Here is a 138,891-nt window from a genome sequence, read left to right as displayed (position 1 = left end):
ATTGTAAGCAGCACCTGGAGGGATATGGGGGACAGAAGGTCATTCTGGCTCCCGCTGCTTTCCTGACCAGACTGCCTGGCTCAGCGCCTGCAGAAGGGAGCCAAGCTGTATATTCCCTTGCCCCAAAACAGGAGAGGACCAGCGGCTCGGCTCTTACTCGTTTGTGGGTCTCTGGGGAGAGCGCAGTTCCAGGCTTCCTCTTACTCAAATTACAAGGTTGCCCTTCATTCATGAGAACCGAGAAAATAGCTCAGCTTACATGTGGTAAAAGAGAACTTGTAAAAGAAGTTATTTTTGAAGGGGCAGTGAAAAAAATCAGTGTTTGCATTGGCTGCTCTTGATGTTGCTACTGTATTTGAAGCAGCTGGAATGTGCTGTAGGTTTCCTCATCAGTCCCAGGGCTTCCTCGGGTGCAGTTTAAATGCAAAGGGATCCACAGAAAGGAGGCTGTAGAGAGGTGGGGGTCAGCCTCTTCTCCTACGTAACAAGAGATAGGACAAAGCGGAAATGGCCTCAAGTTGTGCCTGGGGAGGTTTAGAATGGATATTAGGAAAAATTTCTACACCGAAAGGGTTATCAAGCATTGGAACAGGCTGCCCAGGGAAGTGGTGGAATCATCATTCCTGGAGGTATTTAAAAGACGTGTAGATGTGGTGCTGAGGGACGTGTTTAGCGGGGGTTTTGGTGGTGTTAGGTTGATGGTTGGACTTGATGATCTGAAAGGTCCCTTCCAACCGAGACGATTCTATGGGTCTATGATTCTGTGATTCAAGTTGTTTGAGTCTGCCCTGCCCTTCGAAGGCGCTGAAAAAGGCAAAAGCCCAGCCAGTTGAGTGACTGCAGCAGTTCGTCTTGCCCAGCACTGGGCAGGGGCTCCCCGCGTCGCTGTGCCATGGCCGACGGGACAGCGGAGGGGGAAGGGGGCGCGGGGGAGTGGGGAAAGAGGCTCGAGCAGAGCATTGTCAGCCAGAAAAAAACGTAAGTGCAGATCACCTGGGAAACAGTTCCCTGTGGAAATTTTCGTGACTCTTGCATATGCTAGCACACACTCAGTCTAAAAAAGAAAAAGACAGATAATTGTATGAGCAATGGCTGAACAACAGAATTAGGGTTGGTTCCTGCTGCTCTTGCAATAGGAAATAGAGGCATAAGGAAGACCTGGTTTTATTTATGGTTCTGCCATAAACTTCCATTTATTACTGGGGAAAAGCAGTTTAAGCTTCTCTGAAGCGAAAAGTGGGGGCGAAAAAAGGGAGAGGGGTTGGACTAGATGATCTCCAAAGGTCCCTTCCAACCCTACCATTCTGTGACTCTGTGATTCTGTGATGATTCATACCATCAGGTATTGGAAATAAATTCATTTTTTGCACCAGTAAAGCACTTTGGGAATATTGGCCAACAATGCGCGGTGCATTATTTTGCTGCTTCAGTTTTTTACTGCACGCATTTGCTCCATGTGAGCAGAATATTTTCTTCCTGTGGAGCTGAACAGAATACAAAAGGTGGAGTGAAACTGTTCCTACTTTGGTCCCCTATTTGTGATCCTTTGCCCCTGAAGCCCGGACACTCCTGGGCGCTGAAAAGGCAACGAGACGCCTGCCTTTCTGTTGGTGCACGGATGCCTGCGGCGGAGGAACCGTGGGAGCTCACACAGAGATATACGCAGTTTGGGAAAGGCAATGCCGCTGCTGTGGCTATTCCTCCACCTCTTGCCGGAGTATTTCATAGGGCACCTAGGCTGGAGAGAGGTGGGATAAAAAAACGGAGCGCTTCATCTCAGTCTCTCCTCTGCTCCTTTTATCTGAAGTGAAGTACTTCACAGTCTGCATATAATTAAGGTTACAAATGTTCAAATTTTAACTTTTTTAACTTGAACTTTTTAAGATTTTTTGGCTGATAATATCTTTGTCTTAACTGTTAACAGTGAAAAGCACTGAACAGGTCATTATAGTCCTTTGTGTGAATTCAGACAGGTGAGACCTCCCATTTTTTTTCTCTTCCACATGAAGTCCTATAAGGGTAAAACCTTGTTAACAACATTGAAGTGTTTATTTTTGTAGGCTTCAGAGAATTTAGAATTCTGTCAGTAAGAAAATAAATACAATTTTAAATGTAACTGTTAAATCCCCTAATATTTAGGGGAAAATAAACAAACAAACTCTGGAAAGAGTTGCATTTTTATTAGATTTCATAGGTCTTGTCAAAGGCTGCAGATCTGGCTACATGAAGTCAGCAGAACAAGGCTGATTTTTGCCTCCTGAAGATGTGGTTGCTGGGTGGCTTTTGCCAGTGGCTTCCCACGCACAGTTGTAAGGATCTGAGGTTTCAAGGATACCTAAAACATACTAGACATCCCTGTGTCAAGACCTTTTCAAAGTTTTCGGTGGTGCAGTTCACTGAACAGTCAGTTCTCGCTTCCGCCAGCCAGCTGGTGATTGCCACACCATCTCTGGTTTAAAATTTCAAAACGCTGTATGGGGCAACCCTCGCCGGTTCCCCTCGGCAATGCAGCAACTCCGTCCTCATCCAAACTATCTCGCAAGGGTGCTTTGCTCCCTTCCAAGGGCAGAGCCTCCTTACCCAAAGAGCTGCTCCCGCAGTCCTTCTGCGTGTAGCTTCCCCGTCCTTCCACAACTGGAAATTTGGAGGTCTCTGAGCTGGAAATCCCCCTACAGATACCGATTTTTAGCAAACAGGGCCAATTGTTGCTTCTGGGTGCTCAAGCATCCTGTGTAGCCTCTCGCATTCACTGTTGCAAGCTGACTGGGAGGAGGGAAAACCCACCAAGAGGCATTACGGAAAGAATACTTATTATCAGTTTCCCCTTATGTCCACTTGCCAGTTTTCTCCTGGGCTGCTGGCCTAACGTCTAAATCGAAGCCAAATATATCTAAGCTTAGCTGGGTTCTTTTGATACTAAAGAAAGCATTTTCCTGCAGGCAGGATGGGGCTGCCGGAGACGGGGAGCGTAGCCTGTTCATCCAAGCCTGCGTTTGTGGGTATTACTGACTTTAGACTGATTACGGTTTCAGCAGAAACCCCACTTAGGAAACCACACAGCGTGCAGGTAATTGGAAACAGAACCTGGCACAAGCGTCTTCGAAAGTTTAGCACTGGGCTTGGAATCTGTAAATAGAAAAAGCCTGTGGCTCTGCAGTAAAATGGCGGTTCCCCCAGTAAATTTCATGAAGGAAACAGAGACCTTATTGTTTTCTCTCTCCCTATTTAGTTTTCTTTTCCTTTGTTTCTCTCTTTGATCTGAGAAAACTCTGGGACAGCTCCTTTAATTAAGGGGCAGTAGACAAAGATTTGTCTGCAGGGCAACATTTGTGTTGACACACAAAGCTAAGCCTACAGGCTCTGTTTTTCTCCACCTTTTTTTTCTGTTTGGAAAAGCAAGACACTTTTCGTATGACCCTTTTTTTGGGGGTTACACTATCCCTTGTTTTAAAGGATACCTTTTTTTTTTTCCCCTCAGGAGTTTGTGTCTAGGCAGACTACACGCACGAGACACTTTTCTTTCTGTGGCATTCACTGGTGTTTTTATGGGCACAGCACCAATGATAATAGCTTACATAATTATATATAAGAACCATAAATTTCACTTCTATGTCTGTTGTTAAGTAACTGAGATTTCAGTAATTTCCTCAGCCTCTGTGTAACTTCTCTCTGTTACACTGCTCTTCTCTTTTCTGTTTCTACCCAACTCCTTTTACTACTCCTTTTAAAGTGACAGATGTGAGCACAGTTGTAAACAGCTACATTTTCAGGAGAGATTATTTCGAATGTTTTATTTTACAGTAGTCACATGGACAGCTTCCCAGCTAAGGAAAGGATCAGTTGATTCACCCTGCAAAATATGACTTTTCAAAATTATCTGTGACTAAACTCCTACTCAGCATCTCCTAGGTGACAGTGACTGCACGTACTCCAAGATATTCTAAAATAAGATATCCCATGGTTACAATCACTGGTTGAATTATGACGATGATAGCCGGGTTTGGTATCTAGCCCAGAGAGCTCCAAGAGACCACTGGGCTTGTGCACACTGTGCTTGCTAACCTGGCTCAAAGAGATCCGCGTGAGACAGAATTTAAAGCACTGGTGGCAGTATTTTATGTTCAGTTGTCTCTCTGATGAGTGCGAGCACCAGCGGAACTGGATTGGAGATAGGAAAAAAGAGGGGAAACATCAGTCAAAAATATCCCAGGATAAAGAAACAGTATTTAGAGTCTTTTGATGAACGTTCCTCCAACTGTTAGAAAAATCAAGTTCTTGCAGAAGTAAATTACTTATTACGGAAGGAAAGCAAGCTATTGCCTTGCTGCTAGTAGGTGGCATATAAATCTAAATGAAGCAAGCGATAGTAAAGCAAAAGACAGCTGAGATGTGCATAAACATGCAAACTCGTGGGTTGGGTGACACATAATGAAGTGATACCGGCAGCGCAGCGGTGCTGGGACAGGCAGGGGGGATAATGATGGTAGATGAGACGTGAGTGGAGCAGAAGCAGCGAGGGAGGATAAGAGCTGTGCTCAGACAGAAGGCCTGTTCCCACACCCAGCCTGCAGTTTCCTTTGCCAGCATTGCTAACTGCTGCTCCACTAATCCCTAGCCCAAACAAAGCAGAGGCTTGAGAGTGGCGGATGGAAGGCTCACAGCCCGAGTGTTGGAGCGCTGTGCTCGGCTCCTGCCCAGGTGCCTCCCCTGGGTCGCGCATTTGGGCTGCCGTCACCTACTGCGCTTCCTTGCAATGGGTTGTTGCATCAGAAGAAAACATACCGTTTGCATTTTGTGGTTTCAGATCAGGGTATGGAGGAAAGACCGAAATGCGTACAAAAACGCAAATGGTTTGTTTTTCACCATTTTTAAGATTTGAAAGTGTTTGTCATTTTGGATGCCCAGGCAAAACAGCATTGAGTGTTATCCATTGCAGGCTTAATCCAAGTTTAAAAACACTGATGGCATAACACGCAGTCAGTTAGAAGTCGTGCGGGAGGAGGGCGTCAAACCTGTCCTGTCTCTACCTTCAGTCCATCCAAAGTGCTTAAATCCAGAGCTGAGGTGAGTTGCCAGATACCCCTGCTGCCACCAGGACGATCTCTCCAGCAGCCTGTGATGAGCAGGGAGAGGGGCTGGGAGCTGGAGTCGGCTCTTCCCCCCTCCAACTGCCTGGAGTGTGGATCCCATCAGCTCCCGCGCAGCAGATCAGGCAGGGGAGGCTGAGGGGAGCGGGCAGGGAGTGGGAGTAGGTTGTAGTAGTGGTAGAGACGTTGGCTATGGGGGCTTGTTCAGCTGGCTGATGAAAAAGGGACTTGTGGCCCTTGTTACAGCTTGATATCCTATTGACAGGATGGAGGAAACCTCTGATGACAAGCCTACTGGCTCTCCACACTATTTCTACTCTCTGGGCCATACCTGAAGCGCGTCAGCTTTAGCAGTCGTGCCAAGAGTGCCCAGTTCTGCAGAAGGCTGTGGTTCCCTACTGCGTGGGCAGCCCCTGACACCCTGAACCCCTCCCAACCACCTCCATCTCTCCCACCTTGCTTCATGGAAAAGTCATGACCCTTATTAAGCACATTTTAGATGGTAGTGTCCTTCCTCAGGGAGCTCTGATGCTTTCTATCCATATGTCTGGGGTTTAACTTGGCTGGACTCATGCTTTATACAGAGGCAACATGGATGTGGTGTGGTGGGTCTCTGAAGCACTGTGGTCTTCATACATGAGACAGCTGATTGCGGGAATGGCCTGGTGTGGATGGAGTGAGTTAAACTGGTAGAAGGTTACTCTGCTTGTGGGATAGATTCTGAGCAGGGGAAAAGGTGCAATGCTGTAGTTAAGAAGACCACGTTTTCTGCCAGGGTAGGCTCCATTTCACTTAGGGAGCTTCATGGTAGAGCTAAGGAGAGCTGGTATGTGCAAAACCTTATGGTTTAAGTCATCAAAACGATTGGATATGCCAACACTCCAGATTATTTTCAGAAGATCCTGAAGGAGTCACTAACAGCTGACAGGAATTGCATGTCCCTTCTTTCCCAATTACTACTCTCCAAACTAGGCTATAGAGTTATTTCCCTGTTACGGTCCAACAGATGTTTCATTATTTGATGCCATATATAGCAGTTTGCAGAGAAAAGACTGAGAAAGGCATCTAGAAAACCTTCTAGACGGATGGTATCAAAGGGATGTGGTCATAAGAGTTCATATTTTCCTCAGCAGAGAAAAGGGATGAAACTGGTTTTCCCTCATTTACATTAAAGCTCTGACAAGTTGCCTGTGATACACAGGACTAATCTCCCTCCTTGCATTTTGTGCGGATCCTGACCCAAAAAGGAGGTTCTGAGAGGTCTGGCTGAATGAGAGCTTGTAAGTGTGATAGGGCCAGTTGGGGGACTTGGGTGGCACATGGAGATAATGTCAATGTGGAGCTGTGTGATAGTGTTGTGCTTTTTTCAGTCGTGCCCAAGGGGTCATTTAGGTTCTCTGGGCACTTAGACTCAGTCTGCAGTGCAGTGGAGATACGTAGTTTGAGCATGCTGGGAAAAAAGGCAGATGCGGATGAATTGGTTTCATAGAATCATGGAATCATTTAAGTTGGAAAAGGCCCTTAAGATCATCACAATGATTTTTATGCTTACAGGGGTGGCAGTGAGCACAAAACTGGGGCTTATCCCAAATCTTGTCTCTCTCTGGAACAGAAGTGCTCCAGCTCACTGGGATTTACAGTGCACATTTATCCCTTGTATTAGCTGCCTAAAATGGCTATTTTCAATGTGAAACTGCCTCTGTGGCAGTTGTGCTGTCATACCCTTTCTTAATAGTGTTGTTGCTAAGACCTCTCCCAGTGTCTCTCATACTTTAAGAAGTTTAAAAACACATCATCCTAGACCCTCCAGGCTGAAGGCAATCTCATCCTCTCTTGTCACGACAGTACAATGGTGCTGAGAGATATCGGGCACAAGAGACAGGACACAAGAAGGTGCTGGACACTGTGGTTTGCTGCAGACAGGTGCAGACTCTGGTCCCTGCTGTCAGCGTTGTTCAGTTGTTCAGGCAGCAGGGTTTTAATGCAAAAGGCTTGAGGGCCCCAGGACCAGGGATAAAAACCAACACGGCTGGTTCTTGCTCAGCTGTGGGCCACCCTCACTGCGGGCAGTGATGTCTCTTGCTGTCTCTCCGATCTCCTGGAGTTTGCATTCCTCTCAGCAGAGAAGCCCAGTTGCTGCCGTGCATCTGTCTTGCTTAACGAGCGAAGTCAAAACGCAGCAGCAACGCGGTGTGGTGTGCAGGATCAGACTGCTATTTAACTTTGCCACGCTACTTTTACTTCAGCTTTAATTCACCCCACCTCCTCCGTCGGCTACCACAAGTTCCTCGGACATCCCATGGTGGTTCAGCAGCGTGGCGAATCGAGCTCATCGTTGGAAACTCGGTGCAATGATTAAGGCGGCAGCGGCATTTGCTGTTTGCGCACACAGTCAGTCCTCAGACCTCTCCTCTGCCGCGTCCTTTCACAGCAGCTTCTCTCGCTGTGTCGGGTTGGCAGCAAGCGACATCGCTGGTCTCCCAGGCTGGGCCGCTGCATGCAGGATGCTTCCTCCTTGCTGACAACTTGCCTGGGAGAGACCTTGTGCTGCAGAGAACAGAAAAAAAATAGAAAAAAACAGAAGAGAGAAGTGTTCCTCTTCCGCCTTTGTCCGAGTGTGAAAGTGAGCGTCTGGGATCCTGCCTCTGCTGCCGCACAAAAGGGCCTTTCTCTCCACCCGTCCCCGGGCTGGGTTTCCTCACTGTTCCCACTGTTCTTCCCTCTGCATAGCATCCCGGGGACAAACTGGGGTAACGACATGTCCTCTGCTGTTCAAAGGCGTCATTGCAGCTTACATCAAATACACTGACTCTTTGAAACCATACCCAGTTCAGCAAAGTGGTCATTATTCTGTGCCACATTGGCATTTGCATAGCTTTAACAACATTTAGAGAGTATTGTATAGCACCATGCACATGCATTATTTTTATTCCTAAATATGTATAAAATAGCCTCAGACCTTAATTAGAATAACCTCTTTATTTGCAGACTACTGTGTGTAGCTTAACTGTTCGTGCTAATATAGTCTTGTTGGTGAAATGCTGTACCCAGGTGAGTCAATGGAGAACACGTTGGTTTTTTTTTACTGTAATGGGCTTGACTTTCACCTCTGGGCTTCAGTGGGATTATTTTGTGTGGAAACTAAGCATATATCAGTGTCACATTAGTGCCATATTTGCAAACAAGCACAGAAATACCTCAGGGAGAAAATCTCATTTAATGACTGGTAGAGACGTTAAAAATTTGTCTTTCCTGGAGGACTTTGCTGTAACAGGTTAGGACTGACCGAAATGCCTTGGCTTTACCTTTCTTCTCTTTCAGAATGGCTTTGAAAATGTGTAGGAGACTGAAGGACAGATTTGGACAAGGTGATTGCAATGCTGTCAAGAGGAGGTAAAACAAAGATGGTAAACAGCAAATAGGAGGTGCACCAACAAGAGGACATAAAGTCTCTTAACCAGAGAGCCCAGTATATTCAAACCTGTACCTAATGATGTGAATATTTTTGTAGATGGAGATGTTGCTTTTGCTACCTCAGGTGATGACTACAGTCATTCAGTGTTCAGGGAGACAAACCTGAGACTGCCTTGCCTCATACATGGTGTTCCCGGTTCCAGGTGGGCAGTGAATAGCTCATATGCTCCATGACCTGTTTGGTTCTGCAGGTGCCAAAAGTGAGCTCAGGCCGTTGACTTCAACACGTTATTCCTCTGAAAGCCTTTGAATTTTGAGTTTTCTTCCCTGAGTTCACCAGCACAAAGTTGTTCATCTCCTGGACATAATGAAAGGCTGGTTTTCTTCCATCCCATTCCCAGACTCTTTAGGCAATGTGATACTTGAAGTAGGCGTTATTTTTTTTTTTTTAATTTTTAATTATATAATCTGTTTCATGTCAACTTCCTGGACAAGATCCTGGACACCTTACATATGCCCACTTTAACCATTCAGTCTGTCTCACGTTTGCTTCTGTCTCGTAGTAACAAGCGTACCAGTTTCCTCCTGTTTCCTTTTCAGGTTTCACCTTCTGCGTCACCCACACGGAGGCTGAGTGTTTTTTCCCATATGCCGTGGCTGGCAATAGAAACAAACTTCATGACAGCAAGGGGGACTTTGCTCTTCAGAAGTGTTTTGTCACAGAATGCATCTTCTTCTGGGGAGGGAGTCATGCACTGAATAGATATTGCAAAAAACAAGGGGCCTGAGGTAAGGCATGAAAACTGCTGGCTATTCCTAAGGGGAGTAAAAAGCCGGGCATTTCTCTCACACCGTAAGCAAAAGCAATGAATGGCACAAAAAAGTGCTCTTGTGGATGAGAAATTAAATGCGAAATGGAGGTAGGGAGCAGCTGGCCAGGTGGCAGAATCCCACCAAGGCCCTCGGGATGATATTGGAAAGCAAAGGATATTGGGTTACAGTGTGATTCTGCTATGTACCAAAGAGAAATTTGGCATTTTAAAAAAAGTCTGAACAGCAGCATTATTTGTAAAATGGGGATTAATTACTTCTCTTCTTGGCAGGGGTGAGATCGGCTGAAACACTGCACCTACATTCAGGCATTGTCCTTGACTGGAAATGTGGGCTCACCGGAGGGAATTCGGAGTGCAGCAAAGGGAACATGAGGTTTAGGAAATGAAGAAAGTTTCAGAGTACTGGCTATGTTTAGACTAGAAAATGAAACTCTGAATGGGGAACATGAGAAGTCTTTCATTATGTAAAAGGGCGCTGTTAAAGAAGATAATGATCAGTTGTTCTCTTTGTTCGTTTAGGAAGTGCAAGAAGAAATCAGATTAATTTTTGCTTACTCTGCAGCTAAGAGGACTCAGGCTGGACACTAAGAAAAGTTTGTTAAGGTAGTAATATTCTTATTCTACCTAAGGATGCACAACATCCTCATTTCTTTATTGGTTTCTTACCAAAAATGTCAGTGTTTGAAACGGGCTTTAGAAACACTTACTCTGCATTTTGTAACTTCTTGATGTGTCTTCAGGCTGCACAGAACTACTGAGTAATTTCTAGATAAACTGAACAAAGATGCCATGTTTCTAACAGTATGTGCTTCTAATTATCTTGAGAGCCCTGTCCGAGAGCTTGTGGGTTCCTCCATTCCCGTTCAGTTCTCACATTGAGCTTTGGAGAGAGCTAAGCATGCTATAGTCTAATAAAGCACAGGACAAAAGTAACTTGGAAAATCAAAAGCCCTCAAAGAGGTTGACAAAAACATGGAAAATGATGGATTGATTAAATGATTCATGAAAAGAATGTCTGAAGATGCTGTGGGGAGAAGGAACAGTTGCAGGCACATGTGAAAGTGACCTTGGCAAAGCAAGGCACGCAGGCGACAAAGCAATATCTTCCTGACGTAGAGCTGTAAAAGAGCTGTGTGGAAGTGGGAGAGTGGGCAGATTAAAGCGGTGGCAGATGAAGCGTAGGAGGCAGTAAAGAAAAGCTGCAACATACATGAGGATGAAGTAATAGATCTCCTTCCCCCTTCCTCAAATTACTGGATGGGAGGTGGATCTGGTTTGAAAGAGCTGTAAAGGAGAGCTCTCTCTTCAGTCTGGACCTGCCCTGCACAGCTCCTGAGGAAGACACAAGTGTTATCAGAAACCACCGGCTCTCCCCACGCCTTCCTCTTCAGAAGGACTTTCCTTTTTTGGACACTGCAAATACTCAGTGGTAGCTGGAGCTCATGTTCCTTCTCCTGTGCCAGCCTGCATGGACCTCTGTTTCCGTTTCTTTGCTCCTGTTGGATCCTGAATTTGCACGTTAATCATTCCACTCCTTCATTTTAATTTTGTCCATTCTCTTACGGCATGTTGTTGTCCCCCGCTCCAGTTACAGGCTTCCAAGATTGCTGGTGACCTTGCCTTAATATGCACAAGCTGCTTTACCTCCGTGCTACTCCTGCGGTGCATATCTCTTGCCTTGGCCTCACTCCAAATGCCAATATTGCTTAGCAGTTTTTCATGCTCAGCAGGCACTCCATTTTTAAATCTAACAGCTTCTGGGCTTACCAGCTATATATATGTACTAATAAAATGCACAGGCTTATGGCTGTCATGGCTGTCCCCTAGAACTGCTGGGATGGCCGTGTCTGCAGTATAAAGCTCCCTTAGCTAGCAGAACAGGACCACATCCAAACCTCCATGGGCAACGATGCCTTACTCAAGCTAAATCCTGCCTGTACTCAGAAATTGTTTGGGAAAGTACCAGACATCCTAGTCCAAAAGGGTGACAAGGAGCACTCTGACATTGTAACAGTATTGATTAGGGAATTACCATGTGTGGGACTCTCCTGTTAGGTTCATGAGTAGCCCATGAGTCCTGCCTTCAAGTGTTGCTCTTGGATAAGGCTGGCGCTCCAGGCCCTGATCCAGGCAGATGTAAACAGGATAACAATTCAGCCAGCCTTGGCTTGGCTCTTGAGCATTCTGGCATGAGCAAGTCTAAGGTGTCTGGCCCGTCCAGGTTGTCTTTACCCAGCACATCTGGTGCCCGTCACCACACTTGCTCCTGTTGCAGAGCTGATGTGAAAAATTAATTTTCCTGCAAGCTGGTAAACAACAGAAGCCTGATTTTTCACAAGAAGAGAAACAGATGATAGAGTTGACAAAAGATTGTGTGGGGAGGTTTATGACATTACTAACCTCTCCTGCAATAATTAACTTCAAGGCTCAAGGTTTATGTTTCTCTCTCTTGTTAATAACTTCCCACCCCGCATTTTTCAGACTTTCAATCAAATTTTTTAAGCCTTTGCAATTAACACTTTCTGGCTTATCTTTGTAACCCTAGGCTTACAAATATAAGTTAAAAGCTGAAATTTTGTCACTTCAACAATGGGATGCTCCCAGAAAAGAATCAGATGGTTTCAGATAGACGGTTGTAAAGTTGCCTTACAATTCTGAGAAAAGGTCACGTTTTTTACTCAGAAGGCTACTGCATGTGTTATTAAACACAAGCTAAGAAAATGTATCTGAGAAGTGGATGCAGGGGCCATTTTGCCCACTTCTAAGACCTCTGCAGCTTTGACATCTGTATCTGAGCTACTTACCAATTGTAGACGTTTACTTCAGAAGGAGACTAAGTGCGTTTGAGAAGTGGCTTTTTCCTCTGTCAGTAAAGGCAGCCCACAGTAATGAGTTCAGGTACAAATGTGGGGTTAAGCTATGTAATAATAGCAGCCTACATTCACATTGTAGGACAATCACCTACAAGACGGTAAATCATCAGCTGAGGATCAACTTTGGATGTATTAAATGAAGAAGAGTTGTGGGTCAAAGTGAATACAAATCAGTACGATGTCTTAGATCAATGGTTACAGCTCTGGCTGTGAAGTGCAGAGATTTTATTTTTCTTGACCCCCTTCTATTATTTTTATATGTGAAGATGAACATTTTCTGTAGGCGTGGGTCTATGAAGCAGAAACCGATCAGGGAAGCTGAAGCATTTCTGTGAGAGGCTGAGTGCCTGGAAGATCAAGCCAGAGCTGAAAGGCCTCCAAGGACTATTGCTTGATGGAAACATATTTTCCTGAGGGATGCTGGCGTTGCTGTTGTTTGGACCAAAAGGGAGGAAATACATGATTTTTTTTGTATCACATAATTTTGTCCGTGTCTTCCCCTGTGGGTTGGTGAAAATGTAGTTTTATGTAGTCAGACACAGTTATGTGAAAATCTTCTGAGTTTTATTGGTAGAATACAATGACCTCTTTTTTTTTTTTTTCTTTTTTTTTTTTTTTTAAGGATGTTAGCTTTTAAGGATTAGGTAGCAAAGAATTCGGGGAGTAGAGGTTCTATGCTTTCCTTCTGGTGTAGGTGCTAGTAGAATTCAAGTCCCCTTATGAACTAAATTCCAAATTCAGCTAGAGCTCTTAAACTCATTTGTCGTTATGATATTTCAGATCACTTTTTACCCTTATTGTATTTCTCCTCTGGAAATGCAGCTTCTCAGAGTGGACCCGGCGTTTTTTGCTGAGAACTTCTTGCCTTCGGGCCCCATCTAGTGGGTAGTGGGTTGCACTGAGCAGCACCAAGAGCAACTTTATTTGCGTTGCTTTGAGAAATAAAAAGCAGTAAAAGGAGCTGATATGAAGATTCCCCACAGAGCTTAATAATCACAAATGAAATCACTTTGTGTTCGTTCTTCTCCTGCTGACATTTTGGTTTTGTGTCTCTCCACACAGACAAGCTTACTTTGCATCATGTGCCAAAGCATTTTCGTAACATAGCAGAAGTATGCCCCAATTGTGGGGGGGAAAAAAAAAAAAAGAGGAGAAAAGAGACGAGGAAATAATAGAAGAGAAAGAGAAAAGAATCATCCATTCCTTCCATACCCCTGCATTTTTTGTATTGTTTTAAAGGAATGGCTGCATTATTTCACTGAGTATGCTACTGTCATTGGTAAATGATTCAAGGATATCTGTGTTACTCGGTGAAGTTACCCGTAAGTTAAGAGGCTTATTAGCTAACCTTGAAAATAGGAAGCATTCCAGCAGCACTAAAAGGTCCGTCAGGGCCAAACATTTAAAATCTGTATTTTGTCTTGACGCAACCGCTTATATGCCAGATTGCTAAAATGGTAACCACGTTCAGACGTGAACTGTTTGTTGTACATACATATTAGGAAAAGAAAAGAAAGTGACTTGAGAAATGGAAAAAGGTTTTATGGCTGTATCCAAGTTACTTTTACAAATGACATTTTTCTAGTCCATCTGTCAGAAGAATTTAGCGAGCCAAATTTGGATTTCAATTGCACTTAAGTCGTACAGTGTAACCCGAGGGAGTAAGATGGATAGCTAGACAGAACATATGGCCCTAGCTGTCTAAAAATTTGCTTTTTTAAAAAAAATAAAAAAAGAAAAGAAAGAAGGAAATAGCTAAACTATCTGGTAAGGATAAAGCTCTTTTCTCTGGCAAATGTGTTTTACAGAACTAAGTATTTTCAAGAGAGTGTAACCATACACAGCTCACAGTCTTTCAATTTAAAATGAACCCTGATGAAAGCACTTTCTGAAGAGTTTCTGTGCTATTTGTATCTTTAGAGAGGATCACAAGGGATGGAGACTGAGTACTCCTCAATTTTTGTAACAGGATTATTTCACAAAAAGTTATTTCATAAAGGACAGGCTGAGTATTTTCATTAAGCTGCATAGCAGGGTTATTTAAAAACACTGCATGAAACTCCCAAGGTAGAGATATTGGAAGACAAATGAGAGTCTGGCTAAAATAAAAAGACCATTGTTGGGAAAGTAGCCTTTTTAAACTTTAACTGTTGAACCGTGATCTTGCATTCTTCTTTGCCTTAGTTCTTTTTTTTTTCTCCTTTTTTTCTTTTTTTTTCTTTTCTTTTCTTTTTTTTTTTTTTTATTTAGTGTGTGGAAAAAAAAAGACAAGTGACGAAGTATCTAGAAAGTTTTCCATGTGTTGAAAATCTGACTTCTGTTTACTTGTTATAATGGAGGAAGAGTTTTAAAGGGGGAATGTGTATGTGTTTTTGTGTGAAAGAGTGACTGACAAATGATTTTTCCTTTTTTTTCTTATTGACATCATATCCATTTGTATTATCTTCTACTGGTTTTCAGCCTCTCTTACTTTGTTTTTTTGCCTTCTCTAACCAACATCCCTTTTGCAGCACATTTATGACTCTCTCTTTTGATAGCCTAGGTTGGTTTTACACGGTCTCAGGAGTCCTGTAGAGAGTGGGACAGATCTTTAGCTGTGCAAATCCTGAAGAAGCTCTAAATACTCTCCTGACATGGAGCAGCTCTAAATTTTTTTTTTTTTTGCCCACTGTGTTTCTCAGCCTGTAGAGGCTAAAATAGTTTATGAAATAAATGATCCTGGAAAAAATGACTTTCAGAATAAATGATCTGAAGCACAGTGCTGGAGTTACAGCAGCTGGAATGGTCCCATGAGACCCATTACACTGACCAACAACTGTCCTAGCTCAGCTCCCCAGGAATGGCGTGAAGGGCTGACAGAAGTGAATGCTGGTAATGTTTTTGGGAAATACATCTTCTTGTTTGCAGGGGAACCTTTGTATCACAGCTATATTCCACTCTAAAATAGACAGGAAATGTCTTTTTCACTATGATTTCTGAGTTTCAAAAAAAGTTCTTGAACTGAAGCAGTATTGATACTTGTGACAAATGGAAGTCCTTCCCTTGCCTGTATTGAGGGTCAGGTCCCAGGCGTGGGCTCCCGTATATCCTCCTAGTTAAGCTAGTTCCATTTGGGCACAGTGTCAAAACCAAGTCATTTTGAGAGGGAAGATTTAATCCCTTTTTTAATCCATGCAGAAGACGATAGCAAAGAGGAGGAGCTGCAGCGGAGGAGCAGAGGTGCTCCCAAACAACGTGGGGCCGAGGGGAGGGGACGGGCAGATGCAGGGCAGAGTGCGAAGCCTCAAGCTGTGTGGCCGAGGGCCGCGGCTATCTCATCTCACAGCTCAGAGGGCAGGCTGCCTCTGAGGATACCTTTGGAAAATGGTCTAATGCTTCTTTCCTTGGGCTCAGGCTTGGTGAGCCAGTAGCAGTAACAGCTACGAGGCTGATGGGAGCAACCTCGCATCCGGCCTCTCGCCTGGTACATGTCTGCCCTCTCATCTCTTCCTCAAACAACACGGTACGGGGGGGCCCTACACCCGGGGCTAAGCTGCTGTCCTGTGCTTTCCTGGTGTGAAAGGGAAGGCAGAAGTGTAGCCTAAGGATTCATAAACAACGTAAATACGTCTTCAGAAACTCCTTCTTGGACCTGAGAAGCCCTTCCTAGGGATTCCGTACGCATAGATGTACTTATCTGGAGGTAATTTCTGTTGAATGCAAGCTAATGTTTCATATACTCTAAATATGATATATAATATGAACTTTGATATTTATCAAATGTATTGCAGCACAAAGTTTAAATAACTGGCAATACTGAAATAATAGCTTGTGCCTATTTGAAACTGGACTTTGTGAGTCATAATATATTGCAGAAGTTAAATGAGGCTTTAAAAGAAAATTGACCAGCTTAATGGGTCAATTGTCTAAGTGCATATTACGCTAGAATAGAAACCCTGCTCTCTAATTTTGAATTCCTTACTCACAAAAAGCTATATTCTGTGTTATGAGACAATTGACAGTTCCTGGTCGATGCATTTTCACTGATGGCCAATACTATGCAGTGTGTCTGAAGACAAGTCAAAGGCGTGGAGGAGGCTTTCACCAACTTCCCTTCACAAATGTAATTTTGGAGTTAATGAGAGCCTCTCCCTACCCTCCCCGTGGCCTCATTTCAGACCCCAGGGTCACCAGTCCCTGCTCCAGTGACACTGCAGCAGCGCTGGTCTCCAGCTCCCCACAGCCCTGGGCACCGCTGAAAAGAGCCTGGCTCTGTCTTCTTTACACCATCCCTTCAGGTATTTATACACATTCATGTAGTCCCCTGAGATTTCTTTTCTCCAGGCTGAACAGTCAAGCTCTCTCATCCTCTCCTGGTATGCCAGTTGCTATAATTCCTTAATCATCATCATGGCATTTCAGTGTAAATGCTTACGGATGCAAATTTCAATGATGTACATGACAATTAATCCAAGGATGGTAAATGAAATCCTGGTCTTGTAGATGGCAGCCAAAATTATAAGTCGTGAATCCTCCTAGAACATTTAAAGAAATCTAAAGTGATCCTGAATATTATTAAATTTAAATGCCTTGTCCCATCTTTGGACAGCTACTATTTAAATTATTTCCTGGAGGGAGTTGTCGGTCTTTGGTGTTGATCTTTAACTGTAATGTATCTACCTAGAAAGACGTCATTGTACTTGGCTCCTCTTCTCATCTCTTTTATACACCCTCTGATTTATCTTTCCTCCTACTTGGTTGCTGTTCCCTAGTCTTTTCTTTCAGCAGATTACATTCACCAAGCAAATGTTCATTAGCTTCTGGAATGCAAATCAATTCTTTGACCTTTTCCTCTTTAAGATCCCTGGTGCATGTTTTAGAAGTGTTGCGTCAACATAAGAATGACTTTATTAGACCAGGCCTAGAGGTACATTTAGTGTCTTCTCCCTGTCTGTGGCAAATAGCAGTCCCTAGGAAGGATTTCAAGAACAAAGCAAATGTATGTGTTGTGCTGCTCCCCAGAGTAGTTTCCATCCTCTAACCCCATTTCAAGTCAAGGGCTCTAGGAGAGAATATAGTACCTTTGCAGCTGGGAGTTCAGAAGGGCTGGATGTGGAGGGCTGCCTTCAGGACTAGCATTAGCCCACCATTTTCCTGTGAGGTCCATCAGCAGGAAGCACAACGGAAGAAGACTGATGGAAGGCATGATTAGTTACGCTGGTAAGTTTTATGTAACCCTGCTTGTTCTGTGTCTCTGTGAGTGGTGAGACATGGTGTCATTGTCTTCCTGGTCCTCCTCTCATCCCCTGGGCTAGCACCAGTAACGGGACATCTGGACATCTCCCTTTTCTTTCTTCTTGAGAGTTATTAATGTGGGTGAGTGGGTGGAAGAGGGAGGAATAGCAAAAAGTAATAACGAACAAGGCACACAGCAAGTCAGAAGTTCAAATATTGAGACAGCCGCTCAATATTACTTGAGACTGTAACTTTAATGGACTGTTTTCATGCAGTTCTTATGAGGCACAATTGTTTCCCAAGGCATGTGACTCACTAGGAAATTGCTGGCATACTTCCATTGGAAAGGGAGTGACACTGCACACGTGGGTCCTTTCTGCTAGTAAGGAGATACATATGTCTGTTCTGTTTTCAGTGCCATATCTTTTTAAAACTGGAAATGGGGACAGTATTTCCCCATTGTTCCAGATCTATCATGCATGAGTTTAAAATGTGTGATTGATCAGAGTTCCACATAAAACCAGCCACTATTTTTTTGCTGCCCATCCAAACTCACCAAGACCAGAAGCTCTTACTTTCCCTTCCATATGCCTCTGTTTGCTGGCTCCTTTCGTGACTCCTGTGAAGACATGGCCTTCCAGCCTGTCGGGCAGCCTCTCAACCAGCAGCTATCATCATCAGTGTTACACTCTTTACACCTTTATACTAATTCTACCTAGGATTGAGCAGGAAAAAAACATCTGCAAAGTATAGGGTACTGTCTTTCTCTATGCACGCAGCTGAAGTTCAAGTTGAAGCTTTTGTATTACAGTATAGGGACGCAATGCATGTTGCTCGGTTAGTATTTCCCAGAAGGCTTCCCAGAAAGCTTTCTGCAGAAAAGATCATAATCCTAAGGTGATCTCTAGACAAGATTCCTCTTTCTAGAAGATTCATTTTTTGTAATATACTGCTGTGAACTATTTCTTCCATTGCCTAATGTTTATCACGACCTATGCCTATCCCTCATCTCTGACTGATTTTCCAAAGGTCAACACATAATGCCAACTTTCTTGTTCCTTCATAGCCTACTTCTAATGTTTTCTAAGCAATCACTCTCTTTTCTCACACGTCTGGAAAGTGACAATTACAAACATCCCAAAACCAAACTTGTTTTAGTTCTTTGGTCCTTTCTACCTTGTTGTTCACAGAAGTCCTGATTACTTTGTGCTAGCAGACACCACCAGCATCATACAGGTGGAAACAGCTATTCTGTCTAGCAATTGCAGTGTGAAGGTGAAGCGTGAGGGTTAGTGTGTGAGCACCTGCAGAAGAAGAAAATGCAGTGTGGTTTGGTTTTTTTTTTAAATCTGAGAAGCCAGCAAGAACTACTGGATGTAAGGGAATGCTAGGCAAATTTTGACTAGATATAAAAAAGGCACAATTTTTTACACTAAATATGATTAAAAGTTGAAGGAAAGTACAAGCAATAGGGAAGAATTAATCCCTGGATGTGTCCAAATTAAGACAGATTTCCTTTTATAGAGCAAGTACTTCAGACAGGTGGTATTTTGACCACATGTTTTATCAATTCCATGGTGTCACTGCACAAAAGTAGCAAACATAACTGAAGAGACTGTGAGGTATAAATAAGACGATCATGATGATTCTTCTGGCCTCAAACTTTATTTCCATTCAAGAGTTCCCACGCACTGGAAACTCCGGGCAGCTGATTTCAGTCCCTTTGTCAGAGGGGGAGCAACCACCTCTCACTCCCTGAGGCGTCCGAAGCGCTCCCGGTGGTTGCTGTGATGTTGTGATGTTGCTGTTCTTGTTGTCCTGTCGTAAATGCCTAGACATCTTGACGACGGCGCTCAGCTCAAGATTTTTTCCTCTCCTGAGCTGCTGTAGTATTTGTGTCACTTGGGGAACTCTGCCAGTGGATGGGATTGGGTACAAGTGTAACCAGACAGGCCGCCGAGGCGGGGAGGGAGGACAGCTGTCCTAAGCATTCAAAGCTTTACATTCTGTGCCGCTCTGATGTGACCTGGGACTCAAGATATTTATTAAGCTGGAAGAAAGCCTTTTTTGGTCTTGCAGCTCCCTGTGTACCTGTTATTTAGGATATGTTACAGTAGGATCCAGAGAGGTACCTAATGCTGCCTTATTGCAACAGAAATTCAGAATAAAAGAAACGGGCTCTATACGGCCTGTGGAGAAAAAATTTTACTGCTGTCTCAAGGTATCTGTGTATCTGGAAAGCAAACTTCTCCAGATTAAAATTAAGATGGAAAAAAATGGAAAAAATGTTTGATTCAGGTATTATAAGGTAGGAATAAAGATCTATATACTTATATCTAAAAGTTTTTCAGTCAGCAATGTAAATGTTACATTGTGCTAAAAATGCAGCTGCAGAGGAATACTCAGCAAGCCCAGCATGTGAGACAAGATACAGGCTAGATGATTTATGAAGAAAAAATAAAAAGAAATATGAATAATTTGTCTAAGCTGTGTTTAAATATGAAGAATGTTTCTGTGGGGAATCCTACAGTCTTTATTTGGGTAAAAGTACCCTTTGAAATCAAATGAGTCTTTAACTTGAGGACCAAGGAAGCTAGTGGGTGACTGATTTAGTGACAACTGAATACCAGAGTGGGAGTAAATAATCAGTTTAATGGCGTAGGCAAGGAATTCAGTGAAACCTCCCTGTCAGGAACACTTGCAGCTGCACAATAACCGAGAAGCAGCAGCAGTAATGGTGAGAACTGGTGACCTCCAAATGTAGCTTGATCTGAAGCACCAGAATATGGACCACAGAGAGAAATAGTAGTTAGGGGCTGGGTTGGAATAATCAACTAAAACTCTTCAGTCTGTTTTCTGTGATGAAAAGTCGCTTTGTTTTATGCGGTATGGCATTGCTCTTGAAGACCTGGAGAAGAAACTACAGCGCAGTTGGAGAAGGATCATGATTTATTGGCATTTTTGCAAAACAGTGGTTTCTTCCTTTGTTGTTAGTAAAAATGCCAAATGCTACCTGTTTAAACAGTGTAAATTTGGGGCCTGCCTGGGACCAGTAGTCTTAGCACACTTCTCATTGTACCTACCTGTGGCGAACTGAATCATTTTGGTTATACCACCAAAGAATCAAAGAAGTCCGGCAGTAGTTAGGAACATGAGTTAAAGGGTCCAGCTGCTATCATTCCTAAAGAAAATCGTGCTTGGGCTGTATTTCCAATAGTTCTTGCCTGTTTACAGTGAAACCCGGTCAGACCTCCACTATATCATTCCTTCAAGCTGTTGTTGCTGTGGGTCATCTATCCCTGAAATCAAGCAACATCATTTTTCTAATGAGAGTTACCAGCTTCCAGGAATATACTAAAGGCTCATTACTCTAGAGCACATTTATGTTCATATATAAGTCAGGTAGTATATCACGCGTGGCACGGGCTATACGCAGCGTAGCTACGTGCTTTCAGTGACATGAACCGGTGGATATGCGACAAAAAGTTCAATAACCTTGAATAGTGGGATGTGCCTGAACTTGATACTGTTTGACGTTTTCACGTCAGCTCTCACATTGGACTCATCGTGCAATCATGTCTGCTGTGTGATCTGTTATGTACTCCTCTCCTTCTCCTTTTCCCTTGTGAAACTGGAGCAGAAAATTTCCATGTTTTCTGTGTGAGGATACGTGGAGTGCGAAAATGCTTTTTTTCTAGTCAGACTATCTGACCAAGGGACCTTGTCAAATGAGATGACAAGGAAAAGGAGAGAGCCAAACATAGACACAAAAAACCTGACTGGTGATAACAGATTCAATAACCAGAAACATACCTGGTTAGTGGCGCCAATTGATAAGGATAGTGGTGTGTGAGAATGTTTATTCCAGCAAGATGATCTGATTGAGAAGCACCTAAAATCAGGTTGCTAAGAAAAGGTAAAGGCAACAAACAAACATACAGAGACACAGACCTGACAAACGATGATGGAGACTATGAGAAGAAACAAACCTCATCGGTCACACTTATTGATGAGCTATTCCAGGAATACTAATCTGGATTTGGCAACTGATAAGACTGTAAACTGGGAAGGCTGGGATGGGGTGGGTGAAGGCCAGAGGAGTGGAGATTGGTAGGCCTGTGCAAAGTAATGAAGAAATGTTTAGAAGGGAATCAGGTAGGAACAAAGAGAGGAACATATAGAGAGTGGTATAAAAGGGGCCAGTTTTGTGTAAAACAGAGCCAGTGAGTACACTTGTTTGACTGAGCCCTGTGCCTGGTCACCACAGTCTCTCCTGTCTTCTTTAAATCCTTTCTTAACTCTCTCTCTGTAATCTCAGTCTCCATCCGGTGTGAGTGCTGCATGGACTGAGTACCAGCTACTGAGCAGACTGGGACGAGTGGACTGGGTACCAGCTACTGGAGCCAGACTGGGGGTGTAGATGCCACTACATACCTAGATATAGGTATTGGGGGGACCCATGGGTGTGGGGTGTCTCTGAGATGAGTGTTTGAGTGTCTGCATCTGTTTGCAGCAAGCACCGTTCTGGACCAGAAAGAGAGTAGGGGACCAGGCAGCAAATGTGTGTGTGCTTGTGAAGCTGAAGAGTGTGTGTGTGTGCCTGCACTAGTGACCTTCAGTCCCCGGCTACCCAAGAAGAGGAGGGGACAGGACATGAGGTGTTGCACACAGACTGAAACATAGGAGGTTCTAAACGTCAGGAAACCCTTTTTTACTGTGGGGGTGACCAAGCACTGGCACAGGTTGCCCAGAGGGGTTTTGTAGCCTCCACCCTTGGAGATACTCAAAAGCCATCTAGATGTGGTCCTGGGCAATGGGTGGCCCTGTGTGAGCGGGGGGGCTGGAGGAGATGACCTTCAGACATTCTTTCCTACCTCAACCATTCTGTGACTCCATGACCGGGCTGTCTGTGCTCATCTCTGGTGTGAGTCCTGTATGTAGGTGCTGTTAACGCAGCAGTAACCCCCACCGCTGGCAGCTACTTAAGCCTGAAGGCATTAAAACAGACTTTGTGTGGTGCTACCCTGTGGTGGATTTGTGACTGTAGCTGTTTCGCCTGCATTTCCCTGGGTGACGAAGCCTCTTGGCCACACGACTGCAGTGTAACTTGTTCCTGTCTCTGCCCTCTTACAACCTGTAGTCGTGTCTAGGTTTCATCTGTTGTTGCTGATATTGAGATTAATCGATAGAGATAACTGTTGCTACAGCGGATATCTGCAGAGTATATTGTGTGACGCTTGAATAAATATACCAGGGTAAGACAAAAATCATTATGGTCCTTATCTTCGCACTTCGTTGAGAAATAAATCTCATTGTAATGGCAAATGAAGAGGTGCCACTGAGCTGATACACAGTTAATGGGGTCTCCTGTGGTATGGTTTTTCTAACTAGTGCTGGTTTTTTCATTAAGCTTTATCAGAAACTCTTCCAAAGGATTTGATTAAATTAAAAAAAGAATAACATTTGAAATCTGAGCTGTAACTTCATGTCACTGGTGAGAGACTGTAATTTGCTCGTCTCACCCTAAAATTTAGCAAAACATATATAGCTAAGCAATCCCACTGGCTGAAGCCCCAGTTTTACTTCAGTATCACTGTCAGCTTGTTACCAGCTCTAGAGTATTTTATGCTGTCCAAGGCAGTGGAAAATACACTCTTGTTGCCTCTTGCAGTAACTCACAAAATAAATAGCTGAAACATTCTACTGCACCAGGCAAGCCTGTGTTTTCTGTTTGTGGCTGAGCTACCTCTCTGTCGACTTTCTAAAGAGGCATTAAATCAAGAAGGATATGAGCTTTCCTGAGTCAGTAAAAACCTTACCACTCTGATGTGCTGCAGAGTGGGTCCTTGAACAGCAGGGTGACACACTACTCTTTAAATATCTTATAAGTGATTGAATCACTGTAACTCACTGGTGTGTTTGTCTTCTTAGGTATAAATAAGGTTACATACTAAGAGATTCACTTTACCTTACATTGCAGAGAAAAAACTCCCAACATGTTGTATATTCAGGTGTTTCAGCATATGCTCAAAGGCTTGTACTAGAAGTGTCTGATGTTCTGGATGCAGTTTAATCTAGGTCTGTTGAATTGCCAATTGAAAATCCCTGTCTGGCTGTTTAAAACAGCTTCTAGCACGTGTTTTTTTGCAGCTGCCGTTGTCCTCTCTCCCGGGAGCGGCACAGCCTTCCCTTGGTTGCAAGTGCCTCCTCCTTTTCCTCCTCCAAATGTCTCGGCTCTCTCATGGGCTCATCTCATCATGGGCTCCACACAGCCTATCGTCCTTGCTGGAGTTTTAGCTTTCAGCAGTGTGCAGCTGGATGTAGCCAGCCTTAAAATACTTGCAAGTTGGGCACCAAAAAAGAAAACAAAAAGGTTCCAGCGAAGGCAGAGAAATTGCATCAAGAAAAATGAAAATAAGCAGAAAGCAGGAGGTAGGCAGAGAAGTATTCAAGTATCTTAGGAGCTGAGATGGGGTTGTTCTCTCCCCACTGGAAAGAGGCAGTCAAGCGTGTTTTGTGCTCAGCTGTGTGAACACATTTACAGTGCTGGCAGCAGTCAAGTGCGTCTGTTACTGCTCTCTTGTTAGCTAATCTTCATAAGCAGGTGCACTGCCTCCAAAATTTTTTTTAATTAAGTCTTTCAGGTGGTGGTCTCTTTTGAATAAGACATGTTCTATTTGGTATGTATATGGACCCCATACTTCATAATCCTGAGCTTCTGACCAAAGGCGACGGAAAGAGTGCTATTTATTTTTCATATGGTTGAATTTGCCTGCATTATTTTGTCTTTCATTTGTAATGCCGAGGGAGATGCTAGGACCTAGATAGCTGTGAAGGAAATGCAAGAGACTGCTCTATGGTTGCCAGTGCATAGTATCCTTTGTTCTAGCACGGCTTTAGAAACCTTACCATAGGGCTTTGTGAATAATTAGAGTTGCTGCAGAGATGAGGAACCTCATTGCTAGTTACCAATCTTTTAATTTATATGAAACTATAAATGTGCTACGAGCATTTGAAGAAAGCAAGAGCTAACATATTAATAAAGCTGGACTTCAGAAGCTGCCATACAAAGATGCATCAGGTTTTCTCGGAACTGGAGAAAGTTAGAAGCACAAGGCCACTATTAAGGCACTCTTACATTCTAAAAATATACGCCTTCTGACACCATTACATTTCATTTCATTACATTTTTGATGTTTCCTCCAGTAGCTAAAAAGCTAATGCATCTTTTTTCTGAGCTCCATTTCAGGTCTTTGCCTTCCTCTTTACGGGAGTAGTTGAGCCGTTACTTAAGCCTGTATCAATTAAACAACCCACATCAAGGGACTAGTATAAGATAAAGAGGTAATTCTAAAATACCACATTCACGAAAGGATTTTAGCACATGCTCAGTTTTAAGTGCTTGAATAATCCTTTTGATACCCTGCTAAATCTCTGCTTTAAAAAAGCACCTCTTAGGGAAGAACTTCTATTTGGGAAGTGGAGGGATCAGGAGAAGACACCTTCAGTGTCTCAGGGAGGAAATTTGTTCAAGAATGTAATGTAAATTATTTTACAATTAAAATGCTGGATAATCTTCGGTGCTCTGCTGCCTAAATTTCAACACCACTGAATAACAGAATATTGTGGTTTTCCCTTCTATCCTATTTTGTGAATATCTATGAAGAGAAGGAGAATTTTTTTATTGCCTTACCTGGAGACAACCTGGGGCTGGCCCCAGTGCAGGGCTGGTTCTTGCCTGTGGCGTGTTCCCCACAGCCCTCAGGATGCACTTTCACATTTTTGACATCCAACCACACCCTGAAATAGAATAGAGCTCAAGTGTGAAGGCAGACAGAGCAGACTGTACATTCCTCCATTTCTTTAAAGATAATAAATATAGAACAAGAAATTAAAAGCTGAGAGTGTAATGAGAACTTTAAAGTTTTCCTGAAAACCGACCTCTTACCTCCCACAGGAAAATGTAATAAGAGAGAAGAGAAGGAGCTGTGTAAGTAAAGTGGGTTTGCTCTGGATTATTACATGATAATTACTTTGACAGCTGCTTCTGAAGCAACATCTATGCTCAGTGCATATGCACTCATTCCACTGTGTCTGTCTCTGTAGATCTAATTCTGTCAGACTGAGTTATAATTTAAGATCGATGGGAGGAAGGGAGAAGTCTGTGTCAAGCGAATGGTAGTCCTAGATAATCAGAAAGTGGGGAAGATCCTTACCAGAGCTGTTTAGGAAACTTGGATGAATCCTGTAAATGCAGTAAGAATCAATTGGTTAAAGGCTTTGCCACATCTTGCTCTGCTTTCTATATGTGTATGCATAAGAAGAAAGCGTGACTTAAAAGAGCATTGCTCATGTATCAAAGTTTCTCATACCAAGCACTGAAAGATCTTCATTGTCACTTAGTGACTTTGGTCTTGACCCCGTTCCTATATAAATAGATTGTAAGTAGATCTTATTATTTTCAAATACTTTGAATATCAATGAATTCCCTACTTACTGTATGTTGCTGACTCACTGGATATTTGAGTCATTATGGGCCAAGTCGTGAGGTGTGATTCAGTCTATCCGAATCATATAGCCAGGTTCTCCCAGACAAGTTGTCCTTATTTCCAGGCAGAATAAGAGGAATGTGATTATTTCTTCACACTCGTCACAAAGCCTCATCAGAGTTCCTACCCTTCCTTCCCTTTCCTCATATAAGCTCACGTCACGGGACAAATCCCAAAGGGGTTGTACACCGCCAGAATGGTGCAGAGTGACTGAGCCCACACTCACCAGCTCCGCAGGGCAAGTGCTGCTACCCCATCGCATCCGGACATGTCAGAGCCGTGGTGGAGCGGACATGTCAGAGCATCTGGGCATGTCAGCGCAGTGCCTTGGAGCCCTACAGGCACCAAACCTCCATTTTAGGGTCTCAGAGAATCAAGTGCTTTGACCATTTTTTTTCCTCTGCCTGTATATGCCTCCAAGTGTATTAATTCCCCCTGCTTTACCTACAAGACATAGAGAAATGTCTCTCAGGTTGACTGGTGATATTATTGACATGGAAATAGTGAGTAGGAATTGGACTTTCTTTAAATCCACACTAATAGGCTTTTTATATAGTTGCTATGTCTTAACATACTGCAGCCATGTTCTCAGGGAGCCCTTAAGGAGGCAACGGGGAGGCTCATTTTACAGCCTGAGGCACCAAGGGGATCTCGTGTCTCTACTAATAAGATTCTGGATTTTATGTCTCCTCACTGGTCTTCAAATTTGTTGATCATTTTAAAACTTCAATCATTGCTAAATAAAAAGTTTAAACTGTTTTCTGACATTAAACTGTTTCCTATGTGCTTGGTGTTGCTGGGAAAAGAAACCCCACTTTTAACATAAACAACTGCTTTTTTTTTTAGGAATGAGGTCTATCTTTTATTAAAATACAGTATAAAACCGTGTACGGGCTAGGGCTTTTCGTCTGCCTTGATATCACACCCTTATTGCCTATTAGGCTGACCTCAGTTTTGGGAGAATCACTTGGTTAGTTCTAAATATAGCATTGCATCTGCCCTTAAATGGGAGTGAAGGGGCAGTAGCCTTTAGAGAGGGGAATTATTTTTATTTTCCTCAGCCAGAGTTTACTAAGCTGGGAAAGGCTGGTCTTCCTCTTTGCTTTGCAATTTTTCTGTATCGCTTGGTAAGTCCTTTTTTCATCTAGGTTTTTCTTGCTCAGAACGAATGGGAATGATTGTAGCAGGGTGTTGGGTGCTTTTCTGTAAAAAATAAATTGCCTTCCTCGGGGAAAACAAGCAATAAGCAGGACACAGATTGATTCATGAAAAGACAAACAAAAAAGTAAAGTAGAATTGTTTTATTCTGTGCATAGTCAGCTTGATTTTATTATGTATTACATTTCCTCTGTTTCTGTCTGCATATAAAGAACTACATTATACCAATCCATAGCTCTATTGATATATGCGCTTCTCCAATTGCACATATGTTGGCAATGCCCTTTCTTGTGTTCTTATACTGTATAAAGAGACAAAACATGATTTATCTGAAGTATTTGCATAAATAATGAAGCATAAAATCCTACAGTAGCTGTCAAAACTATTTGGCATGCTGGAGAATAGTACGTAGCTATGGCAAAAAATTCTTTTTTTTTTTTGTCTACCATACTCTCAAGTAAATGTCTTCAGAAGGTGCGTTTCTGGTGCCTGCATTGCCCTGGGCTACGTGATGTGTTTTGTGCCACGTGGAAATTCCAGCTAAATACCACTGATAGAGTCTTGGGAAATCATGTTCGTGCTCTTGAAACTGCTTCTGTGTGTTGATAATACCTGTGAGCCAATGAAAGTATCATAATGAAGGATAATGAAGGTTGGGATGATGGGAAGTGACCAAATTTCATTATCTCACAGTCTCACATTCCTTGCTATCCAGTTGAAGGGATGTAGTACACCCTCCAAGTGAAGGGAAATCTTTAAACTTTATGGGAACATGTTGTGACTCTTTGTGCATTTGGAGTGTTAGGATGCCAAAGTTTCAAGTTAATGTGGCCAAATTCAGCCTAATTTAATTCCCAGTGTCTACGCAAGTATTCTCTCTGGACTATATACAGTTTAGCTTTTAACAAGGATATGGCAAGAGAAATCAAACTGAGGGCTTCCACTCCCTCCCATTATGAGAGTCATAGAAAAGCCAAAATTACGTTTTTTAGACTCACAACAATGCAGGAACTGGTGCTCCCCTCCACAACAATGACCTCACTTGAGGGAAGGGTACCTATGGCCCTGCCTTGTACCTATTTGCTGCAGAGCATAGCTGGTGGTTAACTCCATCAAGGCTTGTGGCTATGACCATGACCGTGACCACCTGTGGTATATTCCAAATTGCCTCCTCACTAACTGTTATGGCTAGAGCGTGAAGAAAACCATGCAGGGACTATTACAGGGTCAAGGTGTGCATTCTAATAATACATGTGCTGTAGCCAAATGATTGCATTAAACTGCTTAATCTACCTGTAAGTCTACGCAAGCAGAATCATTTGATGTAGTGAAAAGTTAAAAGCCTACTTATTCAAAACATATGAAATTATTAATAAAGAATAGACACCATCAGCTCTTTGAAAATGTTGCTTTGTTGGACATTCAGAACACTAGAAATTGATGAGAGAACTCCATTTTTAGGTTTAATGAGAAGAATAATGCATGTACTTCCAGAGATGATTTGAACCAGATTGAATCTGTTCTCCAGAAGAGAACAGTTCGGTTCGGTTTTCAAACAGTTCTGTTTGAAACCGATTTGTGAAACTAGGATATTGCTATTTCCATACGAAGGAGGTACGATCAGTAAAATGTTAGACCAGCTATGAGGCAGATAAAGACGTCAGAAAAGAAAAGACAAGACAAGGGATCTCAAAGCTTGCTGAGTAATGTTTGGCATTCCATATGGTTTAGGTAAATGAGAATTCCATATACTTTTTTTTAATTTCAGAAGCATTTGTATTCTGCTGTCAAAAAAGTTAAAACTGAATTCTTACTATGCAGAAGAACAAAACTCTTCAATGGGAAAGACAGAAGCATCTTAAAATGACAGTAGATTGTGTGACTTTTTTAAGTTCGTCCTTTTTCATACACAGAACGTGACTTTCTTTGTAAAATCTAAATACACTCATGCACACAGAGATAAAAGGCTGGATAGACATATTAGCATTTTAGAAGTTTATTACCGAAATGAAGAAAAGGTTACGAGAGCCTCTACATCCCATTCTGGTTTACTGCAGTGTCTACAAGCAGTGTAATGATTCATGCTGGTTTTACAAGTTTTCCACCAAAGTAAGTTTGCTGGGAAAAAATGTTCTTACGTTATTGTCTACTGCAATCTCTGCAGGATGGATATAACCATCTGGAAAGGATCACATGTTTTCTGAGGCAATATGGTAATTCTTTAAACTGGTCATTAGAAGCAACTGATGACTCGAAGGTGGTGGTTTGTTTTTTCTTTACCTTTTATCTTTCATTGTGGTATATAGGTGGTATGGAATTAAACATATTTTATCAGCTAAATACCATGGAAGTATAAGCTGGCAAAACAGGGCTTTCTAAAACCACTTAACTTTGACTGATGTGTAGAACAACAGGCAGAACTACAGACGGGTAGAGGAAACAATGTCTACGTCATGGGAAAAACAGGACAAACGCTCAAGTCAATACAATTGGTCAAAGATATTTAAGGAAGATGAGACACAGAGGAAGATCAAGAATGAGGATATGCATGTAGGAGCAGGACATACTGATCTTTCAGCCAGAATGAGGAGGATAAGCTACGTGAGGGCAGGCAAGAACCCACAAATCATTTTTGGCACTTCTGCAGATGGTCAAGGACAGAGACGAGCAAAGAAAATGCATATTGCATGGTATAGTGTTGACAGGTCAGGCAGAGAAAGTACATGCTGTATAGTGCATCGCTCATGACAGGAACCTCCTGAGTCTAGGAATGCAAGTTGTCTATCTATGGTGAGTACAACCGTGTTCTCCTTCCCATGGCATTTGTCAGTCCCATCCATCAATTTATTTGGTTGTGTGCCTGCTCTCTGAGGCTAAGTGAATGATCATGCTAGAATTTACTGCCTGTCCTTTAAATCTTAAATTAACTCACTTATCAAAGTAACAATGCCTATATCAGACCATTGGCTTCTCTGCTCAAGAATGTGACCCCTAGTCTTGTGGTCCTAGATTATTGCTTTCTATTCAGATCAGTATTACTATGGCATGAAACTATGCATATCCTATCCTGGGAACTCTGCCTTTTAGTCATGACCAAGTATAAATTGTTATATAGATGCTACTAAACATATGGAAATGTAGATTTGTGTAAACTTATTTGACCAGTCTGATTCATTTGTATTTTCTATCATTAATCCTTAATGACGTATTGGCTGACAATATTTTTATTTGGGTTTAATAGTCTTCTGGGTGGTTCGTACAGAACATAGATGAATGCATTTTGGGTCCTGCTGATGTCCCCAGCATTTAAAGTCATAGAAATAAACAGGAGGAATAATAATAATACTAATGAAGTAGGAGTACACTGGTGCTGTGTTCCACCAAAGAAGTAAAAGTCAGATGAGAGAATAAGTGTTTTAGGACCATCTTGTCCTGTAATTCTAGGTCTATTTCTTGAAATCCAGGGAATTTAATAGGATCTGCATGGATGGGTGAAGTTCAGGGTTGTTTTTGACACACAGGTCAAATATTTCAGCAAGTTCTCTGTGCCTCTTGTAGTCACATACCAGTAGAACCTGGTGAATAAAAGTTGAGACTTGCTTTTCATTGTGTCATAGATATCCAGAAAGCTATTTTGTCTTTCTCCTGGCCTATTTATGCATTTTTTGTTGTCTTTGCAATTTCCCATTGGGAAAAGTGTGGGGTTTTTTTTGTTTTGTTTGTTTTTTTTTTTCCCAATGCCTCTGCCAGACCACTGCCTGCATCTTGCTGTTGGGTCAGTTCCACCAATTGACATGCCAATATAATTAGGTCTTCATCCACTGCCAGTAGTAGAATCTTGGTTCACCGAAGCAGATAACATCAGTGGGGCTAAGCTGTCATCTGCAGATCGTGTTGTCTAACTCTGTTAGTGATAGGTTGACTAAATATTAGTATATATTTCAAACATCTCACATAAATGTGTATCAGTGGAAAACTGGGAAAACAGTCAACACATTGTTCCTAGGAAGACAATTGAAACTTCTCTTATCACGAACTCAAGATACTCTACATGCTCAGTAGACTCTGCTGAAGCTGGTTTTTGCAGTGGGGCTGTGATTTTGCTCTTCAGATACTTGTCTTTGCAGCACTATTAAGTATTAAATACATACTCTGTAAGCATCGTTGCAATTAACTGATGATGATTATTACATTTGGAATTGTTGCCAGGCAGCTCCCCTCTGTGTTAACAGAAGGCAAAATGAGTCTGGCTGCTAACAAGCTCAGTTAATTGCTTGTATGGAGGCTGGAAGTGGAGGTCTATGCTTGTTCCTATTCTAAAGATGTTTGGATAAATGTGAAAAATATCTGAACCCACATTTTGGGAAACCTGGGGTGCTGATTAATAGAAGAAAATATGGTAATTAAAATGTAAGTTTTACATTTAAGGGAAAAGGCTGAACTGTAAATGGCAAAGATGTTTTCTTCTACCTCAAAAATGAAAATAACGCAGACTGTGATCCATCCGGACACATGGGCGTTACTCTGCAACCCTTATACGTCAGATCTCAGTTGGAGTTATATACATAGCAACACATAAATTGCATGTTGATAAATTCATAGGATTACTTAACTGGGCCACATGTAAACATGAGTAGCACTTAACAGCTGAGTCAGCTTAATCTGTAGGTTTGCCCTTTGCACCTTCACTTAAGTGAAAGGGCTAATTAAAAATAGAAAAGAAGGAACATTATACTATTAACTGTCCAGTTAACGTACAAACTAAGGAGGGAGTCAAATTTCATACACACAATAGTCACACCATTAGACAGCAGGAGGGAAACCAGTATTTGATGTCTGCAGGTATAGCGTAATGTTACGTACAGATACTAAAACTAGGAGAAGCCAAGGCTGTTCATGGATCTGTGTAACTGTGTTAATGTAACTAAGACAATGTGTTGTATGATGAGTTAATAGGTCCATATCAGCTCAGCATTACATGAGGGCACCTAACTGAGATAGCATCTCTGTACTAACTTGGGTCTAGTTAACTTTTTTATTTCTCTAGAAATGTGGTAATATATTTCTTTAATGTCCCATAGTAATGTTGTAAACTTTTTTATTTTTGTCTTGCAGTGTCTGGTATTTTGCCTAAAACTTTCATTCCTGAACGCGTTGACTTATCATTCTCAGATCTCGTGAAAAAGGATTGAAAAGGTAACTATAGGTCATGTAGAAGATGCAGTTATCAGGCAATAAATTGTAAAAACTCATCTCTTCATGTCTCGTGACTTTTTAAAATAAGATGTATCTGCTATTAAATATACCTACTGTCTTTTCCTGCAGAGACCTTTTTCTTGGAAAAGTAAAACTAGCTGATGTGAGAATGTCATGACTTGGGGGTATCTGACTCAGCTTTTGAATACCTGAAACTATCAATCAGACATAGCTGGAATTTGTTACACTACTTAATCAATAACTGGCATTTCCTTTTTTTGGTAAATACTATATGCTGGAAACCTGGTATTTATAGATATTTTACCATGTTTAAAGGTTTGATTTCTTAGCCTATAAAATATGTGTTTTTTTAAAATTAATTTCGGTTTAATTTTATACAGTTCACACAAAATTGCCAAACAAACATACAGAATGAAGTGACTTGCTAAACTAAGAATTGAAGTCTTTCATTGAAACATCTTACATTCTTCTTTCTAAAAATATGACATGTTGTATAAGAAATATAGCTCTCATTTTGCAAGAATAAATTGCAAGGATAATGAAATGTAGGAAACCATTTCTACTGCAAGTACAAACTGGATAGTAATACAATTAGAAAAAAATTAACAACACTTTAAAAATTGATGCAAAAGTCTTGATAATATATGTAATTTTTCAACAATTTTCTCATTGCTTTCCATTCTCAAATGGGGATTTTGCAAAACAATTTTTCAAAACATGCGATACTAATAAAAATTCCATTATGTGACAGAAAACATCATTGCTTTCAGAGTAAGTAATAAGCATTTAAAAACCTATTTTCAGCAATATTTTATTAGAGTACATTGATTGCATGTATTTTTCATACAGTAAAAAGATTAATGAAACCAAAAAAATTACATGGAATTTGAAAGTTGACAATGAAGTAGTGACTGAATTTTTTCAATTTTGAACTAGACCTCATTTTACCAGAAACTACTTTTTTCCTGAAATGGCTAGTAATTGATTTTTAACATGAGTATTGTTCATTTTTTTGTCCCCAAAGCACATATCTCCAGGTATTTGATAGGAAACAGAACATGGCCTAAAACTGGTCAGTACCAGTGCCTTTGAAATTAAGTAAGAGGAGGTCATGTTGTAATTAAATGAGTTTATAGGATTTTTATTCAAATCCCTTTGAGCTTTCATTTTATACATGTCATGAGGCTCCTACTTATGGGACTTCTCATGAAAAATGCAGACTTTTGGTGTGGGTTTGAGGATTTCCATCACGGGCAGGTTCTTCTTGTCAGGGCCCATGGCCGGGCAGGGCCAGACTGCGAGGAGCTGGAGACCAGCCCTGCTGTGGTGTTGCTGGGGCAGGGCTGACACGGGGTCCTGGGCCTTGTGTAGGGTTGAGGGAGACCTGGAGGAAGCTGGGCAGGGCCAGCCAGGTCCATTGCTGGCCTCAGGACCCTGACACCCGCTGAACATGGTCCCTGGATGAGCTGCTGTTGCTTCACTTCCCATGGGTAGCCCCCAGGTGGGTCCCAGGCCATGCCTCTGCCTGTGCCCCAGTTTCTGGAGTTTCATTGACATGGTTGGGAATGTCAATATCATGGTTGGGAATTTGCTTAACTCCAACTCAGTGGTAAACGTGCTCTTCCCACCCACACTGCTTCTGGGAGCTCCCTGAACGTTCCTGAGAACCTTCTATCCAAATACTGATCAAACTATGCCATGCTTTGGAGAAAGTCCACAGGAGGGCAACCAGAATGATTGGAAATCTAGAAAATGAGTAAAGATTGGATGAGGCAGCTTTGTTTAGTTTAAACAAGAGAGTGAAAGGAGATGCGAAAAAATCTTCAACAGGCTGCTGCAAAAGTGGGTGAATACAATCTGTTTTTTGTTGTCATGGTGAACTGAACAAGAAACAGTGAGCATAAATTGCAATAGGGGACAAAGTAAGAGGTTTGAAGAGTGGAGAGCTGAAACACCTATAAATGCCCCCAAAGCTATCCAGTTTGCATCCCCAGAAATTTTTACGGCAGTGTTAAATGACATCTGTACAAAAGGGGAAAACGATCCAACAAATTTTCTTCTAGCTCTATCATCTATGATTCTGTGGCTTACTACGTGGCTAATAAAGTACATCCTGAGGTGCCCGTGTATATCATTGATGGTTCTATTTGTCATAAGTCGATGGAATTTTGTACATTTGTACATGTACACACATATGTGTATGTATGTAAAAATATCAAACGCGAGTGTCTGAAATCTATGGCTAAATGGGATTTCATTACATTGAAATTACTGCAGGAATTACTGATTGTAACAAACTGAAGTATGTCGTCAGTAGCGTTGCCATTTTACCAGAGGAGGCACAAGCACTTTGATCAGTCCTATCGCAACATTCAGACAAGATATGTGCTTGAGGAATATGCAGCAAGAAAGTAAGTGCCATGTATTTCACATACGGAGCATAGAGAGGTTTCTGTTTTGGTTACTCAGGTCTTAGGATCAAGATATTTAGCTTCCCACTCTGCCCTCTATAATTATGGTGTATTCAGAATGGTAGTTTTCCACTTCCTTCCATTGAGATGCTCCTGCTCTATAGTCTCCCACAAGCATAGCTAGACTTTCTAGCTACGTTGCAACTCACCTATGCAGACCTTTTAGCTCAGGATCTGTCCTATTTACTATGTCCGAGTTGGAAATTCTTCCTTTTAGGCTCCAATTGAAATTCTGACTTAAGAGAAAATGCCGTGAAGTTTATGGTAAATCATAGGAACAGTTTTTTACCCATTCTTCCATATAACATGAGGATACTTCTTCTCCTGAAGTTGACTATTCCCGGTCATAGTTTTTGTCATTCAATATCCTTTTTGAAAATTAAATAAAGGCTTAACTCCTCTGATGTGAAATCTCAGAGTTTTAGCCACAAGGTACATGTTCTTTGTATCTCAAAGCCTGGAGCTTTGAATCTTGGTTGCTTAAGAATCACTGTCCTTCCTCCTCAGTAATTAAGAAGCCTAGCTGGCCTAGCTGGCTGTCAAGCTTGTCCAGCTTCCCTTATGAAAGAGAAGAGTTTATGCAGAAGGTTATGTGAAGTATAGAAAGGCAGGAATATTTGGAAACAGACAACATTACAGGGATTCTGTATGATTTGTGTATTAGACAGGCTGGTACCCTCGTGATTCACTAAAGTGCTATCATAGCATTTGAATGATTGGAGACCGAGATAAGTATAAATTTAACAGAACCGAATGAAATAAAATGCCTAATGATCCCCAGTGACAGATGATGGGCATTAAGCCCTTAAAGGACAAGTAAAAATCAGCACCCTAGTGCAGTTAGTGAGGAATGCAAAGTAGGTTTCTCACTGAACAGTGCTCAGTCATGGCATTCAGCTCATTTAAAGTAATTTCTTTGACTTTTGTGAGTTCATGTTTTAGCAGAATTGCTGGGTTATAACAATGTCTTTTATATTTGAAGGGCTGCTTCCAGACAGGCTGCTTATTATGAATCATCTGGCTTGGGAAAAACGACATGTAGGCTCTGTGCCAGGAGGGCACGCACCTTGGCTCATGAAGCAATGCAAGAATCCAGGAAAAGGTAAAGCTCTGTTGGTCCCATCTGACTTGTGTAGTGGCTCTGGTCCCATTTAGTATTGCTCTTTTGCCAGGGCTCTTTTCAAAGTTGACAAGACTGGAGGCTTCTCTGTCACTGTTCTCCACTAATCTATTTTGGCTGGAATACTAAATGACTGGGTGTCACTTTCGATCTCATATTTCAATCCAGAGTTGTTCCCCTAATCCCCATTCTGATCCCTGGAAACAACTTTAAAACCAAAATAAATTAGGATCTACCTGGGATCCAAAACTCAGTTTTGAACAGATCTACTTGACTATTCCTGAATTTCTGGTTTGGATCAATTTAAAAATTTTGAGTTCTTTCCTTAACATCAAGAGGGCTTGTCTCAGTAACAGCCATGGTAGGAAGTCCTATAATAACTGTGCTGACAGAAATATTCCTGTTAGTGAATTTGACTGTTTCTGCTCTGCCATGCTCTACAGTTACTGTGCCGAAGACACAGAGAATTTACACTACAAGAACGCCTTCTGCCTTATTTGTAGAAAATGTGTGTGAAAATCATATACATCCATATGGTTCTGGTACTTCGATTCTTTTGAAATATATATCCTAGAAACAGAATGTTGTAGGGAAATCAGCCTCATTTGTATACGCAACTTATTTTTTTAAAAATGATCTTAAATTTTAACAGTATGAAAATATACGTGGCAGAATGAGGCTGGTATTTAAAGTACGTTGCAATGGTACAAATAAATATTTTTAAAACACCAGACAAATAATGTCTTGATTTACTCTTCACTGAATGTCATGCAAGTCTTCTTATTTGCTTCACAGCATGTTGGGGTATGCTTTAAGAGTCTTGCCATATTCTATAATGACATAAATTTCTGATATTCAGCTCCCTTCTTTTGTCCTCTTGGCAAGGCAAAGAGTAGAACAGGCTGCTTATTGAATCAGGATGCATGCAGAAGCTTGAGCTAGCTCCACCTAAAAACAGTTATGAGTTTTTGGGGTTTTTTTTAGGAATTCTGAAAAATTTATGGAGTCAGATTTTCAGGGAACAATCCACAAATTTCTCAAAAGGTTGTCTTTTTCTGGTAGTTTCTATAATACTTCCCACTCACACCCCTGTCCAAGGACAGCTTTCTTGCATGTAGTAGTTCTTCAAATCCTTGTGAACTCCTTGGTCTGTATCTTTCAGGTGAGGTCAGCTGCTACAGCCCATAGAACTAGCAGAGCTTCCCAGGTGCTAGAGCCAAGGGCATGCCATAATCAAGGCCCAACTCTTATAAGGTTGTGCACAGGCACAGAACATGCCTTCACCCCCCTGCCTCCTTGGGTCCATGGAAAAGAAAATTAGGGACCAGAGGGAAGCCAGGCAGGTTCTTGATCTTGATTACTGGAGGAACTGAGATTGTGTCAACATGATCATGCCAGCTTTCAAGATCTGATGCTACAGCACAACATATACGGGGGAAAGAAAATGAAGAAAAATTCACATTAATTTCACATAGGTTAGGCAGACAGACTCTAAGAATAATTCCTAAACTAGATTTTACATCCTGCTGATATGGCTTCAGAGCCCTCAGTTACCTAATGTGTATGAGTGACAATCTTAAAGCTTCATATTGGTTACTTTTATCTGATATTTTCTCTTGTCCTGCAGGACTCATGAACAAAAAACTCATGCGAGTGAAGAGAAAAGGATTCGGTTTGCCAGTGAGTTGTCTGCTTTGGAAAAAGAGATTCACACGGCCAGGCACCGTGCTAGAGAACATCTGGATAGACTTGCTATACAAAGGATGGTACAGTGCTGAACCTTTTTGTTCCTACCCAAGCAGAATTATAAGATATACTGAAATTTAGGCCTGTGTTTCAAATATGGACAGTGATTTAGCACCTTTTAATTTTGTGGGTTTAAGATTAGATCTTCTACCCCAGTTGAGTCTGGTGCTAGATGTTTCTTTTCTTTTCCTCCGTTTAATAGGTAGAAGAAAATATGGCTCTGGAAAGACATGCTGTTGAGGAAAGTATAAGCCGAGCTCCTGAAATTCTAGTGCGCCTGAGATCTCACACTGTCTGGGAGAAGATGTCTGTGAGCCTTTGCTTCACTGTACAAGGATTTCCCAGCCCTGTTGTACAATGGTAAGAGACTGGCCTTTCCTAGCCCTCTAAAAATGTTGTTAAGCTTTTTTCATTTGGAAGTTATGGCATAACTGATAAGTGTCACATACATAATGGCTATGTTAAACCCCCTTTATAATCCCCATAGATGTGCTGGATTGTAGCAGTTGATACTTCAGTGGAAGGAGTGGGAGGACAACTTGCTGAAGGGCCCTGTGTAGTGTGAGAAGCAAACTCGAGTATTTCAGAAGGCAGACTGCGGAAGGCATTCCAGTCGTTCTGGCCATTTTGTTCCCTGATGATGAGTAGCAAATGGGAAAATACACAGAGCTTGCAGGCTGCTTGCTAAGCCTGGGTAAACTTGTACAGCTCTGTTGTTGTCATGGGCTGTATCCGTGTTCATTTTGTGTCAGCCTCTGTTGAGGTGGACATCCTTGGAGATGCCCTCCTCTCCGGACAAGTGCTGTCCTGTGTATGTGAAAGCCCTGGGCTGGCCATGAAGATCTAACCTGAGGCACAATCCTGTTGCTGCTTCCCTTGTTTTGTCCTGAAGTGCTTTACTGCGGTGCAAGACAAAGTTTGCTTCCCATCATCTGTCACAGCTACAGGCCCAGAAAGCTCAAGTTACAGAGCATCTTCTTTCTACTCCACTGCCTGCTTTTCTGGTTTGGGTGCACATCTTCTCTTTCCACTTTCTTACTGCAGCGATGGTCCTCTTTTGCCTTCATGGCCCAATGTTTATCTATCCATATATACTGGAAAATACTCTATACAGGTAGAGATGATATATAGAGAGAGCTCCGATGACAGTAAATGATATCTAGCTGTAAAAATCTACTAAATGAATGCAGTGCATAAGAGCGGATATTAATGAGTTCGTTTTTTCTTGATTGTCAGGTACAAAAACGAGGAATTGATTACCCCTGCAAGTGATCCAACAAAGTACAGAATTGAAAGCAAATATGGAGTACATGTGTTGCATATAAACAGGTAGATTATTCTGAGGAATAAAAGAGTTTTTTATACTCTACACAAAGTATTTTACGATCAAATTACAATTAAAATTAAAAATTCACACAAAGGCTGCAAGATAGTTGTTAAATTCAGCACACTTCTCTGTTGGTACTCACATTTAGGCTAGAGAAAGTTCACTAAGTAGTTGAATATTAGATCATTAAATGAAATGAAAAATTAGATATTTCTGTTATTTAACTCCAGCAATCTCCAAGAAGATATAAAAGAAGAGTTAAGTAGCTGAAAGGATGGTAGTTCCTTTTTTATTGGGAACTATAGAAGATCCCTTCTCAGCATTCAAAGTGGAAAATTGTGTATTTCATGTTCTTGCCATGATGAAACTCTTTAAGGTAAACAAAAATATAGCTGGTCAGGGCAGCATCAGTATTTCTTTTGTTATATGTTAGGTTCTGTTTACTTTTTGATCTCATTTTTTTGTTCTCCAAAAGGCAAGGAAGTGTAAATTTTGGTTTTTAAATTACCAGTATAATTAATCTTATTTTTCAAAATGATGTTAACCTGGTGTTATAGAAAATGCCTGGGTAGAACATCTTCCCAAAACTAATCCCGTGCTGTTCTAAATCATCGAAATATTGCATGTTAGATGTGACTTTGTACAAGCTTTTTAAAAAAATGTAAAAACCCAAAGGAAAACGAGGACATGACTGTGGTCTTTAAAAAGAAAATTAATATCTAGAGCAGAGACCCAAAAACCCCCTTTTAATTTCTCCAGAACATGAGCATCAGCTGTGCTGAAACATCCAGAATACTTGTGGCTAACACTTGGCTGGCCAAACATTTCATCTTCCACCCTGTCTCCATCTGTCAGCAGTGGAAGCAGCTCTGGGCACAGCCTTGTGGCATTAGTACAGAAAATAAGTGCATCATTCCTTCTGCTTTTGGGAAAACTTTGCTTTTGTCATCCTGCAGCAAAGTCCAGCCCAACTGTTCATCTTTTCACTGGTCAGGATGGGAGAAATATATCCCTATACAGAAGCTGACAGCAAGAATCCTTATGGTGTTGCTTCTTAAGGGATGCTTCTCAAGGAGTAGTAGTACTTAAGACTACTTCTAAGATACTCATAGTCTTCTACTCCCAGGCCATGGATAACTTGCTGACTGCTCTCTGTATCCGTGAGATGCCTCAACACAGCTGCTTCTTCCCACCAACGTTACTTTTGGAGATAAGAGCAGGAAGTTAAAAGAAAAAAACGGGTTGTCATCTTGCAAACCTCTCCCTTGCAGCAGGGAAAATGGAAAATGCTCTCCTTTGTCTGGATGTGCGTGAGTGACTGTCAGGTGATGAAGCTTTGGTGACTTCCTGCTGGTCAATTACCGTGACTGTGTTTATTTCCCTTTGTTAGTGTCCATAAGCAGCTGCTTGGTGAGTCCAGATGCAGTACCTAGGTTCCTTTTGTGGCATTTTGGGAGTATACGCCTTTTTGATGAAATGAGAATCAGTGTTGATCCTGCTTTCTGAGCATCTGTAACCATCAGGCTGACGGGTGCTCATGGCTTACATCCCCTTGGAGCTTTTTTTCTCTTTCCTATGCCAGTTGTCAGTCATGTAGACACCATCCACAGTTGGCTTTGGGAGTGTTCAGACCCAGCCATATTTACTCAGACATACCACAGAGTCATTTATTGGCACCCACTCAGGTTCCCACACCCACCCACCACCAACCACTGTTTACTAGTCCCAGACCCACATGTATTCATTCAGACTCCCTCAAGTTCAACCAAGTGGCCATCTTCAGAGACCACTGCTCTGTTTCGCTTTCATTCTGTCTGGCACTGTGGTCTTTTTGCCACCTAAAGATGCCTGTCGTCTCTCCCCCAGGGTTTCCCTTCTCCACTTAAAAGAATATTGGAGGATTGTAGACGCAGAGTTATAATTTATTTACCATAGATTTATACAGTTTATTAAATTAAGATTTGTAACCTAAAATTTACTTCTTTATTACTAATCTATTTTATTTCAAAACTTGACCATCAGCCATATTTTCTGTCCCAAAAGACAGAAAGTCAACATGCAGGAAATGGAAGAACGTTTTGATAGTGCATTACTAATATTAGGCGTTTCTTGTATTGAAAGCAATGGATGTATAGGTAGTGGTTAAAATATAGATATATAATTCATGTTTTTATACAAAAATTAACTCTGAATCTTCCATACATATCTTTGTGCACATGTATTTGAAGTATTATTTTTTTTCTGGGAAGCAGAACCGTTGGGATTTTCTACCTATCCACTTCTGTGCTCTTCTCAGCTGTTCATACCAAACTGCTGAGCTGCATGTCATACGATCCACAGCCACTCGGAACGGCCTTGGAATTTCTTGGCTACCTTTCTAGTGCTTCAGTGGAGCTTGGGGAGTGAACTTTTCCTTCTAATGCAAGTGTGATATTTATTCCTATGAGTATTCCTTGATCCCAGTGGAAAAATTCTTGAGGCACCAAAACCAGAACGTCATCTTGTCATCTTAAAGTAGTAACTGGGCACAATTTCATCCCCCGCTGTTTGCTATCTTCCAGTGCCCATAAGCCTATACAGTAACCAGATCATTTTCATTTCTCAGTCTCAGATTTTTATGATGCTCTGTGTTCAATTTACCACATTTTCTGCCTGCATTCAGTGCTATCATTATCATATAGTGCCGCTTTCTTGCTCCTTTTAGGCTTCTTCAATTGGGAGCTTGAGCTCAAGGTCTCCCTTGAGCAGTAAAGAAAAGGAGTTTTGAGTTTCATTATATCTTTTTGCACATCTCATGATTATAGGAGAAGAGACATTGCCAGCCTGCGCTGAGGTAGTGGTTCATCTCATTTCATCTTTCATCTCGCTTCAGATAGGTGATTCAGAGGAGACTGTCAGGAATCCTCTGAGGGAAAGCTACCGGTGGTTGAAGTGATTGATATATGTCTGAGAATGTGAGGGTTTGTTTAAAATGTGTTTCTTTATCCCACCTAATTTAACTGTGGATAGGCACATAATACAGGGGAAGATTTCTGTATCAGAGGTAGTCCAGATGAGGTTGCCCCGTTGCTTTATAGCATAACTGCAAAATATTTTCTGCCTTAGTGTGTGCATCTTAGTAATTAAAAATCATAACAGTTTGAATTCCTTAGTTGCTGCAACTTGTTTCATAACAGGTTTTGGGTTTTTGCTTTGTTTGTTTACTGTGATGCCTCCTTAAATGAATCACTTAGCTTTATGCAACTGTGAATGGCTATGTTACATTTCTGGGGCACAGAGGGGCCAGCAGCATGCTCCCGATGCCCAGTCCTCAGTGAGCAGGGGGGTGAGCTGATGGGGGATGGATGGTAGAAGGAGCAGGGAAGGAGGTCAGATTTTCCTGAGCTCTGTCAGCGTGATGTGGCCGCACAGTCTCACCCTATACAAGGCTCAAAGTTTGGCAGCATTTTGTCTTTTATTAGGGCCTTCTCCTGTTTCATTAAGTCATTGCTTAAGAAGCGCTTGTAATTGCAGCAGGAAAGATTTGTGGTTGCATCAGCAAAAGCTGTGTGTGAGAGCCAGCAGAGTGCAGTGTGATACCTGCTGCCAGGCGCCAGAGCCAGCCCCTCTCATCAGGCTCCGCAGCACCACCAGCACAGCCTGTGAAAAATACAGCTTAAAAATTGAATGAACCTTCTCTTCTAACTATTCTCATTTAACAAATGACGCTGCGCAGCCAGCACAGCGCTATTTTAGTTTGATTAGGCACGAAAAGCCTTGAGGTGATTTAATCCGCAGAGACGGAGAGGGAGGCCTGCCCGCTCTCCCGCTGTGGGTGGGAGCGGGGCAGAGCGGAGGCACTGCGGCAGAGGCGCTCCCCTGGCAGAGCCTTGGAGCTCTACAGGGCTGATCGGGTGATAAACTGCAGCTCCTGGCATTTCACAGGTACCTGTGAGTGTATATAGGCAGCAGGCATGGTGTACTTCCGCTCTCCTTTCCTGGCTGAAATGCAAAGAGCAACCCACCAAATGAAATGGTCCGTGATCTTTTGACCTGCCAGTCTCTGGCCCCTGTAAGCAGCAGTCATTGGGAGCCTGGGGAAGCGGCCACCGCGTAACAGAGGTGTCCTCTTCGGTAAAAACAAACCCCAACCAAACAAAAAGAATCAGTCAGGTTCAGCCTGACCGGAGAATCGATACATGGGGTGGTAATCCTGGAGAGTATTTCCACATCTTCATGTCATATTGCTATAACACTGAAAATTTTGTCATTTGAATGCAAAGGAGGCAATTTTAACTCTGTGTAATTTACTGCGTTCTGCTTCCTGTTCTTGACATGCACTGAATTGTGTTCCAATTCAGGAAAAAATGTTATTTCACTCTTAACTCCTGTGTTTAAATCTACACGAGGCAGATGGCTGAATATATGCATTTTAAACAGATGTATCTGCCTGGGGAATATTCCCCGCACAAACATTAGCACTTCAGAGCCTCCTGTGGATTCAGGGCAATTTAATTTTCGCAAGAAGTATTAGTACCTTGGGACAGATGCAGCTCTGCACTCACACTTCATGCTATCTAAATGTACTCTATGCATATTTTATCTGACCTTTGTAAAGGTTGGAAAACATGTTCTCCATCATGATGCAAGAATAACTGCTGGAGAGACCACACCTTGCCTCCTGGGTACTTCAAATATCGTTTCTAACTGGTCTTGACTCAATGCATTTTACAGTGCAATTTAGGAAATCTAGGCTTTTTAGCATACAAGGAAGTAGATAGTTTCCAGGATAATCCTCAGTCTGAGTATTACCTGGCACAAAAGGAGAGTCAGGACCTCACGTGACTTGCCATCCTGCCCAACTTTCTTCAAAGTGTGTGTTAAACAAATGTGCTCTGTAGCTCTTACCCCCTAACCCCGTACACTTCCAATACCAGATTTGAAGGCAGTCTACTGAGTACTTGGCTATCTGAGCTGGTTTGATTCATCTCCTGGAGAGTCAGGTGAGAGATCATAGCAAGGAATTGTAAAATGCTTTCAAAACTGACTTCCAGAAAATGGGTGGAGTTTTTAGGGCCTCTTAAATAGCAGAAAGTGAATTGTGATCTGCATGTTCATAGTAACTCCGTACCTCTTTCTCTTTCTCCAAGTACTGTGTTTCTCTTCTTAAAACCAAAGGGTGTTGTAAGAGTGTGGTCAGTCATTTGGTCAGTAACTTCTTTCATTTGGTCTTCCTGATAAAATTAATTCTCACTCCATCACTAACTTCTGTCAAATAGTTACTTTCAGGCATCAAACTTTCTGGGCTAAAGAAACTACCCTTTTGCGAATCTCCTGTCTGTTCTAGAGACTTTGAGGATCATATTCTGTTTTGTCTACCTTGGAGACCCTCACAAACAGGAAAATCTCTGCAAGAGATGTATTTTGGTGTTGCTTATGAGAGGGCAAGGCTAGGGGGATGAGTCAAGCACAGACACGTATTCATTTGGAAAGTTAATTGGGTACCTGCCATTCTGCTTCTTCATTTTAGGGAGACAACTTTGCAGTTCTTACAACCCTAAATTTCTGATGCTTTGAGTGGCCAAGCACAGACTGGGGCCTTGCCTTTTGTTCAGAATACACATTTCTACAATGTCTGGATTATTTTTCACCACCTTGTGGTTGATGATAAATCACGCTTTAGATCCCGAATCCTGTGTAGTTCCTGCAGAAATTAATTCCTATTGAGTGTTTTGTCTGTTGTTCTGATGGAAAATGAAGCCAAAACCGAGAGCAGGTGATGACTATTTTAACATGATAGTTAATCAGAGTTAACTTCAGTTAAGAGATGCTGTTATTTTATCCTTGTTGTCAACACTCTGTAACAACAAGAAAATGTTAAAGAGCGGATAAGTTGGATGTCACCTAAGCAAAGCAGCCTGAAGTAATGCTTTGCTTATGTGAGGGAATGGACTAAAAGAGCAATGGTGGGGTAGCGTTCATCACTCAGGTATGATACGGGTGCTGTAAATTGCCTAAATCCCAGCCCAGGGATGGATCAAAACCCCATCAGCAATTGCAGCGTGACTCCCCCAGCACATGCCCTGTCAGGTGTAGGTGTGCACCATCCTCCTGGTCTGGAATACACCTGCCACTAGTGCCTAGGAATTGCATTTCTGAAATCTGCTTGCCAAAGTAAATTAAACACATCCGCTGCCACAGTGGCCTCCTGGCATGGGATGGACTAATTTTCTTGTCCTTCAGGACAGGGCAACCACTTCCAGACAGTTTTCTGGGAATGGACCCTTGCTATCTCCTGACTTGTGTCTGGGAATCCCTTTGGCAAGCTGGCACACACAAGGCAGGCCATGGGCTGTTCTCACACATCAGCACTAGGGTAATGGAGATCCAGTTTCTGGGGATATTACCTAACACTGTTTAATTTACTGATACATATTACATGTTATTAAATATAATACGTATTATGTACTATTTACTCTCTATATAATCTCCTTGAAGAAGGGATGTATGCAGAGCGACAGGAACAGAGTTCCAGTACAGTCACTTCTGCAATGCTCCTCCTTGTAAGAAATTTATGAGATGCCTCATTTGTTGTTAGCTTGTTTCATTGTTGCAAGACACTGTACTGGGCTGTGAGAAATGTAGAAATTATGCACATTTCAGTATAGAGACATTATAACATGACTTGGGAAAGGTATCTGCAGTTTTACTGCAGTTTTGCCTTGCTTTTGGCATTTTATCATCCAAATGTTAAATAGTGTGAAACTGGGATAGTAAAAAAAAACATTCTTATTTCTAAGAAGTTACTGCAAAGAAATGTCACCAAGTCTGACAGCTTTCAAGCAAGTCCAGAATCAGTTAAGCTTTATATAAATCTGTGAACAGGTATTGGCATTTTTTTAAATCCTTCCTGAAAACCGAAAAAAGAAGTTGAATAATATCGAGCCTAGTATTTAGATTCTTTTAAATTGTTTTTCAGACTTATTTTGCCTGTCCAGACTGTAGTAGGGTGCTCAAGGGCTTCATACCAATTGCAGGCCTTTTGGTTAAGTGGCCTAATTTTAGGATTTACCCCTCTGGCCTTGATAGCTAATTGTATGACAAACTTTCTATTTTAGCTCTTTGTTTTGTGAAATGTGTGGCTGAAGATTATCCTCCAGGAGGAGCTGTTAGTCCTGTACATTTAGAGAGATAAATCTCAGTTTAATAGAGCTTTCATCAAGTTGTGTTTCAGACTTCACAGTGCAGATAGTATCATTTTTTTTGGTGATATGACACTGTCCAGAATCTATGCAAGAGCTGAAAAATAGGTGTCTGATGTGCCTGTCACAGGTGCTACACACCCCCAAATTGGCATCCCGTTACGCAATTTACATCAAACACTTTTACTTCTTCTTTCTTCTCTCACACCTGGGGTATATGACCTCTTACAAGTGCAACCAGAATTTCATCGCTTTCATCTGGCAGTTGCCAAGAAGATACAAATTTGTTCTTCCGAGAGGAAACTAAGCGGACGCATGCAGAACGTTGTATCTCATGGCTGGATATTTCAGAGTGGCGTCCATTAAATGCATTGCTAAATGAGCTACACAGAAGCAGGATTTATTGTGTGTGTTTCAGACAGCACTCTGATTAGCTGATGGCTCAACCTAACAGAAATGGGTGGACTCGATGATCTTAAAGGCCCTTCCAACCTAGGCAATTCTACGATTCTATGAAACTCCAAGAATGAAAAAAAATAATAAGCAAATTTGTCTGACAGACATATTATAGAATACTTGACTAATGGAAGAGTTCAAGAAAAAATATTGAATTGGACCAAATAAAAAGTTTTGTTCATTCAAAACCAAAATATTTTATTTTGTATTAGAATATTTAGTATGTTTCTGAAAACAAAGCGAAAGCAAATTCTGATTTACTTTTTTTTAACTTAAAATATTAATTCCAAAACGTAAAAAGGAAATATTCTACCTTTTTAAAAATTATTTCTTCATCCAGACTAAGTTCTTTTTGCAAAATTGAAGAAATCTTATTCTACCCAAATCTGCTTTTTACCAAAAACTAGTACAAAATATTTTTAACTTTTTTCTAGTCAGTAGTCATTTATATTTATTAGAAACATAGCAAAGAAGTTTATTTCAATTGCAAATTTGAGTAATTGTACCAAAAAAAATTATTTGAACATAGTTTAGTTTCCTTCCTTTACTTCAATTTTACGTCAATAGTTCTCCTGGCTGACCCCATTTTAAATAATAAAAGAACTAGGACATCAAAGCTTGTACCTCTATCTTAACATCTGGCCATGTATCTGCTAATGTAAGTTTCTTTTCAAGGAAGTATGTAGTTTTTGCTTTATTTTTCATTATATTGTCCTTGCATAATAAACATCTTTTCTCACTAAAAAGTATATCAAGCCAAAACATTTAAGTCAATATAAAATTTTGGACAGTTTCCCTGGTTTTGTATCATTTCCTCTGGACTGCCTAAGAGATATGAGAGAGGCAAAAAACCACCAGTATCTGCCTGCTGGGAATAGCCACAGAAGGAGGAATTTCTGCAAGCATCACATGTACTTTTCTTCCATGTCTCTTTCTTAAAATACGTGGCAGAAGGGCAAGACGGATTAAGGAAGGAGGTTACATACAGGAAGGGAATAGTGAGACTGGCCTCCTCCAGCCATCTCCTTTTGATCATTCACTAAAGGTCGTTTCCAGTTTGCTCAGGTTAATGCAGCCTGCACACTAAGCTGTGATAAAACAACAGTAAAAAACAGTACCAGCTTTCTGATTGTCTTTCATCAACGTCTTGCACTGTGTGATACCAGCAAAGAGCTTTCTCCACTTTCCTAAGGGTTGACATAGCTTAGTTTGTAATATCAATCATTAAGAGAATTTGTATTTGTGTAAAGAGTCATCTTTTATCCTCCTTCCATTTTTTCAGAGCTGATTTTGATGATTCTGCTACCTATTCAGCAGTTGCAACAAATGTCCATGGGCAGGCATCAACTAATTGTGCTGTGATTGTGCGAAGTAAGTCCTACTTCATGTTTAAAATAAGAAATAAATATCACGCTCATGTCATTGAATGTTTATTGTGTGTTTATTTATAGGGTTCAGAGAGGGTGAAGAGCCTCACCCAGCTGGGATAATGCCCTTCCACTGTAAGCATTTTTTTCTTTTTGCTTAGATATTTCATGTACTCCTAGCAAAGTAATGTTTTGCAGATGAGCATATTGGATACCACTTGCTGCTTCTGGCTTTGCTTTCTAAGTTTACAATAGGGCTTGTCCAGATACTTTTGTTTTCCCAGTTGCATTTCGAGATCAGCATATAGTGTAATAGAGAGCTCCATCTCCTGTTCAGATCAGACAGTAATCTAATTGTGCCAAGTACAATTTACTTATCCTCAAGAATGTTTTCATTTTCTCATGCACAGTGCCTCTGTCATACGACGTTTGCTTCACCCACATTGATGTCCAGTTTCTGGAGAAGTTTGGAGTCACCTTTGGAACTGAAGGTGAAACACTGACCCTGAAGTGTACTATGTTGATCACCCCAGACCTGAAAAGACTACGACCTCGTGCTGAGTGGTATAGAGATGGTAAGTTAGTACATTGAACTGAAACTACCTGGAAAATGCAGGAGGAATCACTGAGGACACAGATCAAGCTTAGAACAATAGATTCTCAGAATTAAATTTGGAACAAAGCAAACAAATATCTGTAGTTAAAATTTATAGACCTGCACTCTCTTTCAATTAAGTGACTTGGTCAACCTTTTCTTGAGCATACATTTACAGCAACAGGAGGCAATCTCGTATTATCTGATAGCACAATAGTTAGAACATTTACTGACTAGGTGGAGATCCAAACTCACTTCCTGGATTTGGCCATGATTTGTAATTGAATACTGTGACCTCTGAGCTGAAGGGTACTCACAGAGCAGTAAATTAAAGTTTGAATCACTGAGGTGTCAGCATGGGCCTCCATTTCCATCTTGCTCTAGTATTTATTGTAAATTTTATATTAAAATCATTTTAATGTACAGTTCAGAAATACTTGTAGGAGTGAGGTCTGATCCATGTGCTTTTGCTCTGCTGTTTAAGTGCCATGTTGGTAGGGTGCTTTCCTTGCCTCTTTTGTCAGTGAAAAACTGTGCTATGCTAAGTGAAGTGATCTTAACTGAAAGTACTGAAAATAACATCACTGAACATCATATACTCTGGTGGATGGTACGCAAACCCTGCATGAGTAGAGTTTGTTCATCCCACAAAAAAAAAGGTCTTGAAACATAAAACTAACTACTTAAAGTTTAGCAGATGGCAGGCTATTGTAGGCATTTTGCTCACCACTTTTCACCAAGCACAAGCTCTGTGTGGGGTTCTAAAGTCAATATTCTGCCTGAGGATTTAAGGAAAGCCTTGGTTACTTGTGAACGGTGAGACCTTTACCCAAGGAACGACATTTGACAATGGCAGACGCCCAAGATTGATGTTTGGACTAATCCCAGACAAGCTGTCAGAAACTTCCATAGCTGACAAAATGTAATGCATAAGTAAGAAGTGATAGTAATATTAATAAGTCAATCAAGAAAATTCATGATTAGTGAAATCAGAAAAAGGACTCTTTTATGGCTGCTAGTTGTTCCTTTTGTTTCATGTACATCACAGTTTTACATAGATTTGCATCTGATCCTTCAGGCAACGGGGTACTACTTACTATTTCATTCCTATTTGTCTATCACTGTGGATACTTCATTGTGATAGAACTATTAGATGTTACTAAAACAGAAATAGCTTTTTTGTTTGGTGAATAACCTAAAATCTAAGGTTCATTCTTGAAACCAGTTTCTGTTCCCACTGAAGTACATAGGGATTTGTAATCGTTATTAATAATTGCTAACATCAATCTGAGGTGAACCATCAGTTTCAATTCTACCTTTACTTTGTCTCCTACTGGGCCTGGTTTCCTGAGGTGCCAAACCTCTGAAATTTTGGGTTTGGAACTGCAGCCATAAGGAACAGTTAATTTTCAAGGACCGCCCCATATTGTTAGGCTTTTCATCCAACATGAATTGTTCTTTTGCTATGGATAGGTGAACAAAATCTTACAGCCCTTTCAATTTAACCTTTCATGATGCCAAGATAATTCCCTCTTGATATGTAACAATATAGTTGTCTTTGTTTTCCCCCTTATTTGACTTAGGTTTACCTTGTGAAAACCTGAGATGAAAACTTGGTCTCTTTGAAGCCAGTAAGTTTTTGCTAGTGAGTCAGATGATAGACCTCCATCCCTACTTGGGTTAACCTCCACTAACCTACTTACGATACAGGAAATAAGGTGATACAAATAAGCTTATATTTGTCCTTCATTGCACATACAGGGGTCACAGTATTTCCAAGGTGTACAGGTGCATCAACTGGAAGAACTCGTTCCCAAACACTGCAGGAATTCATGCGCTGTGAACCTTTGCCATGTGCTACTGTTCCCCTGTTGGGTCTCTTGAGAGCTGGAGGCAATGCATAAATGTAAACAATGAGAAGATTAATAATTTGTTCAACATCATGTGTTTTAGGCATTTTGGTATTTTGAGAAGTAATACTTAATTGTACTCTTGCATTAAGACAAACTGTATTTTTCCTAAAAAATTTCAGTTTGTGTTAATCAAGTAATAACAACTAAAGCCCTGAGGTGGATACGTATGATTTACTTCTAATAATTATGCACAAGAGAAATACGTGTTTATCCAACATTAATAAGTTTCATGCGAGTGAACCTTATTGAGGATGTCTATTAGACTCCCATGGGCATATAAATAAACTGAATCAGATCCTCTGAAGTGGTTTGGGATTTGACAAACATGAATATGATGTCTGTAATTCATGGTCCACTTAGAACGATTTAAGATACCAAAAGAACTAAATCAAAATAATACTTCAGGAATGTATATCAATCTGGATTTGAGTTCATCTGGTAACAAGAACTTTCTGTTATTGATCTCTAATATAATATAACCATTATAAAGCTATAGGTACCAGCATTCTGCAGCCATTTATGCTGTAATTTAGAATAAAATAATTGAATTCAGAGGGAAAAACCGTGGAGTGCAGAATTTAGCTAAAATTTCAGCAACCAAAATACATGATGAAAAGAAGCTTCAGCATATAGTAGTAATTCCTTACTTTTTATATGAATTTTCAGCAGAGTAATATTTTAGGAAAAATATCTCATATACTCAAAACAGCGTGTGAGCCTTCAGTCACACCGTCTCCAAGGGTTAGTCTCCTGCAGGTTTGCTCCTTGGTAAGTGCTGGGAGAAGTGACAGAGCACAACACGTGAATAGACTGGGAATTTGTGTGCGGTAGTAAGACCCTGTAATTGTCATATTATTGTGATGACAGGTGCATGAATACCTGCTTATTAGAACTTCTGAATATGTTTGTGGCCTCCAAAATTTTCTCTTCTTCTTTGCTTGTCTGTAAAGTCATCCATCCAGACTACATTAAAAAAAAAAAAGAACTGCTTTCTTAAAAGATCTGGCGGGTCTTTGGCCTTGTGTGAAGGAGAGAAGTTTTTCTGCTCTTACTAAACATGGCTGCCTCCACAGTTTCTGGTCTCAAGTACACATAAAAGGTGAAAATGGATTATTCTGGCTTTAATAGACAATACAGTCTTGCCTACAGTCTCTATATATTCAAACTAGGGTGTCTACCGTTTCACTCAAGTTTGGAGTGTAAATAAGTGACATGCTTTTTAGAGGTGCTGGTCACTCAACTTCATTTTTTTTCTTCAGGATTTTCCACAGAACTCTTGCATTAGTTAAATTTTCTAGGTGAAGACATTGTCTGATTTCATTTAAAGTATTTCATATCTCTCTACACAAAGTCTCAGTGCCATTGTGACATGCATGACAGAAAGGAGACATGCAGATTTTCTAGGTGAGGATCTCATGATTAAGGATCTCAGGGCAAAGAATGTGATGGAATTTACATTGTATACTTCTCAGAAAACAACGGTGTGCCTAGGTCATGATGTAATTTACTGCTGTAAGTTTTAGCAGCATGTGTCTTCCAGATGCTTTGTTATCTGAAGGTGTGTAATTTTTTTATACCTTCTTATGTAATTCAGCTGGTGGGTGGGAAAAATGATTCCTTTGCAATTGTTTAAGTGTCTGCTTCAAAGTGTATTTAAGCAATAGAATAATAAACATTTGTAGATATTCAACTCCTTTAAATACAGTTCTGCTGCATTGATTACAATAAATTAATATGCAATAGGTCTTAGGGAGTTAAAAATAAAAAATAATCCAATCAATTATTAAAAAGGGTGTTATGAGAAAGTCCCTCGGCTAGAATAAAATATCCTGCTCATTCTTTTGCTCTGGTTTCACTAGGCAATCAGATTAATTTGCATTAATTGTGGGTCACCACCTCTCACCTGTGAGAAATTCAAATTTAATTTCATTCACTGCTCAACAGGCATGCCTTGAAGATTTAAATTTAGTGTATATTTATAGCAATCTTCAGATTAAACTGAAATCTGGTCTTTAAACGTGGAGGAAGAAATTGAGTAATCAATCTGGCATTTGACCTGAAGAGGTAGCAAAACTTTTAAAAAATTAAACAAAGTTCCACCCTGCATTCATTACAGGGTATGGCAGGTTTTCATGTTCTTGTTTTGAATGTGGATAATATTTTTCTCTGTCAGTGTATTAAAAATTACAGTGATGGAAATTCTCTCATTGGCATTGCATTAGAGTGGTCTGAGACTTCATATTCTCTCAGATTCACTGATGAAATAAGTTTAGAGAGACACATCTTACTCTCTGTAGAGCTTTCGTAGCATCAAAGCACCATCACTGTGAATAAAGCTGGCATAAAGGTTAGTTTTTCCCCCTGATTAGCACAGAGCTGCACTAGGACATAGGCTGTTCTGGCCAGCATAGTAACGTGTCTGATGGGTCTTCTCATCCAGATGTGCTGATAACGGACTCCAAGTGGACGAAGCTGTATTTTGGAGAAGGCCAGGCAGCTCTGTCCTTTACCCACCTGAACAAGGATGATGAAGGCTTATACACCCTGCGCATGGTTACAAAAGGCGGAGTGAGCGAATACAGTGCCTACCTGTTTGTCAGAGGTAAACTTTTCATCTGTTTCTTGGGGAGAAATTAAAAAGAGCAGTAGAAAGATTAGTTTTATTGAACAATTCCATGTGATGACTGAAGTACAAAGGAAATCCAGCCTCATGGTATTTCATAGTCATTTGATTTATATAGTAGTGTGTGCTAGAAAAAACAGTCACCTTACATGAATGGGGATCTTCAAGAGGAGCATGCTTCTGAGGACATTTTCTTTCCTGAAGAACAAAAGAAATCATTCTTGTGAAGAAACAACTTATTTCTTTCTCTCTTTTTGCATTTTTGCATACTACCAGTCCTCACTGGGCATTCTTATATCCTGTGCCTGGCCTTAGGGGGAGGCACAGGAAAAAGCAAAAGAAATATTCCCACTCCTGTATCAGGCACAGTCATCTCAATAATCAGAGAAAAGAAGCAAAGTATGAAATTAGGTCACTGAAGAAATACAGTTTTCACAAGGGATGTAGATAAAAGGAGGTAAATGTATTAAAATAGAATAAAGGTCAGAATTTTCCCTCACATTTGCATGCACAGCTCTCAGTGAAGTGAGAATGAGCTTTCACATGCACCTGTGAGCAGAACCTAGTTTTCACTTTTTTTTTTAATTAAAAGACAAAAATATCTCTGGCTGAGCAGTTCTTTCACTCTCTTAAATACATTGGGCAACATTCTCGATGGTGGCAAACAGGAGCAGCCCCACTGAAGCCATTGGAGCTGTATTGATTGCAAACCTTTTTCTTTTTGGAAATGTATTGGAACATATGTGTCTTGTAGAAGTGTTGTCCAGACAGTTTGGGTGGGGTGAAGGGACATGAATGCTTTTTCAGGGGGTTGAGTTCCATCCTCCTCACAGGACTAGTGCAAGGCCTTCATCAGCTTTGCAGTATGTCCTGAACAAGCTACGCTGGCACTCTGATCTCATTGGAAACAATTTGCTAAAGCTCTCTATTTCCCAACTACTTTCTAAGAAAGAAAGTACCCAGGTGAAAAAGGCCCACTAACGTATAATAGCCTCCTAGAAGTTTTTTTTTTGTAGTGGTGGGTCACTTTAAGGTACCTCTATTGTCCATTTTATACTATAGAATTGTAGAATCATAGAATCAACTAGGTTGGAAGGGACCTTTAAGATGGAGTCCAACCATTAATCTAACACTGCAAAAACCACCACTAAACCCTGTTCCTAAGCACGCCATGTCTACCCATCTTTTAAATACCTATAGGGATGATGACTCAACCACTCTGGGCAGCCTGTCACTTTGCATGCACAGGACCCTGGACTTGAGCTATGTCCTCTGGAGTCTCTAGCGTCCTCTGTTGGCCTTCCTCTTGGCTTTTTTTCATGTAGGCTGTGATCTGATACCGAGCACCAGCTACATCACAACTGATCGTGATTAGAGTCCATAAATTTAGACTCTACACAGGATGCTTTTGTGTTATAGAAACCTTTCTTTGAAGGGAGAGACATTTACATGTTAGGAGACTTCATTAGGAGTTGTGGGTCCACATCAGTCAACACCTCTCAAAATGAAGCCTCAGAAGGATATCCTAATGGTGGAACATTTATTACTTATGCCTGTTAGTATTGTAAGACTTTAAATAAATAGAATCCTTAGAAATGTACCAGGAGTCTGCAAATTTTTTACTCCTTAAGAGATTTATTTTCCTCAGCTACATGTTCTTTACTGAGTACCTTGGTCTGATCAGTAACCCACTGAGCTAGAGCTTTCAGTTGGAAAGGGCATCAAAAACACATGGGGTAGTTGGGCTTTTAATTTGCAGGAAAAGTAATGGGTATTCGATGCCTAAACTGCTTTCTGCCCTCAAAAATATGCTTGAACATTTTTACTTATATGGAGATGTAGACATTAGGGCCTAATTCATTAGTGCAGTGAATTACTGTGTAATGAAATCTTTGGGCTTCTATTCACGTATACAAATAGCACAGTGAACTGGAAATCTTCCCTTTTGTCTCTGTGGTAGATTTCAGAGGAATCAGGGTCAAAAGTGATTTCTTTTTATTTGTGGTCCAGATGCTGATGCATTGATCGCGGGAGCACCAGGGGCGCCAATGGATGTTAAGTGCCAAGATGCTAACAGAGACTACGTTATTGTTACCTGGAAACCACCAAACACAACCAGTGAGAGCCCAGTCATTGGATATTTTGTTGACAAGTATGTAAACATTTTGATTTATTTTTGTTCAGTGCCAAAACCATGTATATACTGAAGAAAAGAAAATTGCTGTTATATCCTTCAATATGTGGGTTCTTTAGATATATTTTTACAGACCATAGGCGCTGGAACTCAGTTGCCTACTGCGTTAAATCACTAGATTGTTCACTGGCAGACTGTTAGCCCAGATGATCTAGTACCTTCCCAGGCAATTCTGGGTACAGTCTGGGAATTAGGAAGGGCCAGGGGCCATTCCCAGTAATCATTTGCAGGCAGCCACACTTTATCAGACACTAAAAATGTTCAATAGTATGGATGTGGCCAAATCAGAGAATGAGCCCTGGCAATGTTTAATTTATAGAAGCCAGAATCCATGGGCATCTTGAATTAGGTTTAGTCTCTTTAATCTGTATACAACAAAAGCTGAAATCTAGGAATTATTACATTACCTTTTTATTTCTGCCTTAACTGTGGTGCACCAAGAGCTGAAGGCATGGGCTCCTGGGAGCTGGTAGTTTAAATCAGAACGGCAGTCCTCTCTCCTCCGGTCTGCTTTGCACTTTGCTGGGATTACAGCTCAGTGCAGGCAGCCCGCGATCAGGAGATCTGAGCGCTATTTTGTGTGTCTCTTCCACTGAAGTGCATGCCTGTCCCTTGTAGCCAGAGCAGAACATCTGATACTTAGTGTTTGAAGCTGTCAGTCAGCAAAAACGTTACGATTTCATAATGTATACTGCTCTGCACTTAAAAGCAACATTTGCAGCTCGTTTCTATTTGCTACCCCATAATTTGGTCTAGTTCAGAGACAACTGTCTGGGAATTGCTGGAAAATGTTGGCTTATGAATGGCATTCAGTATGAGGAAATTAACTTAAGCCCTGGGGACTCTACCATTTATATCCAATTTGTGCAGTGCATAGATCATGACAGTATTTCACCTAATTTGTATATAATCTAGCCAGCTGTGCTTTTTGACGTTTTGCTTGAATTACTGTGGCACCAAGGAGCCCTTGATTATGACCCTATTTTTCCTGGTACTGTCGGGGCAAAAGGCAGTCTTCTCTACAAAATTTTATAGTAGTAGGACACAAAACAGATGCACACAAAGGAGCCCGTATGAGGATATCACTCTGCTTCTTGATGATTCCTACACTCTGTGGCCTAACCATTGTTGGAGGGAAAAGCACAAAGACACTTGCTTAAGAATATGGCAAGGAAAAGATGGAAAAGATTAGTTGAATTTTGCAATGTCAGCATCTTCTGTGGAGATGCATGTTAAAAATAAAAGAGAATAACTTGTTCTTTAGATGACAAGGAAGAGAATCAAATGGAAGGGAAGCAGAGAGAGTTGAAAAGGCCAAAAAGCATGCAAGAAAGATGACCTTTGCATTTGCATTATGAATAAATATGAGCAAGGTTGGAACTGGTTGTCTGATCAGAGGAAAGAGTATAAGAAGTGTGTGACTTTTATTAATGAGGTGTATGGTTTAGTTCCTCGGCTTAGTGAAGATGACTTATGTGATTCTGACTTGGTGTGTGTAGGATGGTGTATACTTATTGTGGAATGATATTGATAAATGCTGTCTTTTGCTACTTCAAGATGTGAAGTAGGTTTGGAAAATTGGGTCCAGTGCAATGATGCTCCCGTAAAAGTCTGCAAGTATCCCGTGACTGGTCTTTACGAGGGACGGTCCTACATATTCCGTGTGAGAGCAGTGAACAGTGCTGGCATTAGCAGGCCTTCTCGAGCCTCCGACCCAGTTGCAGCTCTTGACCCCGTTGACCTGGAGAGAACACAAAGTAGGTTATGCAAGGCTGAAACAGATGTTTAATATTTGATCTTATTTTTTTTCAGATTTTGTTTGCTTAGTTAAGCCGAGGAGCAGAGTTTATTTCTTCCTTTAACAAAGTATCTCACTAATTTCAAGGTGGGGGGTGTAGTTGGAATGGCAAGGTCTCTACAGACAATTTGGCAGGACATAGGGTTTCCATCTCAATTATGTCTGGTTTTGCTTGGCTTTAAATATAGACACTTATTGCCACAAAGAGCAATCTTTTCAAAAGAGCTAATATGCCCTGGAAGCTTGTATCATTTGCACTGGGAGATGGACCCTCAGATCTCATAAACTTCTACATTTGCTGGTAGTAACTTTTGAAAAAGCTATTGAATATGTCTGGTTTAGTTAAAGAAAAAACAAAAATTGTCATATGAATTCGCTGGCCCACAGACTGTTGGATTTATCCACAACTTTTTTTCTCAGTGAAGCGCCTGTACTGCCACAAAGGCCCCACGCTGCAGATTGGGGGTGGTTTGATATTGTGACTTTTCTGGCAGATGGAAAAAGTCGATCTAATAAACAAGCTCTTTCTGAAAGCTGGTCTTGTGCTTAAGGCCACTGCAGACTGCAAAGGAGCCTTATGAGAACTTCTCCACGAACAGAGTAAGCTGGCTTGCTCTGGGGAATAGTTTTATTGATCTAGCCTTGTCCTAAACCCCTGTGCAGATTCCGTGTACTTGCACATCTTCTGTTCTGTGTGCTCCTTTTACTCAGAGGGGAATTAAACTCATGATGAAGACTGCAGACCACTGCCCCAGTGTTGCTTGTAAAATCTGAGTTGAATATGCTGTGTTTCTATTAGCTTTATGATTAATTCCTATAACAAAAGTCCAATTCATGATACAATTGTTTACTAATCTGCCACATAATTGAGTCCATCTACTGGGACTATGATTCTTGCTTTTTAGCCCATCTTTAAATAGTACTGGCTTATCATGCTCTGTTTTCCTATGAAAGTGAACGAACCAGTGTATGACTTTGAGTTGACTCCCTCTGGGGAAAGATTTAATAACAGGGTTATAGAAAAAGAGGTATACGGGCTTTTGAACAGGTGATGAACAATAATTTGCAAAATTTGTAAATATATTAAACTGGTTCAAGAAACTAATTGAATATTTTGATTAACAGCTATTCATGTGGATGAAGGGCGAAAGATTGTGATCAGTAAGGATGACCTTGAAGGTATGTAGCATTTCTATGATTTCAGTTTATCTGTTTACATCCCAGGAATTTAGCATTATAATTAGAAACATAGCTTGAAAAGAAATCCACCTAGTGAGTAAACTCTCTCTAATAATAAATAAAGACAGATATTCTGGCTTGCAAGGCTGAGAGCACACAAGTGAAAGGGGAGGTCTAAAAGGACAGAGAATATCACACTCTCAACAGCACTGCTTTCATTATGCGCTGACAGCATCTCTTCACCTTTTTGCTTTGGCTAGTGCTAAGCTGAGTTTAAAGAGCTGAACATTGCATTTGATTGCCCACATTTCCCTTCCTCCTGTCCTTCTGGGAGATAAAAATAGGTTTTTTTTAGACTGAATTTGATGATCTGAGCAAGTTATTCCCATTTTCATAAAATTGATGCAATCCATCCCAATTCTTTAATTAATATATCTACCTGAATAGGGAGGTTGTTCTTAAGGTTAAGGTTATACACTAAATATTGTTTTTCCTCAGGACAACTGGAGAGATCACTGCCAAATTTTGAGATTAAAGCCTGAATTTCTTCTGTCTTTGGTTATTTCTATACGTGGTGATTATTTTTTTAGGCTTGGATGATGATCTTCCTTTCACTTAAACTGTCAAAAATGTTAACTATAATGGCTCAGTAGTAAAAAAACCGGTCTGTCTACTCTCTTCCACAAAGGTTATGAAGCTGTAACTCCAACAATAACATAGTAAAAGAGGAATCACCTGAGAACAGGTGTAGTTTGAAGGAGAATCGGACATTACATGGTTTCCCAGTTGCATGTGCAGGACAGATGAAGCTTCTCAATTTTCACAATGGTACCCTAAATGAATTGATGTGGGTATTATAGGATCAGAATCACATTATGGGATCAGAATGTATTTGTCTTGTTTGGCTTCACAGAATGTACTCCTGCTCTCAGGACTGCCTGAGAATGATCAGAGGCATTAAATGTCCACGCTGGCATAAACATGAATAATGATATTTAGATTCCTGTTACATTAATGCGCATACTTAATAAAGGAGTATGGATATCCAGACGCCATTTTTTATATAGGTCATTACTTCCATCTGCAAGATTGGATACCATTTCTGAAAAAGTGATCTCATAGATCACAAATGGATTTCCTTTTTAGTGCTGGTTGACCTTCCATTCTGAGAGAGCAGGCTGTGCCATCATGTTATATCATTACAAATTATGTCAGCTTTGGAGTTTTCAAGGATGTAAGAAAACATGTTAAGATCTAGTTATGTGAAACCAACTGGAAACCTTTTGACTTTATGCTGTGAAAGATTATTGTAATTTATTGACTGTATGTCAGCAATTTTGTCTAACCTCAGCTGATCCATGTGCCTTTCCTAAAGAAAAAAATTATTTGTAGGAAATCAAATATAGAAAGCATTGAGAGAAAATAAATTTTCTTTGGATATGTCAGTTTACTCTAAAAAAAGTCTGATTTTGTTTGGGGAAATATGCAGAATGAAATAATTTCAGTGTACATTTCAAGCCTGGTCGGTTCTACAGATGTTTATAAACTGTTAAAACAACATTACCATGATTTAGAGGTTATTGTTGAAACATTTTTCTCTTTTTTAATGACATATCCTGAGCATTTAGGAGATATATGATCCTTGCTAGCCTGAGAAGTGGCAAAATGTACCTTAAAAGAATAAAACTTTTTAATTTCTCTATTGCAAGCCATAAAAATAAAATATTTGTAGATGTCTGCTGAGTTACTATTTCTGATCCTTTACCAAGAGGAAGCTTCTTCAGAGCTGTGTAGCTATACCTGAAGAGGTCCATCATAGGTCCGAGCCTTTCCTATCTCGTGCTGTTTTACACCGATGTAATTCCTTGGATAGTGAACCCACCTCCTTCTCACACTGCAGTGGGTGAGAATGACCACAAAAGGCCAGGCTGAATTCCTCCCGCTGGCCCAGGGTAGGTGGGTCCTACCTCACATTCCTGCAGGGTGAGTGGGGAGAAGGGCTTGACCAGGCCACTCCAACTGATGGGGTCACCAGAGGGCTGGTGACGTATTTTTATGTCTCTGATCCACAGTTTTTAGAACTGCATTAAACTATACAGCTGTTAATACCATCATGTTACAGGGTACATTGCTAATAGGTTCTGTTTCTTTTTCTGCTTTCCACTGTGTTCTAAGCTGCTTTTCTCCTTACTGTATTTCCCTTCCAGATATCTTCTTCTAGTCTAATTTCTTGCAATAACACTTTAGAGTTCTGTCTTTGATCAAAAAATATCTCTTGTTTGCATATAGCAAGTAGTTTTTTTCCAAGGCATTCTGCCCAGTAGATAGAAGTAATTCAAATGTGATCAAAGAAAAAAAGTGTGACAAATGCACAGGTTTTCAGGGGGCATATTTTTTTCCTGAAAAAGTAAATAACTAGCTTTTAATACCGATGTTTTATTTCTCAAAATTTAATCGAAGTGTGCAAGCGGACTGCACAGATGATATCGCAGCCCCTAATAGCTGAGCATTGCACTGCAGGGTGGGAGTGCAGAAAGATGAGCTGTAGCATGAGTACTGACCCAGGGGTTAATCTGCTGTTTAACACTCGCTACGTTTATTACTCTTCCAGGCGATATACAGATTCCAAACCCTCCCACCAATGTACATGCTTCAGAAATCAGCAAAACATATGTTGTAATCAGCTGGGATCCACCTGTTCCCCGTGGCAGGGAGCCACTGACGTATTTCATTGAGAAGGTACTGTACCGTACAGTGGCATTTGGCTGTAGGGCATTTCATTCCTGTGTGCAATTACATTCAACTAATTTTTAGAACTGCAGCATGAACAATAAAACTAACGCTTTTGGAGATCTCACAGGATTTCGTAATGGGATGTTAGAAAAGCATGGACAATCAAATGTCTTATTACATGATTTAATGAGCTTTGAAATTCAAGGTCCGGGGAAAAGGATGTCCCTGTGCTGTTTGCTTACTGCTGTCTAAAGTGAGAACAAACTACATATTTCAGGTAGCAGTTTAATGGAAAAGAAACATTTTAGGCTTTCTTATCCTACGGACGAGACTGGAAGTTTGCAGTCTAACCGTACTAAAGGGAATCTTCTGGTAGTGCTGTGATAGAGCAAGGAATAAACAGTGACTCATAATTTGCTCCTCACTTTCCTTCTTGCAGGCTTACGGCACCCTTTGCTATACCCTGACATTTCCAATTTATCCCCTGTAAGGTCAAGAGAGAGGCAGGTGTCTGTCTCAGGTTCACTGCTCCCTGGTAGTCTTCATGGCTGCCTTCCTCTTCCCTTTGACTGGACATGGGACTTCTGTGATCACAGCAGGGGAGGTTTGTTCTTCTCCCACCTAGGCTACTAAAATGTGGATACATCTGTCCCCGAGCCAGGTGTCTAAATTAGGTATGTTGGATTACAGGCAGAGATCAAAGTCTTTCCTCTTTGCTACAAAGTTTCCCCATTACTTCCATAGGTAAATTGGGCGTCATAACTGACCTCTAAAACTCTTACATGCCAAGCTATACTTAGTTTTTATGAATTACGCCTCCGGCATATGCGCCCTCTTCATGTTCCACAAACACTAAAACTATCCATAAAGCTGCCACACATTCAATTTGCATCTTGAATATTGGGACAGCCCTTTTTCTCAGGCCCTTTTCATGCATTTTTTTTCGCTTTTCACATCTGTTCAGCCCATTCCTCCAAAGTTCATTTCACAGCAAATCATTCTGGTCGCATCACTTTTCTTTTTGCAGCCTTCATCTTGTCTTTTCCTTCTTAGTCACATCAAAATCTCCACTTCAAAAGCCCTTTACAGCCCATGTCTACATCCATTATCATCCATTACCTACTGGATGTTGAAACAATAGGTGTAAAGGGAATTCCAGTCACTAGTTAATTTTTTCAGCAAGCATGTCCATGTTTTCTCCCACTCTGCCTTTCACATTCAAGAAAAGTAATGAAAATTTCCGTGGAAATAAGTATCTCGTTTTCTTTCTATGCAATACAATATCATGTCTTCCCTGTAATTATTCCCAGTTTTATACACCTGCTCTTACCTACACATTTCAAGCATACTGACTTAAGGATTTTCAACCAGCTCTTGGCATGAAAATACCTAGTTGTTTCCAGAATATGCAGAAATAGGCCAGGTAAAAAGCTCAGATGTAGATGTCTATTGAGTGGACACCTACACCTGGTTAGTTGAATTTCTTTCTAAGTTTGAATCGTAAAATATATGTATCTGCATGTTTTACAGAAATAGCTTTATATAGCTCCAGAAACAGAGTAGAGCAAAGACAATGATGAACAAAAAAGTCTTAATTAAATGCCAAACTTACTGAGGGAAAGTGAGAATGAGGACTAAACAGCTACTATTAGAAAAAAGTGTTCATTATACTAATGAATACCTGCATCTAAAATCTTTTTTACATATAAATAACTTATATGTATGAATAGCCCAGTCAGTTTGTAGGTGAATGTTTGTTTTTTTGCTTTCCATCTTCATCTGCTAGGTTAGGAAAGCACAATTTCTAATCAATTTATCTCAAATAAAGTAGTCTCAGTCCTGAAGAATAAAAATGAATTTTTAAAGGCTTCAAGAACCACAAAATGGAAGCAAGTTCTCTGTGCGGCATATTCCCTCAAAAACAGATAAATCAAATCAAACTACAAAATAAAATGTGATGTTGATTCTTTCCTCTGTGAAAAAGAAATGCAACTATTAATGTTTTTCATGCAGAAAGGAAAAATATATGTCAAAATACAGTTTATTTCATATTTTCTATCTTTTTCTTATGAAGAAAATGGATATTTTTTTTTCTGAGAACACTAGGTGGGTTCAGTATCTATGAAAAAGATTTTGATACGTGGGCTTCAGCTTATCTTTTTATGATTTAGCCTCAATATATACAGGGTAGTTTCCAAGCACTCATGAAACATTGTTCCTCCTCTAGGAAGCTCACAGACTCTCTGTTCCAAAATTTTATAAACATTTAGTTTGTATGCACCTTTCTGTGCTTGAAGGAAATTTTATTTAAGCCATTTACTGGGCACTTGGGTTTTACTAAAATTGCTGAAAGACTCCATGACTAATTTTTGTTTTGGGTCAACAGTTTATCTGTGGAACGTAATGGACAGCAGACTTCTCTCCGAGTGCTGGTTTGCTGGCTGTCTTCCATGTGCAGTTGTGATGGTGATTAGCTCAGCTTCCGCATTGAGAATATTCAAAAGTAATTATTTCATTTGATGAATGCTTTTAGGACGTGACCTTACCCAACAGAATACATAAAGATATAGTGATGAATAAAGTAACATTCCCCTCCCTCCCTTTCTGCAGAATTTGGATTAGGACTTGCTTGCTTTATACCGAACCTTTGGGTGTTCAAGTGAGTTTTGCAGGACATGAGAGTAATTCTTCTGGGAGCAGTCAGAGCTGACAGTCATGGCCCTACCTGAAGGCCAGCTGTATGTACAAGTGTGTATATATTGAAGCCTAGACAGGCAGGGAGACAGTGAGGTATTCAGACCTTTTTGTAGAGTAATTGAATGCATAAGCTATGAGAATTTGCATATGTTAAAGTAAGGCATTTGAGAATGATCCTTCTCCTTTAGCTCTTAAATAAATTCATGCAGGATGCAATACAGCAATATGTTCTTTTTTTGACAGTTCACGGAAATGATTCACTTTTTTTTTTTTTATTTTTTAGTCCATGGTTGGCAGTGGAAGCTGGCAAAGAGTCAATGCACAGGTTGCAGTAAAATCTCCTCGCTACGCAGTGTTTGACCTTGCAGAAGGAAAATCATATGTTTTCCGAGTCTTGTCAGCAAACAAGCATGGCATCAGCGACCCATCTGAAATCACAGAACCTATTCAGCCACAAGATACCATTGGTAAGGCTTTAATTGTAAGGCATTAATATTAAATACAATCAATATTTTACAAAATGGAATAGACAACTCTCATTATTATTAATTAATATAATTACAATAATAGTAATCAAATTGATTTGTGTTCAATACTGTGAAGGATTTTAAAAAGTCCAAGATGCTAAATTTTAGAAACATTCCGAAATTTTCCTAATGATCACAAGTCTCCTTGCTGAGACCAACAATTGTTAAAAAGTTAAATTAAGTTTAGTTATTCGTTCTTCAGAGTGCTCTATTAATGTGACCTGTCAAAAAATAAGATAATACATGTTAATCGCTAACTTGGATAATTATATTGTCTGGCTCAGGTAATTATATACTACCTAATTCCCTACAGTTTCAGCTAGATAAGGTAGCCTTTCATTTCTTTCTTAGTGTTCCAAGTAGCAAATTACTGCTGGTGCAGATTTCCTGTGGCATGCAGATGAGCAGATTGCAGGGATAGGGGAAGATATATCTACATATTCAGTGGTAACTTTCCAAATGAAAATTAAGTATTTATCTTGGGGCTACATTCAAAAACACAAGGGGAAATTTAGGGAGCGATTATTCATCTTGTTGCTCAAATATTTGGTTTGCTTTTGCAGTTTTGTAAAGGTCACGCGTAACAGCCCCATGTATTGAAAGTTGTCACCTTAACAGCACATATCTTACTAGTACAATTGCTAGAAATATTAGAAATATTAACAGTATCTGATATACCATAATTCACTAAATGTTGATATATATATCCTTCTTAATGTTTACCATAATTTAAAATATATAATCCATCACCTTTAGCTTGATCTGCATCTATACATGATGAAATAAAAACATCTTTTGCTTTTATGTATTCTTGATTTGATGTCTCATTAATACATGTAAATTATTTAAACCACTCAAAATTCCCCAAGGTAGGGGAGAAAAATACTGTATTTATTTCACTTACTACAGAAAATAGGCTATCCCTTAGGGGTTAATGCAAGATGTTTGGAATAAATCATAACTATAGTTGGAAGCAGAAAGCAGAAGATGCTATTTTAAAGAGAAACTGCATGAGTGTTTTCAGAGATGGTGCTTACCACCTGAGCTAAAATACATCACACACACATGGCTCCTTTTAGTTGTCTGCACATAGCATCATTTGACATTCCTGAGGGTAGCTAAAACAGCTTCATGGGGCTGGCAAACATTGCACAGGAATTATGGGTAGCTTTCTCTCTTCAGCAGAAACTAGAGGAGAGATGGTGTATCCTAAGCCATCCAAAACAACACCTAGTATGCAATTGAATTGAGTGGTAAAACAGTATTCAGTTTGAGATTAACAACTAAATTTAGGTGTTTCCGTGTAGACATCTGTGGGAGCTCTAGATGTCTCTGCTCTCACTCTGGCAATTAGAGCCTGGAGGATAAGTTGGCTGATATTGCCATAAGTTGCCCCATGGCATCCAGCTATTGAGTGTCTAATTGGGGTGAGATGAATCATTTTCAGGACTTTACCAACCACTGATCAGAGGCTTGGTTTAATTGGCCAAACAGACATATATTACCTTTTGAAATGCTTTCCGTTTGCCATTTCACAGAGTTGTATGTATTCAGTATCTCCTGAGTCGTATCTGCCAGCTCCATGAAGAATTCTCAGATGCTCTAAAATGGCACTAAATCAATTTGTTTGAGTAGATGAATTAAGCTCTAGGTCTTTGACTATAATGGGAGCTTAAGAATGTGTGCTTGTAGACACTTACACATAAAGTCCTAAATGTAGCTACCTGTATCTCAAAGTGAACCCATTTGATCTTACAGACTTACTGCATAAAGTACAATACTGTGTAATTATTATTTTTATTTTCAGATAGAAAGACTAAATGAAAGAAATATTGCTTTTCATTTGTTTCATGCTGCTTGTGGTTCTCTGAAATATATCAGTCTGAGGAAATTAAAATGTCTTCAATAGGCAAGTGCTGGATGCCTCAAACTATCATGAAAGGCTGAGACACTGCCTCAGTTCCTTATGTTATGAAAGCTCAGATACAGATTTTTATAGTGTACAGATTGTGTGTTGGCCCTTACAATATAAGGTTATTTTTTGCTACTTAGTTCTTGAAGTTTCTTGTTCTATTTATGCATATTCAAGGTGTTCAGATCAATGTAAACCAACAGTGAACTTCAGTTGCATGTAAAGTGAACTGTGTACTATCCTACATTGAGAGAACTGTAGTCAACAGATTGAAGGAAGATTTATCCACTTCTGCTTGGTGCTGCCAATGTTAATCCCAGAATACTGCTTCCAGTTCTGTCTCCCTTAGTTTAGAAGGATGGATGTAGAGAAACTGGAGAAGTCCACTGGATGGCAACCAAGATGTCCAGAAGCCTAGAGGCTGTGACCTGTGAAGAGAGGTGGAGATAGCTGGGCTTGTTTCGTCTGATGATTTAGAAAGATGATGGTGCCGAACTGTTCTCAGCAATGCCAGATGACAAAAAAAGAGGCAACAGCCACAAATTGTAGTTTAGAAGATTCAGTTTAGACATTAGGCTCTTAGTGAAAAAGGTGCAACAGTTCAATGCTGGAATAGGTTGTGCAGGGAAGTTGTGAAATCTCCAAGTTTTCAAGACTCGGACAAACCCGTGACTGACAATCCAGTTTGGTGTTGGTAATAATCCCACTCGGAGTGACAGGTTGGACTAGATGATCCTCAGAGATCCTTTCCAATCACCATTTCTATGCTTCCGTGAAATACATTTAGCTGTTTAGCTAAACACTTAGCATCCAAACATATGCTTAAAGTTGTCCTGAAAAGCTGGCCTTTTCTTGTCATTAGTTGACTGGTAACATTTCTTAACTCTTACAGTATTATACCTTTACAGTTTATGTACATTTCTTACTGATCCAGTAGTGCTACAGGGTTTATACATAAGCTTCTTATTTCATAGAATCATAGAATCGTTAAGGTTGGAAGGGACCTTAAAGATCATCTAGTTCCAAATCCCCTGCTGTGGGCAGGGACACCTCCCACTAGATCAGGTTGCTCAGAGTCCCGTCCAGCCTGGCCTTAAAAACGTCCAGGGATGGGGCTTCCACCACCTCTCTGGGCAACTTGTTCCAGTGTCTCACCAACCTCATGGTGAAGTACTTCTTCCTAACGTCCAATCTGAATCATCCCATCTCTAGATTTAATCCATTCCCTCTAGTCTTACTATTACCCGACATTCTAAAAAGTCCCTCACCAGCTTTCTCGTAGGCTCCCTTAAGATACTGGTAGGCCACTATGAGGTCTCCTCGGAGCCTTCTTTTCTCCAGACTGAACAACCCCAGCTCTCTCAGTCTGTCCTCATAGGAGGGGTGCTCCAGCCATCTGATCATCCTTGTAGCCCTTCTCTGGACATGTTCCAGCACATTTGAGAGAGAACTTTTGAGAGAGAACATTTTCATACCTGTATGCCTTTATCCACACTGATATTTGAAAATATGTTCTCTCATAACTCACTCAGAAATCCTATATAAAATCAGACAGGTAGGGAGCCTCATAGCGTAGAGTAAGTTTACTCTAAGTAAAGAAATATAAAAATAAATATATTTATACATACATATATAGAGGTATCCAGGCAAGTGAAACAAATATAGTAGAATAAATATCATATAGTAATATTAACATGGTAATAAAACAAGTCATAGCTGTATTCATTAAATAAGATAAGAGCATACAGTGTTGCATTTACCTCAATGTACTTTTATTTTTATGTATTTCATATTAGTACATGTTTTCTCTCTTTTTCTTAGTTGCCCCGTCTGCACCTGGTCGAGTAGTGGCCACAAGGAATACAAAAACATCAGTTGTAGTTCAATGGGATAAACCAAAACATGAAGAGGACTTGTATGGCTACTACATTGACTATTCTGTGGTGGGATCAAATCGCTGGGAACCTAGTAACCATAAACCTATTAAATATAACAGGTATTGACAATACTTCTGTATTTTGGGGGAGGTTTGAAAACTGTAAGGATAGTTTTAAGCCAGTTTACATGCTAAGCAATGGTGTTTTCATGGAAGGTGAAAGTTGAGTGAACGTGATGAACAGTCTGCAGCCTCTCAGAGTGAAGCTTTTCAGACTGCAGGGCAGACTTTCTCCCCTTGTCCTTTTTTTTTTTCCTCCAAAGAGCAGCATCTTCTGTCTATTCCATTTTGAGTTACAAAAACAGGTTCTAGAGACATGGTTCTGTATGTCATGGACATGAATAAGCATAAAATAGATGCCTTTCTTAAAGTCTGAATTATGCTATGGGGTAAACAGACCTGATGCACGTGAGGAAGATTATGGAAAAGAGAGGGAAGTCAAAAGCTTTCCAGAGTGTTTCCTCCTGGAGCCCATAGTCCATGGACATCAGGGCAAAAAGGCAGGACTTACTTACCTGCTACAAACATGGTAGGGAAAGTGCTTCCGCTGCTGACACTGCTGTGCAGGAAATACAAGCGTCCCATCCCAGAAACAGCAGGGCCTGTTACAGCTGTGGGTAAAGGACAGAAGCTCCTGCTTCTACTCATCCCACTAACCTTGCCTATTTCTGATGCTTTCTTACTCCCTCCTGAAAATATCACACTTCATTATGAGATTCTTCGGGTAATTTCCTTTGTGACAATCAATCATGCTTACTTTTATTGGAATCACTCACCAAATGCAAAGTTTAGATGTGTAATTTATATTTTTTTATGGGCATATAACAAACACATTATATTGTTTAGTGTATTTTGTCAGTTATTAATTAATTTTGAGTGACATTGTATTCTCTTGAATCCTTTGATCAAGTAATCAAGGAATTTGATCAAAGAAAAAGTAGAGACTAATTCTTAGTCAAAGGGATTGAGACAGAACAAAAATAAGAAAAACATTTCGTTTGTTCATATGTGAACATACCCTACAATAGGATAGTTCAGACTATACTATCTGCTACAATAATTACCTAGAACCTCAGATCAAAACTGAAAGCTATTTTTGATAATGACTATGAAAAAACAGTGAAAAATATAGTCCTTTCCCAGAATAGATTAGAATTTATCAAGCCAAAGTTCAGAGGGAACATATTATAGTTTATCTGACTTTACCTGGTAGATCAGCACTAGCAATTTAATGAGTACTGTCACTTTTGTTCCAGTGTCCCCTCCAATTATATTCTGCTGCATCACGTCATTGTGTTATGGTTTCCCTCTTGGAAATATTTTCCATTGTGAAGCTGAGCTTTCTTATTGTTGCCGAGATTTCAGTTTACAGCACAGAATGGTTCCTGTAAAATGTATACTAATACGTGATGCTATTTTTATTTAACCCAGGTTTGTTGTTCATGGTTTGGAAACTGGAGAGCAGTATGTCTTCCGTGTGAAAGCTGTGAATGCGGTAGGATTCAGTGAAAACTCACAGGAGTCGGAGGCTATAACAGTACAGGCGGCCCTTAGTGAGTATGATTCTATGCAACTCTGCTTCTTGTTTCTTGAATGAGTTACATATTTTCAGCAATCAACTCCTTGGTCTCATTTGCTATAAAGGTACGTTTTGCTGGATAATTATTTAGAACAAAAAGTACGCATATCTGAGCTACTATGGTCCAATTTTAATTTCTGCACAGTTTCAGTTTCATACTGAAAAAATTAAAATAGAACACCTTTCCCCCACCTGAATGGCCCTCCACCTCTTGGAGAGGAAGATCAAGAGGCATACTTGTCAGAAATAATCCTCTAAAAGATTTATGATTCAGAATGGCTATTGGAAGATAAATTTGGATGAGATGTTACTGATAAACTTACTCTATTTGATTTTTTTAGGACAGAGCGTGTCTCATATGGGTAGGTGATGCACAAACACTTTCACATCTGTCACCCCTGTGTTGTAAATGCACTTGCACCTTTTATTTTATCACTGTGTGTTTGAAGATGAGGGTTGCATGGTTTATGTCACCAAACACAGAGCACATGGGTCTGACACACACTTATGGGATGTGGATTATCCATTTCAGTAACCTTAACAGGAATTTGACAGGACTGTTTATAAGTAACTTACATTAGCATGGACAGAATCTTTCTGCAGTATTATTTTAAGGGCATTTACAAGAATTTGCTATTGTCGGTCTTATTTACCAAGAAGTGGTAATAATTGCAAAGGCCATGTTTTATGCTCTCTGAGTATAACACCACAGAACAAAAGGCCAATTCTGCTGGTCACTGTCTGTTTTCATGATGATCACTAGTAAACCTACAAGATCAGGGCCTCTGCTAACACATTCTCTTCTGAATAAGGTAAGTCATATCCTCTCAAGTTATACTGGTAATTCATCTGAAAATATCAGATGAGCTTTAGGGACAGAAGCTTAACCTACATTGGCTGCAGCACAACAGTGTCAAGAGAGGAATATTTTTGGGCAAACTACCATACATGGATGGCAAATACAAAAGAGTGTTTGCTAGAAATGGTGTTTGCTAGTAGTAGGGGTGTAAAAAGCTCAGGAAAACAGTTTTCTTCATCTCTAGGAAGATGCCTGGGTGACATTTCTGCTTTTGCTACAGATGGTAGTAAACTCACACAGGTAAACTCATGAAGGAAATGTCTTCTCTAGCTCAACATAGCTAGTGAACATCTAAAGATTTTCCTTACAGGGCAGGAAGCCCTCTCAGTCTGAAGCAGGCATAGAATATGGGGATAGGAGGGCAAAGCCATGAAGGCCATAGATCAGAAAGTCATATGACTTCATTTCATTCAAGTTCCTAGCCTTCTTTTATTTTATTTTATTTTATTTTATTTTATTTTATTTTATTTTATTTTATTTTATTTTATTTTATTTTATTTTATTTTATTTTATTTTATTTTATTTTATTTTATTTTATTTTATTTTATTTTATTTTTCTTATTGGGTGATTCTTACTGTATTCCGAAACTACTTGAGCAGCTTATTTGGTTCTTAGCAGGAAAAAATCTGATCCATTTCAATTTTCTAGCTTAATATTTGGTCTGGAGACAATTTTGCTGGCATTAGCATTTCCATACTGAAGATCATCTGTTCCTTCTTGCTACTTCCTGAGATGGCAGCACATTAGGCAGATGTTTCAAAAGCTTCCAAGTTTATGTTTGGAGATAAAATTAACGTTGATTAGCAGTTTATAACTACTTTGTTACTGATATGCAACTGGTAGCAGTCAGCTGCAGAAAACAAAAGCAATACAAAAAAAGCTAAACAGCTTGTACACTGCAGTGTTTTAGACTCCGTTCTAACTCTCAGGATGCTTATTTCCTTATAGCTTGTCCATCATATCCTCATGGTATCACACTTCTGAACTGTGATGGTCATTCAATGACCCTTGGCTGGAAGGCACCAAGGTTCAGTGGAGGTTCACCAATCCTTGGTTATTATCTGGATAAACGGGAAGCTAACCATCAAAACTGGAATGAAGTCAATTCTTCCCTTATTACGCAGACGATTTATACGGTTGGTACTTTTTAATCCTTATCTTTCTGTAGTTGACTTGCAGTATTTCTCTGTTTTTGGCAGAGTTCTACTTCCTTGTAGAGAAATTTTTTAAATACTTAGTACAACAAAAATAAGCCCTGCCATTGTGTATTTTGGAGTGCAACAAGTCTAAAAACTGGGGTAGATAATCAGTGCCATTCTCTGCTATGAATTTCTAAGACCAATAACGCCATTCAGATGAGGAAACTTTTGAATAAAAAGTTGTGAAACACATTTTTCACAAAGAACAAGATGAGCTATAAAATGCTTCATAAACTATATTCATTAATGAGCACTATATGTATCACCACCGTAATAACATGCAGGGAAAGGATGGGAGCATTTAGCAGGACAGATGACCGTGCTGTCTGTAGAACTGGAGACTTGTAAATGAAATGGAGATGAGCTGAGAACAAATGTAACTGTCCCTGTTCTTACTCTCAAAATCTGCTTTCAGCTGGAAAGGGAAGTATATTAATAAACCTAGCATTATGCCTCATCACCTCCTTTCCAGGGTATCAGAGTGACAGTTCTAGTTTTGAAATAAATTGTGTCTGGTTGTGCTTACAATGTATTCAATGTATCTTAAAAGAAGAAAATTTTGATGTGAACTTCCATGAGGAAAGGTTAGGAAGACAAGATACAGCAAGTAATTAATCAATCTGACACTTGTTAAATTAAGTTAAACAGTCAGATTTTATTCCCAAATACTTAAAATGGTTTCTGCAGGTCAGCAACTTTCCTATAAACTTCAGGGCAGAAGTAAGTCATTAGCAGATATTTGACACTAAAGTAGAAAATAATGCTGCAGATGAGCTCAGGGAGAACGTGTCGTGCACAGAAGGCAGCCAATAACACTCAGGTTTATGTATCCTTGTGAGTGAGTTTATAACTGGCATCTCTGACACAGCAGATGGAGCATGGATGTTAAGAAATAAAAAAGGGCGGGTAAGATAGGCATGGAAGGGCAATACTAAGCAATGCTTTACAGATATTTTCATTTTTTCATGCATTTGTAAACAAATGAGCAATGTAAATTAGGGGAAATCATTCAGAGTTTAATTAATTGGATATTTAAGTCTCAGTCCTGCCAGTAACCGTATTTATGCCTGAAGGTGCATCTTCATACATCAGTTTGAATGACTGGAATCTGAAATACTGATGGGAAATAAAAGCAAGACAGCTTTTAGTAGCACAGAATATTTGATGACATACTGCAAGCAGAAAGGCCTGAGATATACAGTACAGCAGTGGGAAATCAGCGAAGGTTTAATCCTCTCTGATTAAATAATTCTATGGGAGCTCCACAAATATTCTTTCCCTTAATAACCTGGGATTTCAAAACCAATTTTACAGGCTGAGCTGTTATTCTTTCTTGTGAATCACCCTATATAGCTCTCTATCTTCAGGAAATTCCACCTAAATTGTGTTAGTGCCTGACTTTTCCTAACTTACCTTGCTTACTTTGATCTTGTATTTGATGCTACTCCATCACATGTTTGTTACCATCTCATCATATGTTTGTTACCATTAAAAAAATCACACCAAAATCTTTTTTTATCTCACATTTTCCCGGAGAATATAGTTATAGTTTATTTATTCATGAGTATCTCAAACTGATCACTGTCTCCACTAGCATACTACCGTCAGCTGCCTTTTTCTCTTGAGACATATGATTAAAAATAACTTTGGGAAAATTATTCAGAGGACTGAGGTGTAGAAGACTTGTTAATTGTATTTAGGTGGTTTGGAAGAGGAAGAATGGAAGAGGGCTGCTACCGTGAGGCGCTTAGGTTGTCAAGAAGCTCATATCTTATAGCTGGTCTACCTTGACCTCAAAATCTGAGATAGTCACGCGGTGATGGACTCATTAAATAAGTCAGGGTTCATCTACCAGGGACTTCTGCAGAGGTACAGCACGGATTCTGGTCATTCCATTTCCAGTGCCTACTTCCTCACTTTGTAATGGTAGGTAATATTATGAGAAAGAAGCATACAGGCCAGGAAAAATTACCGGGAGAACCTTTCCCAGAGCTATACCAGCACACTCTGAAACTAATTAGATTGGAATTTCCTTTAGTTTCCTGTTGTTTTCCCTTCTTTCCTGGTCAGTGCACTATGACCTCTTCAGGGGAAACACCATTCGAACTCTTGCTTAAGTGAACGGCTTATGAATAGCTATTCGTAAGCAATGCAAGAAGGTATTTCATGTTAGAACACTCACCTGTAAGTATCTGCTAGTGCTCATTCACTGAGTGGGTTCCCTGGGCCTCTGCTCTAACCTTTTACAGCATCTCAAGCCAATATATAGGGTGCTGTTATTCCTAGGAGGATGTGGCTGAAACATGGAAGTACAATCAGTGTGTTTGGTTTAAGAGTAAAATCTTCAAATTCGATCCTTCCAGTACTACAGCACAGCATTAAGGCCTAATAATTAATTAATCAAGATCAGAATGCTTATTTTTAAGTATTTAATTCATTAAAAGCATATAAATCATGGCTTTTGATATATTGAATTATTTTCTCAAAAAAAGGTAGAGGATTTGACAGAAGATGCCTTCTATGAATTCAAAGTTGCTGCTGCAAATCTGGTTGGAATAGGTCAGCCTTCAGATCCCAGTGAGCATTTCAAGTGTAAAGCCTGGACTATGCCAGAACCTGGTAAGTCTATTACTTCCTCATGAATTTCAATTCAGTATAAACTCCTTAAAGCACAGTCAGTGCAATGTTCCAGTCAAACTCTGCTGGATGTCTTTTGGTTAATTTATGCCATATTACCGGTTGAGACTCCCATTGCTTCCCAGATCTCCTGTTAAAAGCTACCTCCACATCCCCACCAGTGACACTGAATGTCCTGGGAAGTGGGTGGCCTGTACCTAGCTTGCTGAGTGCCTCCTCCTTTCACTGCCTGCATCAGCTCAGAGCAGAAAGTCTTCAGCCTTTAGTCTGTGTTTTTGTCTCTATCAGCTCTTCACCCCCAGCCTTACAAGCCCCACTTCACACTCACCACCTGTACAACATATAGGCTTCTCTGCACCATTGTTGCAGTCTATTAAGAATATTCATGGAGTTTCGGATTCCAAAACTGTGGGTTTTGGTCATAAATAAGACACGACGGGGGCCTGTTTCTTGGCAGAGACAAGTAGCACAGCATAGCTCACACTTTGCAGCTTAAGTCTCCCAGTCTCAGCTAGTGTGCCCTTATTCATGTGTTTCCCCTGGATGGTACCTAGGTGTTACCTGAGAGATAATTATTAGCCAGGTGCTAGAACAAATGTGCAAATAAAAACACAGTAGGAATGGCTGCGTGCTAGCACTCAAACCTGTGTTTACGTTGTCTGTCGTTTAGCAGTGTAGACATAACTGAAGACTGTTAATTGCAATGCTAACTCTGTCAAAAATTTCAAATAAGAAGTACTGTGAATCCAGGACCCCCTGCAAAAGAAAGTTAAACTTCAGTCTACCTCATGTAAGCATATAAATTTGTGCCTAAATGTTAGACTTGTAGGGAATTGGTGCCCCTCAGTAATGCTCGAGTTCTGTAAATGATCTATGAAAGGGTTTTTGAAGGCCCGTCTGCTTGTTTTATAACACCCTCACTCACACCAAGCAACACTTTTGCTGAAGCTATTTCTGATGTCTGATACTGATTTGCCTAAACAAAGGGTGTCACAGTACAGCCCATAATGAAAACACAGGCACCTATCACTTTAATATATTTCTACCTTTTTTTCCCCCAAAAGTTGTAAAATACTGCTGTGTTGTTAAATTCTATTTATGATATTGAATTTTGGTATGCAGTTCAGGATCCATTCTAATACTTGTTTATGTCATCAGGAGCTGTCTGACACCTATAGACATCTGTTTTGTGCCTAAATGTTCACGCAGTTATTTTCTCAGTAAAGAAAAAGAATAATCCATCCCCTAAATCTGATTTTGTAAAACTATTAGAATTTTCAGTGACTTCAAAAAGGTATAATTAGCATAAGAGGGCAAGAAAATTTCAGTTTTCTTTTCTACGTTATAAATAAAAAGTAATTATTGCCCGGAACAAGAAACAATTCAGTAAGATCATGGAATCATTCACTAGGAAAGACTCTCCAATGTCATCTAATTTAACTGCTTGCCCACATGCAGGATCAACTATACCTGTCTCATTGACAGAGGCTTGTCTAATCCATCCTTTAAGACTTCTACCTGTAAGAAAGTCCAGTTTCTTTGGATAGGAATCTACTCCTAATCTTACAATGCTTACAGTTTAAAAGTTTTCCTAATATTCCTGAATCTTCCTTCCTGCAATTTAAGCCTGTTTGCTTCTTATCCTATCCACCAAAGACACAAAGAAGAGATTATTATTTTCCTCTTTGCAACAGCTTTTCTATGTGTTCAAAGACTTTATCAGACCCCTTGTTTTCCCCTCAAGTTGACAAAAGCCAGTTCAAGCAACCTTTCTCCATAGATCGTGTATTCCCTATCTCTAAATAAACATTTTTTTTGCTATTCTTTGAATTTTTCATAGTTGGTTGATGTCTGTCTTGAATGGCAACACACAAACTGGGGACAGTATTTCAAATAAAGTTTTTTCAATGCTGAGCAGAGAAATGGTAACTCCGCATCTCCTACAATTATTTGCCTGCTTACAAATACCCTTCTATTTGTCTTTTTTAAAAAAAATATTACACTGTTATGCTAAGTTCCAAGTTTACTTCTTTTTAATGCCCAGATTCTTTTCTGAAAAACTGTTTGTCAGAGTTGTTCTCCATGCTTTCTAGCTAAATTCCTCTGAGTTCATAAATCTTAGCTTCTTGATTCAATGACATGGCAAAGCTGTCAATAACATAATGTTTAATCTCCTGACCTTAACTCCCTTTATGTTAATTACATTTTCTTGTCATTTTGTAATATTTAGTATAAATGCATCGTTGGTGGAACAACTATTTTCCTTAATCAAAGGATCTGTGATTTATACTCTCTACAGTGTTTTCAAGCCTAGTGTGTAAACATGTGAAGATTATCCTTCATTTAAAATGATATATAAAGAAATAAAATAAAAGGCACTTTCAGGAAATGAAGAGAGTGAAATTTCCATTTTCATAATGAACAACCTGACCTTTCTACTTCTTGGCTGATTACATTGTTCTCATTATGAAACTAGTTGAACAGGGTATTGCATTCTTGCTGCTTAAAAAAACCCACCACAAACAAACGATCCCTTCATCCCCTCCAATCGCCAAACCTGTTAAAATATTTCACAAGTCTTTTTTAGAATAAGTTTTTAAGCAATGGCTTAGCAATAATGAAAAGAAATAATTGAGATTTAAGACTGGGAGAAAGAGGCTGACCCTCTTTCCTGTCTTACTAAAGATACTGAAGACAAATGTAATGTGACTGCAATATATTCCCAGTGTCAATGAAATATTCTTCCACCTTTTGATATGGAAGGCAGGTTTCCTTAGAAAGGCCAAAACCCCTTGCAAGATTTCCAGTGTGAGTGATGGATTCCTTGCCCAGAGCCCATAATTATTTTATCCTTCTGCAGAACTCTAGTCTTAGGTATCTCTGTGAGCCTCTGTGAGTTAGCAATGATAGCTAATGAATTATTTTACACGACTTTAGAAAGATGAAATGTCTGTGGTCTCAGAATCCTCAGAATAGAACATACTTCATTACACATTTTCTTCTACTGTCTAGATTTCTAGCAGGTGCATCTGCCAGTGGAATTTTAATTATCTGTGGATATATAGATGTCTAGGTTGGGATTTTTAAAGAGCCCTGAGAGAAAGCTTTGGGCTCCTTGAAAATTGCAGTCTTTCCATGAGAAATCTGCTATTCATCCTCATAAGATCTGCAACAAGTACTTATATGTTTCTTTTCTGAAATGTGCTTATTCACTATGGTGAAACACGTTTCTACTGTTTTTTGCTGCATATTTGGTGAATCTCATCCTTCACAAGTTTCATGTTCATTCATCACTGATTAACATCATGTAGGCTGGAATGGCAATCAGTCAGGTTTATTTGTAAGGTTTTTCTACTTTTCTTTGTTTTAAATGGTGATATGTGTTGCAGGGAAAAGTTGTATCTTGAATTGGGCCAAACTGACGCACTGAGAAAATCCCTAAGACTCAGGTACTTTCAGGTTTCCTTACTCTGAATTAAATGCACAAGAAGCAAGCTTCCAGCTACGTTATTTGGCTGAATATCAGTATTGTATCATTTGTGTTTTCACCATGGTAGGAAACCAATATGATTATGCCTTTATAGTCTAGGTATAAATAAATATAAAGAGTGTAGTAAAAAATAAATGCTACAAGGTAAACTGAGTGGCACCAGAACAGTTAAGTGAAGGAGAAGGAAAGTGCAGTAGGGAGAACATAAGCTGACGGCTGCAAAGGTATGAATTCTCACTTATTCATAGAACATTGTTTTTTGGCACAAATAGTTCTCCTGACAGATATCCTCTTGGGAAGTTCTTCTTGGCTATCCGCTTGGTTATCCACTTCACAATGAAAGATTCTTCTGTCAGGGAACAAGAAGCCTGATCCAAAATCCACTGGTGCCAGTGTGTTTTAGATTAGTCTGAAAGATCATGGTTCATCTATAGCAACAAAAAATAAAAATTCTGATGCTAAATTATGAAGCTGAGTTAGGCTCAGCCAAGCAACTTTGATGCGGGCCTGGTGAATTAAATAACACGAAACCTCTGTTACTTGTTGGAAAATTTCAAACTACATGGATTTTCCACATGAATAGCTTTCCTTTAGAATGGATTTACTGAGATCTAGCTGAGAATGCACGCTTCAGAATACTACAGAATACTAATGTCAGTCACTGCATAAAGCAACTATTGCTGTATACAGCCATGAGGGGAAAATGACCCGAATACCACATATACCAGGTTTATTTTAAAGGATGAGGTTTTTGAAAGCAAACACAGTCAAAACAAAATGAAAGTGGTGCATTTCAATCTCTACAGGGCCGGTTTGCAAAACTTTATTTTGTTGAAATGGACTTCCGATATTTAAATTATTTTAGGTCCTGCCTATGATCTCACAATTTGTGAAGTTAGAAATACATCACTGGTTCTTCTGTGGAAAGCTCCTGTGTATGAAGGCAAAAGCCCTATTACAGGGTATTTAGTGGACTATAAGGAAGTAGATACAGAAGACTGGATCACTGCTAATGAAAAACCTACTTCAAAGCGCTATTTTAAGGTAACATTTTCCTTAGTTAGTGTTAATTTAAAGCCAAGTTCTAAAAACGTCTGGTTGAGTACAACAAAGATGTGTATTTGAACTTGAGCTTCTGCTAGTATCTTCATATAAGTAAACAAAGGAGTTTACTTTTTTTTTTTTTAAATTGGCTTTGCTCTTTATCTTGTTCAAGGTCACTGATTTACACGAGGGTCATACCTATGTTTTCAAAGTTCGTGCAGTGAATGATGCTGGGGTAGGCAAGTCATCTGAGATAACTGAACCGGTGCTTGTCGAGGCTCGGCCAGGTAATGAACTGTTTTATCTCCTCTGCTTCTAAAATACTGAAATACTTAGAAGTGAATTTAATCACTCTGATTTGATATTGTAGCACAGGTAAGTATTCCAAGAGTTAAGAAGCTCTTAGCCTTAAAACTTCAAGAAAAAATCATGTGGATACAGAGGTACTGTCAAGACTTTTTGCTTTACCTACTGCAGGAAATATTTAACAATCAGTTATTTTAGTTTTTATTCTCATAAACAAAGTTGCTACTTGCTGTGAGTGAAAAGAAGTATGACAACAAATTTATTAAAGCTTCAAGAGTGATAATAAAACTAATTTACTTAAACTGTTCGTATTTTCTCATATTCAGTTTCATTCTATAGATTTGTTTCTCAATAAGCATTTATTATTCAGTATTCCTTTTTTGTGTGTGTGTGTGTAGAGTAAGAATCTTGCTTTAGTAATTTCTGAATTGCAGCTCAAATGAAAAATGCAGCCTTGACATGTGAGTTGATTCCTATTTTGCAGGAACAAAAGAAATTGTTTCAGGTGTGGATGATGAGGGCAATATTTACCTGGCTTTTGAGTGCAAAGAAGCTACAGATGCATCGCATTTTGCATGGGGTAAATCGTATGAGGACATCGAAGATTCTGATAAGTTTAAGATTGAAACAGAAGGAAATCAGTAAGTCATGCCAGTCTATCAAATTTTTAGAAGTTTGTCCTGTTAAAAATCTCGTTAACATGAGAAACCTCACTAATTATATCCTTCTGTATTGATGATTTTAGTTCTAAGCTGTACTTCAAAAATCCTGATAAATCAGACTTGGGAACTTATTCTATCTCAGTTAGTGACACAGATGGGGTTTCATCCAGCTTCGTTATGGATGATGAAGGTAAGATGCCTTCTCAAGTCTTTCGTCATTTTATCACCTCAACTTCACTAAAAATTGCCCAAGAAAAAAAAAGACCCCCACAACTCCCACATTCGTTCCTATGCATTAAGGAAAAACGAAAAAGAACACACAACAGGCTTTGTGTGGTTACTTATTTTTCTGATTATCACAATAATGAAAGTTGGGATAACTTAAGAGAATTTTTTCTTTAGAAAAAAAAGGTAAAGAATTGATTTCTTTATGCTGGGACTACAATACTGTTTGCAAATATCTGTTACGCTTTCAGTTTAATGTCTGAAAATGTTGCTTTTTTCACTGTTTTGTGACTCTCTTTAGTATGTCACTTTTGCTGTTCTTTGATTTTATAATCTTTCATATCTTATAATAATTGGTTTTCTGTTAGCTGTAAAGTTACTGTCAGATCCCTGCTTACCAAGGAGCCTAATATAGAGGCAGACCTTGAGGCTCTAGATATAGTTTCATATAACTGAGATGCAGAGAATTAGTGAGAAGAATATGAGAAAAAGGATGTTGCTTTAACAAGATGTGAATACATTAGGTTAAATTATCCTTTGGCTTAAATTTAGATTAGTTTTGCTTTATTTCATTGTAGCTATTTTGTTTCATTGGAGTTGCGATGAATTTGCTTCAGTCTGACTTTGATTTACCATTGAGAGGTGCTGAGGTGAAAGGCAAAGGGGGGCACTTTGCTGTTTTTAAATAGCACAAAAATGAATTCAGTGCTTCAGTCCACAGGCTGTAATTACTATGCACAGTTCCTTAATCATGAAAATCCCTCTACTTACCTTCTTTCCAAGTCATTTAAGGAGAGGAGATGAGACCGAGTGTGAGTCTGATAGTAGGCAGGACTTTTATCACGGTGCAAACTGTGTTAAAACTTGCATTCAAAGTAGGTGTTGGAAGCAAATCCATGTGCAGCCACAAAGAATACGGTTCTTCAGGGTATGGACCATTTATGTGGACTCTTAGTCATTGCCAATATCTGCTTCTTCTAGGGAAGCTAAACTTGTAATATTTTTAATTTTCTGATGAATACTGTAGGAAAAGACAGATATGCATTTGATCATGAGAACTTCCCTTTGTCTTAGTTTTGAAGCATCACTGAAACCTGTCTGTAGGTCTTGTCAGCGTCAGTCCTACCTTCCAAGGTTTTTTTTGTAGAAGAGCGTTGAAAGCGTTTCCCATCCTACGCTTAGCCCATGTCTTCCCTAGTCATATCTATCACTCAAAATTACAATTTTATTTGCACTAGATCCATGTACAAGCGTCAGATTTTGTATCTTGGCACTGAAAACCATTATTTCACAGATGACTTACTTCCTCAAATGCTATAAAATATTCTGCAATTTTGCTAAATCTTCAACCATGTCATAAATACTTGCTAATTTCCTCTGGTCTTTACATTATCTGTAAACTTGGAATTGACAGTAATGTTCATCTTCCAAATCTAACAAAAAAATTTAACAAAGTGATTTCTAGACTCTTGCTCAGCCTTTATGAGGATTTTGTGCATTAAATAGGACTTTCTGTACCTTTTTCAGACTAACCTGCAATCAATCTTGTTTCGGTGTCAGAAAGCAAGCCAGCAAATAAAGGAACCTCATACACTGCTTAGAAGCTACTGTCTCACACCTTTCCTTTAAATCCTGTAGAGAGTTTAAAATAGGTTTTGTCCCTTGTTTAGATTCTTTTGCATAAGGGAGTGTGCATGAAAATGCATGAAATAAGAACTTGCTAAATCAGAACTTTAAGTTTATTAAATCTTATTTTTTAATCATAATTTTCTGAAGAGAGGTATTTTCCATATAAAACTTAAGGAGATTATCTGCTGATGGTGATGTGTACCTTCTTTGACACTCATTTTCTGACTTTTTTTCAAAACAAATTAAAACATGAGTATTTTTCTTAATTTCAGAGTTTGAACGTTTGATGGCATTAAGCAACGAAATAAAGAATCCAAGTAAGTTGAAGATCTGAATCTATTTGATATTTCTAGAAGAAATAGAATTACATACTAATGACTGGCGTTCCAAAAAGGTTCTTCCTGAGACAACAGGAGATTCATTTTTCATGGAACAACTTGCTTCCTTATCTTTCCATTCATTTAGAAGAAAATTAGTTTGCATTGAATAAAATCATCATTGCCTAAAAGTCTTTTGAGTTTAACTTTGACAAAAGACTATAGGTTGCTATATAGTCAATTTGTTAAACAATGTGCAAATGAAAAGCTGTAAATTCTTTCCTTCCTTTGAGAAATTATTTTAAAAATCAGCCAAAGACTGCATTAGATGTCTTTCTTCTGCATAAAATCTATTCTATATCCAGCATTCAGTAAATAATAGGGAGATACTAATATTTTACTACAATAGTTTTTTTCTCACAAGGATTCATGCATTGTTGAGTTTTGATTGCTTTTCTTTCTGCAGCAATACCTCTGAAATCAGAATTAGCTTATGAGGTTCTTGAGAAAGGCGAAGTCCGTTTCTGGATTCAGGCTGAGAGCTTATCACCAGATTCTACCTTCAGATTCGTTATTAATGATAAAGAAGTTGAAAACAGCGATGTAAGTACATATTGAGTACTCTATAGGTAGTGATTTTGTTTAATAAACCTTTACACATCAATAGGTATTCTATTTTTATAGCTGCTTAAAACATGTTATTAAGGTCTCATAATACCGGAAAAGAATGCCAGTCTTTAACTTGAATCTCCTTTGCAGTATAGAGTTCCTGTTGCAGAGTAAGCCTATTCATACCAAAAGAAGAGAGAAGAGTTTAACCCTCAGAAGTTCATATTCATCGTGGGTAGTTAGGCAACCAACAGCAAAAGAGAAGGAGAAATTAGACACAAACCAGTATTAAACACATCTGATGAAAAGTAGTGCACAAACACTTTAGGAAAATAGCTCAAGTCAAAAAAGCTACTTCAAGTACAGTTTTGGACTCCAAAACAGCAAGACATGCTGTTCCCAGAGACCCTCTGAGGCTACTGCATCTAGTCTTACATATCATGTGGGAGGCACTTGGCAATGCAACAGTGGTCATAGATATAAAACTTTCAGATGGTGTCACTTTCTATTTATTTATTTTTTAAAATTTTGTCCTATATGCTAAAAGGGCATTGAATGGCTACCTAGAGATGAAAGGGCAGGCCACCAGCTTCCTGTGTTTTCATAGCTCTGGTAAGACCTTTCATAGAGAGGAACACAAAAAAGGTGCCAGATTGGGCTGAGAAGAAAGCAAGGTCATGCCTTTGCAGGGCTGGAGTATGGTTCATCTGCTGGGCATAAAGTACAGAACTGGAAATATCTTTTCCTGTGAAGTTGCAGTGTTTCCAGTGCAGCTGTTTGAAAGATTCAGTTTATTCCTGAGGCTGCAAAGCCTGGTTTTGTCCAGAGAAGCTTATCAGCATCTATATACCATAGAAAAGCAAAGAGCATTTACTTTAATTGCATATTGACAAGTGGGAGAAGTAGTGTTTCTGAGTAAAATACTTCTCTGTTTTTCTTATTTTAAGAAGTAATAAACCATAGCATTCAAAACCTGAATATTAGTGACTAGGATGTATTGAAATGACAATATTCTGTCTTGGCAATGTTAGTGGAACAGAATGAGCTATTTTTAGTTCACATATGTTTGGGAAGGGTTGACATCAGAGAGAGTCTTGAAGTAGAGCTGTATTATTTCACCTCTTTAATTAGTAACCCACAGGTGACATTTACGTTTGGAGACTGATGATATTTTTCTGGTAAGTCACATAAAAGCCTAGTATTTATGGTGCCCATAAAATCATTGAACTTCATCTTGCTGCATAATGGCAATAGTTAGAAGCCTAATTACACTCTAAAACCTGCCTGGAGACTGGGCTACAGTCACTGAACATGTTCAATAGACCGTTATGCTGGTGAATTGTAGTCCGATTCTTGACATTGGCTGAAGTGATAAATTTTTCCTTCTAGATCCTCACAGGGAACGGTTTCAGTAAGACTTCAAAATAATCCGAGAATGGAACGAACTGGGCCCCATTTAATCAGCTGTCATGTTAATCTTTTAATATTTTTTTTCTTTACCTAAAAGCAAGAAGTAAAAAAAGTATCTAGAAGTGTGATAAAAGGTCAAATTAAAACATACATCTTGATCTTTTTCTGCTTCTGGCAAATCTCAATATAACATTCTCCCTGAAAACTCATGAAACAAAAGTGTTGTCCTTGACCTCTGTGGGCAAGAGACTGTAAGCAAGAATTTGAATTTGCATTTTTTGTTAGTTTGGTGAAGTTTATAACTTCTCTTTTTGACCTACCTGGCTTATCTCCTCAACTCTTACAGATGAACTCTTACATAAGTAATTTTTCTACTTAATTTCCTGATTAATTAAATCTTGTCTTATTCTTTGACATTATCTCTTTTTTTGAACTACATACAGGAAAGTGCATATCCAAATTACATGAGCATTTTCCCCTGTTATTTTATATAAATGTTATACCTCAGTCTCTTGCCTCTAAGTCATTGATTTAATAAATTGTTATCCTAACCAATCTATTAGCTATTGCTTTCTTAATTCCAGTATCTTTTCTCTTTCTTCACTCTTCAGTTACCCCATTAAGATTTAAGCTAGTACTATTTGTACATTTGAAAGTACCTGTAATGAATACTAAACATCTTGACCGTGTCTACACTATTCTTCCAGGCTTGTCCATACAACACTGAACCTGTTCTTGAGGCTGGCCAGGATGTGACCCTCAAAGCTGAAGCAGATATATCTGTGGGGTCATTCCTACTAATTTTGGATCAGTACTTAAAGGTTCTTCCACTTAAGGAAGCGGTCCCAGAGAGTTTAATAAGTTGTGTTTTAATTAGCTTTTTCTTTCCTTCCTTCTTTCTTCCCCTTTCCTAAACTTTATCTGCCTATGGCTTTCGGTACATTTTTCTAGTTTTGGAGTCGAATAAAAAGGTTAATCAAATCATCTTTTAACATTAACAGGGTCTACAATAATTTACTGTATAGAACTCCTTCTAGATGGTGACATTTACTTTTCAGTCCCACCATGAATGGAACAGTTAATGTGTAATATCCTTGGCCTCATTTGTTACCTCGGCCTCATTTGTTACCTAAAAGTACTCACCAAGTGACTTCTGTGGGTTATTTTTGCTTTGCTTTAGGAATGTGTAAGTTGAGATTCAAACAACATCACTGTTAGTGGGACACATGGTCTTCATGGTTGATACTCACTGAATGAAAGAGGATATTACTTAGTAAAAGGTGGTTGTATCTGAAATGGTACCTGCAAATTCAAAACACATATTTTGCAAGTATTGCCCAATATTTGCTTGCAATTTTGTGTTTCCTTGACAATGCCTGCCAATAGTTTATCTTTCTGGAATATTTAATAGAAAGCAAACACAAAAAGGACACAAACAGTGAAAAGCATATTTAACTTTGAATTCAAGTCAATGTTTGGGGTTTTGGGTATTCTGCAAGCACTTTAGTAGGTATCTAGATGTTTTGACAGAATTCTAATTCTTTTGCTGGACTTGGTTGATCTTTTAAGTTTCCAGGAGCTTTGTTGGTTTTGCACAAGTTCCCGTTCCTATGGTCTTGCACTTTAGCATTCTTTGAAAAGAATACTTAGCATTAGATGAACAAATCATCATACTCTTCCTAAATAAAATTTTTTAGTGAGACAGTAAGATCCAATACTTAGTTGCCACTTATATCTCAGAGGTATTTAGTAATGATGACCTTTTGGACTTTTTGTGATGGGTTTATTCGGAGATCCACATGTTTGTGTTTATGAACATAATACTTCCAGCTATTTCTGGACTCTGCTAGGAATAGTGCTTCAGCCCAGCAAAACCCCTTGCTGAACTGTAAGCTGTAGTGCAGCTAAAGGCTGGCTCTTCTTCAAACATGCATAATGCCATAAGCTATTACTTTTAAATCCAAAACAGCTGTATTATGATGATTCGAGGATTCCAAATGCAGCCGCACACAGAAGTTTCTGTCACCACTGGGATCTTGTTGTACAACAGTAAATACAAGCACAGTCCTATTTCCACAGTTTACAATTAAAAGGACATGAAAAAGATTGACTGTGGAGGCAAAGATATAAAACATGATTAATTCTATAACGAATCATAAGTAATTTAAACTACACTAAAGTTATTTGTTTATTTCAGAGGCACAAAATAAATTGTGACCGTGCAAATGGCATTATAGAAATGGTGATGGACCGATTTACAATTGACAATGAAGGTACCTACACAGTACAGATTCAAGATGGAAAGGCCAAGAACCAGTCTTCATTAGTTCTCATTGGAGATGGTATGTTCACTGAAACATTGAAACTTGGACTGTGATGAAGAAATGACTTCAATTACCATTTGAGTAATTTTGTGAACTAACTCGTTTTTCATTCCCCTCTTCTAAAATTTAGCATTCAAGGCAGTGTTGGCTGAGTCTGAGCTCCAGAGAAAGGAATTTCTCAGGAAGCAAGGTAAGACAGAGTAGATTGGTGACTTTAGGCCCAGTTTGCAGCTAGTGATGCATCCCTGGTGAATATTAAACGACTCCAACTTGCATTGATTTCATTAGAAGATGAATGTATCTCACAGTTTGAGTAGACACTGAACCCTTGGTGGATCTTATTTTTCTACATTGTCACACAATACATGCAAGTTCATAGAATCATAGAATAACAGGTTGGAAGGGACCTCAGGGATCATCTGGTCCAACCTTCTAGACAAGATGACCCAGCACCCTGTCCAGCTGAACCTTAAAAGTGTCCAATAACGGCGGAAGTTGTGACAGAATTTCCACTAAGTAGAGAAATAAAGTGGGAGTCCTTACATGAGGTTATCTTCGCTCAGTATTCATGAGAAGTGTGCCTGCTGTAGGCTCTGATCCAACAAAACATTTCTCCACTTTTAGTTTTAAGCATACAAGTTGTCCTTTCAATGTAATTGACAGAAGAGTAGGCAGCATAGTGTCAGACAAGGAAGATTAAAACCCCGATCCTGTGGTTTCTGTCCAGGCAGACTTCCAGGACACAAATGTGTATTTGTTGCATAATTGCTATACAGAGTTACAGAGTTTGTTATATACTTGTTATCAATATTTTTTGCAGGTGAAAGTAAGAATTACTATTGTATATCTAATAAAAAATTATATCACTGTGAAATCCTTAAAAAACTGAGTTTGAGCTCTAGTTTGTAATATTTGCTTGGTAAGCACATGGCTTTTAGGATGAAAGTAACAACAATAATTAAAAGCATTTATTCTAAATAGGTTAGGTAAGGTTTTCTCTATAAGCAATGTAATTATATTCTTTTCTATTTTCTTGGGGGGGGGGAGAGTTTTTTTTCTTTTTAAATAGTTTTAGGAAAGAAATTATACCACTCGTAGCATAAATCACAAGATCTTTCAGTTCTCAATGATTTATGTAAAAGTCTGGGAATTTGCCACCTCCCAGGTCCGGATACTGCAATTATGGGCCCCGATCCTGCAGACACTAAAACATACAAATTTACTGACATGAGGAAGCACAATAACTTTAAAAAGGCTATGTATGTCAGTAAATTTACTTAAGGACATACGTATTTGCAGGATTGGAACCTCAGGGGAAAAGGAATATTTCCTGTTTTGCTTATAATGTTTAATACATTTTTTAACTTTATATAATTTGGACAAGCAACGTCTGGCATGGCATTTTTGCTTTGAACATTTAATTGGGTATTTGAGTACATTTGTTTATTCTCCAGTTCCCTTTGCATTAAATACATTGTTTGTACACTTGTTTGTATCATACAAGCAGAGATGATCATATTTATCATACAAGAAGAGATGAGCCTCAGGTTTCTAAGCTGTACTGTAGACACCTGGGTCAATAGGATAAAAACTTACTGCTGGATTTTCCTTCTAGCGCATGGGTAGTTCAGGAGTTCCCTCTCATCGTTCTGCTCTGGGGATGTTATAATGTAATTGTCATCCTTTTCTTTCACTGTATCTTTCTGATACTCTTCATTCTACAACATATGCTTTAAGAAAATTTTGTTTCTCAGGTCCTCACTTCTCAGAGTTTTTGCATTGGAAAGTTACAGAGGAATGTGAGCTTTTACTTGTTTGTAAGGTGAGGAAATATATGAAATATTTTTTTAGAATATGTTAATTAAAAATTGAGATAGGAAATGTGAGGAAAGATTTTGACATTTTTAAAATTAAAGCTTCATATAATTGTTTTTATTATTATTTAGAAATGTTTAAATTAAAATTTCTGACTCACTACTTTTCAACAGTAGTTTTCATTAAAAAAAAAACCAGGACATTTCTAAATGTGTTAGGTGATCTAATTCTTTATAATAATGGTGAGACATAAAAATCATTTAAACAAAATACTCACCCCTTAATGGTCCTTCTTCCTCCTTCAAAAAATAGCCACAAAAGGCCAGAGTTCAAACTCTTTCCTCACCATTTTCTGATTTGGAGGTTCCTCTCTCAAATAATCTCTTATTTAATCAACTGTAACCAAACTTGCAACAAAGGCTTCTAGAATTAAAGTTATAAAACATGATTTTTATTATATTTGGCTAATGGCTTTTGAATCTTAATTAATGCTAATGGGCATGGAATTCAGAGTAACTTCTGCTATTAACATCTTTATATGCCATTCTAAACTAATATATTTTCATTTTTGTTGCTCTTCTGGAGTGACTAATTAGAGGTCTGAATAACTAAGTTAATTGAATTCAGCGGGCATCAAGCTCTTCTTCATTGCCTTTTCCTGTCATATGGACTCTTTTGTATTAATTTTCTCCACTTCTTTTGAATAAGTTTTTGGCTTTTAATTAGACTAACTTGAATCATTCATTATGAGCAATTTATATGTACATTTGTGGGATTCTGTTTCCTTCTTTTTTTCTGCTCACTAATTAGGAGACCTTTAACCTCAACTTATTCCCAGCAGAACTGACCTGGATGGTGAAGCTGCCATTCCGTGTGCCCCCATTTTAGGGCTCAACACTCATTAGCTAACATGGGTCCGTTGCTGGTACTGAGCTGCAGAGCTGCAGTACTTTATAATCTCAACATGCAGTTGCCTCAGGCGTGAACCCTGCTTATCCTTTCATTCACATGGGGAATTAAATGGTGCTGAAGCAGTTATACTAGTGTTAATTCTCTACAAATTAATCTGAAATTATCCCTCTTTTCATTGACTGTCAAGCCTGTTTACACCACTGAAACTGTGAAAGGCTGAGCGTCTGATTATATGCTTTTCACCAGAGCACTTTTTGTTCATGAGGTCAGAACATTTTATGTAAATGAAATCTAGGATGTGGGCTGTTTGCACACTCATCATTTTAACTATGCCATTGACCTTATAATGTTTGTCACTGTTAGTATGTGACTGGCCATTAGGTTCGCATGGTACTGTTGTTTATGCCTGTTTAATTGATATTTGTACATAGGAAGAGTTTGAATAATAAAGCCTGGATTTGTCCTATGAAATTCACATACCTGACATTCAATTTAGAAGTGTGGCTGCCCTGGGCGATTTCTGTGGTAATAAAAACACTCACGGAACAATCTCTGCCTCCCCAGGCTGTATCACAGCACTTGGCCCATGTCTCTTCTAGGCTCTGTTTAGTGCTCTTGTAGGAAAATAATTGTCAAGGGTGTTTTTACCTCTTGAAAGAGCCTGGGATAATGTGAAGGAAGTACCTGTAAGAGAGGGCTTTTTGTGTTGACTTTCTGAAAGGCTATGTCATGAAAGAGAGGAGTTAGGAAACCAGGCCAACTGGAAGCTTGTGTAGGGCAGAGTGACTGTACGATCCAGGTCCATAACAGTAACAATGAACAAATATGGATTGTGTTATAAAAGATTATATCGAAAGTAACACGTTACCTCATGTACCACTTATTTTCTATGTGATTGGAGCTCATTGACTTTTGATTGACATAGTATTTAACTCTGAAATAGCTGGGATTTATGACCTTGTTCTTGGTATTGTAGCATCTGCATGAGAGTGGGACATGTTTGTTCACCTGAATGACAATTTGATGGTGTTTGCTTTTCAGTATGTGTTTATTTTTCTTCATATGCCAGCATCTACTATCATTTTTTTCAAGTACTCCTAAATTTCAGAACGTTCAGAAGCTACCTGCTCTTGCATAACTTTGACCCTTATTTGTACTGTGTCTGTTAAAAGCAAGATTTTTGGTGTGTGGCTAAACAGTGAAAAAGGTAACTTTTCATAGTAAACATCAACATGAAATAACTTCAGCACTGCAAATTGCATGTGTCTGAAACTCAGTCTATTTATTGTCAGATTGAGTGCTAACAGTCTTGGATGAAAAATTGTTGAAAAGCATTAAAGGCTTGTTCCTTCAGGCTTTGTTCAAATAAAATTGCCACTCATGTCATATGACTACAGGAACAGCCACTGTAGTTACTAGTAAATGTAAAATGCTGCTCACTTTTCTCAAGCAAGGCGTTGCTTTGGGCCAGGTTGTGATCTCAAATACTCTGTCAGAGATCCATAGCAACCACACTGGTTATTAAGCAGCAATATACGTGATTAATTTGAGCAGGTTTTATAGAGATGTCCAGGAATTGTTATAGGATGCCCTTCTACTTGTCTAGTCACCTCTATAGAGAGCTTTCATAGAGCTGTTCATCTAAGGAATGACTTCTCTAATGTGAAAGGGTTAGAAATTAGTGCATGTTTTTTCCTCCAAGCAAGCCACTTGAAAACTATTGCAGATCTGTATTAACTTCTGGGCTGCCCTCTATCCATTTGTTCAGTTCTTTTTTAAGGAGGCTTTTTAAAGCAACTGCTTGGGGACTGAAAAATGTCCTGCCAGCTCTGTCCTACCTACCAAAGCCACGCTGATGGGGAATTCAGGCTATGCATGGAAATACCACTGCATTTTTGTGGTTTTTAGAAGGGTATGGGGATAGTGATATCAAATAAACCATAGTGTTTCTGAAAGGCAGAAAAATAAAATATATTTCCAGGGTTTCTAGAAAGAGCTGGGCTTTTAGCTTCTTTGAATTCACAGTTTGAGGTCATTCCTCCAGCAATATTTTAAGCATCACCAATTCACAATTTATATTTCAAAATTATAGCAGTACTTGAGGTATAGCTGTAGTCTATTTATACATTGCTTAGATGAGCTGTTGCTACTACAGATAAAATCTGGCTTTCAAGCATCTTCTCTGCATTTGCACTACGTTGTTAAGCCCCTTTGTGTTGGGAAAGACTGCAATTTGTAGGATTCCTCAAGTCTTTGTACTTCCCATAGGACACAATGTAGTAGAAAAAAACATGATTTCTGATGCAGCTCGCAATTTTGAAGTCTCAAATGCTTTCAGAATAGTAATTTCAGTTGCTCTCTGCAGTTTAGCCCTGAAAGAAATTGCTTACGTAGCTGGGATAAATCTGCAAATTGGCTGAAGACTCTCTAAGATAGGGCCTAAGTTCTGTGTTACAGCTCTCTGGAGACACACGGCAAACACAAAAAAAAAAAAGGAGGGTTCAGCAGCTCTAAATTCAAAGATACTTCTCACAGATATCTCTAGACAAACTACAACCACATAGAAAGGGTGCAAAACCCTTTAAGGGAAGAGATTGACAGGATTTCCTTTAAGGATTTGACAGGGCTCTGAAGCTGTAAGCTGCGTAGTTCTGACCAGTTCTGTGTTGCAAGAAAATACTGTAGGACTAAGACTTGCTCAGTAGGACTTGATTAAAGTTGGTTTTTTACTTAGCTTTATTTGACATGTGTTACAAAAAAATTGGCTTCTTATGTTGAAAAAGTACCTGTGTGACTACCTACAGTGGGATACGTTTCCTCAGGACATAGCCAGCCTTATGTGCCTTTTCTGTTGTACAGGTTGCAAACACGAAGAAGGAAACAGTTTTCAAGTGGTATAAGGACGGTTCTGGGATTGACGTTCATGAGGTGCCTGATCTGCAGAAGGGAGAATGTCACCTCAGTATTCCCAGGGTACAGTATCGCCTACTGATTAGAAATGACAGCTTCTGCTTGACATGCTGTATATTTGCCAGGCAGAGCACTAAACCAGTTACCATGATTTCTGTGAACCGTTTTAAGAAAAGGCATATTTGTTACCCTTCAATTAGCTGGTGAGTAACTAATGCTAGTAAAGGAGTATCTATTTTTGTTATCAGCCCAAACAGTTCATGCTTAAGTTGCTTCAGCGTCCTTAGGTGAACTGTATCTTGTTCTTTCTTATCGCTCCTTAATTTTTCAATTTGTTCAAGCACCTCATTTCTGACAGTGTCTCAGTTTTATTGCCTAAAATGAATAGGTTTGAGGTATATGCCTTCTTAAGATTTATCTTTATGCAAACAGGATAACCTAACTTGTGTCTGAAGTGCCAAAACCTCCCCAAATCAAGGTTTTCTGCGTTCAGCATAAATATGCATTCCATTTAATTGACTTATTTATTTTATTGACTGGATTCATATTCTTCTAATTTATTTCCTTCATTTTGCTTGCAAGAGAATCCTGGCTTTCTGGTGGCTTCATGTTTCTTGAGTAGACTTTTGTGGGGGAGAGTGGTTTCTCCTTGCCTTCAATTGCTCTTGCTACTTGTCATTCAATTATAGAACACTTTTTATATTATTGTGGCTTGTGGACTTGCTTGTGGACTTGAATAAATCTAAGATTCCATTATATAACCTCCAATCTGTATATAACTGTTTATATTTTGTCCTTCAGGTTTTATAATAAATTAAAATAAAACCACCCAAACTAAAAACCCCTACTGGCTTTAAAGCAATATCACTGTGTTAGACTGTAGAATGAAAGCTCTCCAAGGGTAATGAATTAATCATTTACTTAGCATAGATATAATTTGACTACAGCTGCTGCTTAAATGAAAGCCACTGAGTTGATATTTGGACAGTTAAAGAATGTAGATGTTTTGTTATGATTTACGTAGATTGATTCAAAAAAGAGTGATAGTTCCAGTTGAAGAAAAATTACCTTTCTAAAGTTTGTGTGGGTTGAAGTTAGTCTCTGTTACGTCTTACTACTGTACTTGTAATTTCTACTGACAAGGTTCAATCTTGTTTGTCTTTTTGGACCAAAAGACAAAACATGGTTCCCAGAGGCAATTGATCTGAAATCTGAATGTTTTAGGCTTAAGGAGTGACTACAGCTCATAAAAAAGCATGCACAAGCCATTGATAATTTCTATCTCATCTCTAGTAAGATTATTTAACCAGAATATGGTACAATTTAGGTTGTTTGATTTAGAAAATCATGCAGAGGTTGAGCAAATGTACTATTATCAAGTTTGTCAGTAAACATCTTGTGCTTTCCTTGTAGTTATCTCGCAAAGATGAAGGAGTTTATAAGGCGACAGTATCAGATGACAGAGGTCATGATGTATCTGCTCTTGAATTGTCAGGAAAAGGTAAAATGAAGTTTGCTATATTGAAGTAATGATCTCCACACGTTCTCAAGAGATGTCAAAGACCTGTCCTTGCAAATGTTGAGTTGGTAAACATTTTTTAGTTTGTTTGTATTTCCATTCTCTTCTTATGTTAGAACTGCAGATCACCAGTTTAGAAGGGGTGACACTGGGCATTGTAATGATTAATCTCTAGCACCCTGACAGGAAAGAAATGAAGTAAGTTTCTGATCAGGCAGACACCCTTTTTTATGTACGATCTTTTGTAGAGAGCTCTCTCCCTCTCTCAAATTTGTTAAGCTTTAATGGCTACCAAACCCCCTAAAGTACCAAGATGTTCAAAGTTGAGGTGTGACTCTCAGAGAGAATGGAAAGTTATTTTGATTGTAAAATCATAAAGTTGTTTTGTGGGTTAACCCAATGTGCAGCTCAGCCTCACACAGCCGCTCGCTCACTCACCCTCAGTGGGATGGAAGAGAGAATTGGAAAGGGAAAAGTGAGAAAACTTGTGGGTTCAAATAAAGACAGTTAAATAGGTAAAGCAAAAGCTGTGCATGCAGGCAAAGCGAAATAAGGAATTCACTCACTGCGTCCCATCAGCAGGCAGATGTTCAGCCATCCCCAGGAAAGCTGGTCTCCATCACGTGTAAAGATGACTTGGGAAGACAAACGATATAAGTCCAAATACTCATTACTTCTTCCCCCAGCTTTTATTGCCCTGGAAAACTGAGTATCGTATGGGGCAGGCTAGTTTGAGCTCAATGTTCATGGGCATTCAAATAAAGATAAATGCAAATAAGGGTAAGGGAATTTAGTCTCAAATGCATCAATGATGGCCATTTAAATAAGGTTTCCTATGTTATCAGATATCACAGTGAGCTACTGTAATTTTATGTCTATTTAAATTTGTTCAGTAAAAAATGTTTGTTTACCTCTGAGTCTATAGCAAAGACCAATGTATTGCCAGCATAAATTCATTTTACTCAAGTTGGGTAGAGCTTCCCTACTTAGGTGCTTCTCTACTTAGGTCCCACCAACTAGGCCAAGGTGGACATGGATTCATCCCACCGGCATGGAGTCATTTTACTCAAATAATGAATATTTTCTGCCAGGTCCTAATAGAGGGAGAAAGACATATTCAAAAATTAATTCAGTTCACCAAAGATCTTAATATTTATTTTCAGCATGTTGGAAAAGTACCTGAAGTAAGAGGAAAAGATGAATGTTAGATTGAGTTCTTAAGCTGTGGTTTTCTCCAAATGCTGTATTAGTACGTGATAGTCTTTCAGACATGTTCCCTCTGTATAAACTCTGTCCACCATTCTTTCAGAAAAAACATCTCATTTAGACAGTAGAGGCAATATAACCCCACTTCCCCACATATATTTTATGTAATTCATGTCCTCTTGTCAACATGCCAGTCAGTAGAAGCATACTGGAGTTTGCAGAGAGTTATGGAATAGAGGCACAATTTATTTTAGCAGAGACAAAAAATGTGCAGATACAGATCAATACAGACCAAATATACAAGCAGTATTTTCTGAACTTCATGCTTCACTGAACTTCACTGTCTTCCCTATTCACAAAAATTCTTCATCCTTGACTATGCATTCTTCAGTCTTGACTATGCATTCTTCAGACTATGGTGCTTCTTTCTTTCTCTTCCATCTTACCCAGTGACACTGAATAGGTTTCTTCTGTTATGAAAGAGTTCCCCGCTCTTCTGCGCTTGTCTCCAGGGTTCTCCCCTTCTGCAAACCCATCAGCTCTGTGATATTTCAAAAGCTTGATAAGATACCAGGTTTCTTTCACCTGCTTTTTGAAGGGGTTTACATTTGTCAAATGCCATCCTACAGGGAGCAGGTAAAAACTATTTTCACCTAGAATGCAATAATTTCTCTTTCCCTTGCACTGTCCTTTGAATGTGCATAAATCCAGTTTTAATGACCTTTTATTGTTTCTGGCCGGAGGGATACAAAGACAAAGATTTGACAGGAGACAGCTGACTCCACACATAGCGGAGACACTCAGTGACACAGCACAGAAATCATATGCTATACTCAGACGGTCTCCAGTTTTTCCCACATACCTGTCGCAATTGTAATGGTTTTCTTTGCCTAAGGATGTGAAGGTTTCCCATATTGCTTTAATTAAACTGAACATAACAAAACTATATTCTGGTTGAATTTTGATGGTACGTTTTCTTTTTTTTTTTCTCTTCAGTGTATGATGATATAATTCTCGCATTGAGCGGAATCAGTGGTAAGTAAAAGCTGTCTTGGATTTTCATGTAGGTTTTTTATGTTTAAGTCATCTGAGCCTGAGGCAGACAATTTTTATTGTAAGTGGGAAATCTCTGAGAGTCCTGATGCTTACATTATTATGGACATGTTATTAAGTTTCTGAATAGACAGTTGACCTTGCTAATTGACACTATTAAAATGGAACAAGGTATTTTTCCACCTGGCTTTTTTGGTTTAGATACTGTGACAATGTCGTAGCAATAATTTTCTTCCTACTTCCCACTAGTAAGTGAGCCCCAATACAGAGAGAACAAGATTCTGATCCTGCTCCCAGTGTCAAGTTGGGAGTCATTCCACTGAAAGAACAGGAGTTACACAAGAACAAAATTTTTGTGCAATTAAAATGACGACAGTACTGTTTCACAGCAATTACATGACTAGCTTATTACTTCACAATGGATTTTGCTGTCATAATTCTTGTAAAACAGTAAAACCATAAACTGATGCTGAACTTTCACCTGATAATCAGCACATCTCCTTTGAGAGGCACGAACCATTGTCTCTTTGTGGCAGCTGAGAATCATGGCCCAGATCTTGAAGTATTTTTTTGGCCTGACAGTACAAGCAGTCCATTTGACTGCTTCCTGTTCATTCCACTATCCTGTTTGATCTGCGTCTATTCTATTTTACGTAGGTAAGACAGCCTCTCCACTGAAGATCCTTTGCACTGAGGAAGGAATAAGACTCCAGTGTTTCTTGAAGTACTACAATGAAGAAATGAAAGTCAACTGGTCTCACAGGTAGATGAAGATGTTTTCCAATTTTCTTTGAGAAAAAATGCTGACTTCATGATTTACTATTTACTATTCTGTGGCATTCATTTAGTAACTGGACCACATTAATTAATTTCTCTTTCCAGCACTTCACATTCCCTTTTCACATAGCTAGTACATACAGTCGAAGAAATACTAACAGGCTTGTCCTTCACCTATCAGGAGGGCTGTAACAGCCAAGAAAAAAGAATTTACAATATTCCAGAGACTCCACGAAACTATTTGTCTTCCACTATGTTATCTGGTTAGTTTAAAGACAGCAAAATATCTAAGCACAGTTTTCTATTCAGGGCTGCCCTTTTCTTTAAAAGAATGAAATTCTCCTCCAGTACTAGGTGAATACCAAGGATCTGCTCTCACAGTTTAATAAAAGTCTGTATTAGGAAATCTTTTTTACTTTTCAAACTGATATAGTCTCAAGTAACCCAAAATATTTTAATTCTGTTTTTCCTCTTTGAAAAGATATTCAATGGGACACAGAATACTTTGAGACTAGCACTCAGAGCTGAGACTATGACCAGAAATGAGCTTTAAAGTTCCCAATGGTTTTCCACCCTCATGTTACATTAATCTTTGACTTTGGAGACACTGTATTCATCTGTGTGTTTACAGTTAAATGCATGTTCAAATTCTTTGCTATGTCAGGCCTTCATTTCTTTGAAAATACAGGTAAGGTTTAGAAGGATTTTAAAACTCTTCAAGTGGTTTCAACTTTCACATTCCTTGATGGCCTACAAAGATGACACACAGTGAACAGGTCTGACTTGGGCAGGAAGAGGCTGGTTTATTAGTATGTTGTCCTAATTTTGTAATGCTGTCCAGCCCTTGATTTCTATGAAGACAGGAACACAAGAAAAGTGTCAGTGATCATCAGGTTCAGGGAGCTTGAGAGCACTTCTGCAAGGGTGTGCAGCTCTACTCATAACTAAAGCTTTCAATTCAGTAAGTTCTGCTCCTTCTTTCATTAAGTGTGATACTAACATAACGGTAAGGAAAAGAAAAATATTTTTTGCCTCTGGCTTTTACTATATTGGCTTGAGTGTTAAAAGTGACTTAGACCATTCCACTATTCAATTCATAGAAATATAAAACTAAAGAATGCTACATGGCTAATATGGAAATAGTGGGCATATTCATATTTACATACAGACACTTCCTTCCCTCCTAATATTTCATATTTTATAATGTCTTACACATTGGTTGTCTTGAAGATCATTGAACACAGATTTGGAAAAAAAAATTTCAGTTCTTCCATGAGTATAAAGATTATAAACCAGAGCTGTTAAAGCTAAAATGAAGACTAAAACAAACAAACAAACAAACAAACAAACAAACCTCCTCCAGCCTCTCCAAACATCCCTGCTCTTTTAAATGGGGATCTAGCAATTTTTTTTCTTGGAAAAAAAGAAAGGCTAGTCAATCCATGTATTTTTACTGTGGTCTGCACTTCATGAAACATACCACGTAAATTTGAAGCTCGTTTTGAATTATCCACTCTACTGCATAGCAGGGAACATAATACAAGCCCTAAAGCCAGTATGCATCATCCACTCATGGCACAGTGGGGAATATTATATGTAATATTTTCTAATACATAGTAGTTTCTGTCCAGGTATCCAATTTGGTACACTGAACTCAATGTGGTCATCTTACAGAAAGGGAAATAGTAAATATTCCTTTTCCCCATCAAAGTAACTCGCTAGCTAAGAAGCCAAATCAGCCCTGTCTGGGCAAATAAAATAACTGATCAAAAGGAAGCTAATGCTGACTTCATCTATTAAAAATTCCAGCTAAAGATGCTTGGGGAGGAAGGATGAAAAGAAATATTTCTTCAGTTAATGAGTGAGAGAGAAAACGTCTCTTCAAACCATTGAAAGTGGTCTGGTTTGCATGCTCTCATTAAATAGCTTTTTCTGTTTCCGCTCTTCATGACAGATTATGGACCAGAAGAACCCCTGATCTGAATCAGGAGGGCATTTCTTATATTCTTAGCTGAGGAAGTGATCATATATCAGTATAACACCACTGTTTTTTAAAGACTTGTTTATTGATTTGTTTATTAATTATCTGCAGTTAGGAAATTTTCTTCTTGTTTCATTCTTAAAAACAAAACAAAGGTGCAAAGGTGTATTTTGATTTGATGCAAGAATAATAAATTATATGCAAATCTTACATTGTTTTCTTAATCGATTTTTGACGTTAATGAAATGTAAAGATTTTTTTCCTCATCAGAAAATATTTGCCTCTAGTATACTATTCTGATGTATTGTATATTAGTGCGTATGAATTGTACAGAAGTCTGAAGTCACGCACCATTTTCACATACAGACATTTATGTGTAAGTAGATATAAACACAGAGGATTCTGTACGTGGAGAGAAGGAGAATGAAAAGAGGGTGAACAAATTTATCTTTGGAATGAAAGCTCAAGTTAATGGTTCCAAAATGTTTCATACCCCAACTACGAAGAAAAGCATCTCCTGAGAAATTGCTCCCATTAGTTGCAATTTATCTGTAGTTTAGGAATAGTATGCTATTCTTTGTAACTTTTTATAGATGATATCCTATAGAGAATATACATGACAATTTTCAAACTCATTTCTATTCATTTTTTCCAGGGAATCTAAGATTTCTTCTGGTGAAAAGATGAAGATCGGAGGTGGAGAGGATGTTGCGTGGCTGCAGATAGGTGAACCCACTGAAAAGGATAAGGGGAACTACACCTTTGAAATATTTGGCGACAAGGAATCCTACAAACGCACACTCGATCTGTCTGGGCAAGGTATATTTATAAGACCATACTTAATTGAGAACTCTTCATGGATTACACAGAATTTACTGGTAATAATCAGAGGAATTACAGTAAAAACAGAAAGCCTTTGGTCCAAACCAGTTGTAGTTTAGTTGCATAACTGTTATGATCTTTTTTTATGTGTTTTCACACATTGGGTTTATGTGTTTTCACGTTGGGTTTCAGGGATTTGGTTTCCCATTTTGCTAGTGTGTAACCCTGTATGGGTTTTAAAAGAGCTTTAACTTGGGTACCTGTTCAAATGTTTATACTGAGCCCCAAGTGCAAGTAATGTTCATGGACAATAACTCTCAATTGTTTTTGTACAGCTTTTGATGATGCATATGCAGAATTCCAGCGACTCAAGTAAGTGCTACCTCTTTTGCATTTTAATGCTGTAACAGTGTCTTTACTTACAAAAAAAAATATATTTAATTAATAATGTCATTAATAACATTACATATTTCTCTTTCTCTCTTCCTCGACAATTTTAGGGCAGCTGCTTTTGCTGAGAAGAGTAAGTTTATTTTACATTTTATCAAAGGTGTTCTACACTGTAGTCTAGTGTTCTCTTTAAGGCATCCATCATGATACGCTGCCATAGCTTTCTAAGTTCTGTGGCTGCAGGAATCCCCTGTTAGCACATAATACTGCAATAATAATATTATTTTGTGGATTTATTAGGTTTTAATTCCAATGGAAACCCACTAAATGTTCTACACATTTTGCAAGCCTCCACTGTATCATCTTGTGTCCATAGAGGTTTTATGAGGTGTGAACTTCTGAGTGTCATACAAGGAGATGTTGACTCTGAAAGCTGCTGATGATACTGAGTATTGGGGTCTTCCTATTAAGTAAAAAATTACTTGCTAATGCCTGTTGAGCAGTGCTTGCTGAGACAGACAGTGGGGAAGCTTGTTACTGTTAATGGCTGTAGGAATTCTGGTACTTTGATATCAATTCCCCTGGTAATGACAAGATGCTTCTGCCCACAAAGACAGTGGCAGAACAAATTTTCCTTAGATCTTAGATACCACCAAGATGCTAAAAGCATCCTCCTTGCTTTGCTCTGTGCCCAAAGCGCAAACTGTCATGGTCAGCAGTAGCTTCAAGGTTGTTATGCTTATCAGTTTAGAATACTATAGCGCAATCTCTGCTAAAAAATCTGAGGGAATCATAAAATACATTAAAAAGAAATAACACAAAATATCACCAAAAAATGTGTTATTTTATGTTTAATTAACCAGGGACTACAGTTTTTTTTAAAGATAAATCCAAAACAAAAGCTGTGACTAATATGGCACCAAGCTGTAAAATCATTAAGAAATGAGCAATTTTGAGGTCTAAACTTCACATGATCCACATATTTTTCTTTAACTCCTAGATCGTGGTAAAGTCATTGGTGGTTTGCCTGACGTCGTTACTATAATGGATGGGAAGGTAAGGACAGATTCTTTCAAAGAGTCATGCCGACTGGTGAGAAGTTTGCTTTGATGGCAGAAGGGGAGAGAGTGCAGATGATTTTGTAAAAGCTGAAAGTGGAAGCAGGATAGTTTAAACAATCTAATGGTAGTCATTTAATTGAGACGCATGCAAATTCTAAGTGGGTATAGGTACCATAAGTTGAGGTACGATACAAGCCACAGAGGTACCATACAGTACAGTCAGCGGAGGCGCAGAGGAGCCTCATTCAGATCTTAGGCAAGGAAGGTCAGCTTCAGTAGGACCTGGTCTTGTGCTGATTATGTAGAGGCTCTGAGTTAACTGCATACTCAAACCTGGGCTGGCTTTCAGCTCTGTGTACTGAGCAGAGCAGTTCAACAGGAGAGTCCACTCCTGCCCTGTAGAAGAAACCGAAGAGGCAGGGGGAAGGAGCCACTCTCTGAGAGCCAGCATAACCAAACCAAAACAAAAAAACGAAACCAGAACAAAAATTAGGTCCCATACTCCAGCATGCGAGACATAGACTGTTATGGCTGGTAAGAGTAAAGGACAGCAGAGAACCTACCTGGGCCAAGGGGCTAAACTCTCCCTTCTTCCTGTATGTTGGCAGATAACCCCATTAAAACATATAATAATGGGAGATTGAAAGCCAGTGAATACACATATTTTTTGGACATCAAAAATAACTAAATGCCTATTTGCAAAGTCAAATTTGATAAATCTTCACAAAGTCCCTTCCCAGGTCAGCTTGACTGGTGGCGATGAAATTTCATGATGCTGACTGACTGGTGTTCCTCACTGGGATATTATTCATGGTGGAGCAGGGTCTCATGCAACCCCAGGCCAAACTCTCTGGATACTAAGGTAGAAGACTATTAGTCTGAACTGCTGTTAGTCCTTGCAGGTGTGAGGAAGTACTGGAACTCGGTCTCTCCATCCTGAGGTTGAGTTCCAGACTTCAGACACCCAAGCCTTCAGCCCAGGAAAGACAAGCTCTTTTCATCCTTCCCACACAGACAGCTAGTTCTTGTCTCTTTCTCCTGAAGCAAATCTTCCTCTGCTGGGTGCCCTGTCCTTCCCTATGAGGAGATACTAGGTCTTCAGTCTGTGAAGAAAAATTGCTGAAAGAGAACAGAGTAAAAAGAAAAAGAAATCTGCAGTATTGTGCATGGTACAGAGGAGGTACTGAGAAATTATTATCCAGCACTTCTTACAGCTCAAGAACTAGGGAATGCCTAATTACATGGTCATTGCAGGCTTTAAAGAACCAAAAGGAAGTATTTTTTCAAGTGGTTCATAATTAATTTGTCCCTTAGTACCTTAGGCAAAAATAGATTCGTGTCCAAAAAAGAAAATAGGCAGTATCATGAAAGGAACTCCATCAGGGGCCGTTACTTACAATGTTCTCAATACAACTTATGCCTATAAACAGTTTAAAAGCTACCAAATTGCAGAAAGCAGGAAGGTATACTGGGAATAGGATCACACTATTCATCCTCTGTATTTTTGTGTACTTTCTTAAGCAGTTGATTTTGACCTCTAAAAGAGATAGGTGCACTTTTATTCCGACTGACTATAGCAGATCAGCTCATGAGCCAATGTGACTCTTACCATCTGCTGGCTATCAAAAGCATGTTGATCAGGCTGTTTACATCTCTAGTATGAAGTGCATCTTCAGAGACTACAGTGGTGTTACTTTGTGTGGAAACTGCCTTTGTTATCACTGCAGTAAGAGGTTGCACACAACTCTTCCAGCTTTCTGTGTACTTGGCCATTTTCTGGATACCCAGGAGCAGTCTCTTCAGAAAGATGGGAGAACATGTGGTCCTCACAGTGGATGCTGAAAGTTACTCAGCTCTGGAGGAGACAGAGATGGCCCATTCCTTCCTCTTGGCCCGTTCCTTCCTTTGTCTCTAATGGCTGTTCATTCGAGGTGCCTTCATTCTTGTGGTAGATAGAGGCACCTCACAGCAAGCAAGCTAGTCTTTTAGGAGGTTAGATGTAAGCCACTCTATGACCGAGGTCTTAAAACAGACTAACTGTAAGGAAATGGCTCAGTGAAGTCACCTCTGACTGCATGCACAGACTAGCTGCACTTTCCTCATACAGTCATGACCTAAAAACTACAACCTTAAATTAAGGAAATGCTACACAATGCGTTTCCAGAAGTGAAAGGCTTCAAAAGACACCTAATCACGTTCGGATTAAATCATAGAATCATAGCATCATGGAATCATAGAATGGTTTCATCCTAATAATTGAATGTGTGAAGAGGAAAATCTCTGATTCCTGAAATCAGGCAAAACAAGATGGAACACAAGGAAGTGCAACTTTAAAATCACTTTTAAATTAAATATGAACAGGTACCATGCAAGAGTTGCGTAAGTACAAGTGTGAGAAGTAACTATACAAAAAAAAAAAAGAAAAAAAAGCAGAGTGTTTTTCCCATGCTATGGAATGATATAACTACACAAATATATGAACACAAGACAAAGCTTCACTAGTGCTTCTTAAGGGAGTATAAATGATTTTAGGTCACATCTATAATTTAATAAATTAAAACAGGCCCGACTGATCTAAAATGACTGTAGAATATATCTGTTCCCTGGTAAGTTTTTAATATTAACTTATTAAGACTTGATTAATTTTTATGAATAAATTATTAATTGCTCTTACATGAGGTTACTTTTGAGGGTAATGGTCATGAAATGTTGCCTGAGTTACAGAAAAGACAGTAAGATTTAAACTCATGTTATTAGAGATTAGTTCGATTTACCAAAATTTTATTTTTGTGTTTGCATCATTACTTCTTTAAATATTTTATAGAAAGGCTAGTTGCCATAGGCTATTATTTAACTTTACATCCTACATGATATCATTTCTTTAAAAGTATTCTCACACACTCACACACTTAGCGAGGTACAACCTCGCTAGGTTGTACCCAGAGCATATCCCTGCTGACTTTGGAGGCATGTAATATGCAAGACTGCTTTCATTTGTGAACATACGGTACTTTTGATCCCTTAAAATTTCTTCCTGTTTTATTTTTTCCTCTGAGCTATATCACACCTATTCAGTCACCATCATTCAAGAAAAATATTGCACAAAACCCTGCACGTGTGCAGACTTCCTCTGCTCTCTCTGGGTCAGGGTTTGGTGAAACCTGAAGGGGAATATGGAGAGGAATAAGGAAGCATTCTGGTAGAAAACATCAATTTTGGGTTGTTCATTGTTGGTTTTTTGTCTTTCTTTTTTTTCCCTAACACAATGGAGCATATGTGAAATTCTTAAGGTAACTTTTAATTATCTAGGACAGAATTTTGGGCAGAATGAGTTTCAAGCACAGGTGGACAAAGTAGACGCTAATCAATGCAACTTCTCAAATGATTCTTTTGTTTATTCTGTCATCACTGCACCTAAATACATAAAGTTTACATACATATATATATATATATATATGACGGTCAAAATGGAGTTCAGGAATAACTATGTAAAAATTTAGAAGAATGACCATGAAAATTTTATGGGCATCTTCAATCTCAATTCAGTCCTTGGAAAATACCTGAACTGCCAGGATGGCCTACTAGATCATTTCAGCTATTATCTGAATATGCTATACATGTGTGTAACACTTTTACAACATCTATGTATTATTTATGAAATATTTCCATTTTACTAGTCAGCAGCACCTGGAATCAATGTCCAGTGATTCATGTTATGTACTCTATTTTTAAGTGATTTTTTTTTTTTATCATCTCAAGCAATATCCTCAGGAGGCCTTGGTCAGAAAAGATTTGCTCAGTTCTCCTCCCTACTGTGTACAGGGGAACTTCAAGGATGTTTTTAAACCTATCGTTGCCTAAACCTCATGTCAGACTAATGGGTTGTCAGTAGTCTCCTGCAGGCAGGACTGCAATGACAGTCCAACTTACCATCTTCAGACACTGTTACCCTGAGGCTACTGCATCACAGTCACTGGTAAAATGGTGGAAAGACTGAATCAAAGAAAAAAAATATGTTAGGAACTCTGCTTTTCAGTCCTCAAGAATATGATACCTGTCTTACTTTAATTAACGAGGAGTAAGAAGTGCCTGAAAACAATACTGAGAATATTCTGGTTAAACAAATCTGACTGATCCTCAAAATTACCTTTTTTTTCCTCCCTCAGACACTGAATCTGACCTGTACTGTATTTGGAAATCCTGACCCCGAAGTGGTTTGGTTCAAGAATGACAAGGTCTTTGAACTTAATGAGCACTATGTGTTTTCTCTGGAACAAGGGAAATATGCCAGTTTAACAATCAAGGGAGTGACCTCAGAGGACTCAGGCAAATATAGCATCCATGTCAAGAACAAGTATGGTGGGGAAACAGTGGATGTCACTGTAAGTGTGTACAGACATGGTGAAAAAATGCCTGAAATTAAGCCTGGCCAGCTTGCTAAACCCAGGCCAATACCACCATCAGAGGAAGTCCTCAAACCTAAGGACAAGGCAAAATCCAGTAAGTAAAGCTTAACGCTACATTTCACAAACAAAATAGAATACATGAGCTGTAGTTAAAGTATTCCCACACGTAACTAATTGGTAATGTCCAAGGGGAAACTGAGCTTTTAGGAGTTTGCTGTAGGGAAATAGCTGTGCTATGGTGCTGTACACATCTGCAACAATCTCATTTTTAATACATGTAGGAGGGTGGAACTTGCAAGTAGCAAAAAGCCAGATGCTTGCCAAACTATGTAACAGCAAGTTGCGTAAACCTACTGTAACCCTCCATTTCCACCCTCCCCAACCTGCTGCAAAAAACAACCGACCCAACAACCCTCTGAGAACAAATGTCCCATCACTAAAGGTAGTGAACTGCAGTTAGATACATATTCAGAGATAGTTCCTGCTTTGTTCCACACACAGTCCCTTTGTCTTTGAAGCCTCTGATCCTGTAAGTCTAGTGGATAGTCTCTATTTAGTAGTAATACTGTTGTTTTATAGTGTGACTTTATCTTTAGTAGACTTTCACAAATGTTCACTGTTTACTCGTTGAAGCATGGGTCACATGGTTGTATTTTGTTTTTCTTGCTTTGTGCTAATAAAACTTTAAAAGTCACCTTTGGTACTCAATGCTCCAAATCACACCTAACTAGTTCTGTTTACTCTCTTTCATTGTTTAATTATTGCTTATTGCACAATTTCACAGCTGGTAGCATGCAGACTATTGACTTTCAATAAAGAATGCAAATTATGGTTAATCACAGTCATTGGGTGGCACTTGTGACATTACTTTTTCTCTTTACAATACAGGTCAAGATGCAAGCTTAAACTGGTACCAAAAGACTTTTATACAATTCGGTCACTTAAAATAATTATGTCTTTGATTCTCCTCTATCCAAAATGAACAATAGAACTCTTCCATGGGTAAAGTGATGTTCTGTTAGGCAAAGATTTCAATAATTTCCTCAGACCAGGACAATATGGTTATAATGACATGTTCAAATAGAATGGGCTTCTGTGGGATTACTCACATATCTGTCATACAATAAACGATTGAGTGTTTGCCGGGCTGGCTTTTTCAGATCAGGTTCCCTGTTCAGTAAAAGTCCATTTATCTACCTAGATGAACCTTTATAATCTGCTAAGCAGCTTCCAGAAAAGAGCTCTTCTAGTGGTAAGTAACACTGGTGATACAAACATCCTGGATGCGGCCCTCCGCTCTTGTGACTTCTCCCAGTCTTAGGTTAAATGCGAGGAAAAGAGAGCGTTGTGGGAGACAGGGGAGCTTGGATGAGGATTGGCCTGGAGAAATAGCATTCTGCAAAATCTTCACTGGAGAAACCAGATGAAAGTGTTTGGCACAAGTGTCAGGACTGTAACCTGTGTTTGGGGTCATGGCTGAAAGCCAGTGCTGAGTCTCTGACAGTCTCTGAGTTTAAGTGTGGAAAGTATGGAAATAATTGTTCTGGCTTTTTTTTTTTTTCCCCCTCCCCAGCAGACAAACTGAAAAAACAGAAAAATTATCAGATTCAGAGTAAATTTAATCTCAGGGTTTTTTTCCATTTTTTTTTCTCATCTAAGTGACATAAACCTTTCATTATTTTGTCTGGCAAATAAGTACTTCACTTGATTCAAAAAATGTTGTTTTTTTTTTTTTTTGAGACAGATGAAAAGCAGAGGAGATGAGAAGTTAATTTACAAGCTGTCAGATAGAGTAGGTTGAAGCAGTCATCTGGGAGACAGGAGAGCAACATCCCCCTTCCCCCTCCTCTCCTTCCATGGGGATTTGAACCTGTATCTCTGACCACCAAGGGCAGTGCACTAATCCCCAGTCTTCCCTGTATTTGGAAGTGCTGCTCCTATTTATCCTTTTTTGCTTTGTCTGACTCGGTAAACAGACACTGAAAAAGAGAGAAAACCCAGGCGTTCTATCTCTCACATGAGTATGTTAAATGCTAGACCTGAGAGGTTTTCTCTCTTTCTTATACTTTTATCTTAGTTTTCAGTATGAACGAGGGATTGAGGTGTGGTACTGTAAACTATTTAAGAACCTGATGGTTTGAGCAGATGATGATGAGGATGAGGATGGATTCATTGTAGTTTCAAATTCCTCTGGTAAGAAAGACTGCAAACCGCCCTTGCAACTCATTGATATCTGTGAATAGTCGTGATAAAAACCAAGAGGACAGCTCTGGAAAGGAAACAGTCTTTAATCACACTGTATTAAAAGATACTTTGATTTTAAATTAACAGCTTTTTGAAAGATTTGTGTACTTAAAGCCAATGAACAGTGAGTTTATCTTTAAGTACAGTATATACAGCCAGGAATTACATAGAACAGTGGTGAAAAATGCTTCTTCTGGGTCAAAAATTCTTGTGGCTGTGGAACCACATTCTGTGTCTGGTCATTGAATGAAGGTGTCTGAGAGGGTTAAGACTCAAGAACATGATACTGCCATGAAATAGTTTAATTAAGAGATTTTAGGACTGAAAACAAAGCAGGGATTTATTCTCCAAATATCTATCAAAATAAGAAAAAATATTTTTATATGAATCTGTCATCACAAATAAAATATCACAAAGTAACTCAAATTTTCTTCTTTCCTATTCTAATTTCTTATTAAAAGCCTTTAAGGCTTTCAAAATCTTACTATGCAGGCTCACAAAACATCAGAGCCAGTCTCTGTAGCATACAAAGTGAGTATCAGCAAGAATTTAATATTATTCTTATCTCCTTCTACAGTACACAGGTTAATTTTAGCTGAGACTATCAAATTATTGCATGTTATGGCAGCTTTTCAGGGGTATCCTTGGGCACAGGAGACAAGGTTAGTCTCATCTTGGTTGTACCTTTAGCTGGCCTTCTTAGTTAAGCAATCTTCACTTATTTCCTTCCAGGCAAACAGAAATAATTTATTATGACAGTTAATCCTCTGCTGAAGTACAGAAATTATCATTCACAGGAACATTGTATTCAAAAGGCTAAGGACTTCCTATAAACTGTTTCACATTTTTCACTGTACCTTTGATTCTTTTGTACACATTTAAAAATCTTGTTATCAGTGCTAGGAAATGAATCGGGTCAACTCTATTTAAAAGGGACCGTCTTTTCAGAGTGAACGTGCATCTAGTTGCCTGGAGGGGCAATACAATTGGATGGATATTAGGGGGACAAATAGGATGCTCTGGTAATCAAGTCAGATGGAATACATGATGAGGCATATTAGCATTTGCACACACCCTTCACAGACTGGGTGTCAGCATTAGTTTAATTAATAAACATTTTGAAGGGGGAAGAGAAGAAAGTAAGATTTGCTGGAGAAGGTCTGATGCCAAATGAGACAACCCACGCTAAGGTCAAGGGAGATTGACTCAGGTATACTGGATGTGAATCTAGACTATTACTTTTACAAATCCAGGGCCCCTTTACAGCGAATTACCTATTTCTGTTACCTTTAAGAAGAAATGCTTCTATTAGAATGATTTTCTGTCACACTGGTGAGTTTTGTATTGCCCGAGTTTCATGTTGCGTTTTTCTCGGCAGTCCTAGCGTGAAATGGAGTGTCGTCGACTTGTCGCGGGAGGCAGAGAGGATGTCAGCCAGTTGTGCTGATGGGCCAGAGTCTTGGCTGTGTCTGTCATGTTGGCATTCTGCTACCAGGCTGGCAAGGCCGCCTTTTCTCCAAGCACCTGCTTCCTTTGAATCAGCTTTGACACTTTACTGTTTATTTTCTTGAAAACAAGTTCCATGAAAATTCCTCCTAAGGCCAATTTACAGGTGCTTTTTATGAGGAAAAGATTTTATTTTTTTTTATGACAGTATTCGCCTCTAGTGTAAATCTTTCCCCAGCCCATAAGGTTCACTTGCATCCCACAGCTCAAAAACTTGTGCACTTCATTAATCTACTCTTGTGCGGAGACAGAGGTTCAGTGATAACAGCACCCTAAGTGATGTTAATGCACAGATAGTTTTTAAAGGAAACTTTTGAACTATAATAAAGTACTTTATTTGCTGTTTTGCAGAAATAAGCATAAAACCTCTAGATGGCACCAGAAGAACAAGGTAGAAATGAACAGATCTTAAAAAATTCTGCCAGCTATAGCATATCCATCATTTTGATGCAAACACATCACTTAGGGAATGGGAGATTATTAAAAGCATTATACTTATGCCAGTGACAAGGACAGGTCCAGCAAATGACTGTTTCCCGGAAATAGCAGGTGATTTTGCAAGCAATAACGCTGCCTTTTAATCTTTGCATGACGGACATTAAGAGGTTAAGCATGCCTTGTAAAATATTGCAAGACTCATGTTACATCGAGTTTCTCCTTAGGATATGAAAACCACAGCATATTGACTATATTTACGAAGGGAGATTTGAATTCAAGCTCTAAAGGCAAACCTCTCAGACTTGGCAAATTCCATAGGTTTTCAAAACACTTTTTTTAATACCTCAAGGCCCATGCCCTACAGTTTTTGTTCAGTCTTTACAGAGGAATGATTCCATTTGAAATTAACAGGAGGTCTTGGAGCAAAGAGCGCAGGGTCTGGCTCTCCACACTGCCACTGCAAGATTCAGTGATGTCAAGACCTGTAAGAAACTACCAGTAGCCTTCCATATTAATATTTCATTCCTCATTGGAATGTGCAGTAACTCAGTACCAGCTTTGTCCTTGGGTATTAGCTCAAGGTTTATCAGATTGTTATATTTTAAAAATAGCACACTTGACCTCACATCATCTCCTTTATGAACATTTGAACTTTGTGTGGGTGCATTAAAGGACTGCTAACTTGTAATAAACTTGTCTCATTTTTTAAGTTAATGTAACTTCATTTTCTGTTATTGTTGCTCCTCTGTTACATTAATATTGTACAGCTGAGAGTCTGATAGAAAAAAGAGACTCAGACACCCTACTGCAGTTAGAAGTACTATGGTTAATAGCTGCAGCTAAAGCCTTTCCCATGGTATCCTAAACTATCCAGCAGGGTTGTCCCATGCAGATTTCACCGGGCACCAGTGTCCCCCAAGAGGAAATTTGCCCTCCACCCTGCCAAGGGCCTCTGTGGGAAGCCATTATCCACCCAATGACGTTGGTGCACACAGCATGTAGGAGAGAGGCAGATGGAAAGAACTACAGCTTCTGTAAAAGACAGAGCCAGTGTAGTTCTTTACCATTTTAAATCATGGTGAAAATGATAATCAAAATCTTAGTCTGCTGACTTAGTGACCTCCACTGGACCATTCTGTGCACTAAAAAGTGCACTAAAAGCTAATCCATCAATTGCAAATCAACCCCAAAGCCAGCCCTCCTGATTGCAAGATAATATGTGAAAAAGAACCCCACATAGTCGTGTGCCACTTTTGCTGTCTGGGAAAAAATGCCTTCCACATATGAAAATGGCAATCAGCCTCCTGCGTGGTGCTTAATGGGAGGTAAAACACAAGATGACTCCCTGGCTGGGAGTTATGAGGCCACATGCAGATGTCTCCATCTGAGCTAATCACTGAAACTCCCTTCTTACAAAATGGAGAGAAACATGTACTAGTAGGGCACAAGTCATGTCATTCTAAAGCAGGTGTCTCAAATAAATGAGATGAATCATGTCTATTCTTTCCACTGTAAAGGCAGCTTAGTATAACCAGATGTGAGACATCTACATGGCCGATGTTTGAAGTTAAGTGTGATAAATTCTGCACCATGTTTCTCTAATTCGCTCTTTAGTTGAAAAATCTATTTACAGAGATGGTTCATAATAACTGGAATTTTTGCTGTTTTTACAGGCTAGCTTCATCTACTGAGCTCTCTTGTATTTTGAAGTCTTGGCTGCCTTCTCTGATATCCATGTTATTTTGAAAACTTTTTGCAAGCATTTGATGACTTCCAGCAGCCACTTGGTCCCAACTCATAGCTGACTCTCATGATTTGGCTTTTACCAAAACATTGTGTTAGGACTTCTTTTAAATATGTTAGTCTTCAACCCAGTTATTGATTGGCTGCAATGCTGCTGTTAGTGTGGGACTTTCAGCCTTTGCTCCTGTCAGTGCCATTGCTCTGTGGCAACATCTCAATCAATAGATGACGTAAGCCTCTCATGGTGAATTAGTGCCCTTTTGCTAAGCCCATAAGATATGCCTTGTGCAGTTTCTCTGTGTGCTGGCCAGGCACACCCTCTGGCTGGAGAAACACGATTCTGTGGTTCTCGTATGCCAAACTTCTTCCAGTGTGCCTAAGGCAGCTCAGCGACTGGCCAAAGCTCTGAATCCTTCTGCTCCTGGGCTTGACCCTGTTTGCTTTTGTCTTTTGGTTGTCTCTAACTAGTTTCCAGTTACCTTTCTGTTCAGTTCTGTTACTCTCTAGACTTTGTGGTTTCTTGGTACGACCTGTGTTCAGTCTGCTATCTTTCAATACTGCTTTAATGGCAGAATCTGTATCAGTAAATAAACCAGTGCCAGGCTTGATTACCTAGTCCTTAGGCCAACACCCTGTACACACCACACTAACCTCCTCTAGCATCCACCCCAACATGTATTATCATCTGAACTGCGCACTAGAGACAGTACTTACCCAGCCTAACTTCAGTTCGGGAGGTGTTTAGGAGTGTGTGAGCTGACTTGCACCAAAACTTTGCGGGGGTCAGGCTAAACAAACAAAAGTGTTAGCTAATTACGTTCAGTGCTGATGCCTTAGCACTGGTTAATTTACTAGCAGAGGTTGTAACTGAAGTGTCCAAGCACCAGTAGCCATGTGAAATGTGTATGTGATAGCATCATGACTTAGTGTCCTGTTAGTAAGTAAATAATTGAGCCTACATAGCCTGCTGTTCTCATCACGACTTTCAGCAAGCAAAGCCTATCCTAATGAAAGTGAAATGTTTGGCTCAGCAGCCTGGGTGTCTCTGTACTGTTGGTAGCTGAACCCAGCATTCCTGGATGTTGACCCTTTCCTGTTCATGATATCTTTTTATCAGCATCCGTCACTGATTGTCTTCTCACCAACTTGGAGGTAACTTGGGGGAAAAAATGGGTTATGATTACCTGGCACATTAGTCCTTGAACTCCTCTGTAACATATACAGCACTTTGCAGGCTTAGACCTTAAACATCCTGATTTTATTCTTGGCTTTTGGTTAGACCTCCAGGTCACGTACAGTAACCACATCTGTGTCAGCTTTTGCTGTTAAAGGTTATGTTCTGACCTTTCAGGAACAGGTTGGGCTCTCATGAGACCTTTCTCCTTACCTTGGTGCATACTCCCTGCTCCTCCAGTCTTTTTGGCATTTATGCCTGGTCAATGGGCTCCCAGGTTGCCTCAGATGTGTGCCTTTTTTCTCCAAGTGTGACATGTGGACCTGTTTCACTTTGTCGTCAGGTCTTAAACCTGCTTTTGTGTTCCCTTTAAAAACAATCATGTTTTACATGCACAGCTCTCCTTTTACTGATTTCAGGCAGCTGAATTCCTATAGATCTAACTCTTTTCAGGCTTTCTTATCTGAAGTCAGTCTGTGTCCCATCCTATTGTGACTCCTGAAGTATCCCATCGCAAATCAGAGAATATCTCTTACAGATCTCTCTCTCTCCTGCAAGTCACCTGTACTGTAGTCCATTTAATTAACTATGATTTCCCTTCTCAGAACCTTATCCTTACTTCGTAGTACCAAAGACTCAGAAACATAATTTCCATCACTTTGAGAGCTCTGCATGATACTTTCTGATGGGCTCTGGTCAGGCATCATGTCCATCCCATGCCAAAACGTGAACTGACATGGCCGTTCCGTTCTGCAGAGCACAGCTAGTAATTCCTCTTCCATTTGAGCACAGTCCCTTTGGGCCTGACAGGCTTTAATTGAAAATGCCATGGGCCAATGACTTTGCAGTAACTGTGCTCCCAAGTCTCCTCCTGAGGCCTCAGGCTGTAATTACTGATGCTCCACAAGCGTTTCAGGGTTGGCAGCTTGCTTATATTCATCTTTATTCTTTCAGATGATCTTCTGTTTTGGTGTTCTGGTTGTTACATCATGGTGTCTTACCTATTCCTCAGCTTCACAAACATCTGATATGAAAGTGCAAAATGTAGAAAAACTGTCTTCTGCACCTGTACATCTCTAGACATTTCCTTGAAGGCTCTCAGTTCCTGAGGATCTGTTCAGAGGTGTAGAGGAGTTGGTAAGTGCTGACAGTAGAAAGAACATTTGTTCCCAACACTTTCTTTGGAATTATTCTAATTTTATAGCATGAAGCTTTTTTCAACAAAGTCTATAAAAATTATTTGGGACAGCAAAAATCTTGGTGCACAGACATCCCTTTGTGTTTATTCCCTTCAAGCAGGAGTTCTCTGGGGCCAGATAGCTGAAAAAAGGGAATAAAAGGCATAGAAAGATGACATGGTTCAATTGCCAATAAAAAAACCCATGCATGTGTTGGAGGGCTTTGATTCTTATCACATGCTTGACTTGAAGTCACCTACATTGAGCTCACACTTGAACTTTGAAAAATTTTTCAAACATTCCCAAGCCTCATTTGATTTCCTATTTAATTTATTTATTATTTAAAGTGCTTTGTCTTTTCACACATATTCAGTCTTTCCTTGACCGTCTCCTCCTTTGCTGCATCACAAATGATACCCATGATTTATCACAGTGGACCTGTTTCCATGCTTGAACAGGCACCTGAAAATCCAGGATAAGCACAGAGAACTCCATGATCTGCTAGAGGGTGAAGGAAAGCAGGATATAACTCAGTTCCCTCACAGAGAGTAGGAAGCAGAGTTGCTGAATTTGAGTGAGGCATTCATGGATTTCTGGAGGCTTGAATGAGGTCATTTATTGTCCCAGGAAAAAATACCAAAAATTAGCAGGAGAACAAAACTACTGCGCTGATATGGACCAAGGACTAACTTAATTTTCTATTTTTCATAGAATATGACCTACTTCTTTGCCTATATTCCATCACCTATGTTATTTAATCCACATAATTCTTGCCCTTCTCCATCCCTCTTTTACAGAAATGGAAAGATAGGGTAGCAGGGGGAGTGAGAGCACTCATGTCCCAGACATCTCTGTGCTATTAACATTCAGGGCAAGCGATTGTGAATAAACAGCTGTCAAATAGAAAATTCACATGCAGAATATTTTCATTTCAAATTCCTAATCACAGAAGTACAGGAAATGAAAACTAAGTCTAAAACAACACTGAGGAAACTCTGATTCTGTTCACATCAAATATCCCTGAAATAAGCATTTTATAATAATGTTTCTACCAAGTCTGCAAAATCTAAAACCACTGGTAGCATTCTTAGTCTCTAAACACTCCCAACGTGTTCAGGTATTTTGGACCAACAGATAAACAGACCTCTGCAGTGTTTGCAACTCAAATAGTGCAAAACTGGGTTTGTGCCAAAGAAACTAGAACTGACTAGAAACACAAACAAGCAGAATACCAATTGGTTGGTCTATATTCATTGTCTGAACCAAGAGAAGGGGAAAAAATTAAATCTCTCCTTTCAGTGCTTCATGCAAAACAACCTATGGAGTTATTATAACATGTACACAGGCAATAAATAAGTTTTATGAAAAAAAAATCCACACCCCCCTGCCATTTTTATTGTTGCTAATTCTTTAACTGTGTCTTTCATGCAACTATTGATTTTTTGTTTTCCACTAAATGATCTGATTTTGTTAAGGAGAATAAGATAGAAAACACACATGGAACCACACAAACACAAAAGTGTACAGTATGTACAGTATTTGTGCTAACTGATAATAGTACCTTCACTTATGGTTTGAATGTTGCAATCCTGATCCTACCTGCAAGGCAATAAAGTACACACTAGAAGCCAAGTTTAGTGATCCTAACACTTTTTGAGGTGATTTTAAGTAGCAACATTGTGCAAGAGAAAATTTCTCTTTCACTGGTCTAGTTATGTGAATAAACTTAAACTAAGTTATGTGAATAAATAATTAAGCATTTATTTCTCTTTGAAATCTGCATTCCCACTGACTAAAGATGGTACATATGGAAGCTCACCAGCAACTCTTTTTAAAAAAATCCTGTTTGCAGTTGCTTACATGTTTGACTAACTGTTAAATTTTTTTGCTGAAATTCTTTATGGCAGATCTCTGCCTCAGAATGCTTTTCTTTTAGCATTATTTTATTTTGTGAGGAAAATTTCTTTGAAAACACATCAGCTGTTCCTATGACTGAAGTCAGGAAGAATTATGTGAAGTACATTACATATATGCAGATATGTAACATATGCACATATGTGCATATATGTTACATGTAATACAAAGTATATTTGCAAAATGTGTTTATTAACCATTTTATGGAGACTAAAGTCCTCTTTTTTGGGACATGGCCTTGAAATTTCTCTTGAGATTGAATGGAGAGGAGCAGGAAAGAAAATTCCCTCTTGCTGTCCTCTTGAAAACCTGTCTAAATGTGGCCAATTTGGTAAACTGTGGTTTGCACATGAGGAGAGATTTCCTAGAGGTAAAAGTCTCTGATGGTTCTGTGTGCTCAGGTCAAGCTCCAGCCGACAGCATCTTGCCCTTTTCCTGAGATGACTCCTTGGGGATGCCAGAGGCAGTGCCTGGTTTCCTGCTAAATAGATACTGAAGTTAAGAGCATCTCTCCTTTTCCTCCTGCTTCCCTGCCAGACTCAGGCAGGGTAGTAAGAGGGAGCTGGCTGATGCTGGTGCAGACCAGGCAAGGGGAGGTGGCTGTGGGAAGCCTGGGACCACAGGAAAGCCAGGGAGGAGAGGGGAAGGGGGACCACAGAGATGCTGGGGAGCAGCTGATGGAGCAAGTAAGCAGGACAGCTTCAGAGAGCATCTGGTTGTGGGGACACTGGCCTGTCTGTGAAAACAGACAATAGCAGGGAGAGAGGAGAGTTTTGAAACTACCAGGGGTAGCTTGAGATAGAGGAGAAGGAGACTGCAATGAAGGGGATGGACAGTCAGACTGAGATGAATACTCTCATTGTGTGTGGAAGAGGCAATGGTGAAACAGAATACAGCTGGATAGGAAGGCACAAATGCACTAAGGACAAAAGCATGGGCTGGATGACATGTACTGCTCTCCAGAGCCTGAGATCATGGATGTCTCTGTGTATCTTAGCTTAATACATTTAATGAAAACTGCTGTTGAATAGCCAAAATTATGATTGGTGGCAGCTTCTAAGGGAGCAGAGCATGGCAGGTGGTGTGGTAGCTGGGCTGAAATTCAGGAGAATCAAAAGACCTAAGCAGTAGGATAGAGCAACAGGAAGATAGACACTGGTGGGAAACTGAGGGAAAGATGCTGCTGCGACTGGGGAAGACCATGTCAGACCACAAGCCAGAGTGATATGGAAAGGTACCAACTCTGAGATACTAAAGCGAGACTTGGCAACCACACCAAGCAGAGTAAGCAGGGAAGAAAGAGAGAAATTAAACATTCAACCAAGCTTGCAAGCTGAGAAGGAGATTGATAGTGGGTATATTCATGGCTATACGAGGATATTTGCAGTGGGAGTGTCAGAATTTCAGTTTGCTGAAAACGTTAGGTGGCAGAAGACACTGGCATCAGAAGCAGAGACGTGTGATCAAGCTGCACAGGACGGTTCAAGCTAGTCAGACGAATGTAACAGTTGTTCTTTTAGTTAGAACAGACATATCCCTGCAAAGCTCTGATCTTCTACATGTGAAGAATACCAAGCTCACTAAGGGACTCAGCTACATGAGTCCAAATAAATAAATGAAAGGCTGCGACCAGATCCTTGAGACAAACTTGCAAAATCTCGATCTGAAACTTTCTGGTAGTTAAACCCGTCCCCTTCCCAGGATCTTGGTACAGAACTGGATCTGCTAAGCTTGATACATAGAGTGGTCTGAATACGTTATTCTTGATGAGAAGTGGGAAACTCTCTTCTATCTGAGGGGATGCTGATAGGGAATTCTTTAGTTTGGGGAATTTTTTCTCCTTACCAGCCGTCCAAATAATAATAACAACAGAACTACTGACAAAAGAAAGTTTATGTTTGGGCTACACAATCTGATTAAATGTTCTTTTCTGGTCGACTGGCAGTAGGATGGATCTCAACTAGGGCAGAGCAGGAACTGCACAGCTATCAGTATTCTCTCTGCAGTGATTTCATCTGTCAAGCTGCACACAGCTTTCTGCTTTGGTTTTACAAAGCCAAAATCTTTAATAGAAAAAATAATCAGAGATACTGTGGCCTGCCAGTTTCACTGATGTGTCCCTGGTTCTCTGTACCCAGCTCCAGTGACACATTGTGGCCATAACCTTAATGTTTATGACTCTCTTGCTCTTATGGCATGGTACAAAACAACACCCAAGAACCTAGCATATATTTTTCTCACCTGTAGAAGTACTTTGTTTTCAAGGTTTTCTTTTGTTTCCATTATCTTGCCATTGCGGCCATGAGCTATTTTATGAAGAGTTTCAGCAATGCATTTGCAGAAAAAAAATGTGTACATTTTAACTGCCATTTTCTGATTTTTAAGCCCTGCCTTGTTAGATTTCTTTATTTTCCTGAATAATAATAAATGCTTCAATGATGAACTTACACCTAATTTGGAAGACAAATGGAAGCTACTTCATGTATTTCTCATTTTCCTTTTTTTAAAAAATTTTATTTTGGTGGCTAATCCCAGATGGGACACGAGTATCACATCCTTTTTTTACAGGGATTTGATTAAGTGCGAAAACTCTTATACAGTATGAATCACATTTGAGAAGCTTGATAACAACTGCTACAATATTCCTGTTCAACACAGAATGGCAACATCTTAGCTATAATTTACTGGGAGCACATTTTGTAGTGAAAAGTTTAACAGACCACTGTTTAAACTCTTCCCAGAAAAACAAAATGGTAAGGGCAGGATAGCAGAGAAAAGGTAGTGCACTTCAGGCATAAGAAAGAAATTCATGAAAGAAATATCACGGGCAAGTGAGACTTTCTTGAAAAAAGCTGAAGTCGTGAGATGCAGTAAAATTAGCAAGTGCAAACGTGGGAAGCTCTGACAACAGAACCTGATAAAAATAGACGTTTTGTAGCTTGTCCCACCTGTTAAGATTTAAAGAAGAAACTAAAGGAAAAAAATGAAAGTTGAGCCCTTCTACACAGTGACTGATCCACCATAAAATCTCAGTTTTTCTCTGGGGTATCCTTCCCTAGAGGGATAAGTTCTTCATAGGGGCTACAGCACATATACCTCTAGAAACAAGTAGACGAGTCTGTGTCTTGTATGATGCAGCATTCATGAAAGCATGCGAAAAAAACAATGTGTGAAAATATCACTACTAAAGTCCAGCCCTCATTCTGTCGCTTGAAACATTACTAGCTGATAAACATTCAAAAGCAGGTATTAGGAGGAAATGACCCTCCTTGAGGCTAGCAGAATTCAAATTGGAAGCAAGTAGCTAATTTTCAACAGTAAGAATCAATTAACATATGAGGCATAGCTTTCAACAGCAATTGAGATAGAGGTCTTTCTGAATAGTTACACATTAGTTATTTAATCATTGCTGGTAACTTAGTTTGTGTCTTTTTTTTCTGTTCAGGCTGGTTGACTATTTTCTTCCTGCCTTAAAAAATATATAAAGCAATTGCACTATTCCCATACTATCTTGTTATATTAAGTGAAACTTTCATTCTTTCTTTGGCTCATGGACTTAGGAAGAAGGTCTTGAACAAAAGAATAAATGACTCTGTCATCATGAAGGGTGTACAACCCAGTAAAAATGAGAAGTTACTGAAAGGGGAAGTTCAACTAGATGTTTCTGTGAGACATCTCCTCCCTTACTGGGGAGGAGAGATGAAGCTTTTCCCAGTTTAAAAGATATATGACAAGATAGAGATGTCTTTGCATTCAGAGACGGGGATCATTAATGATCCTGAGTTGGGTGCAACTCCTTGTATATTATCAGGCTGAAATTTCGAGTCACAAGCTTGTCATATTATTGAAATAAATGGGGTCACACTAAGTGACATGTTCTTCAGCACAGGGAAGGTTTGGCCCCCAAGGACTTTGTTCACTCATGCTAATTCTGCTTATCAATCAACTGTTCGTTCACATTTAATCCTGGCACTAAAAAATTCTTGCAGAAGAATCTTAATTTGTGAGCTCTTTGTGTTCTCTTGCGAGTCAAGAAGTTAAACTAATTTGATATTGCACTCCCTTGATAATGAAAAAGGCTGATGAGAATAAGAGAGAGTTTACAGTAGCGTGTCTCATTAAATCATTTTGCATTTCAGTAGTAGGATGGTTTATCTTTCAAGTGGTGTTTGTGATACAGGACAGATAAAAGAAGCTGTCCAACAATCATACTAAAAATATAAGTGTTCATCATTTTTATTACAATAAAAGTCAAATTTCTACTAAAAATCATGGCTGAATGGTAGAAGTTGTACAAAAAGCCTCAGGTCCATCAATGAAATATAATGTTACCAATGGCTGCAATTTCTGCTGCACCACCTCATAATTTAGGCTCGAAGTCCTAGAGTGGTGTGAGTAGCTCGGTTTTAATTTAAAACATAAGAATACATTTCTAATCTGGTGGTGGTGCAGAAAAGCTTGAGAATACGAACTAGAAAAGGTTAGAAAAATGAGAAGGCAGGAAATAGAAGAATTTACCCTTCAGGGGGGAAAAAAGTCAAGTGCATTTAGCACTTCCCAGGAGAATCGGGCTTATTCTATCCACTCTAACCACACCATTCACAAGGGTGGCCTCCCCAGGTGCACTCAAAGAAAAGCATCCAGGAGTGTGCTGCTGCCACTGGAACTGGATAGTTCTGCCACTGGAGAACTATCTGCTATGGAGCCTGTTTCCTCGGAGGTAGCATGGGGTGGGGAAACCTTTCCCCAGGCTGCATCAAGTATCCTTGTTATAACCACAGCCTCATCAGTTTTTCCTTGTGATCCTTCCCTCATGACACGACAGAAGCAAATCAATTTATTAGACTTAACTGCTACTCCTTGGTTGCTGCTGAACTGTCAGAGGGAGGGAGGGATGCTGAAAGCAGCTCTACGCTGGATTATTTTTTCTGATGGGCCACATGAAGTCCCACTGGATGTGAGTTGAACATCCCCGGGTTATAATTTTATCATAAACCTGAAGGCATTTGGCTGATAGTTAATTATGTATGAACACAGTGAGAGAAATTTTATCTTCACCTGTAATTAAAATGGTGTGAGGTTCAAGATTTATCAGAAAAGAACCCGCTTAATACCAAACCTAAAGCTTTCCTTCATACGGGAGTCCGATTTCCAGGCACAGCAATGTGCTTATCTGTGTTAGAAGCCTTCTTGATCGTATTCACATAATAGTCTACTTACTGCAACATACAGTAATGCAATGTACCATTCTAATGACAGAACTGTTATCTTTAGCCATAAACTCATAAATAAGCTTCCTTATCCGACCAAATGTGCTGTCCTTTTCATTGTTGCAGCTTGTGCTTGTGCTCTAAAGCAAATTTTATATGCTCATTAACATAATTGTCACATAATAGCTCTGCTCCTGACAGGAGAAATACAAGCCCTTATTTTTGATACTTTTTGAATTAAAAAAAAAAATAATTCTAGAAGTACTTTTATAAAAATGAAGATTAGTCTGAATTGAACTCACATAAAGGCAGATCTTCAGTATTTGCTGTTTAGAGGGGAAAACTAAGGTCTAGGAGATACTTAGTCCTAGATGTGCTCATTAAAAAGATGCATAAATCAACCATTTTAACTCACATTCACAGGTAAAAAAAAAACCAACTTACCAACATCTAAAATTATCATTTACAACTTCATGAAACAAACGTTCTTTTAGCTTAATGGTGAAGACAAAGATGAGAGAGAGGAGCTGATTTCTTGTCGGAATATGAGTGGAATCACTCTTGTGATGCCAAAGAGATGTGTTAAAGGTTCTGAAGAATGATGAAAAGCAGGTCACGTCCATAGGTGCCTAAATATGGGCTAATGAATATTTGGCCATGTGTAGCCTCTGTGCAGTGCTGTAGCGTTCATGAATAAGAGAACGGCAGCATCTTTGCAGAGTGCTTAATCCTAGAAATGTTAATGAGGCAGTATGCAGAAGTCATAACTGTTGCCACTGTCAAGTGGCCGTGAAAATGATTATCTGGTAAGATATCAGAGGCAGAGCTACTATCCCCTAAATTCTCATGGAACTCATCTGATTTACTAACTTCTCGTTGCATCAAGATTTTTCGCTTGTCATGGCAACCTAGGAACAGATAGAGGATGCCATCAGGCAGCAGTCATAATGCAAGCATAAGTTAAATGACTCTAAAGTTAATGATCCAAATTCTTCACTGCAGCCGCGAGGCACGCAGTGTAACTTGGGGGAGGTGCACAGATGCTGTAAATCACTTTGGATGCCATTACCATGACCCTGGGCCAGCTGTGTATCAGACCAGACCGGTGGCATAAGTTACAATATTCTAACTGCTGCTGTGAGTGGTCCTGAACGGCTGTTGTGGCAGCCATGTAATGCCAGTGTCACGCTGAGTCCCTGCCGAGTTTTTTCCCCCTTTTCTTCCCTTTCCTTCTTTACTCTGGCTGCAGGGTTGAAGGTAACATGGGAACTGCTACATTTTTTCTGCCCTGCTAGAAAATTACCACACCCTGAATAATCTTTCCATTGCTGCTGGCCGTATTAATCCAGTAAAATGCTGTAAGTCATCTTGAACTCAAGGGACAAGCTAAGATAATATATTTTCCCTTGGTTTGCATTTGTTTCTGTTTTACATTCTCTTCTATTGTAGTAGCATGGACACTAATTTTGCTTTAATTGTAAAGCCTAGATCCAAAAAAATGCTTTTAATGGTATCAAAAGGCTAGTCAGCTGGGTTAAAAATGGTAACTGAAAAGCAACGTTATTGACAAAATTATCCATCAGTGCAAGAGCGTCCTCTCTACAGTTTTCACAGTGTGATGATATTAGTGCCTGTTAAGGCTGCCTGCCTGCTCTGCTGCCTGCTTTTTAGTGATAAGTATTATCTATTATATTGCAGGGGCTTTTGGTCAGAGTCTTGTATATTTTGCAGTTTTCTGAATGTATTCCAAGATCTTCAGGTTTTATCATCTGCAGATAATTGTTACAGACAAACTAACAGAAATTAATCCAGCGGAAGAACGGGAAGAAACATCTGCAGCCAGGGACACCAACAAACAGAAGCTCAGAGGTAGCAATTGAATCATGTGAAAGTAGGACAGGCCTAGCAGGGAACAGCCACTGTTCATCTGTGCAATAAAATCCACGCAGTTTAAGCCACAGCTGTAAAATTAATGGGCTTTTTGGTGAGCTGCCACTCCCTGGGGATAACAGTCAGCCTAAATGTCTAGGTTTCTTACATTCTCCTTTCCTTGTACTGGAAACCTAGGCTGCTGAAGTCCTTTTTGCACTGCACTCCGCTCATTTTTTTCCCCGGAATATGCCACGAAGTCTCATAAAGCAGTCACTGCATTAGGAGACAGAAACTCCCAAAGCCTGGGTAAATGTCAGTGCTGTGGAGCAACTTTCACCCCGGAAAGGTCACAGACTGCGGTTCCAGCACACTCCGGGCCAGTCAGCAAGCAACCACTCAAGCATATCAGTTCAGCATAATACCACATTATTACATTTATCGGGCCGGCATTAAATGAGCTGCAGTCCCGTGCTTTGTTTTCCTTGACTTTGAATGAACGAGGCAGCTTCTGTAGGCCATCCTAAAGCTCTTCTTTCAAAGATTAGAAAAAGGCCAGGGTGCCTGACAGGGGATTTAGACTGAATGGAAACACCTAACACCAAATCCGTGATTCACAAACCCTCACCCTGCTTCTATCTAATCCTCACCATTTACATTTGCTAAATACCTGCTATAGAACATTAACATTACCCTTTTTTTGTTGTTGTTTTTTTTTTCTTCTTCTTTGTTTTGAGGGTAGAAGGAAAAAAGTCTAAGAAGTTTCCAAGTTGCGGATCCCAAATGGAAGATTGTGCTCCAGGTAGCGCTGGGGCACTAACTCAATGCGAAGCCTCTCCTCAGGACTTCCCTTTAGGCTCCCCTGGGCTTGGTATACTGTTTTTTTGTTGGTCTGTCTGTCCTGCATCGATACACCTAAAGGTTAGGTACCACACCACTTAACATTTTGAATTCTAAATTCTTGTGGGATCTTATATTTTGCTGATTGTGACTGGTTTCTGTGTATATGGGGAATATTTTGGGAGTAAGAAGTTTCTAATCTATTTATCAAATTTGTCAAATTGTCAATTGAATTTGAAAAAGTATGCCAGGAATGGGTGCTTAGTTTTCTTGAATTTACATATATATATATACATGCAAACTTTTTTTAACCAAACAACAGCACTAAGAAGACAGCCGTGATGTATGCTACTAGGCTCTTCATGCTCTTGTTGATTACGTATTTCAATATAGTAGAGATTATATATTGATTCCATAACATTTTTAAAATATTAGCTCAAGTTTTCGCAATCACCATGACCAATTATTTAGAAGACTAGTGATAAATCACTCATGTGATGATTACTCACTGCTAATGACTTCTTTTCCTTGGATGATTATTCTGTCGGCGATTATCGCACAGCCTATAGAAGTTTCTAAAGCTGTGTTTTGCGTGGGTGAGCCAACACGTCATAGAAGGGCTTTGCATGTTCCAACTTTGCCGTTTGCTAGGGCAGGCTTCTGATCTCTGCCTTCACTTTTCTGAACATTATCAGAACATCTAATTTCTATTCCGCTTTAGGGCCATGCTAAGTTACCAATTTAAAACAGTTGCTGTGATGTTGACAGTTTTAATTTGTTCCACTTGATATGCTAGTAGGCCTATTGTCTGTTCAAAGTAGATTTTGTGGTTCTAAAAGAGACAGTTTCTGTATTTTCTCAATGCAATGCAATTTGTGCCCATATTGCAGCTTCAGACATCTCCTTGGGGGCAAGTCTAATTGAAGTTGCTTGATTTCTGTTACCAATCACAGCCTTTTCGAACTGGGTTTCTTTTCATCTCCAGTGCTTTAAGCTTCTCCTGTATTAGCACGCCCACTCAGGTGTAACATTTTCACTGAATCTATCTGCTTGACCACAGCCCTCTGGTTTGCTTTAGTCTGTCCCCCAGCTAACATTTAAAAAGCACCTGATGAGCTCTGAGACCATCTGATACTTATGAGAATTTATTTGTCCTTTCTTAAAATGATTGCATGTAAATTAAGCCATAAATCTAGCTCTGACTCCCCTTTCAGCAAGTTGCACCTTAGCTGGGCTCCTGGCAGAGCAGGGCAGGATTCAGAGTGGATGCAAGGACCACAATCTGGATTTCTGTCATTCAGTAGTCATTTAAGGGGTAGTATTTCAACAGTTCCTAAGGAAGACACTTTACTGGATCACCGTGCAGAACTGTACGTGCATTTTTTCTTGGGAAGAGAACGATTTGTTGTCAATTTTGACAGTATGCAGTGGGTTATGAAGAGGTAAACATAAGTTTGGATGCACTTTCATTGGAATTAATAGTTTGTAAAAGAGAGGGTGAGGGTGGAAAAATATAGAGATGTAACAAGCGCTGCTTTAGATTTTGGGAGAAGCATGGAATGTATCGAGGGTTCTACTTACATCTTTGATTTCACCAAGATGGCAAGTGCTTGACATTTGTGGATCTATTCTATATGAAAGCCATAACCAAAGCTCTGTTAAGTGTAATTTTCTCATCATTAATCATCTCATAATCTGTGAGGTTTTCTGGACCTTAGTGTAACTTGTGTTTTTAATATCTTTGGTTTGTGATGAATTTGTGTTAGACTTGCATTGTAAGGTTATATGAAAATGCCTTTTTTTCTTTCTTTCCAAGTAAATAGCTAATCATGCAAAGCTTTTTTCTCAGCAATTGATAAGCTGTTTTTTTTTCCATTTGGCTTTCTATCTACACACAAGGCTTATCCTCCCTCCATATCCTCTTTCAACACTTTATTTATTTATTTTTTTTATTTTAGAAACAAATGTTTGAAGTTTGTGCCTTTTACTGAATAGCTGTCAGGAAGAAAGGCCATTGTGGGATGTGTGTATCAGTATCTTCAACTCCCCTCAGCACGAGCAGTCTTTGCAGCTGGGGGAACCACTGCCCCTGGCTTCCCTTTCTCCCCCCTCAATGGTAGCTTTTTCCCATTGGAAAGGCACTTAATGAAGAAGGCAGGCAGGGGATTTGAGTCACACAGAGGGAGGGGGAGGATGGAGCCTATGACAGGAGATGGTCAGGGTGGTTGGCAGGGGAGTTGTTTCTTGCGGTCTCAGCATGGTGGTATGTTCTAGCTGCAAAATACTACTGTGGCAAAACAACACTTGCTTCTTACTCTGGACTTTTGGTCCAGTAGATGGAAGATTTATGAATCCTCTCTGTCATGTGACCTCCATATACCGAAACATTGACATGGCTACCAAGTGCGTAAGGCAGGAGTCAATCGCGAGTTCCCTGCAAACAGTACAAGGTATGTTTTATCACCTTTGATTTGGAGGTAGGGAAATAGGACACAGAAAATTAAGTGATTTACTTGTGGGAACAAACACAATCAAAGTTAGGAACAGTAGCAGAATTAAAGCAGTCCCACTGCCTGTTTTTTTTCGCTATTTCATTTATGTTTTGTCATGTCGCTATATGACTTAAAAGTTAATTTTTCTTGTGAAATAATTTAGGATACTAACTTAGATGTTTACTAGGTTAATACGTTGCAAAATCTTAACAAATATTTTAGGGTGGCTCAGCAGCATTTAGATCATTGATTATGAATTAGCTGATACTTAGACATTGTGAAAACAGTCTAGACCCAGATCCAGAGCTAACACAGACCCATGCACTTCCATTGAAATCACACTCCCTGAGCAAGTTCAGCATTGCAATATTTCCCTAAGTAGTAATATATACTAGGTAGAGTATTTCAGAAATTACAGTATGGATATTATGGACAAAACTGCCATGCAAAGAACCATTATTGTTAATCCTTAATAACATATTATATGCACAAGAGTCCAATTGTACATCATTAAGAATTTTTTATTTCAAAAGTCTTTTTTAATGTGCAGTATTTTCATCCCATATGTAACATTATAAAGGTTTCCAATTAAATAAAATTATGTGTAAGGAAAATCACATTTTTATACAAAATCTGAACTTATAACGATAATAAAAAGACACAGGCTATGAGAAAGGCTATTATTTTTGTTGTTTGTAAATATAAAGGTATGTAAGGAAACCTTTTCCCCACAGGATTGATGACCTTTGAATGTATTATTAAGGGAAAGTGAATTCCTCAATAGAAAATCGACATTCAGGCTAAGGTCCTGAGGATGTACTTGGATCCTGGTAAATCGTTGCTGATAAAATATTATCTATCACATTGTTACCCAAAATAATGATACTACATTTTGATTTCTAAGTTAAATCATAGTGTGCTCAAAATGCATGGAACTAGTGCGGTTTACTAAATCATGCTATGAAAGATTAGAATTGTTCTGCATAAGCCTCAGGAGGCTTGAGGTAGTCCATGAAGCTTTCATTAATCTTTTTCTCTTTAATTTGTCGTGCCATTAGCTGATAAAATAGATGTACCAACAGACTTCTAGCTATGTTAGGACCTCCCAAATCCAGAAAGATCTGAGGGAGAACTGTTGTGTATCTATTTTCTTGACAGAAAAATTTTCAGAAGGTTCAGCTTTCTCATTCAAATCAACTTCTAGCAAAGAAGAATATTTCCATAATGAGTGTTTTATACTTTCAGCACATAGTGGCTACACTAATGATGTCAATACTATGAGTAGTGAGAACAGTGAGTATCATTCATCAAATCTCAGACACTGGAAAGAGTAGATTATTTTTTTACATTCAGCACAACTTAGTAAATTATTTCTAGAAAGGCTCTTTGCCATTAAGATATAGTTCGCATATACTACAGCTCTTAAGCTACCGAAGCTATTTATGATATGTATATTCATTACTGTGCGGTAATCAGCGTGGCTTTATTGGGTCCACACACCAAATTGCAACATATATTAGTTTGTTTGCTTTTAAGAGAGATTGGAATGGGGATTTTATAGTCAGAGATACTAATTATAATATAATTTACTAGAGTTTACATCAGCTGTTGACATTTTAAATCCATAGGCCAAATTTATTAATGGAGCTCAGCAGCACAGCATCATATTCAGCTTACTGTTGACTCCTACAATTTATTGAAAAATGATCTTGCTTCACCTTATGTATCAGAATCAGTTTGCAAATAGCTTTTCTGCTGCAGAGGTATCTGTATTAAATTAGTACCACAGATTAAAAAAGAAGGAAACATTTAAAATGCCATTAAAATTGAGCAGTAAATCTTTCACTTTAAAAAAGAGAGGAGGAGGATATCTCATTTCTCATTTCTCATCAAAGGTAGGCAACTAATTAGTCTCACTCCAATTAATACTTGGGTTATATAGAAAATGATTGATTCTGTCTAGATTTTTATCCTTTGAACATATGGCAACAAGGAACAAGGAAAGTTTTCATCTTTCATATTTGTGCTGGTACCTTAAAGTGTGAATGTGTAGGTTATGCACAGTCAGTGGTGTGTTATTTTGGCTGCAGAGGCAAGTGCATACTATTTAATCATTTTTATTTCCATTGTTTACAGCTGATAAAGAACAGATGTTGGTCATGCAGAAAGCATGTTGACCACCTATACAGTCTACAGACGGCTTTTGAAAGTGTATCCAGACTGGCAATTCCAGTGCAGAGCAGAGAACATAACAATAATGGTGACACATAAAATTTAGGCTCAACAAAAGATGCAGAGTCTGGGTCCAAGATGGCCTTCCAAAAAAACCAACTGGCCAGTCTCAGTTTCCGACGGACAGTCCCAGATGGCTGCCTACTCCCCCAGCTCCTGCTTCTTCTCCATCTTTTAAGTCTGCTGTTTGAATCCCCACTCCCAGGCACAAGCAGACCCTGACATAGACTTGACTGGGGAAGGCTTTGGAGCTCCAACCTGCTTCCTCAAATAGGAACAGCTTCCGTCTGCTGTCTAGAAATTTCTTGCCTGCAGACTAGAATAATACAAGTTTGCCTGGAGTTGTGTGAAAGCAGACCCAGGGGAAAATGGACTGAACAAAATCCCTTGCCGAAGATGGTAGGTGGTAGGATGGAGGAGAAGGGTAATGGGTCAAGCTCAGGAGCCCAGGAAGCTGGGATTTTGAGCAATCTCTTGGACTGCTCATGCCTGTGGCTGGGCCTGCCGATGGTAGGAGGGGTGCCAGAGAAACTGTTGTGCAGAAAAGTTGTAGCTTGTGCTTGTTTCTAACACAGACTGATTACTAGTCTCTTCATTTTGGGGAAAATTTTACTCCACTTTCCATCCCCCCCAGCCCCTCATTTGAAAGATGGTGATTTAGAAAAAGAGTTTGTTAAGATGAGTGTTAATTTACCTTAGAAAAATTTAAATATTATTAGCTGAAACAGGTGAATATTTTAAGCTCTGTCATCTTCATTATGGGTTAGAATTTCTCCTGGCTGCAGAGCAGCTTTTGCCAGGAATAGAGGGCAGATCTCTGACAAGCAGGATGCACAACCAAGTTCCCGAAGTAAATGAAACTGATCTTAGCGTGCTGCCCTCTCTCACTTTCAGTTGCTTTCTGTGAGTTGTCTTTGTCTTTCTCTGCATTTCTCCAGTGTCCTTTGTGCCATTCATCTTTTTTTTTTTTTTTCTTAAATGAAAAAGGGGAGATGGGACTGTTTTTGAAGCAACTGAGTAGAAATCAAGTGCAAATTCTTATACACAGATGTCCTGGAAGGCGAGGAGATGCAGGCGAATGCAAATGTCTCAGTGTCACTGGTCCACTGCAGACACCTACAAGCACCGAGCCGCCTGCCTCAGTGGCTTTGTGCATTTTGGCTGCTCAGAAATGTTTTCTGGCACAGGTCACAGCAGCACGTATTGCAGCTCTTCGCTGACTGCAACTGTACTGGCCTGCTATGAAGGGAGAGGATTGCTGAAATGCGGACTTACCACAGCCAGACTTCTTTCCTGTTCTGCAGATTTTCCTCTTCCATGTGTACACGGCGTGCAGAGGGAATATGGAGGTAGGCTGTAACCTAACTCTTTGAGCTGGCAAAACTGCAGTTGGGCAATACTGCTGAGTAGTCACTCTCTGTCCAGTGCCATCTTTCCAAAATCTAACCTTTCTCAAAGTCTCCTCTGGAGCATGAATTAGGCCCATGATGCTTAAGAGTGCGCAGAAAATGAGGGAAAAGAAATTCGCTCATCCTGAAAAATAATAAACAGAATAATTTGAACAGTATATAATTGAATAATGTTACTTCTGTAAGCATTTTCTGGCTTTAGCTTGTAAATTAAATCAATTCCTGATAAAGAAATATGTGGAAACCCAATATCATTACTTTACTTGTTCATATACCTTGCTAGGGAATTATTTTTCTGTAACAAAGCATATTTTCTGCACTGTTGAACTACATCCATCTTAACGGGATCTGCCTCTTTTGGATTTATACGTTTACTTGAGTGGGTGGCTTGCCTGCTTAGCAAAGGGAGTTTCTTGAATTATGAAAACAAGAAAATCTCATATCCACAAACCACTCTCAACGATTTTTATGACACAATATAAATGTTAACAGAAGAGTTATTAATTTTCAAACATAATAATCAGTAACTATGCATGTTTTTGCTTCCTCAGTAGTTTAAGAACTGGCAGTAAATCTTATAGTGCTTTGGTGATTCACCTGAATCTGAGAAGAGAGTATTTCGCTGAACTGGGTATGAAACCACTGTCCTTTCTTTTTTTCCCAGCATTTCCAAAGTACTTGTGCTTTTGTAAACTGCATCTTGAATGGCACCAACTGTGAGCAGTTTGTTGCTCTGTGATGAGGCACTTTGCTTTCTTGGCCTGAAAGAGAGATTCAGGAGCCAGATCCTCAGCTGGTGTGAATATATGAATAGTGCTGAAGTAAATACGCTGCCATTTAGGCTGACTGCTGATGTTCCCTTTCATTCCCTTAGCGTGATGTGTGTCATCCCACTCATACAAACCTAGCATGGCTGCTGTTATTCAAGATGCTATTTGCAAAGCAGAAGGGCTTTGCTCACTGTAAGGGTGAAGGGGCAGTGGTCCTCTATCCAATTCATTCTCTCCGCCACTGAAAAGCTGTTCACAGGCTATTGGCTCAAGCAAATCACCACAACATATTTACTTCCACAGCAGAAAGCAATAAGTGGTTACTCAAGGGTACATCAGTAAATTGAAGACAATGAAATTATGGTCATCTACTCTGGCTGAAGGTCTGCCCTGGTTTTTAAGAGTGTATTTTTAATATCCGACCAAGGCTTCATTCTCAAACAGTTTCTATTGCAAATATCTTACTTTCCTGGTGCCCACCAAATAAGTTCAGGCATCATCATGTACCATATGTAACACTGTGCAAAAATTCCGTTATGTCGAATCTAGAGACTGTGGAGCAGAGACAGTATTGCATAATGAGTTGAAGGGAGGGAAAAAAAAGAGAGGTCATTGAATAATACACAGCAGAAAGATGCTGAAAGAAGCCCCAAGAGAGCTCTTCAAGTAAAACAAAAGCAGAGTAGAAGATAATCAGAAATGTTGAAAGACGAAGAAAGAAGGGACAGAAGGAAGGCGTTTACACTTGTTGGGCACTAACTGTGATAAGACAAACACTGTTTTTTTCTTTTTTTTCTTTTTATGGTTAATGGTACCAACACCTCTAACATGGATGTTTTAACTGAGCGAATCAATCTAGTTTTAGATAACTTTTGTAGATTTTCTATATACATTAAATTTAACTGTTACTGATACTTTTGATTAATAAGTAGTCATACTACAGACATTATTTTATTGTAATGTGCTAATCAAAAACTCTTTCATTGCTTTTAAAGGTATCAAATGGCTTGCTCATTAAAAAATGCTAATTTCTTTGACTATAATGGGTACGTCAGGTGCCTATCTTAAGTGTAGACATCTGAGCCGCAGGCCTCAGGTTAAGTGAATTGATCTTCACTTCTCTGGAGGAAAAACTGGAAGAAGGTGATTTGTGTCCTGGACAGTAGCGTAGACATCAGTGTCTGAGGCTAGATGAGAGGAATGCCATGTGAGGTCCCCCACTACTTCTGAGAATTTGTGATCTCTTGAATAATATGTCCCATCTCCTATAGGTCTTCTGAGTATGAATTTGTTACATATACATGAGACATGCATATGTATCAAAAATCATTGAAGAAACCTCTATGTAATTTTGGACTGAGCACCGGCACAAGTGGCCCAGAGCTCCTACCTTGGAGCAAAAGCTGTCTGGATATAGTCCTGGGCAACCGGCTCTAGGTGACCCTGCTTGCACACTAGGTGACCTCCTAAGACCCCTTCCAACCTCAAACATTCAGTATGTGTAAATAACAGATGCAATGATTAGGAATTAACAAATGTGTGAAACTATTCTACTGAACAAAACACCACCACCTCAGTATCTTCTTGTTGCTAGGGATGTAGAAATGTTTGAAAGACTGAAGTGATAAGAGTCATGACGTGCATTCCTATCACAGCTCTAGAAATAAGTATATACAATTAATTATGTTTTCCTGGCTGAAGGACAAATTAAAAGAATAGCCTATATTATAAAAAAACCCTTGAGTTACAGCTAGTGATTGTACATGAATGTGGTAAAAATAAAACTGGCTTTTTCACTTCTTTTTTTCTTTTCAGTCTTTGAATGATGTAGCTAATAACATATTCAAAACTTATTAAAAGTTTAATGGAATTTACTATAGGTTACATGCAGAATTTTTGTTCCTAAAGGATAATCATAATTATTTGAATTCTTCTCTTGATTAAAGATGTCTAAAATGAAGTTAAAAAAGCATGTGAGCAATCTTCCACGGATCAATTCAGATATGAATACCACATTGCTGCCTTGGTAAAATTTGTTTAGTGAAACAGAACACTTGCTTTTGAAAAAAAAGCTAATTCCTCTGTTCTTTACTAGATTATGCATTTTTGTTGGCTGTATTGATAGAGTAAGGGGAATAATTACTGGAGTTTAATTTTTTAAACTAATTTGGTAAATATTCTGCATCTCGTCAATTGTTCAGAAGAGAATATGCCCTGGAGCTAACTAGAAGAGGTAAAATAAACTTACAAGCAGCCCAATTACATCTCAATTATTATCATAGGGGTTGGATTCTGGTACAAAGCCTGATAAATCTACCCCAGTAAAAGTAGGTGTTGGTAAGCCAGAGTTTAATTAGAACAATATCAAATGTAAATTTTGAGATTTGTAGAGGTATAGGAAATATAGTCATAAGTTGACAATAGCTTAATGCTATCTGTGTTCCTCAGTATTTCATGCCATTGTACCAAAATCATGTAATTGCCAGGCATATCCAAAGCACTGATTTTCCTGGGCTTTTAATTTCAGAAATATATTTTTCCTATATATCTGTGTACAGTAACGTATACTGCACATTCTTGCCCCTGCAGCTTATATTTCACAGAATCAGGCAGATTTATTTAAAAGTCCCAAGTCCCAAATTTCTGATGTGTACAAATCTGCTGTAATTGAGTCTCCCTACAGAGGACTGTTGTGATTCCTGTGGTCCAAGCATGTTCCATAACTTTCCCTTTCTTTGGTCTCATTGTCATGCTCTGTAGGCTCTGATTTAATCTTCACAGCACTTCAGTTTTGTGATCTAGCTTCCCTACTGCCTGGTGCCAATGCTCACCTTGGCTGTTGTGCAGGTATCTGTTATCAAACAAATCTTTTCATGGTCAATCTGTAGTACAATCACAAAACAGAAGGACTGCCAAAAGGTTTATAGCACAACTACTCTTTAATTTTCATGGCACAGATGATGTGTAGGTCTAGACACAGGAAATAAGCCACCTATACATATTGCTGATTATACCTAACACCTAGAAATAATCTCTGGCATACGGTCTGAGCCTTCCAGAGCGTCTTTTCCTGAACGTGTCTTCTCTTTCAGTCATAAACTCACAGAGTGCCACTCCTCTTCTTTCTGTTTGTCCACTTGTGTCTGTTCATTCATAGCTGATCGAGTAACAGAAACAAATTCTCTCTGTCACAAGAGCATGTTCTTATAGTTCCTTTCCCCTTTCTGTGGTTCTAAAGTCTGCACTCATATTTAGTTTCTATGGGATGTCTAAATTGAGGGATTAAGTAGAGATAAAACAAACTGCTTGGAAGCAGTTTGGCAGCATAACACAGAGCTAAATGAAGGCTAATTTACTCAAATGAGAAATAAACTATGTTAGTACACAGATGCAATATGTGTGGTGGATGATATCTGAGCTTAATTTTACCACAGATCATCTACTTTTAATCTTTTGATCAAGTTGAGACAAGAACAGAAGAATTTGCTTTACTTATCTTGTACATGCTGATTTACACAGGTAGGCATATTCAGAAATGTACAAGTCCTCCTAAACAGATACGATGACTTGATGCAAAGAACATGTGCATGCTATTTGCCACTTCCAGAGAGTGTCTGTTGAAACAAATTATTTCCTTACATTACCCCCTCCTGCCCCCGAATCAGATTAAACAGGTAAACCAAGTCATAGAAGCAATACAGAGCTACATATTATTTTCGCAATGCTTTTAAATATATGATGATATTTCACGGTTCATTTTGTCTGCTCTTAGAAACATCATAGATACAACGTTATTTTTTATGATAGAATGTACTGTTTTTATAGCAGCTTTTTGGATAAAGAACATGTGTCTGTCTTTTTAGCTCCCTAAGAATGTTGGACAAGTCTGATTATCAAATATTTATTCTCATTTGAGCTTGTAGCACTTTTAATTTATAGTCATTATTTCAGTTATATATTACACTCTTAATGCACTTCCCTGCTTTTGTGTTTTTGTCCTGTGACAAAGCCCTGTGGAATACTTTCTTTGACATTAATTGCAGAAAGAGGCTGGGTAAGTTTGGATGTTTATAATAAAATATTCAGAAGACAATGGGAACTTGGCCTGAAGTGCTGTAGTTTTCACTCCACATCTTCAGATGACCAGATGTTCTCATTCCTAATGGAATGTTTATTGTTTGTTATTGTCACTTTCTTGAGTTGACTAGCTGTTTTATTGAATGTGCTTCTGAATCAGCATCTGTCAATAAGCCTTGAAGAGGTGTTTCTGTGCAAGGAGTCTTAACATTTTTGAAGACAATAAGTCTTGGGACCTTTGAGACCTCTCTGGTTTTGCAGTAATATTTCTATCCCTTAGGAACACTGTGCAAAATTGAGGACTAAATTATTATACTTCTTCTGGAAGCCAATGAAAGACAAGTGAAGAACAATAACAACAGCAATTTCTCTGTAAATGCACTGCAAAATAAAGAAGGCTAACTTTTCCATTCACTTAGATGGTACTTTAATAAATAATCTCTTCAGAAAGTTCTTCACCATTACTGAGGCTCCGATGCCTGCTAATTTTTGCACTCAAACTAAAGGAAAGCTTTAAGCCCAGACCCACAGGCAATCTACAGTAAGGACTTCTCAGGTTAACCCACGCCTGCAGTTCAAGGAGATGATGGGAAGGTCATGATTGAAGGCAAAGCTTTGCCTCCAAGTCATCCAGCCCCACTCTTTAAACTCTAAGCACTATAGCACTAAGTGACAAATGGCAGATTTCTTGTTCCTGGTTTCCTGCCGTTTATACCCCATGGTTATCTGCTTAGCTGAAAGTATAAGATTGATCCTTAGAATGGTATTGTGGGAAGAAAAGGAGCAAATTTTCTAGATAAAATACATATTCACAAATCAAGATGTAATTTAGGGAGGCTGGTTGAATCCTCCAGCTCTGTGTCTACTTTTCAGGGGAAGCTAGACATCTACCACCCCAGGGCTTTGCCATGGGTTATTTGTGCTAAACTGCACCCCATTGTCAAATGCCAACCTCAGCTGGAATTTTGTTACGTTCTTTAGAACCTATTTTCTATATTGAGAAACAAAAAAACCAACTCAACGTAAAATATGACTGCCTCCTACCAGTGTTACTGATGCTATCCCCAACAAACTCTGTCTCCAGTGAATACACCAATCAAGTGTACCCTTGTTGCAGCTCCGGGAGATGTGAGGTATTGAGAATCTAGTTGCCAGGACCCTCTGGTCTGTGATGGGTTGGCCTCCGCTGACAGCCAAGGCTCCGTGCAGCCACTTGCTCCTTCCCTCGCCCGCCTCAACGGGACAGGGCGAGAAATGGGAAAAACAAGAGTGAGAAAACTCACGGGTAACGACAGGGAGCTCATTTACCAGTTACTGCTGTGGGAAAAACATGCTTGACTTGAGGAAATTAACTTAATTTTTTGCGAACTAATATAAATATTTAATTACTAATTTGGATATTGAGCAATAACAACAAAACCAAGAAACGAACATGAAAACAGTTAGGGAAAACACACCCGTCCACCTTCCCCTGGCTCAAGATACACCTCTCCTCCCCTTGGCATTTCACCAGGTACACTCTGTCCCCTCCGTGACAGAATGGGGTGGCATAAGGGGCGTTGTGGCCTGGATGTTTTGGGTTTCTTTTCTGACGCTCCATGCTTCTCACACTTTTCCTCTGCTCCTGCGCAGGTCCTCCATGGCTGCAGTCCCTTTGGGAATACCCGCTGTGGTGGCCTGGAGCACCTCCTCCCATCCTTCTCCTCTTGTGCCCAGCCCAAAGGGTTGTTTCTCTCACTGGTTTTCCTCACTCATCAGTGCCTGTGCAGCAGTTTTTTTCCTTTCTTAAATATGTTTCCCCAGAGGCACCCCCACCGTGGCTGTGGGGCTCAGCCGTGCCCAGCGGGGGGTTGGTTGGAGTTGGCTGGAACCGGCTGGAACCGGCTGTGTCCGGCCCGGGGCAGCCCCGGCCTCTCCTCACAGAGGCCTCCCCTCAGCCCCTGCTGCTGGTACCGGGGCACGGCAGGTACCACTACACAGGTATGTTAAAACTTAGTGTGTGAGTATCCTGTTTTAAAAATAAGAATGCGTAAAAGTTGAATACTTCGGTGTTTGCCAGTCATCTTGAAATCACTGTAATACACCTGCAGGTGAAGGTGTGTCAGGAAGCACTGATGTCAGAGCTGAACTTCAGAGTGAGTGCACCAAAAGGTATCGGTATGTTCCAAGCTTGAAATCAGTGCTTTAACAGCATTGTTCACTGGAACAAGGTGAATTTTAAACATGGGGAAATTCAGACATGACAGGCTACCTTGATTGTGTGTCCTTTCTTGTCTGATCCCTTCCTTTAGTCTTCTTTCCAGTCTAGTTTTTATCAGGGGTTTTCTTGAAAAAATCCCAAGCAGTACCCTATGGATTTTTAAGAAAATATTCCTTCCATCACCTCAAAGTCTTGGATGTTTCACCCTGCTGCTGGCAGGCAGCTCCTGTCAATATTCAGTCAGTCTGTACAAACGTGTCAGCTTCTGTAAAAAATAGAGCAGATAGTAATTCAGGTTAAGTCGTGTATTATTATTCTCATTCGCTAAAAAGAGAAACTGAAAGACTCAATGAACTATTGGAGTCTGATAGACTGAAGTCTACTAAAACAGTACAACATATTTATGGAATCAGAGAAACAGAAAACCATTGAGGTTGGAAGGGACCTCTGGAGATCATCTACTCCAAGCCCCCTCCTCAAGCAGGGCCAGAGCAGGTTATCCAGGACCATGTCCAGTTGGGTTTTGAACACAACCAAGAATCGAGACCCTACAACCTCCCTGGGCAACCTGTTCTGGTGTTTGACCACCCTTATAGAAAAAGGGATTTTGCTGTCCTCAGCTGTAGTCTCAGGTGTTTCAGTTTGTGTCCAATGCCTCTCCTTCTGCCAGTAGACATTATTGAGAAGAGTGTTTGTTCCCTCCCATCAGGTACTTAAACACAATGATGAGATCCCCTCCAAGCCTTCTCTTGACAGTCCCGGCTCTCTCATCCTCTCCTAGTATGTCAGATGCTCCTTATATGTCAGATGCTCCAATCACTTAATCATCTTCATGACTCTGTGCTGGACTTGGTTAATCATGTCCATACCTTTCTCGTACTGGGGAGTCCAGCACTGGACAATTCAGATGTGGCTTCACCAGTGCTGAGTAGAGAGGAAAGATCATCTCAGTTGTGTGCTAGCAGCACTATTTCTAATGCAGCCTAGGATGCTCTTGGCCTTCTCTGCTGCAAGGGTCCATTGCTGGCTTATGGTTGACTTGCTGCCCGTGACCCCAAAGTCCATCTCTGCAGAGCTGCTTTCTAGACAGTTGGCCCCTGGTATGTACTGGCGCATGGGGTTGTTCCTCCCTAGGTGCAGGACTTTTCACTTCCCCTTGTTGAACTTAATGAGATTCCTCTCTGCCCAATTCTTCAACCTGTGCAGGTCCCTCTGAATGGCAGCACAACCATATAGCGTATCAGCTATTCCTTCCAGTTTTGTATCATCTGTGAAGTTGCTGCAGGTGTGCACTGTCCCAGAATTCAGGTTAGATGTGAAGCAGTACTGGCGCCAGTTCTGATCCCTGGGGTACACCACTAGTTATTGGCCTCCAGCAGGACTTTGTGCCACTGATCACAACTCTCTGGGCCCAGCTGTTCAGCCAGTTTTCAATACACCTCACTGTCCACTTATGTAACCCATACTTTGTCAGCTTGTCTATGATGATATTATGAGAGACAGCGTAAAAAGCCTTGCTAAAGTCAAGGTAAACAACATCCACTGCTCTCCCCTCCTTCCCCAAGCTAATCACCTCATTTTAGAAGGCTGTTAGGTTGGGTAAACATATTTTCCCCCTTGTCAACTTGGGGACAAGTTGATCCTTGGATCCTTGTCAACTACTCCCAATCACCTTGTGGGTGCAACCTGTCAGGCCCCGTGGACTTATGTTTCTCCAATTTTTTTGTCCAGGTGGATGTTGGCTTTCCTAACCCCGCTCCTGCACAATCAGACAGCATCTCTTTATTCCATGCGGACCTCCTGCTGCCTGTACTTGATTTCCTGTTTGTTGGGATGTATCATTCTTGAGTTTGGCAAAGGTGAACCTTGAATATCAACTATTTGGATTTAGATACGTCTTAGGAATAAACTTTTTTAAAAACATGTCTTCAGCTGGTGGCAGATAATAAAATCATCAGTAGTAATACAAAATGGTAGGTAAGTTTAAAATATTTGGGAAGTTTTGTATTAAAATGAGTTAAAAAGATACATCTTGTAGTCAGTAGAATGGATACTAAAAGTTTGTGACATAGATACTGTATGTAAGAATGTTAAAGGAACTATTTAAGAAGGCTTGGACTAGCATTTTAGTATTTATTTATATAGCAATTTTCTTTATGATGATGAAGCAACTTACCAGACAAATCCAGCCATGATATGACTATTGATGGAGGAATAAGCAATGAGTACTGCATATTCTTATGTAGGGACATAAATTGCTAAGGTAAGTGGTCAGATGCCAACAAAATGTTGGCAACAGTGGTTCCCAGTAACAGGATGAGGGGTAACGGGC

The 138,891-nt window shown here is 39.4% G+C and overlaps 1 protein-coding gene and 1 long non-coding RNA gene across 5 annotated transcripts; one reads left to right on the top strand and one right to left on the bottom strand.

Moving 5' to 3' along the window:
• Window positions 1-17,277: 17,277 nt before the first annotated feature.
• On the bottom strand, window positions 17,278-26,091 carry LOC141741285 (uncharacterized). The gene is made up of 4 exons (XR_012586336.1): window positions 25,919-26,091; window positions 25,115-25,221; window positions 20,505-20,720; window positions 17,278-20,329 (listed from the first exon to the last, which is right to left on the bottom strand). It is a non-coding gene; the product is annotated as an uncharacterized LOC141741285 (long non-coding RNA).
• Window positions 26,092-26,997: 906 nt separating this feature from the next.
• Window positions 26,998-107,861, top strand: MYOM2 (myomesin 2). Of its 4 annotated transcripts, XM_074581653.1 has the most exons (40): window positions 26,998-27,097; window positions 32,244-32,324; window positions 34,623-34,756; window positions 35,799-35,918; window positions 37,564-37,702; window positions 37,885-38,042; window positions 38,919-39,011; window positions 47,929-48,017; window positions 48,098-48,148; window positions 48,424-48,588; window positions 52,962-53,123; window positions 55,155-55,296; window positions 56,896-57,095; window positions 58,262-58,315; window positions 60,927-61,054; window positions 64,029-64,212; window positions 68,006-68,180; window positions 69,552-69,673; window positions 70,041-70,061; window positions 71,508-71,695; window positions 74,251-74,377; window positions 78,751-78,929; window positions 79,102-79,216; window positions 79,720-79,876; window positions 79,981-80,087; window positions 82,024-82,068; window positions 82,535-82,671; window positions 86,285-86,429; window positions 86,542-86,601; window positions 88,166-88,233; window positions 91,998-92,111; window positions 93,462-93,549; window positions 95,770-95,808; window positions 96,484-96,589; window positions 99,240-99,403; window positions 99,742-99,778; window positions 99,907-99,929; window positions 100,797-100,852; window positions 105,024-105,357; window positions 106,152-107,861. In XM_074581653.1, exons 3-40 carry the CDS (start codon window positions 34,650-34,652, stop codon window positions 106,211-106,213), a joined length of 4,461 nt encoding a protein of 1,486 aa, XP_074437754.1. In that variant the 5' UTR covers window positions 26,998-27,097; window positions 32,244-32,324; window positions 34,623-34,649; the 3' UTR covers window positions 106,214-107,861. The 4 variants fall into 4 exon arrangements, with proteins under 4 accessions (XP_074437754.1, XP_074437755.1, XP_074437756.1 ...); XM_074581654.1 differs by lacking the exon at window positions 70,041-70,061 and having other exon boundaries at window positions 71,508-71,699; window positions 74,255-74,377; XM_074581655.1 differs by lacking the exon at window positions 106,152-107,861 and having other exon boundaries at window positions 105,024-106,104.
• Window positions 107,862-138,891: the final 31,030 nt, after the last annotated feature.

This window comes from Larus michahellis, chromosome 3 (genome assembly GCF_964199755.1).
Source record: "Larus michahellis chromosome 3, bLarMic1.1, whole genome shotgun sequence".
Classification (NCBI taxonomy): Eukaryota; Metazoa; Chordata; class Aves; order Charadriiformes; family Laridae; genus Larus; species Larus michahellis.
This window is presented reverse-complemented; position numbering and strand designations above follow the sequence as displayed.

Coding starts and splice junctions, on each gene's coding strand:
- MYOM2 (XM_074581653.1), top strand. CDS start 34,650: ATGTCGTCAGTAGCGTTGCCATTTTACCAGAGGAGGCACAAGCACTTT. Junction 58,316..60,926: donor CAGTAAGGATGACCTTGAAG/GTATGTAGCATT, acceptor TTACTCTTCCAG/GCGATATACAGATTCCAAAC. Junction 96,590..99,239: donor AAAGTCAACTGGTCTCACAG/GTAGATGAAGAT, acceptor CATTTTTTCCAG/GGAATCTAAGATTTCTTCTG.